Genomic DNA, 135,553 nt, shown 5'->3' on the forward strand with positions numbered 1-135,553 from the left:
TGGGTGACTCCGCCACCACTGCGGCCCGATCCCCTCGCCTCCATGCCCGCCGGACGCACCCAGCCCCGCTACCAGGAGCGGGAGGTCTTCGCCTGCTCTGTGTGTGACCGTGGGGTGCTACCGGCCGCTACCGGCTGCACGTCGCGGAATCAGCGAGCCGAGGAGGGAAAGGCGCTGGAGGCAGGACAGCGGTGCTGGATGCGGGAGCATTCAGGAGCCCCTCACCTGGGTGGCGGGGCAGGGATGCAGGTATCGAGAAGTCGAGGCACGGGGTCGGTAGCATCAAGGCGCGGATCCGAGGTGTGGAGGAGCGGGTCGGTGGCGTCGGGGCGCGGCGCCGGCAGCCGCCCAGCGATGTCCGAGGAGCAGGTTAGCCGCTGTCACACGCACAGTGGAGTCGCCGAGAGCACAATGTGCGTTAGTCAGTGGCTCACCTGCTCCTGGAGGGTGACCTGGAGGGGGCGGCGGGACCCTCCTGCAGCACAGCAGACACCGGGCAGCGCAAACGGGTTCGGGGAGGGGGAGTAGCGCCCCGGCACCCAGGGCTAGCAGCTCCCATCTGCCCATCCCTCCCCCGGGACGGGCCCTCCCCGTGCCGCCCATGCCCGGCTGCACCCCGCCGTGCGCCGGGGCGGGGGCTCCCTTCCCGCCGCTCACCTGCGCTCCCGCCGCTGGCCAGCGCTCCCCCCGCCGCCGCCACCGCCGCCAACTTCTGCCTCTGCCCCGGCCCGGCCCACGCCGCGCGCCACAGCCCACGCCCCGCCCCCCGCATCTCTTCAACCAATAGCGGCGGCGCCCGGCCGCTCGCCGGCCCCGCCCCCGAGCCACAACGCCCAATGGCGGATCGGAGCACGCCCAAGAGGCGGAGCCATCGGGCGGACCGCGAGCCGCCATTGGACATGGCGGCGCGGGGCGTGGCGATGCCGGCGGCGCGGGGCCCCCCCCGGGGCCGTGACAGCGGCGGGCGCGGCGCGTTCGCTTCTGCACGTCGCTGCTGCGGGGAGGAACCATTTGTACCTGTTGAGCCGCTGCTGCCTCCCCTGCTCTCCGCCCTACCGGACACCCTTCCCCCTCCCCTGCCCGCCCTTCCCCGCCTCGCCGCACGTCGCCGGCCGCCAGCGGCAGCCCCTTGCCCCGCTGCGCTGCCCGCGGGCAGCCCCGTCCACACCGGAGCTTCGCTGCCCCCTTTCTCCTTCCGTTCTCAGCCCGCCGTCGCCGGCCCGCCCCCGCCGCAGCCCGGCCCATGGTACGGTCCGCCGGGGCCGTGCCATCAGGGCAGTGTCGGGGCGCACGTAGGCGGTGCGGAGAGGGAAGAGGGGGGGAAGTTGGAAGCGGGCGGGACCTGCGGGGTGCCACCGGCAGTGCTCCCCCTCAGTGGGTGCCTCTCACGTCGGGGTGTCACATTTTACGTTGTCAGATTAATTGGTTTAATTGTTTTCATCCCCGTTGTTCCTTTCCCGGTGGGGCGTGTGGGTTACCCGTGTGCCCCGGGGTGCTGGGTGATGTCCGCTAGCCTGGAGTCTCGGGATGATGGCTTCGAGGGGTGAGTGTCCAAATTCTCCAGGAGTCTTCTTCCAGAACCTTCATTTCCTCCCGAAAAGGATGGGCAGCTAAAGCCTCCCAGTGTCCCAAAGCACTTCTCCATGCTGGACGAGCTTGCTTTGTCCCCACAAGCCATTCGGCAAGGAAACACAACAGAATATCTGGGTACCTTAGCCCCAAAGATGATGCAGCACTGCCCCACCAAGGAGGAGTCATCACACCAGAAGATGCTTTAAGTTGGAATGGACCATTAAAGATCATCCACTCCAACCTCTCTGCAGCCAACAGCAACATCTGCAACTAGAGCAGGTTGCTCAGAGCACCAACCAACCAGAACTGGAATGGTTCCAGGGATGAAGCATCTCCCATCTCTCTGGGCAACCTGGGGCAGGGTCTCAACACCATCAGCATTAAAAAAATTCTTCCTTGCAATTGATCAGCTCAGCCTCCTGCTGGGGCAGCCACTCCACCCAGCTTGGTGCTATCATCAAACTTGCTGGCAGTGCTCTCTGTGCCCTCAGCCAGGTCATTGATGAATACATTGAACAGAACTGGTCCCAGCACTGACCCCTGTGGGACTCCACTGGTCACAGGCCTCCAACTGCACTCCATCCCACTGACCACAACTCTTTGGCTTCTTCCCTTCAACCAGTTCCCATCCACCTCACTCCCTGATCACCCAGACCACACTGCCTCAGGTTAGCCAGAAGGATGCTGTGGCAGACAGTGCCAAATGCTTTACCGATATCAAGACAAACCACATCCACTGCTCTGCCATCATCAATCCACCTGCATATGTCCTCATCAAGGGCTATCCTTCTGAAAGGGTGGCACATGCTGTCCAGCAAGGGACTCAAGCTCTGCACCCCTCATAAGAGCTTCCTTGGCACCAGCCATTGTGGTGGTCTGCAGGCTGGTGCTCCTCCTGCACGGCGTTGAGCAAAGCCTGACAGGTGGTGCCAGTAGCTGGTGGCAGCTCCCTACTCAAAGCAAAGCATTCACCGGTTCCTCATGGCCCTGCTACCCCACGGCTGATGGGGAGGGAGAGGGACAGGGGGACAGCCCCTCTGCTGCGTGACAGCCGGCACAATGGCATCCTCTGTTGTCGAGCTGTGTGCGTGCCATGCGGGGGGTTCGTTTTCCCCCCAGCAGCTGGATGGAGCAGTCACATCTTGTACACCTCCCCCCGTCCCCAGCACGGGGCTGAGCTGGAGGGAGAGGGGCTGCAGGGTGGGCCGGGCCCTGTGTCACGGCCGTGCCGAGCACTTCCATAACAAATGGCTGTTATGCGTGGAAATAGCTGCGCTGGGCACCTCCCCCAGCACCTTCGTACCAGCACCGCAGGCTGCGCCACGCGTGCCACCAGCTGCCTGCCGTCAGCTCATCGCCTCCAGGTGATGCTTCCTCCAGGTGGTGCCTCGCAGTTCGGAGTTTATTGATTTAAATTGATTCTTTATCGCTTTTAAATAAATCAACACAGCAGGGTGAGACCTTCCCTCAGCCCGGGCGCAGAGGAGGGTCTGGTGGCTCTAAGCGAGGCCAGTGGGTACTGTTTACCCTCGATGCCCGCTGCTCCCCAGCTCCGGACGAGCCCGCGGCTCAGCCCTTAATCTCCGGGATGAACGTCCTGCTGACACGGCCGCTGTTGTCCCGGGACAGCCCCGCTCGGCCCTGCCCGAGGCTCTGCCCCTTTGTTTTCCGCTTGCACTCGGTGCCGGTGCCGAGGGGTGTGCGGGGCTGCGGCGCTGTGCCCGCCGGTGCGGGGTGCGGTAGTCCCTGCATCTCCTCCCGGTGCAGCGGGCTCGGGCGTGGCAGCCAGAAGGAGGACGTGCCGCGTTGTACCCTCGAAAGCCATTAAAATGTCGTCCCTTGGGAGCTCAGAACGGCTCTTGCCACACTCGAGGTGCGCTGCGCTTGCGCCCGGGGCTTAGCCAGGGTTCCCTCACGGAGCGGGCGGGCAGCTGCCGGGCTGGCGCAGGGGCCGCTCCGCTCCGCTCTGTCAGGAACAGGACCTCGTTTGCTGTCTGATTCCTGACAATGCCTTGAGTGTCTGTGAGGACGCTGCCGTTAACTGTCGGTCACGTCCGTCTGCCAGCGGTGACGGGGCCGCGCTCCCCATCCCGGCAGGAACGGGGCCATGCGGGGTCATCCGGGGCCGTGTTCCCCATCCCGGAGGGAACGGGGCCGTGCGGGGACGGGATCGTGCTTCTCTGTCCCGGCGGGGACAGAACCGTGCTCCCTGCTCCGAGAGTGAGCTGACAGTCGGGGCCGTGCTCCCCATCCCGTCGGGAATGGGGCCGTATGGGACCGGAGCTGTGCTTCCTATCCCGGCGGGGACAGAACGGTGCTCCCCGCGCCGAGGGTGAGCTGACAGCCAAGGCCGGCAGGAACGGGGCCGTTTGGGGACAGGACCGTGCTCCCCATGGCGGCGGGGACGGGGCCGTGCGAGGACAGCTAGGGCCGGGCTCCCAGTGCCGGGGGTGTACAGCCAGGACCGTGCTGGCCGTGCAGCCGGGGCCGTGCTCGCCGTGTCGGCGGAGTTCGGCAGGACACCGCAGCTGACGGAACAGTGCGAGAGTTACGTGCGTGCGATCACCCCGCGGAACGGGAACATTTGGGCTGGGACCAGCTAAGCGCAGCTAGGAGGGGAACAAACACTCAGCCGCGATCCGCTCCGCCTCGACGCGGCGCTTGGACTTGGTCCGTGCCCTCCCGGACCGCGCTCCCCTCACCGGGGACCGGTGGGCTCCCGGTTCAGCCCACTCGGCGGTGGGAGAAGCCTCGTCCACTGGCTTGCCCCACGGCTCCGGTGGGGACGGCGGCAGCCCGCGCCTCAGCCCGGCGTGTCACCGCGGAGGCTAGGCGGGATGAGGGGGGCGATAGACCCCCGGTATCAGGCCGTAACCTGGGCACGGCCGACAGCCGGTGGCCTTTGCGCCTCCACTCCACCAAGCCTGGGGACACCAGCGAATGGACGGTGAGGTCCGGGACCGTCCCCCCGCCCAGCGCGGCCGCTGCGGAACAGCCCGGTGCGGCCGGTGCGGCACTCGCTGCCTCTCCCCGTGCTCCCCCCCGCGGCTTCTTGGTGGTACCGCCCGGCGCGCCTCGCTCCCATAGTCCGGCCCCGGGGCGGCTCCCCCCGCGTCCCCCAATGGTTCGTCCCGCCCTTGCCTGCGCAGTGGTTCCGTCCCGCAGCGGCGCTGCCGCCGGCGGCCCGTTCGTGACCCGGCGGTGTTCCCGCAGCACTTCCGGGGCGCGGGGGGTTCCGCCGTGCCTCCCGCTACCCCTGCCCGGTTATGCGAGCGCCGGCGCCGCCTCTTTGCGTGAGTGCCAGGGGACGGAGGGCCTGGGGCGGCCCCGGGGCCTGCTTGGGCTGAGCGGAGCACGGCGGGAGCCCGGCCGAGGCGGCGGCGAGCCGGAGGTGCGCGGAGCGGCCGTCCCCTCGCCGCGGCGGGCCTGCAGCTCCGGCGGGCAGCCGCCTCGCCGCGCTCCGGGCGGTGTTCGGTTACCCGTGTTCCTATAAACGCGCTTATTTACTGACTTATGCTCCGGCTCATCGCGACCCGGCGGTGGCGGAAGGTGCGGAGGCGCTGCGGAGGGGCCGCCGCGGCTCGGCCCGGCCTTGTGCGGGGCATTCCAGGCTCTCCGGGCCCGGACTCTTCAGGGCAGCGGTCCCGCGGGGCAGGAGGCGGCCGAGCAGGCGGGGAGGGCTCCCTGCTGGGGGGCGGTGCGGGTCAGGGTTTCATAAACAAACCCCAATATTTCCGGCCCGGCCCCGTCCCGTTGCCTTCTGTGCGGTGCAGCCCTGAGTGCGTTCAGAGAAGTTTTGAGCTCTTGAGGCTTCTGCTGGCGCTTAGAAAGGAGATTTTCATACAGATTTGGTTTTAAATCCGCGTTGGCTTCTTGCAGGAGCGTGGTTAGGCTTAAAAACTTAGCCTTGAGGGACCTGCCTTGCGTCCTGATGGGTGTTGCAGCTCTAGCCAGGTGGGGTTGGGCTCTGCTGCCAGGCAGCCAGCAGCAGGAGAAGGGGACACAGCCTGAAGCTGTGCCAGGGCAGGTCTAGGCTGGATGTTGTTAGGAAGTTGTTGTCAGAGAGAGTGATTGGCATTGGAATGGGCTGCCCAGGGAGGTGGTGGAGTGGCCGTGGCTGGAGGTGTTGCAGCCAAGCCTGGCTGGGGCACTTAGTGCCATGGTCTGGTTGGTTGGGCAGGGCTGGGTGCTAGGTTGGGCTGGCTGAGCTTGGAGCTCTCTCCCAGCCTGCTTGGTTCTAATGACTGGTGTCCCATGTTTGCTAGCAGAGAGTGTGCTTTTTGTCCTTTAGTGCCTGGTTTTCCTGTTGGCTGTTCCTTGCCCACGGCAGTGAGGCTGGAACTCGATGATCTTTAAGGGCCCTTCCAACCCTAACCATTCAGTGGATGCACTGTTGATGCCTTGCAGAGGTGTTCAGTACTTCTTGAAGCTCTTGATGTGCACAGGAGGTTTGTGGGTTGGGTTTATTGTTGGCTGGGTTTTTTCTTCTCGTTGGCACTGTGTTGATGTTTGAGGTTTGGGTTTGGGTTTTGTTTATTCCAACTGTGCCCATCAGCAGGGGGGAAAGTTGTGGTGGAAGAGGGGAATGGTGCTGGGAGAGAGCTCAGCAGCAAAGGTGACTCCTCCTAGGAGAAGCAGCTTGGTAAAGAGTGAGCAGGGTGTGCATGTTGGAGAAGGTTTGTTTCCCAGCTAGAAACAGAGCTGCTGGCTTCAGGGAGTTGCAGACTGGGAGTTTCCTTGGAATGAAGAGGTGCCAAGGCCCAGCTGCTCCTCTGGCTGAGGAGCCACACATCAAAAAAGCCCTCTGCAGTTCCCATGCATCACTTTCTCTTACAGACTGCCCAAAGAGCTCAAAGCCAGCTCTGGGCAAGCTTTGCTGGACAGTTTGTTGGTCCTGGAATTTACAGTGACTAAATTTAGGGCAAAGGTAGGATGTGGAAAAGACAAATGCTTCCCTTCCTACCCAGGGGTTCATTTTTTGTGCCTTATTTGGTAGGTTCTTAGTCATTTCCTTGATGTAAATCATGACATGGGCAGTTCTGATAGTGGTGGTGAAGAGTTAATCTCTTTGTAACTTAGACACTGGAAAGTTGGATCTAAATTTAGATTTTGAAGGCTTTTTTTTTTTAAAGCTCTCAGTGCATGCAGGGTTGGCACTGGGCTGGAGGAGTCTCCTGTTCATCTGAATGCTTTTCTCTGCCCAGTTCCTTTTGCTTTTACCTTTGGAATGTGGTGGTGGCAGTTAAAAGTCACACCGTACCCAGATGCCTTCCAGCTGACTGCAACCATGGCTTCTGTGACTCCTGTTTGCTTTGCTTTCAGTGTGGCATGTCAAATTGGAAGCAAACCCAAATTTTGGTGGTGGTTTTATTTGGTTTTGGGTTGTTGTGGTGTTTTTTTTTTGCCCACAGGGCACTGAATTGTTTTGGTTTGCTTCCCCCCCCCCCCCCAAAACAACCAAACAAACACCATCACACCAAATAAATCCAAGAGTCCCAGCATGGTGGGGGGGGTTGGAAGGGACCTCTGGAGATCATCCACTCCAACCCCCTGCTAAAGCATCCAGGGGGGAGAAAAATGTCCTTGATGAAGCTGAAGGGGTCATTTAGGCCATCAAGTCACAAATGAATCAGAGCAGCATAGAATGGCTCAAGCAGGGCACCCACAGCAGCTTGCCCAGCAGCACAGTGCCCAGGGGGGGTTGGAAGCTCTCCACACAAGCAGACTCCACAACCTCTCTGGGCAGCCTGCTCCAGGCCTCCAGCACCCTCACACCAAACTACTTTCTCCTGCTGCTCACAGGGAACCTCCTGGGTGCCACTTTGTGCCCAGTGCCCCTTGTGCTGGCCCTGGGCACCACTGAGCAGAGGCTGGCCCCAGGCTCTTGCTCCCCACAGCTCCTTTAGCTGTTGCTGAGCATTGCTCAGCTGCCCTCTGGGGCTGCTCTTCTGCAGGCTCTCAGCCCCAGGGCTCTCAGCCTTTGCTCCTCCCAGAGCTGCTCCAGGCCCCTCAGCAGCTTTGCAGCCTCCCCTGGGCTCTCCCCAGCAGTTCCCTGTCCTCTTGAATTGGGGAGCCCAGAACTGCACACAGTACTCCCAATGTGGCCTGACCATGGCAGAGTACTGGTGAAGGAGAACCTCCCTTGCCCTGCTGCCCACACTCTTCTTCATACACCCCATGAGACCATTGGCTTCTTGGCCACAAGAGGCAGCTGAGGCAGCTGTGCCAAGGAGAAGTGAAAGGTGGTGTGTTTGCATATTTAGCAGACATAAGTTTAGGTCTAAGCACTGTTTGGAACATGACTGCTCAATAACTGCCCATGAAATTGGATCAACATTCAGCCCCCCCTGGGAGACGGTCCAGCTGACCTCTTTTCTTTGCTTCTGCATCCTCCTGAATGTCTCCCCAGGCAGACTGCTGTGAAAGCCTTGGCTGGCAAGCTCTTGTGTTTCTCAAAAGCAGAAGTTCCTGTGAGAATCCCTGTTGAGTAGCTCTTCTGTTTCTAAAAGTGAGGAAGACCTGGAGGAAGCTGCAGGGGATCGCTTGGAGAGGGAAATCTGTGTGGCTGGAGGAGTTGCTTGCTGTTGTAGGCAGCTCTGTTGGCTTCAGGTCACAGTAAGATGGAGCCTGAATGTGTTTGGAGCCTGCTGCCCCTCAGATGGTTAGGAACCTGTCTTCTAGCTGGGGCACAGAGTACACTGAAATACTTTCAGTAGTGTCTTGGGGCTGAGAGCCTGCAGAAGAGCAGCCCCAGAGGGCAGCTGAGCAATGCTCAGCAACAGCTAAAGGAGCTGTGGGGAGCAAGAGCCTGGGGCCAGCCTCTGCTCAGTGGTGCCCAGGGACAGCACAAGGGGCACTGGGCACAAAGTGGCACCCAGGAGGCTGCACCTGAGCAGGAGGAGAAAGTAGTTTGGTGTGAGGGTGCTGGAGGCCTGGAGCAGGCTGCCCAGAGAGGTTGTGGAGTCTGCTTGTGTGGAGAGCTTCCAACCCCCCCTGGGCACTGTGCTGCTGGGCAAGCTGCTGTGGGTGCCCTGCTTTGGCAGGGGGCTGGACTGGATGATCTCCAGAGGTTCTCTGAGGCCTTGCTGGGCTCCAGTCCCTTTGCAAAGCTGCTGTTTCTGGTGCTACTACAGCTCAGCTGGTTGCTCAGGTGTTATGGAAGGACCAAAGTCTTGCTGGATCTGCATTTGCTTTGGAGGAAACTCTGAATGTTCGCTGCTCTTAAAGCCAGCAGAAACCCACAGTGCACATCTACCTTGAAGAAAGTGCTTTTAATTGCTCTTCCATGGCTCAGTTAGAATGTCTTGAGGCAGGCTGAGGTAAAAGATGTCATCTGTGCTAGCAGCAGAGCCCTGGTGTGTGGTGTGTGCTGTGGTAGGCACCCAGCTTGCGAGGGACCCAGGGGCTGGGGAAAGTGCTGGTGCGTGTCCTGTGGTCAGACATCTGCCACACACACTGGGTCTGGGGTTTAAGGTTTGATTGATACGTTGTGAGGGTCTGTTAAAGGAGAATTTGAGAACAGGGGGCTACCAGGGGGCAGTCTGGGGACCAAGAGTGACTCCTCTGGCTCAAAGAGGCTGATGGTGTGCAGGTGAAGGAACTGCCTCGGGCGCTGAAAGGGACCTTGGCGACAGCACTGATGCCTCACGTTGGCAGTACTGAATCCAAAGACATCAACACACACCAGGTTTACTTTTGGGGTCCTCACTCCAAGAAGAACATTGAGGGGCTGGGGAAGGACCAGAGAAAGGCAGCAAAAGTGGGGAAGGCTCTGGAGAAGGGGGCTGGGGAGGAGCAGCTGAGGGAGCTGGGGGTGTGCAGTGTGGAGAAGAGGAGGCTGAGGGCAGAGCTCATTGCTCTCTGCAGCTCCCTGTGAAGAGAGGCTGCAGTGAGCTGAGGGTTGGGCTCTGCTCCCTGGTCTTAGGTGATATTAGAATGAGAGGAAATAATCTCAAGTTGCCCTAGGGGAGGTTTAGGATGGATATGAGAAGAAACTTCTTGATTGAAAGGGTTCTCAAAGCCTGGTGTAGGCTGCCCAGGGAGGTGGTTGAATCTCCATCCCTGGAGGTGTTTGAGAGATGCAGAGATGTGGTGCTGAGGGCCATGGGTTAGCCTGAGCCTTGGCAGAGTTAGAGACTGGTTGAACTGGGTGATCTTGAAAGGCTTTTCTAACTACAAGACTTCTCTCTTCTCTGGCCACCTCGTCCTGCTTCTGCACCTGCGTTTGTGGGTTGCCATGTCCTGCATCACTCTGCACTGAGCGTTTGGAGTGGGGGGTGGATAAGAGGCTGGGAGGTCTGAGAGCTGCTGCCCAAGGGCTGTACATCACAGGAAGCCTTGGTTAGAGCAGGGGTGGGGGAAGCAGGTCATTAGCTCCTGAAAACAGCTGTAGGTGCTTCAGTCAAGATGCCTTCGGGCTGTTTTGGCTTTGAGTCTGGATTTTTGTGTTGCAGAAGGGCTTAGTTAAGCTTGGCCCCAGAGGAATGACTCCAATCTCTCTTCACCAAGCTTCTTGTTTACAGAATAACAACAAGAATGCTTTCTGCTTGCTTTCTGTCTCCTGGTTCAAGCTTGGGGGGGGGGTGTATGATGAGTACTGGGCTTTGGTGCAGCTGGGGGAGCCGTGGAGTGGATGCTGAAGGTTTCACAGTGCTCATTTGTTTGAAACATCTCCCACAGTGGGGAAAAAAAGTCCCAACAACTTGGAAATGCTGCTTATTGTTCTTAAAAGTAGGAGAATAAGCTCCCAGGAGCATCAAGAAGAGTGTGGCCAGCAGGTCAGGGGAGATTCTCCTTCCTCTCTAGTCTGCCCTGATGGGACCATACCTGCAGTACACTGTCCAGTTTTGGGCTCCTCAGTTCAAGAGAGACAGGGACCTGCTGGAAAATGGCTAGTGGAGGCTGTGAGGATGCTGAAGGTACTGGAACATCTCTGCTGTGAGGCCAGGCTGAGAGCCCTGGGGCTGGTTAGTCTGGAGAAGAGAAGGCTGAGAGGGGATCTGCTCAGTGTCTATGCATATCTGAGGGGTGGGTGGCAAGAAGAATGTGCCAGGGTCTTTGTGTCCTGGGATAGAATGAGGAGCAATGGGTGTGAGCTGGAACCCAGGAGCTTCCACTTCAACATGAGCAGAAACATCTGACAGCCTGCTGGGAAGCCTCTCTGCTCCCACAGCCTGCCCAGGCAGGAGAGGTTCAGGCAGAGCATCTCAGCACACCAGCTACATTCCTGCTACCCACATCTGCAGCAGGACTGGCACTGCCCAGCCATGGCACTGGCACTGCTGTTCTCTGCCTGTGACACCACCACAGGATCTGCTCTGCTGCTGCAGCTCCCTGAGCTTTGGGGGAGGATAGGATTATACAAGTGAGTTTCTCTTTGAATAATTCATCCCCACTGCTGAAACTCCAATCATTCCTGGTGTTCCAGCCCTTTCAAACTGCATGATAGAGCCAGTGGCTTCTGATGAGTCTGCACCTTTCCAGCCAGCAGCACTTGTTTTGGAGCAATCTTCTGTTAAACTTCTAGCTGAATCTCTGCCTTTTAAACCTCCACTGAGGCAGGATGCTTAGTGGTGGCAGGAGAAATCCTTTACCTGGGTGAACTCTTGGTGCTGTTGAACTTCAGTCTTTCCTCCCTCTTTTTTTCCCCCCTCCCCTACCCCTGCCTTGAGCATTGCAGACTCCTTTTGCTGTTTAGCCTGCTCTGGCCAAAATAACCCAGCCCTTTTAAGTGCAGAGCTGTGCAGTGTGGCTCAGAAAAGGGAGTGGTGCATGTAAAGATAGACATGAGGAGCACTTGAGTACAGCAGCATGTTTTGTGCCCAAAATTCTTCACATGTGTAAGATCTGGAGTGCAGAGCAAGGAGAGAGAACCCAGTGGAAGCTCCTGCAGCACATCTGAGGTCCCTTCCAGCCTCTGGCATTCTGATCTTGTGATGTGTGGCAGAATCTACTACCTTTGAGATCCCTTCCAGCCCCTGGCATTCTGTGATCTTGTGATGTGTGGCACAATCTACCACATCTGAGGTCCCTTCCAGCCCCTGGCATTCTGTGATCTTGTGATGTGTGGCAGAATCTACCACATTTGAGATCTCTTAGCTCCAAACCATTCCCCCTTGGCCTGGCTCCAGACACCCTCAGGAGAAATCTCTCTGCAGCCTTCCTGCAGGATTCCCTCAGGCCTGGAAGGCAGCTTTGAGGTCCCCCTGATAGTCCACAGGACAGTTCTGGTGTTTGTGGGTTTTCCACTCCTGTTTTCAGTGGGGAGTTCTGGTTGTACCTTCCCTGGCACCCAGAAGCCCAAACTAAAGCTGGATCTTTGTGCCAAGCTGAGACTCACAAGCAGCTGCTTCCATCTGGTGAAACTTCCTTCAGTGATGACCTGGTGGGCACCTGTGACTCTAGGTTCTGGAGTCTCTTTCTCTAGAGATGTTCAGAACCCACCTGGTTGTGTTCCTGTGTGACCTGCCCTAGGTGATCCTGCTCTGGCAGGGGGGTTGGACTGGATCATCTCTGAAGGTCCCTTCCAACCCCTGGCAGTCTGTGGCCTGAGGAGCCTTTGCTGTAGAGTTGTGTCCCTTCCACCATTCACCTGCCCAGGGACTCACTGGGTACTCTTGGCCAGTTTGGGGCCTGCTCTGCTGCTGCAGGTGGAACAGCAGCAGCACCTCACTGACGTCTGCCTTCTTGCAGGGAGCAGCTTCCTGATGTCCTGCCATGGATGATGACAGTCAGGATGAACTCATCAACAAGAATGCTGCACTAGGCAAGGGCAAAAGGCAGAGTCTTGCACTCCTCAGTGAAACAGGTAAGGGTGAAACAGGTAAGGGCAGCCTTGCTGCAGGCAGACATTTCCAGTCCTAGGTTGAAGAACCTCTTGCTTTAACCTCCAAAGAGAAGTGTTTTGTGACTGTTTGGTTTATCCCTGAGGTTTTTGGTTTGTTTTGCTTCCTAAATCTGCTGGCATGCTTCTCCTGAGCTTCTCCCAACAGGCAGCTCAGCATCATGGAGGAGCTGTGGGGTTTCATTATGTGCAGGAGCTGTGCTGTATCCTCCACTGGGTTGCCTTTCTGTCTGCAGCCTTCTCTTCTCTTTCCTTCCTCAGAAAGCAATGGTGGAAATAGCTGTGAGTCAGAAGATGATACTGGAAGTGAGGAGGAAGAAGGTGACACTGAGGAAGAAGGAGGTGAGGAGGACAAGGAAGAAAGTGAAGATGAAGAATTAGAAGGTAGGTCTCTTGGTGTGCATTAACAGGCTTTTTATTGGTAACTGGGGGAAGAGTGGGATGGAAGCTGAGCCTCCAGAAATTAGCCAGGAAATGAGAATCCAAGCACAGATCCAGGCTGGGGGAAGAGTGGCTGCAGGAGAAGGCCTTGGGGGTGTCAGTTGGTGCCAGAGTGCCCAGCAGCCAGCACTGGTGGCTGGCAGCCCAGAGCCAGCTGTGTGCTGGCTGCAGCCAGGGCAGGGAGAGCAGCAGCACAGGGAGGGGATTCTGCCCCTCCAATCTGCTCTGCTCACACCTCACCTGCAGCACTGCCTCCAGCTCTGGGAACCCAGCACAAGAAGCACCTGGAGCTGCTGGAGAGGCTCCAGAGGAGGCCACAGAGATGATCAGAGAGTGGAGAGCCTCTGCTGTGGGGCCAAGCTGGGAGAGTTGATTTCCTGCAGGTTCCCTTCAGGAAAGGCAGGCAGCTCTCAGGTGCCCCTGGAGCCTTCTCCTCTGCAGGCTGCACACCCCAGCTCCCTCAGCATCCCAGTCAGGACATCCACAGCCTCCCTGGGCAACCTGAGCCAATGTGTCCTCGTCCTCACCCTCCAGAATTTCTTCCTCATCTCCAGTCTCAACCTCCCTCTCAATCTCTCTCTCTCACTGTTTAAGATTGCGAAGACGATGAGGAAGAGGAGGATGAAACTGAGGCCTCTGGTGGGGGTCTGAGTGATCCTCTGAAATTAGAGGCAGGTGTAAATGGAGTGAGCATCTCCTCTGATGAGGATGGTGAGAACTGCCCCATTTGCCTCAACACCTTCAGGGATCAGGCTGTTGGCACTCCCGAGAGCTGCTCCCATTACTTCTGCTTGGATTGCATCGTGGAGTGGTCTAAGGTGAGCAATTTGGTCCCCGCTTGTCCTGTGGCCTTCTGGTGTGCTCTGCTCTCTCTCTGCCCTCTGCTTGTGCTGATCTGCTGGCCTGGGAGCAGAGCACCTGCCTGGCTGTATTGGCTTGCTTAAGCTTTTTTTGCACAGACCTTGCTCCCTGCTTTGGCAGCTGTGGGTCTGTCTGTCTTGTCCCTGTCCCCTGAGAGCTGCAATATCACACCAAGTGTGTTTCTAGGTGTCTAAAAGACACCAGTGAGTTCGTGTCTGTGTGTTTGCTTCTCTTTCTTCTGTCTGGTTGAGCTCTGAATGACTGCTGGACTGGGCTCTGTTGCATATAGAAACGTTTAAACACAGAAAGGATAGAAAAGGACACTGACAGTGGGCTCTGAATTCAGCTTTTAGCCAGAGGTCTCTTTGTCACCTAGCTGGGTAGCTTCACAGATTGCATTAGGTTGGAAGGGGACCCTCAAAGGTCATCTCATCTACCTCCTTGCAGTCAGCAGAGACACCTCTCCTAATCATAACCCAGGATTGCAACACAGCTTTACTCTGCATGCAGCAGCAGTGGGAATTCAGTGTCAGGAGATAGCAGCACATCACTTCCTGAGCATATTTGTGAGCCATTCCCAGCTGCTCTTTGGTCCATCAAAAAGCAAATGGCCTTAACCAGGGCATCCCTGTTGAGGCCCCATCCCTGGACTTAGTCAAGGTCAGCTTGACAAGGCTCTGAGCAAGCTGATCTAGTGGAGGATGCCCCTGCTGACTGCAGAGGGATTAGACTGGCTGACCTCTGGAGGTCACTTCCAACCCAACTCCTTCTGAGCACTCACTCAAGGGAGTGTTTGAAAGAACTTTTCTGTTGCCTTGACAGTTGGATAATGATAAATGACTGAAGTACAAGAAATGCTCCTCTCAAAAAGCAGGTTTGCTGAGCCAGGATCTTGTTGGCAAAGCAGAGAAATCAGACCCAAGTGCTTAAAGTACCAATGGTTGTTAAAGTGATTGCTGCATTAGTGCTTATTCCATCAGTAATTGAGGGTTTCCTTGTTAAAACCTGAACCAAAAGAGGTGTTTTGAATGGGGAATAGGCTTGTCTTCATTGAAACATGGTTGGTTGTACCCAGGTCTGGCTGGGCCCACAGCTGAGTCTGGTTGTTTTTCCTTCCTAGAATGCCAACTCCTGCCCAGTGGATCGAATCCTCTTCAAGAACATTAACATCCGGGCACATTTTGGGGGCAAAGTCTTAAAAAAGGTAAGGCCACCAGTGCTGGCTGCTGGGCACTCTGGCACCAGCTGACACCCCCAAGGCCTTCTCCTGCAGGCTGCTCCCAGCCACTCCTCCCCCAGCCTGGATCTGTGCTGCGGGTTGCCCTGCCCCAGCCTCAGAACCTTACACTTGGCCTTGTTGAACTATGTGAGTTGGCTGAGTTCAGCTCTCCAGTCTGTCCAGGTCCCTCTGGGTGTATCCATTTCCTCTGGGTGGATCCTGTCCCTCTGGATAGATCCCTTCCCTCCAGCCTGTCAGTCAGGCCACACAGCTTGGTGCCACTTGGGTTCCTTCTGGTTTAACTGTTGCTGCAGCTGCCCCTAATCATAGAATCAACCAGGTTGGAAGAGACCTCCAAGATCATCCAGTCCAACCTACTGAGCAAGTGCCATGTTCTCCATAATATCTGAATCCCTCTTTTCTTCAGATCCCTGTTGAGAACACGAAGACTCAGGGTACTGATGGAGAGGATGATCCTACCTTCTGTGAGGTGTGTGGCAGAAGTGACCGAGAGGATCGCCTGCTGCTGTGCGATGGCTGTGACGCAGGGTAAGAAGGGTTGAGATCCATGTAGCACCTGCAGAGTGGGCTGCTCTTTGGGCTTCAGGATTCATCTGGGCTGTGGCTGGCCCTTGCTGCTCTCCTCACACTCATCACGTGGCCAGACCTGTGTCTGTGTCCTCAGAATGTGGTGGGTCCTTTCCTGCTCATACAGCAGCAGATGTGCGGAGTCCTGCAGGCAATGAGGCTGGAGACCACCAGAGGAGATGAGCTTCAGGTGGTGAAGATCCCTTAGGAATGGATCCAGAGGAGGCCACAAAGATGATTAGAAGGTTGTAGCCTTCCTGTGAAAGGCTGGCAGAGTTGGGGCTGTGCAGCCTGGAGAAGAGAAGGCTGCAGGCAGAGCTCAGAGCTGCACTTTGGTACCTGCAGGGGAGCTGCAGGCAGGCTGGGGAGGGACTGTTCAGAAGGGGCTGTGGGGATAGGCTGAGGGCAATGGTTTGGAAGTGGAGCAGGGCAGAGGTAGGTTGGAGCTGAGGAGGAAGCTGTGCAGAGTGAGGGTGGGCAGAGGCTGGCCCAGGCTGGCCCAGGCTGCCCAGGGCTGTGCTTGAGGCCCCATCCCTGGAGCCATTGAAGCTGAGCCTTGCTGTGTGCCTGTGCAGCCTGCTCTGGCTGGAGGTGTCCCTGCTGCCTGCAGGGGGTTGGGCAGGATGCCCTTGGAGGGTTCCTTCCATCCCAGTGGATTCTGTGATTCCATGAGGTTCTTTCCCTCTTCCACATGACTCTGGGTAGCTGGTGTGGAGGTTCTCCAGTGTCCAAAGTTTTAGGGCTGGAATTCTTAGCTTATCAAATAGATCAGAACATGACTGCAGAACTCTCAGAGGCAATTGGGGAAGTATGGAATTAAATTCTTGCTGCAATTCTTTTTGTTATGTCTTTGGCTGAACCTAGCAATAATACTTGTCAGAAAGCTGCTTTGGGGAGATGATCTCATTCCTGGTAGCTGGCAATTGGAGAGTAAAACTTCTCCTTTCCCAGAGAAGGAAAATTCTTTGCTCTTCTAATGATTTCTTGCAAACATCATTCTTCCAGCCTCTCCTTAAGCCTGTGAAAGTGTCACATCTCATCTGCCATGCTGTGCTTTGATACGAGGAGAGCAGCACATTCCAGCCTGTCCTGACAATGTGTTTTAGTAGAAGCACAATATTAGGGGGGAGTGAGGGGGTGACAGTTCAGCTGTGTTAAGAGTTCATCACAGAGTGGTTGGGTGACAGCCTTGAAAGACACAATCTGAAGCTGGGGTGATGTGTGGAGGGCAGATTCACAGCCGTGGTGTCTGCTTGTGGTAGGGATAGATACATGGGATCACAGAATGGGTTGAGTGGGAAAGGGACTTTAAAGCTCATCCAGTTCCAGCCTCCTGCTGTGGGCAGGGACACCTCCCAGTTGCCCAGGTTGCCTCATCCAGCCTGGCCTTCAACACCTCCAGGGAGGTTGTGGAGCACAGAAGTGATCTATGATCACATTCTGTGCTTCTGTGCTCCATAACCTCCCTGGGCAGCCTGTGCCAGTGTCTCCCCACCCTCACTGCCAACAATTTCTTCCTCTTCTCCACTCTCCCCTCTCCCAGCTCAAAGCCATTGTCCCTTATCCTTTCCAAAGTCCCTCCCCAGCTCTCCTGAAGCCCCTTCAGCTACTGGAAGGTTGCTGTATGATCTTTGTGGAGCCTTCTCTTCTCCAGGCTCAACAGCCCCAACTCTCCCAGCACATTTCCTGCAGCTTGGGTTCCAGTGCCAAACAATGAAGCATTTCTTGTTCATAGAATCACAGGATGTGTTGGCTTGGAAGGGACCTTAAAGTTCATCCAGTTCCAACCCCTGCCATGGGCAGTGACACCTCCCACTAGCCCAAGTTGCCTCATCCAGCCTGATCTTCAATACCTCCAGAGAGGCTGTGGGTCACAGAATCACAGAACCAGTAGCCCAGGTCATTCAAGGCCTCATCCCACCTGGCCTTGAACACCTTCAGGCAGGGAGCATCCACAACCTGGGCAACCTGAGCTTTTTGGGGCCATCCAGCATGGCAGAATCTTAGTCTCTGGAGATGGGCAGCAGCAGATGCATAGTTTCAAGCTTCAGATATTGTGGCCACTTTCTGCAGCAGGTGGGTGGAGGTCTAAGCCTCTTCTCTCAGCAAAGAGCACGTTGTCTCATTTTTGTTACACTCTTCTTTCCTCAAGCTACCACATGGAATGCCTTAACCCACCCCTGAGTGAAGTCCCTGTAGATGAGTGGTTTTGTCCAGCCTGTGCCCCCATGGGTGGCAGTGCCGCTGCAGGTAAGAGCTTTGTGGTCTCCCCTGCAGCCTCTTCCTGAGGAGACTGGTGTGAAGCACGTGCTGTTTGGAAGAGATGCTGCTTTATCTGGTCCAGATAATGAGTGTGGTGTGGTGGAAATTCTCTCCTGAGCCTCACGAGCTGACCTGAGCTCTAGACTGATAAGAGGATCCTGTTTATTGAGGTCTTCACCTCCTTTACAACCTGTCCAGCTGCTTCCTGTAAACATTCTCTAACCCTCCCAAGGCAACCTTTGCTCTTCCTGCACCTTAGTGCAGCTGTGTTGTCTCACCTTTAGTAGTGCTCTAAGCTCAAGCTGCTAAGGTAGCAGCAATTTCTGTTAGCTGTGGTATCAGCAAATGGTCTGAAGTGGTCATGTGCCAACTATCGACCCAACACCACCATGGCCATTGAAGAGATCCTTCTGCACTTGGTTGGTGCTTAGTGGGGTCTGCACTTGGCTGGTGCTTAGTGGGGTCTGCACTTGGCTGGTGCTTAGTGGGGTCTGCACTTGGCTGGTGCTTAGTGGGGTCTGCACTTGGCTGGTGCTTAGTGGGGTCTGCACTTGGCTGGTGCTTAGTGGGGTCTGCACTTGGCTGGTGCTTAGTGGGGTCTGCACTTGGCTGGTGCTTAGTGGGGTCTGCACTTGGCTGGTGCTTAGTGGGGTCTGCACTTGGCTGGTGCTTAGTGGGGTCTGCACTTGGCTGGTGCTTAGTGGGGTCTGCACTTGGCTGGTGCTTAGTGGGGTCTGCACTTGGCTGGTGCTTAGTGGGGTCTGCACTTGGCTGGTGCTTAGTAGAGAAGCCCTGGACCATTTCTGCAGTGCCTAAAGTACAGCAGAGTCCTGGAGTCATGGACTCAAGCTGTGCCAGGGCAGGTTCAGGCTGGATGTTAGGAAGGAGTTCTTCCCAGCAAGAGTGAATGGGCTGCCTGGGGAGGTGGTGGAGTCTCCATCCCTGGAGGTGTTTAAGAGGAGGCTGAGTGAGGCACTTAGTGCCATGGGTTAGTTAATTAGAAGGTGTTAGGTGTTAGGTTGGACTCGATGATCCTAGAGGTCTTTTCCAACCTGGTTGATTCTGTGATCATTGACTCCAAGCACCAACCCAGCCCCACTATGGCCATCAGAGTGCCATGGCCACACCTTTCTGGAGCACCTCCAGGCATGAGGACTCCACCACCTCCCTGGGCAGCCTGTACCAAGCCCTGACCACTCCTACAGCAAAAGAATTGTTCCTCATCTCCAGCCTAGCCCTCCCTTGGCACAGCTTCAGGCCAGTTCTTCTCCTTCCGTCACCTGAGACCAGGCAGCAGAGCCCAACCCCAGCTCACTGCAGCCTCCTCTCAGGGAGCTGCAGAGAGCAATGAGCTCTGCCCTCAGCCTCCTCTTCTCCACACTGCACACCCCCAGCTCCCTCAGCTGCTGCTTCCCAGCCCTCTTCTCCAGACCCTTCCCCACCTTTGCTGCCCTTCTCTGGACCTATTTCAGCCCCTCAGTGTCCTTCTGGGAGTGAGGGGCCCCAAACTGACCCCAGCGCTCAAGCTGTGGCCTCACCAGCACTCAGTACAGGTGCACCATCCCTGCCCTGCTGCTGCTGGCCACACCATTGCTGATCCAGGCCAGGCTGCTGGTGCCCTTCTTGCCCACCTGGGCACAGCCTGGCTCATCTCCAGCTGCTGTCACCCAGCTCCCCCAGCTCAGTCTCTGCTAGGCAATTTCCAGCCACTCTGCACCCAGCATGGAGCCTTCCTGGAGTGGTTGTGAGGGGTCAAGACCCAGCTCTTGGCCTTGTTGAATCTCATCCCAAGGATCCACCTTGGCCAGATCTGTCTGCATAGCCTCATGCCCCTCCAGCAGATCACCACTGCCACCCAGTTCAGTGCCATCTACAAACTGGGTTGCCTGAAGGAAGGGCATCCTGGCGGCTTGGCTGCTGTGGCGCCTGTGTGCACGCAGGCAGCTGAGCTGGGCTCTTCCCGTTCCAGATGCGGACCAGGTGAGCGAGGAGGAGGTTGCTGCCCTCGTGGCCGATGTGGTTCCCAGCAGCAGCAGGCTGCGGCCGCAGGCGCGCACCAGAGCCATCGCCAGGACGCGGCAGAGCGAGCGGGTCCGCGCCAACGTCAACCGCAACCGCATCAGCACCGCGCGCCAGATCCAGGTACGGGCAGGGCCGGTGGCTGTGGAGTCCTTTTTGAGCTGAGATGCAAAACATAGAATCACAGAAGGGTTTGGGTTGGAAGGGACCTTAAAGGTCTCCCAGTTCCAACCTGCCTGCCATGGGCAGGGACACCTCCCACCAGCACAGGTTGCTCGTGGTCGCATCCAACCTGGCCTTGATCACCTCCGGGCTTGGAGCCTCCACAACTTCTCTGGGCAACCTGTCCTGGTGCCTCACCATCCTCCTGGGGAAGAATTGCTTCCTACTGTCCAGTCTAAATCCAGCTTCATCCAGTTTGAAGCCATTGTCCCTTGTCCTGTCACTTCCATGTCTCTGTACAAAGTCTCACCCCAGCTCTCCTGGAGCCTCCTTCAGATACTGGAAGGCTACTCTAAGGTCTCCCTGCAGCCTTCTCTTCTCCAGGCTGCACAGCCTCAACTCTCTCAGCCTGGCTTCTCCTAGCATTGCTGTGGCCTCCTCTGGCCCTGCTCCAGCAGGTCCCTGTCTGTGCTGTGCTGAGGACTCCAGAGCTGCCCCAGCACTGCAGGGAGGGTCTCAGCAGAGCACAGCAGAGGGGCAGAATCCCCTCTAGCCCAAACCACTCTGGGAATGTGTGCTCTGGAGGGAGACTCACAGCTGACAGCACATTCCCTGAGGCATGGGTTTGCAGTGCTGCTTCTGGCCATATTCCACAGGTAACTCTGACCTAGGGAGTGAGGAGTCTGAGCAAAGACACCTGGCCTGGGATGGCTTTTTGCTCTTTTCCCCTTGTACTTTTGTGTGTGTGAGGAGCCAGAGGTCAGCTCTGTGGCTTGGGGAAATGTCTTAAGTGAACTTTTTTTTGCTGAGGGAACATCCATCTTGGATTATTGCCACGTAAGGGGTCAGAATTCAGCTGCCCAAAGCTTGTGATAGCAAGGGAGGGTGAAGAGCAGGGCCCTGCTCTCCTTCAGATGCCAGTCAGGAGGTGAGGAAGGTGCACATCTCCAGCCCATTTCTCCCCCTTGTGCAGCTCTAACTGCCTTGTTGCTGACCTTTAGGTGCCTGTAACCATGTCACTTCTGCTCCCCCACCAGCATGTGCCGAGGTACCTGATGTCCTCTCTGCTGGATGAAACCATCGAGGCTGTTGTAGCAGGCCTCAACACTGCTGTCTACCAGAGGCCTCTCACCCCACGGGCTCCTGCCAGGCAGAAGAGGAAAACAGGTAAGAGCCTTGGACATCTCCTCTGGGTCCCATCTGAAGGAACAGCAGCTGTGGGAAGTTAGGGTTGAGTCATTCCAGACTTGAGATCAGCTGTGTGCTGTCTTTTCTGCTCTCCAGCAGTGCACCACAGCCATTTGGTTCTTCCTCTCTGCCCAGAAGTATCTTGGGCCACAAAGACACTCAACAGGGCTGGAGAACCTCCCTATGGGAACAGGCTGGGAGAGTTGGGGCTGTGCAGCCTGGAGAAGAGAAGGCTTCAGGGAGACCTCAGAGCAGCTTTCCAGTAGCTGAAGGGGCTCCAGGATTGCTGGGGAGGGACTTTGGACAAGGGCTAGGAGTGCCAGGATGAGCAACAATGGCTTTGAGCTGGGAGAGGGAGAGTGGAGATGAGGAAGAAATTGTTGGCAGTGAGGGTGGGGAGAGACTGGCACAGGTTGCCCAGGGAGGTTCTGTGATCCACAACCTCCCTGGAGGTGTTCAAGGCCAGGTTGGATGAGGCAAGCTGTGCTGGTGGGAGGTGTCCCTGCCCAGGGCAAGGGTTTTGGAACTGGCTGATCTTTAATGTCCCTTCCAACCCAACCCATTCTGTGATTCTAGGAATCCTGAAGTAAATTCCAATGATTTCACTTCTCTTGCTCTGCTGTGGCCTTGCTGCAGTCCACTCTGGGTCCTTTGGAGCTGCTTGGTGTGCTGCTGGAGTAGGAAAAGGGGAGTCGAGGGTAAAATGCAGTGGCAGCACTTAGCCAGCTGCTTGGTTGTCTTTTATCCCACCAGGTAGGAGGAAGAAAGCAGGGAAGAAAAGAACTCAGAGCAAATCTGCTGGGAAGAAGAGTTCAGGGACACAACAGAGGAGACGCAAGCGTGTGGTAAAGAAGAGGAGGGGGAAGAAGATGAGAGTGAGATCACTTGTGAGTTTCTGCCACTGTCCCTGTCTGCCCTTGGCAGCCATCCCTAAAAGCTCCCTAACCTGGGACTCAGGAGAGAGTGATGAGAGCAGAGCCTTAATGGAGAGCTGCATGCGGGATGTGTGCAGTGTCCTTCAGAAAGGTGGATGTGGAAATGAGTTGCAACTCTGAGTCCAGAGAAGGCAACAAAGGTGACCTGAGGATGGGAGAACAGAGTGGGAGAGTTGGGGCTGTTCAGCCTGGAGAAGAGAAGGCTCCAGGGAGACCTTAGAGCAGCCTCCCAGTACCTAAAGGGGCTCCAGGAGAGCTGGGAAGGGACATTTGGCAAGAACTGAGTGTGTCAGGATGAGGGACCGTGGCTTTGAGCTGGAGGGGAGATTGCATCCTGCAGGGGCAGGGCGTAAGGCAGTGTCCCTCTGCAGGGACAGGAGGTGATGGGATGTCCCTGTGTGGGGACAGGAGGTGATGGGATGTCCCTGTGTGGGGACAGGAGGTGATGGGATGTCCCTGTGTGGGGACAGGAGGTGATGGGATGTCCCTCTGTGGGGACAGGAGGTGATGGGATGTCCCTGTGTGGGGACAGGAGGTGATGGGATGTCCCTCTGTGGGGACAGGAGGTGATGGGATGTCCCTCTGTGGGGACAGGAGGTGATGGGATGTCTCTGTGTGGGGACAGGAGGTGACGGGATGTCCCTGTGCGGGCACGGCAGTGACGGGATGCCCTGTGCGGGCACGGCAGTGACGGGATGCCCTGTGCGGGCACGGCAGTGACGGGATGTCCCTGTGCGGGCACGGCAGTGATGGGATGGCCCTGTGGGCACGGCAGTGACGGGATGTCCCTGTGCGGGCACGGCAGTGACGGGATGTACCTGTGGGCACGGCAGTGACGGGATGTCCCTGTGGGCACGGCAGTGACGGGATGTCCCTGTGCGGGCACGGCAGTGACGGGATGTCCCTGTGCGGGCACGGCAGTGACGGGATGTCCCTGTGCGGGCACGGCAGTGACGGGATGTCCCTGTGCGGGCACGGCAGTGATGGGATGTCCCTGTGGGCACGGCAGTGACGGGATGTCCCTGTGCGGGCACGGCAGTGACGGGATGTCCCTGTGCGGGCACGGCAGTGACGGGATGTCCCTGTGCGGGCACGGCAGTGACGGGATGTCCCTGTGCGGGCACGGCAGTGACGGGATGTCCCTGTGGGCACGGCAGTGACGGGATGTCCCTGTGTGGGCACGGCAGTGACGGGATGTCCCTGTGTGGGCACGGCAGTGACGGGATGTCCCTGTGTGGGCACGGCAGTGACGGGATGCCCTGTGCGGGCACGGCAGTGACGGGATGTCTCTGTGCAGGAGGTGCCGACTCGCTCCCGCATCGCCCGGGCGCTGGGGCTGCGCAAGGCTGCCCGCGGGGGCTCGCTGCCTGCCATCGCCAGAGCCACCGAGCCCTCGCTGGGCGTGATGAGAGCAGACATTGGCACAGCTTCCCTCTCCATCTTTGGGGACCCCTATGAGCTGGATCCTTACGAAAGGTCAGGTGTCTCTGGGGACTTCACAGGTGGGGACACCGAGATGAGCAAAGGGCTGGAGAACCTCTGCTGTGGGGACAGGCTGGGAAAGTTGGGGCTGTGTAGCCTGGAGAAGGGAAGGCTCCAGGCAGACCTCTGAGCTGCATTTCAGTAGCTGAAGGAGCTCCAGGAGAGCTGGGGAGGGATTTGGATAAGGGCTGGGAGTGCCAGAAGGAGGGACAATGGCTTTGAGCTGGGAGAAGGGCGAGTGAGAGTGGAGAGGAGGAAGAAAATTGTTGGCAGTGAGGGTGGGGAGAGCCTGGCCCAGGCTGCCCAGGGAGTTGGGAGCTGCCCCATGGCTGGCACCACTGCAGGTCAGGGTGTGTGGGGCTGTGAGCAGCCTGCTCTGGCTGCAGATGTCCCTGCTGAGTGCAGGGGCTTGGAGTGGATGAGCTCGAAGGGTCCCTTCTTGCTGAAGTTGCTCAGCTCTTAGGGAACTAACCTCCTTCAACTGCCACCAGAAACCTTGTTGTAAGCTTTAAGAAGGTCTCTGTGGTTATTCAAAGTCTGCAGTCTGAAGGAGTTGGATCTCAAGCAAGTTAGATCAAGTGAAGGTGATGCTCTTGGTGTACAATGAGCAGAGACCTTGCACATAATTAAGTGGAGCTATGGCATCTTCCATGTTTCTCCTTTTCCCATCTTCATTTCTCTAGGCAATGTCAATTCAGAACTCTTAAGGATCATCTACTCCAACCTCCTGCCATGGGCAGGAACACCTTTCAACTAGACCAGGTTGCTCAAGGCCTCATCCAACCTGACTTTGAACACTTCCAGGCAGGAAGCATCCACAGCCTCCCTGGGCAACCTGTGCCAGTGTCTCCCCACCCTCACTCTCAAGACTTTTCTCCCAGTCTCCCCTCTCCCAGCTCCAAGCTGTTCCCCTGCCACCCTACCTTCGGCACAGCTCCACAGCTTCTCTGCACCACTCTCAAGCTCTGGATCTAGTGGTAGGGGGCACCTGCAGTGACTGGTGGTGAAAGGAAATTGCCCATTTCGTGTTTTAAACCCCAGCATCTCTCTCTGCTGGCTGCTTTACTTTGTTCCCTTTGTGTTTTCCTCCCCCGCAGTAACGAAGAGGTTCCAGCAAGTGCAGACTCTCCAGTGAGTGCCAAAAGGAGAGTTCTCTCCCAGTCGGCACTCAGGTCTCACCGACCTGTGGCCAGACCTGTCTCTGTGGGACTCCCCAGGTAAAAAAAATCCAGCAAGTGATTTTACCTTACTGCTCTCAATTAGCTAATTAGCCTAAGAGAAGGGCAGGCTGGGTTTAACTCTTTCTTACCCTGATTATTTTGAAGGTGTGTGTCAGCAGCTGCCTGCTCGTGAACCACAGCTCTGGGGTGCTGGGTGAGGGGAAGCTCAACATGAACCAGCCCCAGCCTGTCCTGGCTGATCCCCAGCAGTGTGGGCAGTAGGGGCAGGGAGGGGATTCTGCCCCTCTGCTGTGCTCTGCTGAGACTTGCAGTGTTGGGGCAGCTCTGGAGTCCTCAGTACAGCACAGACAAGAACACAGCACTCAAGCTGTAGTCTCAGCAGTGCTGAGTCTAGATCCCAGTTTGGTGAGGAAAGGGAGACAGCTGGGATGGAAGTCCCTCTGAAGTGCTGAACTTCAGTTTAGGCTTCAAAAATGCATCTTAGCTGCACTGGGAAGTTCATCTTGATATGCAGCACTGAGGATTAAAAGTATTTGCTGACCTAAGGTCTCTGGCTTGATTTTATCCTCTGCTATCCTGGGATGTTCCTGTGGGATGTTCAGCAGAAGGATCATTTCAGTTGGAAAAGCCATTTCAGATAATCCAGCCCAATAACTCTACCAGGGCTGGTGCTGACCTGTGGCCCTCAACACCACAACTCTGCTCCTGTGAAACACTTCCAGGGGTGGGCATTCAACCACCTCCCTGGGCAGCCTGTGCCAGGCTTTGAGAACCTTTTCAGTGAAGAAGTTTCACAGAATGCCAGGGGCTGGAAGGCACCTCCAAACCTCCTCCAGTCCAACCCCTCTGCCAGAGCAGGATCACCCAGAGCAGATCACACAGGAACACAGCAAGGCAGGGCTTGAATATCTGCAGCAGAGGGAGACTCCACAACGCCCCTGAGCAGCCTGTGCCAGGCTTCTGGCACCCTCAAAGCTAAAAAAACCCTCCTTATGTTTACATGGAACTTCCAGTGCTCCCCTTCTGTCTGTCAGAGAGAGATGAGGGCTGGCTGACTGTAGTGGAGCCACAACTAGAAGTGCTCTTCCCTGCCTGACCTCTGTTTCTGCCCTTGGGTTTGCTTTCTTTTGGCTCTAATGTATGTGTGTGTGTAGAATGAGTGCTGTAAGAGTAAAGGAAATGTAACTCTGAAACATGCAGAAGCAGTGTCCCTGCCTTGAGCCCTGAGCAAGAAGCAGAAGCTGCCTCTGTGCCTGACCTACTGGGAAGCATCCTGTCTGGACAGAGCATCCTCATGATGAGCAGCTCAGATGTGGTCATCAACAGAGACGGTTCGCTGACGGCCAAGAAGACAGGTAAGGGTTTGGCACTTCCCAGTGCAGTCAAACCTCTTGGTTTCATAGAATCACAGAATGGTTTGGGTTAGAAAGGACCTTCAAAGCTCATCCTAGTCCAGCCCCTTGCACTCAGCAGAGACATACTCCACTACAGCAGGTTGCCCAGAGCCTTTTTAGAGCCTCACCTTGAATATCGTAGAATCATAGAATGGTTTAGGTTGGAAGGGACCTCAAAGCTCAGCCTGTTCCACTCCCCTGCCATAGGCAGGGACACCTCCCACTAGAACAGGCTGCCCAAGGCCCTCCCTGCTCCTGCTGACCGCAGCCATGATGCCATTGGCATTCTTGGCCCCCTGGGCACACTGCAGGCCTATATTCAGCCCCCTGGGCACACTGCTGGCTTACACTCAGCTCCTGTCTATTACAGCCCCTCCTGGTGCAGAACTTGTTCCTCACATCCAATCTCAATCTGCTGTGCTCTTGTTTGCAGCCATTGCCCTTGTCCTGTCCCTGCAGGCCCTTGCAAACAGTCCCTCTGCAGCCTTGTAGCCCCCTTCAGATACAGGCAGGCTGCTATTAGGTCTCCCCAGAGCCTTCTCTTTTCAGACTCGTCTGTCCTAGCCACATCTTGCAGGCTGTGGCAGCTCCAAACACAGGGATGCTCTTACTGAGCATGTGAGTAGGTAGGGTAGGCCCAGCACATGACAGCAGTGATCCCCCTAATGTCTTGGCATAGTGTCACTTGTCTCAGCTGCAGCTGGGTCTTCCCTTGGCATGGTTTTATTTGTGAAGAGTCTGATCAGTTGGAGAAAAGAAGGCTCTGGGGAGACCTTCCACTGACCTTCCAGTACTTGAAGTGGCCTACAAGAAAGCTGGGGAGGAACTGTTGACCAAGTCTTGTAGTGATAGGATGAGGGGGAGTGAATTGGAGACTGAGGAGGACAGACTGAGAGTGGAGGTGAGGAAGAAACTGAGATTGGAGACAGGAAAGAAATTGTTGAGAGCGAGGGTGGGGAGAGACTGGCACAGGTTGCTCAGGGAGGTTGTGGATGCCTCCTGCCTGGAGGAGTTCAAAACCAGGTTGCATGAGGCCTTGAGCAACCTGTGCTGATCAGAGGTGTCCTTGCCCATGGCGGGGGGTTGGAACTGGATGAGCTTTGAGGTCCCTTCCAGACTCAAAATCTTCTCTGAATTGATGAACTTGAAACTTCAAGAGATTTCTTCTTTAAACAAGTCCTAATAACAGCTTCCCTTGCAGCCATCTGTGGCAGTCAACAACTACAGGGTAATGAACGATGGCTCTGGAGATAGCTCCAGAACAGAATCCTTTCACTTCCTTAGTGTTTACCTCAAAGATGCAGTTGTCAGCCTGGAGAGGAGGAGGCTCAGGGTAGACCTTATTGCTCTCTGCAGCTACCTGAAGGAAGGTTGTGGCCAAGTGGGGTTGGGCTCTTCACCCAGGCAATCAGAACAACAGGACACAGCCTCAAGCTGTGCCAAGGCATGTTCAGGCTGGATGTTAGGAAGAAGTTCTTCTCATCAAGAGTGATTGCCATTGGAATGGGCTGCCCAGGGAGATGGTGGAGTCTCCATCCCTGGAGGTGTTTAAAAGGAGGCTGAATGAGGCACTTGATGCCATGGGTTGGTTAATTAGAAGGTGTTAGGTGATAGGTTGGACTCGATGATCTCAAAGCTCTTTCCCAACCTGCTTGATTCTGTGAGTACTTAACATGCAGAACTCTTGGGTTGCCTTATTGCTGTGTCTGTGGAACTGAAAATCCTCAGCCCAGGATTTCCCTGAATGCTGGGGGGAAGGTCCAGGTAGGTCCTTGAAAGCTTAACTGTTTGCTTGTTTGCCACAGCTCCACTGCACAGAAAATCAACCAACGCCTCCAGAGCGGACGATGGCTCAGGACACAACACCCAACCCGGTACAGTGTACCCAGGGACCACAGCAAACAGCTCCACTGCTGGACCTTCAGCTTCCTCAGGGCTGAGTGCCCACACCAGACCCTCCTCCTCTTCTTCCTCCTCTTCCTCCAGCTTGTTTTCATCGCCTTCAGCCTTGCTGAGTAGGATTGAGCCTGCGGCGAACCCTGCACAGACCACAACAGAAAAAGCGAGCGTGAAAGCGGAGTATTCGATGACACCCAGGGCTGTCCAGGCTCAGAACATAGCTCCTCTGAGCAGGCACAGCTCTGGGGCAGATGAGATGCCCACATTTAATGGGAACTCTAAAAGCTTGGCACCTGCTAACTCTTCTTCAAAGCCCCTGAGCTGCAGCCTGAATGCTGGCTCCAAAGCTGTGAGCGTGAGGCAGCCGCTGAAACCCCCTCCCAAGAGAATTGACGTCTTTGAGCTTCCCAGGATACCAAAGATTAAAAAGGAAAGCAGCAGCAAGCAGGTAGAGCCAGAAGCTGCAGGAAGCCAAAGCTGTGACATCCCCAGCTCCTGTGTCACCCAGCTGACGGGCAAGGAGGGTACCCATCAGGCAGGGAAGGGGGGCAATGTGGAGAGTCAGAAGTCAAACACCAGCGAGTCTCAGCAGCCGGCCCACACGAGCAGGGTGTCCTTCTCTAGCAGCTCAGGGGTGTATGGCAGTTCCTCGCTGCTGGCCTCCTCCTCCTCCTCCTCCAGGAGCAAAGGCCCAGGCTCTTTTGAGAGTTTTAAAATCAACATCCCAGGCAATGCAGGGCATCCCAGCAGGCTGCCTAACCCAGGCTTCTGCAACACTTTCCGCCCCGTGGATGACAAAGAGCAACAGAAAGAGGCTCCCTCCACGCTCTTCTCCATGAAGAAAAAGCAGGTCAAAAGTGAAATCTATGACCCCTTTGAGCCCACAGGGTCGGATTCCAGCTCAGCAAGCAGCAGCCCTGAGAGGCTTGGCTCGGGGATCCCCCTGACCAACATCACCAGGACCATTTCCATTGAGCACCCCAAAGTTCAGACCTTCCACACTGTCCGGCGCTTCACCCCTTACAAGGTGGAGAACATCTTTGGGTCCGAGGCTGACTCTGATGCACCTTCTGCTACCCCCCAGGCTCAGGAGGCTGCCAAGGTCAAAAGCAGGCTGGTGGAGCAGGTCTCTGATACAGAGGAAAGAGACAGCAGGGCTGAGGAAGACTCTCTGAGCAGTCCTTGCACTTCGGCTGCCGTTAAGCACGTTTGTGATGCAGAGGGTTCAAAGGAGGAGAGCAGAGAGGGCCCTGATGTGTTCTTTAACGCCGAGGAATTGATTAGGCCTAACACAAATGTGAAACTAGAACCAGAGAGTCCCTCCAGGAGTGATGGGCAGCAGAAAGGCCAAACAGCAGAGCAGACGGAGAAGCGCTCACGGTCCAGATCCCGCTCCAGCTCCCGAAGCAAGAAGAAGATGAAAAGGAAAAAGGCACCTGTCAAAGAGCACAGGAGGTCCCCGTCAGAACCTAGGGAGAGAACACACTCAAGGGACCGAAGCTCCAGGTCCACCTCTTGCTCGGGTGGAGAAGAGCACAGCAAAACACAGGCGGGGAAAGCGAAGAGCAGGAGGTCTTCTACCGACCGCTCCAGCAGCCACGAGCGAGCCAAGAAAAAGAAAGTGAAGGATAAAAGCAAGGAGAAGAAGGCAAAATCTTCTTGGTCTAGGGAGAGAAGGAAATCGAGGTCGAGGTCAGGAAGCCCTGGCAGCACTTCTGAGTTTCATGAAAGCAGGAAGAAGAAGAGGCGGTCCCGGTCGAGGTCCAGGCGGAGGGGACGGTCCCGCTCCACCAGCACCGAGAGGGCCAAGCGCCGGAAGCACCGCAGGGACAAAAGCCACGAGAGGCACGACAAAGATGGCAGCCTGAGGGCCAGGGGCAGGAAGAGATCCAGGTCCAGGTCTCGGGAGAGGAGGAAGTGGAGGTCTCGGTCTCGTTCTGCCTCTCGGTCTCGGGAGCACAAGAGCAGCAAGTCGAAGGACAAGAGGCCGCGCTCCAGGTCGCGCTCCAGAGAGAGGAAGCGCAGGTCCAAGGAGAGCTCCCTTCCTCCTCCACAGCCTCCAGCTGACAGCCTGCCCAGCTCTCTGGAGCCACCCCATTCCATCAAGCAAGAGCCAAAGGAGGAGTTAGTACTGGAAGAGCTTTCCATAACCATCCAACCAAATATCAAACTGGAGGAAATGAAGGCTGAGCCCCCGGGTCCAGTGAGAGAGGTCCAAGAGACTGTGAAGGCAGAGCCCATCTGTCAGGAAGTGAGCTGTGAAACTGCATTCCCTGCCCCAGACATCACAAACATCTCTGCTCCGCTGGGCAAGGTGGATCCTTTTGATGAGGCAGAGCTGATGAGCAGCAGAGATCCAGCAGTGCTTGCTGGCAACACGAACCTGGAGATCACGGTGAAGATCGAGAACACGGCGCTGTGCCCATCCCTGGGCGACCAGCCCCCCAAGAAAGAGGTCATCCTGCACCTTCCAGCTGAGGCTGCAGCCCCTCAAAGCTCAGCCAAAAGCAAGCTACCAGATTGTGTGAGGGAGGTCAGAGAGGAGTGCCTTGTGTCAAACGAGAAGACTCATCACTTTGGGAAGCCTGAAGTGGAGGGGGCAGCTCAGGGTCCTGCCTTGAAATCCAAAGCAGCAGTGAAGAGAGTGACCTGGAATCTGCAGGAGGAAGAAAGCAGCACCTTGACTGCTGGAAAAGCTCCAAGTAAGTCTCTTGGTTGGAAAACCACCAGCAGCTGAAGCAAGCTGTGTGGGGTTTCAGTGCCTGGCCAGAGCTGGTTGTAGTGTGACAGCTCTGTCAGCTGAGCTAGGGGTGCCACCCCTGATGGCTGGCACCTTACAGCTTCACAGCTTGCACTGGCTTGGAAGGGACCCTCCAAGGGCATCTTGCTCCAACCCCCCTAGCAGGCAGCAAGGACACCTCCAGCCAGGGCAGGCTGCACAGGCACACAGCAAGGCTCAGCTTGAATGGCTCCAGGGATGGGGCCTCAAGCACAGCCCTGGGCAGCCTGGGCCAGCCTCTGCCCACCCTCACTCTGCACAGTGGGGACTGGCTGAGGGCAATGGTTTGGAAGTGGAGCAGGGCAGAGGTAGGTTGGAGCTGAGGAGGAAGCTGTGCAGAGTGAGGGTGGGCAGAGGCTGGCACAGGCTGCCCAGGGCTGTGCTTGAGGCCTCATCCCTGGAGCCATTGGAGCTGAGCCTTGCTGTGTGCCTGTGCAGCCTGCTCTGGCTGGAGGTGTCCCTGCTGGGTGCAGGGGCTTGGGCAGGATGAGCTTTGAAGACCCCTTCCCACCTCATGCAATCTGTGATTCTGTGATTATTTAAATCCTTTTCATGCAATCTTTGACCACTTCAGTTTCTTTTGTTCTTAAATCTGTTTTTTCCCTTCTCTTGGGTGTGCCAGGGATGCCATTTTACAAACTCCAGCGGGCAAAAGAAGTCGCCTGGAAACCAGAGGACTTGAACCAAACCTTAAATCAGGTGCAGTTAAATGAGCCTCCTCCAACCAATTATATGATTCCTGAGCCTATGTTTCCTGATCTAGATTCCTCTCAGGTTGGTTCCTCCTCTCCCAGCACCCCAGTGTCATGGAAGGCATCCCACCTCATCCGTGCCCTCCTTGTGCACCACCCTCCTCTCATGGCAGAGGTGCCCCTCCTCTGCGTGTGGCACATTTCATACCCTCCCCCCCCAGCAACCCCCTCACCATCTGAACTCTGTGGGCCTTGGCAGTTCAAGCAGCACATTTTCATCCTGCTCTCTACATACAGCTTCTGTTCTCAGTAGTAACTGGTGGAGAGATGGTGCTGGTTGAGAAGCTTTCAGCTTCTCCCTGGCAATGGCATCTCCCTGGCCTGGTGGCCCTGCTGCCTGTTGCCAGTTTGTACTGCCCACCAGGTAAAGATGAGCAGCACTGCTGCTGGCTCCTGCTGCACGATGGCATGAGAATGATTGACATCCGGTCTGAGTGGGTAAGCCCAGAAGGCCACTTGCATGCTGGGCAACGTGGCCAGCAGGTCAGGAGAGGTGACTCTGCTCTGGTGAGACCTCACCTCCAGTGCTGTGTGCATCTCCAGACCCACCACACAAGAGCACATGGTAGTGTTGGAGAGGGTACAGAGGAGGCCATGAAGATGCTCAGAGGGCAGCAGAAGCTCTGCTGTGGCTTCAAGCTGGCAGAGTTGGGGCTGTGCTGCCTGGAGAAAAGAAGGCTGCAGGCAGAGCTCAGAGCTGCACTTCAGTACCTGCAGGGGAGCTGCAGGCAGGCTGGGGAGGGACTGTTCAGAAGGGGCTGTGGGGACAGGCTGAGGGCAATGGTTTGGAAGTGGAGCAGGACAGAGTTAGGTTGGAGCTGAGGAGGAAGCTGTGCAGAGTGAGGGTGGGCAGAGGCTGGCCCAGGCTGCCCAGGGCTGTGCTTGAGGCCCCATCCCTGGAGCCATTGGAGCTGAGCCTTGCTGTGTGCCTGTGCAGCCTGCTCTGGCTGGAGGTGTCCCTGCTGGGTGCAGGGGGATTGGGCAGGATGCCCTTAGGATCCCTTCGAGGCAGTGCAGTCTGTGAAGCCGTGCTGAAGGCAGCTCTGCAAGCCCTGCTCCGGGGCTGTCTCGCCAGCAGAAGCATTGACAGCGCTGTCTGCCCCGCAGGTGTACTGCCAGCCGCTGCCCGCGGCGCCCGCGCTGCCCGCCAGCCTGCCGCCCTACGCGCCCGTCAGCCAGCCCACCGTGCACTTCATCATGCAGGGCAGCCTGCCCGCGCCCGCCGCCGCCCGCAGCCTCACCCCCGAGCCCGCCAGCCTGGCCACCGCCTCCGAGCCCGGCATGCAGGCTGCCGCCGTGGGCAGCGCCGAGGAGAAGAGCTCAGCGCCCAGAGCTGCGCCGGATAGAACCAAGAACGAGGAGGTGAGGGAGGAGGGGGCAGCACACCTGCAGGAGCCTGCCTTGAGTCAGAGTCAGCCAGCTTGGAGGAGACCTCTGAGACCAGCCAGAATGAGGCTGTGGGCAAAGGCAGGAGATGTTTAGGAGCCTGCCTTGAGTCAGAGTCAGCCAGCTTGGAGGAGACCTCTGAGACCAGCCAGAATGAGGCTGTGGGCAAAGGCAATAGATGTTTAGGAGCCTGCCTTGAGTCATAGAATCAGCCAGCTTGGAGGAGACCTCTGAGACCAGCCAGAATGAGGCTGTGGGCAAAGGCAGGAGATGTTCAGGAGCCTGCCTTGAGTCAGAGTCAGCCAGCTTGGAGGAGACCTCTGAGACCAGCCAGAATGAGGCTGTGGGCAAAGGCAGGAGATGTTCAGGAGCCTGCCTTGAGTCAGAGTCAGCCAGCTTGGAGGAGACCTCTGAGACCAGCCAGAATGAGGCTGTGGTCAAGGTCAGGCAGCAAACCTGCAGGAGCCTGCCTTGAGTCATAGTCAGCCAGGTTGGAAGAGACCTCTGAGACCAGCCAGAATGAGGCTGTGGGCAAAGGCAATAGATGTTTAGGAGCCTGCCTTGAGTCATAGAATCAGCCAGCTTGGAAGACACCTCTGAGATCTTCCAGAATGAGGCTGTGGTCAAGGTCAGGCAGCAAACCTGCAGGAGCCTGCCTTGAGTCATAGAGTCAGCCAGCTTGGAGGAGACCTCTGAGATCAGCCAGAATGAGGCTGTGGTGAAGGTCAGGCAGCAAACCTGCAGGACCCTGCCTTGAGTCATAGAGTCAGCCAGGTTGGAAGAGACCTCCAAGATCAGCCAGAACAAGGCTGTGGGCAAAGTCTTGCACTTGGAGTCAGGCAGCACCCAGGGTCAGTCCAGGCTGAGGGGTGAAGGGATGGAGAGCAGCCCTGTGGAGGAGGACTGTGGGGTGCAAAGCTGGAGATGAGCCAGCACTGAGTGCTGTCAGCCCAGCCCTAGCCTGTCCTGGGCTGACCCCCAGCAGTGTGGGCAGCAGCAGGGGCAGGGAGGGGATTCTGCCCCTCTGCTGTGCTCTGCTGAGACTCAGCCCTGTAGTGCTGGGGCCAGCTCTGGAGTGCTCAGCATAGCACAGAGACCTGTTGGAGCAGGCCCAGAGGAGGCCACAGCAGTGCTGGCATGGCTGGAAGGGCTCTGCTGTGAAGCTAGGCTGGAAGAGTTGGGCTTGATCAGCCTGGAGAGGAGAAAGCTCCAGGGAGAGCTCAGAGCAGCCTTCCAGTACCTGAAGAGGCTCCAGGAGAGCTGGGGAGGGACTTTGGAGAAGGGCTGGGAGTGCCAGGAGGAGAGACAATGGCTTTGAGCTGGGAGAGGGGAGAGTGAGAGTGGAGAGGAGGAAGAAATTGTTGGCAGTGAGGGTAGGGAGAGTCTGTCACAGGTTGCCCAGGGAGGCTGTGGCTGCCTCCTGCCTGGAAGTGTCCAAGGCCAGGCTGGATGAAGCCTTGAGCAAGCTGTGCTGGTGGGAGGTGTCCCTGGCCATGGCAGGAGCTTGGAACTGGATGATTGTTAAGGTCTCTTCTAACTCCTTTTGTGGTTCTCACACTGCAGTCAGCTGTTTAAAACCCACTGTTTTAAGACCCAGAATAAATATCCCTTGAACCAAAGGTTCCTTGTAGCCCAAAATGGTGCTTGGCAGTGAAGGAAATCCCTTTTGAGGCTCCTTCTGTCATTGTTGGAGCTCTTCTGAGAGCACCAGGTTGGGAAGCTACCCTCAAGGTAACCTCCTTCTCTCTGCTGTGCAGTACATGAAGAAGCTCCACATGCAGGAGAGGGCTGTGGAAGAGGTGAAGCTTGCCATCAAACCTTTCTATCAGAAGAGGGAGATCACCAAGGAGGAGTACAAGAGCATCCTGAGGAAAGCTGTGCAGAAGGTAAGGAAGCAGGGAAACAGCTTGGAGCTGGGAGAGGGCAGATTGAGACTGGAGAACAGGAAGAATTCCTTGACAGTAAGGGTGGGGAGACCCTGGCACAGGTTGCCCAGGGAGGTTGTGGAGCACAGAAGCACCCAATGTGATCAAAGATCACATTGGGTGCTTCTGTGCTCCACAAACTCCCTGGAGTTGTTGAGGGCCAGGCTGGATGAGGCCTTGAGCACCCTTTGCTGGTGGGAGGTGTCCTTGCCTGTGGCAGGATGGCTGGAACTGCCTATGGAGTCCTGCCTATGGAACTGGATGAGCTTTAAGGTCCCTTCCAACCCAACCCATTCTGTAGTGCTCTGGAATGGTGAGGAGCAGGAGTTCAGCAGGGCTGTAAATAAGCAGCAGTACTTTGTCCTGTGCTGTCCAGCACCAGCAGTGACCTGCAGACCTTTGGACTCTGCTCAGTGGTGGAGCAATGATTGCTTCAGGCTGCACCAGTGAAAGAGTTGCCAGACCATGATGGCCTCTGCACCAGAGTGCTGCTAAGCTTGAGCTTATTTCATGACAGTGCCTGCCTTGGGTGACAATAGGCAAAGCAGCTGAGGGAGCTGGGGGTGTGCAGTGTGGAGAAGAGGAGGCTGAGGGCAGAGCTCATTGCTCTCTGCCGCTCCCTGAGAGGAGGCTGCAGTCAGCTGGGGGTTGTTGTCATCTCAGAGCTTTACAGGTTGTGCCAGATTGGAAGGGACTCTCCCAGGGCATCCTGCCCAACCCCCCTGCAGGCAGCAGGGACACCTCCAGCCAGAGCAGGCTGCACAGGCACACAGCAAGGCTCAGCTTGAATGGCTCCAGGGATGGGGCCTCAAGCACAGCCCTGGGCAGCCTGAGTAACGAGTGGCAGGACAAGAGAAAACAGCCTCAAGCTCTCACAGGGGAGATTTAGGTTGGTCATGAGGAACAGTTCCTTTCCCAGAAGGGTTGTCCAGCCCTGGAACATGCTTCCCAGAGCAGTGGTGGAGTCCCCGTCCCTGGAGAGGTTTAAAAGCTGAAGTGCTGAGAGATTTGGTTCAGTACCAAACTTGGTAGTGCTGAGTTAGTAGTTGGATTTGGTCATAGAATCAGCCAGGAGGGAAGAGAGCTCCAAGCTCAGCCAGTCCAACCTAGCACCCAGCCCTGCCCAACCAACCAGACCATGGCACTAAGTGCCCCAGCCAGGCTTGGCTGCAACACCTCCAGCCACGGCCACTCCACCACCTCCCTGGGCAGCCCATTCCAATGCCAATCACTCTCTCTGCCAACAACTTCCTCCTAACATCCAGCCTAGACCTGCCCTGCCACAGCTTCAGGCTGTGTCCCCTTCTTCTGCTGCTGGCTGCCTGGCAGCAGAGCCCAACCCCACCTGGCTACAGCCTCCCTGCAGGCAGCTGCAGGCAGCAGTGAGCTCTGCCCTGAGCCTCCTCTGCTGCAGGCTGCACACCCCCAGCTCCCTCAGCCTCTCCTCACAGGGCTGTGCTCCAGGCCTCTTAAAAGATCACCCAATCTCTGGTGCTGTCCTCCAGAGGTCTGCACTCTCAATTCCATCATCAGTCAACATTCCTGAGGTAAGGGCTGCAATTCCACACCTTCTGTGTCACCCATGTGAACCAAAGGGTGGCTTGTGGGAGAGCAGGGTGGCAGCAGTTCCTGCTGAGGTCACTCTGAGCTCTTCTCTGAACACTGAAGATGTTCCTGGTTGAATCCCATTCTCTCTCAGCTCTCAGAAGTGTCAGATTCTTTTTTAAACTGAGCATCACTTCCTCAAAACTCCACAGCAAAATGGGAAATGGACACTCCTGGGTTACCATTTCCCATCTAAGACTGGGTGGAAGGGGAAAAGCCTGCAGTGAAAATGCTTCTGCTTTCAGAGGTGCTTCTGCACTTGCTTAGTGCTCACTAGAGAAGCCCCTGAGCCCTTTCTGCAATGCTGGAAGTACAGGAGGATGCTGGAGGCATGGAATTGTTTGGGTTGGAAGTGAGCTCTACAATCTTTGACTCCAACCATCAACCCAGCCCCACCATGGGCAGCAAACCATGGCCACAGGTGCCACGGCCACACCCTGCTGGAACAGCTCCAGCTTTGGGGAATCCACCACCTCCCTGGGCAGCCTGTGCCAAGCCCTCACCACTCCTACAGCAAATAAATTGTTCCTCCTCTCCAACCTAACCCTCCCCTGGCACAATTTCAGGCCAGTTCCTCTCCTTCCATCACCTGAGACCAGGCAGCAGAGCCCAACCCCAGCTGACTGCAGCCTCCTCTCAAGGAGCTGCAGAGAGCAATGAGCTCTGCCCTCAGCCTCCTCTTCTCCACACTGCACACCCTCAGCTTCCTCAGCTGTGGCCTCACCAGCACTCAGTACAGGTGCACCATCCCTGCCCTGCTGCTGCTGGCCACACCATTGCTGGTCCACGCCAGGCTGTTGGTGCCCTTCTTGCCCACCTGGGCACAGCCTGACTCATCTCCAGCTGCTGTCACCCAGCACCCCCAGCTCCTTCTCTGCTGGGCAGTTTCCAGCCACTCTGCCCTCAGCCTGGAGCCTTCCTGGAGTTGTTGTGAGCCAAAGTCAGGACCCTGCCCTTGGCCTTATTGAACCTCATCCCATTGGCCTCAAGCCATGGATGAGCCTAGCCAAGTCCCCTTGCAAAGCCTTCCTGCCCTCCAGCAGACCAGCACTGGCACAGGTTGCCCAGAGAGGGTGTGGAGCACAGAAGCACAGAATGTGGTCTTTGATCACAGCCTCCCTGGAGGTGATTCTGTGCTCCACAGCCTCCCTGGAGGTGTTCAAGACCAATCTGGACAATGCCTTGAGCAACCTGTTCTAGTGAGAGGTGTCCCTGCCTATGGCAGAAGGGTTGGAACTAGATGATCTTTGAGGTCCCTTCCAACTTAAACCCTTCTCAGCTGTGCTCTGCTCTGCTCTGATCCTCTCTGTCTCCTTCCTCAACTTCTCCTCCTTGCCCTTCTCCTCACCCCTGGCAGATCTGCCACAGCAAAAGCGGCGAGATCAACCCCATGAAAGTAGCCAACCTGGTGAAAGCCTACGTGGAGAAATACAAACACATGAGGAAACACAAGAAAACTGATGGAGAAGACACCAGGGAAGGAGAAAACTGAGAGCAAAAACCACAACCCAAGACTGCTCGGACTGGCACTGGTCCTGCCCCTGCCGAGAAGGCTGCGCCGGCGGCTGGGAGGAGACAGTTTGGCTGCGCCTGGCTGCAGTGCAGAGGAGCTTCAAAGAGGACTGAACTGCAGAGCCTCCTGTTGAAGGGATGGGCTTGAGTTTGTTGGATGTCTTTTCTGTTTTGGATGTCTCTTCTTTTTGGGTTGTCTTTTCTTTTTGGGTTGGTTTTCCTCCCCCCTCTCTTCCCCTCCTTCTTTTGGATGCCCTACAGATGTAGCCCTTAAAGAACAACCTTAACGCCTCAGGCCAGCAGAGGGGACAGGCAGAGCCCCCTTTTTATTGGTGGGGGGTGAGGGGAGGAAGGCTCTTTTCAGGGTTCCTTTGATCACTTCTCCTTTTTGGCTGGGGAGGGATGGGGGGAGGAGGAGGTGTTGGTGAGGGGAGGGCTGTGCACTTGTCTTGCTAGAAGTTTGAAACTGGATCCCACCCTGACACACACAAACACACTTTTTACCCCCGACCCCCTCCAGTCTGTCCACTGTTGCCTGGTGTTTATTTATGGGGGGGGGAGGGAGGGGGGGGAGGATGCAGCTTGTCTTTGGAACCTTCTGATTTTCATACTTGAACCCCTGTCTTTTTAAGCCCCACCCCGTGGGGGAGGGTTGAGCGAAGCTTGCCTGGCCCCTGGGGCCTGGCAGAAATGAGCTCACCTTTATAAACTGACTTCAGAATCACCTCTCAGGCCCCTGCTGTTTCTTTTGCCCTCCTGATGGCAGTGTCTTCTTTAGCCAGAGGTTCAGGGGGGGTTGGGGTTTTTTTTGGGGGGGGAGGGGAGAGGGGTAAGAGATTGTTGCACTTGTGTAAATAGCAGCCTCAAGGGCCTGGCTGGCAGCTGCTGCCTGGCAGGAAGAAGGGAAGGGGCAAAGGTGAGCAGTGGGAATTTTTCTGGAGCAGGCTGGAGGGGGTGAGGGTGGATCTGATGTACAAAGCAGAGATGTGACAAGAGTTTATAAAGTTATTTTGAATGGTTTTAGTCCCCCAGCAGATGTCTTTTGTTTGTCTTGCAGCTGCCTCTGTGCCACCCTGCGTGCTTGGCCATTAGGGTCATAGAATCGAGTTCCACACTCAGCCAGGCCAACCTAGCACCCAGTCCTGGCCAAGCAACCAGACCATGGCAATGGAATCGTGGAACCAAGCGGGCTGGAAGAGAGCTCCAAGCTCAGCCAGTCCAACCTAGCACCCAGCCCTGCCCAACCAACCAGACCATGGCACTAAGTGCCCCAGCCAGGCTTGGCTTCAACACCTCCAGCCATGGCCACTCCACCACCTCCCTGGGCAGCCCATTCCAATGCCAATCACTCTCTCTGACAACAACTTCCTAACAACATCCAGCCCAGACCTGCCCTGGCACAGCTTGAGCCTCTGTCCCCTTCTTCTGCTGCTGGCTGCCTGGCAGCAGAGCCCAACCCCACCTGGCTACAGCCTCCCTGCAGGGAGCTGCAGCCAGCAATGAGCTCTGCCCTGAGCCTCCTCTGCTGCAGGCTGCACACCCCCAGCTCCTTCAGCCTCTCCTCCCTGGCCTGAGAACCAGGAATGAGTCAGCCCTGAGCAAGCCTTGTGCTGCTCCCATGGCTGCCTGCTGGGGAAGTGAAAGCAGGGCAGGGGAAAGCAAAGCTGACCACGCTCTGGCCTAGGGGCTGGCACCCCCCAGCCAGCAGCCCCCTGCTGCTCTTCTCACGGGCAAACCTCTCTGCTCTCAACACCCTCCTGCTGGGGATGCCCTTGGCCATCACAGAATCCCTTCTCCTGCTCCTCATCCTGCAGGGACTCTGCTGCCCCTTTGCCATTTGCCCAGGCCTCAAGGGCCAGGAGCATCTGCGTGGGGAATTGTGGAGTGCAGCTGGAGCAGGGCAGGATGTGAGAGGGGAAGTGTCTGACCTCACTAGCCTCAGCCTCCCTGCACCTCCAGGCTCTGCTGCAGCTGAGGGCAGTTAGCTGCAGAGCTGCTCCAGGCAACAGCTCATCCCTGCCAGCTCCTGAGGGCACCAGGGGGGAGGCTTCTGCAGCTGGGAGATCTCAGAGCGCTTTGGTCAGAGCATCACACAGGTTGCTCAAGTTCTTATCCAGCCTGGCCTGGAACAGCTTCAGGGAGGTTGTGGAGCACAAAAGCACAAAATGTGATCAGAGATCATTCTGTGCTTCTGTGCTCCACAGCCTCCCTGGGCAACCTGTGCCAGTGTCTCCCCACCCTCACTGCCAGCAGTTTCTCCCTCCTCTCCCCTCACACTCTCCCAGCTCACAGCCATTGTTCTTCCTCCTGGCACTCCCAGCCCTTCTCCAAAGTTCCTCCCCAGCTCTCCTGGAGTCCCTTCAGCTACTGGAAGGCTGCTCTCAGGTCTCCTTGGAGCCTTCTCTTCTCCAGGCTGAACAGCTCCAACTCTCCCAGCCTGTCCACCTACAGGGGAGGTTCTCCAGTCCTCTGAGCACCTGCTGGAGCCTTGGCCCTGCTTGCTGATGGGCATCTCCTCGTGTGGCTTGTAGCAAGCACCTGGGAAGGAGCATGAGGGAGCATTGCACATCCTCAGGGATACTCTGGGAATTGCCTCACAGGCTCACAGGATGTCAGGGGTTGGAAGGGACCCAAGGAGATAATCGAGTCCAACCCCCCTGCCAGAGCAGGACCACACAATCTAGCTCAGGGCACACAGGAACACATCCAGACAGGCCTGGAAAGGCTCCAGAGAAGGAGACTCCACAACCTCACTGGGCAGCCTGTGCCAGGGCTCTGGGACCCTTACAGGAAAGGAGTTCCCCCTTGTGTTGAGCTGGAGCCTCCTGTGCTGCAGCTTCCATCCACTGCTCCTTGTCCTATCCCAGGGAGACCATATGGACTGAGGCATGAGGGACTCAGGAGACCAAGACAGCTTCTTGGCTCTGGCACAGATGTGTGGAGCCCTGGGAGAGCCATTTTGGTGTCTGCTGCCTGGATGTGAGCAAGAGCCATGCTCCTGCTGGCTCACCTTTCAGCTGGGTGGGTTTTGGTTAGCCTGTGCCCACCTGGGCAGTCAGACGTCTCCCAGTCCCACTTGAGGATGGTTCAGTTTCTACAGGCACAGGGAATGTTCCAGGGTCTGGGAAATCTCCTGTCCTAGTGAGGTTCTCCACTGGTGCCCAGAGATTTCTCTGGTCGTGTCCTGGTTGAGCCCCAGCTGCTCACTCAGTCCCCTCTGGGGCAGTGGAGGAGAGAATGGGAAGAGTGAAAGGGAGAAAGTGTGGGCCTGAATTGGAGTGCTGTGGGCTTGGAAGGGACCTCTGGGGGTCACCCAGCCCAGCCCCCTGCCAAAGCAGGGCACCCACAGCAGCTTGCCCAGCAGCACAGTGCCCAGGGGGGTTGGAAGCTCTCCACACAAGCAGACTCCACAACCTCTCTGGGCAGCCTGCTCCAGGCCTCCAGCACCCTCACACCAAACTACTTTCTCCTGCTGCTCACAGGGAACCTCCTGGGTGCCACTTTGTGCCCAGTGCCCCTTGTGCTGGCCCTGGGCACCACTGAGCAGAGGCTGGCCCCAGGCTCTTGCCCCCCACAGCTCTTTAGCTGTTGCTGAGCATTGCTCAGCTCTGCTCTGGGGCTGCTCTTCTGCAGGCTCTCAGCCCCAGGGCTCTCAGCCTTTGCTGCTCCCAGAGCTGCTCCAGGCCCCTCAGCAGCTTTGCAGCCTGCCCTGGGCTCTCTGCAGCAGTTCCCTGTCCCTCCTGAACTGGGGAGCCCAGAACTGGGCACAGTGCTCCAGCTGTGGCCACCTTGGGGCAGGGGGCAGGAGAAGCTCCCTTGCCCTGCTGCCCACACTCTTCTTCTTGGCCATGAGGGCACATTGCTGGCTCATGGTGAGTTGTTCCCCACCAGCACTTCCAGGTCCTTTGGCTTGGAGCTGCTTCCCAGCAGGTGCCTCCTCACCCACTCCAGGTGGGTTTGTTGACTCTGGGTGCAGGACTGGTGAGATGAAAGAGCTCAATAATGGCACTAAAGCAATGGCCAGAATTCTTCTTGGGCTTTAATGAAAACAACAGAGAGAGAGAGAGAGAGAGAGAACTAAACCCAAGAAAACCCAGAGCTGCATGTGAAGAGCACCAACTGACCCCTGCCCAGCCTGGCCACCTCTTCCCCCAGCCCCCTGTGCTGAGCAGGGTGTCCCATGGCCTCGATGCCCCTCTGGGCAGCTGGGCTCAGCTGTTCCAGCTGTGTGCCCTCCTAGCTTCTTGTGTGTGTCCCCCCCCCCAGCCTGCTTGCTGCTGGGCAGGTGAGGAGCAGAAGAGGCCTTGGCTCTGTGTGAGCTGCTCAGAACCAAGGCAGAGATCCCTGAGATGCCAGCACAGTGCCCAGCAGCAAGGCAGGCACAGCCCCATGACAGCCACTGGGCAGGACATCAACTCCACCCCAGCAGAGCCAGGGCAGATGAATCATCAAATCCCAGAACCAAGCAGGTTGGAAGAGAGCTCCAAGCTCAGCCAGCCCAACCTAGCACCCAGCCCTGCCCAACCAACCAGACCATGGCACTAAGTGCCCCAGCCAGGCTGGGCCAGCAGGGAGACACCAGGCAAAGAATTCCTCTGCTTGAGGCAAAGCCAAGCTGTGCTCAGCATGCTCTGGGCACAATCATGGCTGCTGCCTGAGTGCCTGGAAAGAAATCACAGCTTGCACTGGCTTGGAAGGGACCCCCCAAGGGCATCCTGCCCAACCCCCTGCAGGCAGCAGGGACCCCTCCAGCCAGAGCAGGCTGCACAGGCACACAGCAAGGCTCAGCTTCAATGGCTCCAGGGATGGGGCCTCAAGCACAGCCCTGGGCAGCCTGGGCCAGCCTCTGCCCACCCTCACTCTGCACAGCTTCCTCCTCAGCTCCAACCTACCTCTGCCCTGCTCCACTTCCAAACCATTGCCCTCAGCCTGTGCCCACAGCCCCTTCCCAGCCTGCCTGCAGGTCTCTTGCTGCTGCTCACTGTTAGTGTTCAGGGCAACTTCTAGAGCCACCCAACAGCTTCTAGGGACAACTTATAGATCCTAGACCCAACCAGAAGCTTCTAGAACCACCCAATGTCTTCTAGATCAACTCAACATCATCTAGAGCCAATCTTCACCCTCTAGAGCCAACCTGCAGCCTCTAGAGACAATCCACAGTCTCCAGAGCCACGCTACAGCCTCTAGAGCCAACCTGCAGCCTCCAGAACCACCTCATAGCCTCCAGAACCAACCTGCAGCCTCTAGAACCACCTCATAGCCTCTAGAGCCAACCTGCAGCCTCCAGAACCACCTCATAGCCTCTAGAACCAACCTGCAGCCTCCAGAACCACCTCATAGCCTCCAGAACCAACCTGCAGCCTCTAGAACCACCTCATAGCCTCTAGAACCAACCTGCAGCCTCCAGAACCACCTCATAGCCTCCAGAACCAACCTGCAGCCTCTAGAACCACCTCATAGCCTCTAGAACCAAACTGCAGCCTCCAGAACCACCTCATAGCCTCTAGAACCAACCTGCAGCCTCTGGAACCACCTCATAGCCTCTAGAGCCAACCTGCAGCCTCCAGAATCACCTCATAGCCTCTAGAACCAACCTGCAGCCTCTAGAGCCAACCTGCAGCCTCTAGAACCACCTCATAGCCTCTAGAGACAACCTGAAGCCTCTAGAGCCAATCCACAGTCTCTAGAGCAAATCTGCAGCCTCAAGAGCCAACCTACAGCCTCCAGAGCCAATCCACAGTCTCCAGAGCCACCTCATAGCCTCTAGAGCCAACCCACAGCCTCTAGATGCAACCCACAGTCTCCAGAGCCAACCTGCAGCTCCTGGAGCCAACTCACAGCAAGGCTCAGCTTGAATGGCTCCAGGAGTGGGGCCTCAAGCACAGCCCTGGGCAGCCTGTGCCAGCCTCTGCCCACCCTCACTCTGCACAGCTTCCTCCTCAGCTCCAACCCAACTCTGCCCTGCTCCACTTCCAAACCATTGCTCCCTTCCAGAGTCCTTGCAGTGGGGCAGTAAAGGCCTCCCCCCTCCACGGGTGGGACATTGCCTCACTTACACACAGGGCAAGGGGAGGAGGTGCTGAGAACTGCTCCACTCTGAGCCCACTGCCAGCACGACCTGCCCACAGACCCCGGGGCTTAGGGGAGGGGAGTGGGGCAGAGGCCTTGGGCTGGCACTGGGGCACAGGTGGCAGGAGCAGCTGGCAGGGAGCACTTTGCTCTCCATCTGTTCACAGTCAAGAAACGGTAAGCAAAGAGATTTGTCAACCACCACAATCCCCAAACCCACTTTAGCAGCTGATAGAAGGGGGAAGCAAAGTGCAAGCTCCAGGAGCAAAGCTGCCCTTGGCACGGGAAGGAGAGGAGAGGTGCCCACCACAGGCACCCACCCCCAGGGGCTGGCGAGGGTCAGTCCACCTGCATGGGCCAGTGCTCGATGAGCTCGTAGAGGCTGAAGGAGTCGGAGAGCTGCAGGCTGATGGTGTCGCTGTCCAGGGAGGAGACCCCTTCCTGCTGCACCTTCTCGAACAGGTACTGGCAGAGCTTGGGCACCAGCTGCGGCAGCAAGCCCCCAGCGTCAGGGCAGCTGCCCGCCTGGGTGCTGTGCTCTGCACGCCCCTGGCCCTCTGCACTGGGGGAAGGAGAGGTGCAGGGCAGCTCCCCCAGGCCCTCAGCCTGCCCCTGCCTGGGCAGCTGCCTCCCACCCCTCAAAAGGTGCCACCTGCCTAGCGAGGCTGTCCCTGGACCCCGAGGGTTCCCTCCTCAGGAATCTGCCCCCCTCTACTTCTCCTGCTCCCTAAGGGTCTTCCTCCCCTGCCCCCCAGCTGCTCTCCCCACCCCTGAGGATTCCACTCCGTGGGCATCAGCTTTCCCACCTCCCTGGTCCCCGTGGGCAGCCCTCCCCTGCCACTCACTTCCCCATCTCTCCCAGGCCACAAGGAACCCTCTGCTTGGGCACCCAGCACCTCCCAGCCCCTCAGGCCTCCCTTTCTTGGGCACTCAGACCATGCACATCCAATGTCCCCTGGACACTGTGGGGGCCCCCTCCTTGGACTCAGAGGGTCTCCCTCCTTGGACTTCCAGCCCCTGAGAGACCTCATCAGGCACCAGACCTCCATCTCCCATAGACCCCCCAGGCTCCCCTCCTCAGGCACCCAGATCCCCATCACACCCTCAGGATGCCTCTCCTTGGGCTCTCAGGCCACCAAAGGTCTCTCCTCAGGCACCCAGATCCCCATCACACCCTGAGGATGCCTCTCCTTGGGCTCTCAGGCCACCAAAGGTCTCTCCTCAGGCACCCAGATCCCCATCACACCCTGAGGATCCCTCTCCTTGGGCTCTCAGGCCACCAAAGGTCTCTCCTCAGGCACCCAGATCCCCATCACACCCTCAGGATGCCTCTCCTTGGGCTCTCAGGCCACCAAAGGTCTCTCCTCAGGCACCCAGATCCCCATCACACCCTGAGGATGCATCTCCTCAGGCACCCAGACACTCACCTCCCCTGGTCCCTGAGGCTCCTCCTCCAAGACCTGGAGGAATCCTTTCCCTCGGACCCCAGGGGTCTTTCTCTCCTCAGGCACCCAGGGCCCCCACCTCCCCTGGCCCCTCCAAGAGCCTCCCCATCCCTGAGCAGCAGAGGGTGGCTGTTGGCCCCAGCACCTTGACCAGGATGAGCTTGGACTCCTTGCTCTTGTCCTTGGAGAAGCACTGCCCAAAGCAGAAGTAGATGGTGAAGTCGGGGGACTGCCTCCTCTGCCTGCTGTAGAAGGCGTTCAGCTCTGCCAGGGGCAGACACAGAGTGCCCTGGGGTGAGCCTGGGGCGCCCAGAGGGGCTGGCAGCATTCAGCTGCCCACCGCAGCCTGAAGCAGGCTGACAGCAGCCCCCAGAGGCAGCCGGGGGGAGGGGAGTGGGGAAAGGGAGGGGGAAAAGGAAAGGGGAAGGGGAGAGGGGAAAGGGAGAGGGAAGAGAAGAGGGGAGAGAGAGGGGAGAGTGAAGAGAAGAGTGGAGAGGGAAGAGAAGAGGGGAGAGGGAAGAGAGAGGAAGGAAGAGGAGGGGAAGGGAAGAAAGGGGAGAGGAGGGGAGAGAAGGGGAGGGGAGAAGAGAGAAGGGGAAGGGAGGGGAGAGGGCCAAGGAGGGGTGGGCAAGGGAAGGGGAGAGCAGGGAAGGGGAAGGGAGGGGAGAGAGAGGGGAGGGGAGGGGAGGGAAGCAGAGAGGAGGGGAAAGAGAGAGGAGGGGAAAGAGAGGGGAGGGGAAGGGGAGGAAAGGGAAGGGAAGGGGAGGAGAGGAAAGGAGAGGAAAGGGAAGGGAAGAGAGGGAAGGGGAGGAAAGGGGAGGAAAGAGAAGGGAAGAGAGGGGATAAAAGGGGAGGGGAAGGGAAGGGAAGGGGAGGGGAGGGGAAGGGGAGGGGAGGGGAGGGGAGGGGAGGGGAGGGGAGGGGAAGGGGAGGGGAGGGGAAGGGAAGGGAAGGGAAGGGAAGGGAAGGGAAGGGAAGGGAAGGGAAGGGAAGGGAAGGGAAGGGAAGGGAAGGGAAGGGAAGGGAAGGGAAGGGAAGGGAAGGGAAGGGAAGGGAAGGGAAGGGAAGGGAAGGGAAGGGAAGGGAAGGGGAGGGGAGGGGAGGGGAGGGGAGGGGAGGGGAGGGGAGGGGAGGGGAGGGGAGGGGAGGGGAGGGGAGGGGAGGGGAGGGGAGGGGAGGGGAGGGGAGGGGAGGGGAGGGGAGGGGAGGGGAGGGGAGGGGAGGGGAGGGGAGGGGAGGGGAGGGGAGGGGAGGGGAGGGGAGGGGAGGGGAGGGGAGGGGAGGGGAGGGGAGGGGAGGGGAGGGAAGGGTCGCACCGGCGCGGAACTGGTTGAAGTCGAAGACGGGTGTCTCCTGGTCGCGCTGCAGCACGTTGAGCGGCGGCTCCTGGCGCCCCTCCAGCTGCCGGGACAGCGCCCAGAAGACCTTGCATCGCTTGAGGCGGGTGGCGAAGATGCGCTGCGCCCTCTGCTCCAGCTGCAGCCCGGCCGCCAGCAGCAGCTCCTCGGTGAACTGCCGCTGCTTGCGGTCGGGCAGCTCGGCGGGGCTGGGGAACACGACCCGCTGCCCGGGCCGCAGTGCCAGCGCGGGGTCCAGCAGCTGGTAAGCCAGCAGGCACTGCGTGCCCCGCACCTCCTCCCGCAGGATCTCCCTCCCCCGGTAGAAGATGGTGATGTCCAGGACCAGGATGGGACCTGCGCCGAACAGCCACGGGCAGATGGGTTCCTGCCCTCTCCTCCCCAGCCTAAAGCTGAGCACCCCTCCAAAACGGCCCCCTCCTCCCCAGCCTAAAGCTCAGCATCCCCCCAAAACGGCCCCCTCCTCCCCAGCCTAAAGCTGAGCACCCCCCCCAAAACGGCCCCCCTCCTCCCCAGCCTAAAGCTCAGCATCCCCCAAAACGGCCCCCTCCTCCCCAGCCTAAAGCTGAGCACCCCCCCAAAACGGCCCCCTCCTCCCCAGCCTAAAGCTCAGCATCCCCCAAAACGGCCCCCTCCTCCCCAGCCTAAAGCTGAGCACCCCCCCAAAACGGCCCCCTCCTCCCCAGCCTAAAGCTGAGCACCCCCCCGAAACGGCCCCCTCCTCCCCAGCCTAAAGCTGAGCATCCCCCCAAAACGGCCCCCTCCTCCCCAGCCTAAAGCTGAGCATCCCCCCAAAACGGCCCCCTCCTCCCCAGCCTAAAGCTGAGCACCCCCCTGAAACAACACCCCCCTCACATCCCCCCCCCCAGAGTTAATGATCACAGAACCACAGGCACAGGCAGGTTGGCAGAGCCCCTCAGGATCACCAAGTCCAACCTAGAACCCTAATGCTACAAGCTTCACCTTAAACTCCCCCAGCTCCCTCAGTGCTCCCCCCCCCAGCCCTCATCTCCAGACCCTTCCCCAGCTTTGTTGCTCTTTCTAGACCTGCTCCAGCCTCTCCATGTCCTTCTTGGAGTGAGGGGCTCAAAAGGCTGAGCTCCAGCACCTGCCTGTGGACCCAAAGGTGCCCTTCCCAGAACCAGAGTCACAGACACAGGCAGGTTGGCAGAGCCCCTCAGGATCACCAAGGCCAGCCTAGAGCCCTGCTCTACACCATCTCCCCAAGCACCGCATCCAAAGGACCCTTAAACACACCCAGGCTGGGTGACTCCACCACCTCCCTGGGCAGCTCACTCCAGTGCCTGACCACTCTCTCCATGAAAAACTTCTTCCTAACGTCCAACCAAAAGCTCCCCAGCCTCAGCCTGAGGCCATCCCCCCTTGTTCTGTCTGCTGGTGACAATGATCATAGAATCATAGAACCAGGCAGGTTGGAAGAGAGCTCCAAGCTCAGCCAGCCCAACCTAGCACCCAGCCCTGCCCAACCAACCAGACAGCAGAGCCCAACCCCACCTGGCTACAGCCTCCCTGCAGGCAGCTGCAGGCAGCAATGAGCTCTGCCCTGAGCCTCCTCTGCTGCAGGCTGCACCCCCCCAGCTCTCTCAGCCTCTCCTCACACCACTCTCACCTGTCTTATCCTCTGGTGCTGGTGGTGGCACAGGGTCAGCAGAGGGCACAAAGAGGATGGTCCCCTCTGAGGGAGGCACAGGGACCATGACCTCTGGCGGGTGGCACGGCAGTGGCACGGCCCCTGGCACTAAAGATGGGCAGTGTTGGCAGCACGATTTGGGTAGGGGGTGCACAAGGCAGTACCCTGGCCTTTTCCCACCCTGTCATGGCATGGCCAGGGCTGGGTCCTGCCCTGCAGCACCCACCTTGGTCCTCCCTCAGCAGCACGGGGTCCAGGGGTGCATAGGCGCCCAGCAGGGGTTGATCCACCATGGGCACCCACTCGGCCAGGTTGCTGTTTTGGCTGGGGTCTGGGTCAGGCTGGAGCAAGAGGTCCTGGTGGGCAATGTCCCCTGCAGAGAAAGCACTGATGGGAAGGGGCTGGGGGTCACAAAATCCCAGAACCCCAGCCTGGTGTGGGCTGGAAGGGACCTCTGGGGGTCACCCAACCCAGCCCCCTGCCAAAGCAGGGCACCCACAGCAGCTTGCCCAGCAGCACAGTGCCATGGGGGGGTTGGAAGCTCTCCACACAAGCAGACTCCACAACCTCTCTGGGCAGTCTGCTCCAGGCCTCCAGCACCCTCACACCAAACTACTTTCTCCTGCTGCTCACAGGGAACCTCCTGGGTGCCACTTTGTGCCCAGTGCCCCTTGTGCTGTCCCTGGGCACCACTGAGCAGAGGCTGGCCCCAGGCTCTTGCCCCCCACAGCTCCTTTAGCTCTTGCTGAGCATTGCTCAGCTGCCCTCTGGGGCTGCTCTTCTGCAGGCTCTCAGCCCCAGGGCTCTCAGCCTTTGCTCCTCCCAGAGCTGCTCCAGGCCCCTCAGCAGCTTTGCAGCCTCCCCTGCACTCCCTCCAGCAGTTCCCTGTCTCTTGAAGTGGGGAGCACACAACTGGACACAGTGCTCCAGATGTGGCCTCACCAGGGCCAAATAGAGGGGGAGGAGAACCTCCCTTGCCCTACTGCCCACACTCTTCTTCATGCCCTCCAGGACCCCATTGGCCTTCTTGGCCATGAGGGCACATTGCTGGCTCATGGTGAGTTGTTCCCCACCAGCACTTCCAGGTCCTTCTGCTTGGAGCTGCTCTCCAGCAGGTGCCCCCTCCCCTGCCCTGGTGCAGGAGGTTGTTCCTCCCCAGGTGCAGGACACTTTCCCTTGCTGAACTCAGCCTGCACTCACCCTGCAGCCCAGAGCTGCTCTCACCTGCCCAGGGTGGCTCCAGGGCTCCAGGGTCACGGGGGGAGATGGCACAGTGCTGCATTACCCACTGCAGGGTCTCCAGCCTCTCCTGCAGCACAGGCTGTGGGGGGTCAGCGCTGCCTGGGAGGGGCACAGTCAGGGGCAGGTCTCACAACCCCCAGACCAGCCCCACGGGGGGTTACTGGGGTGCCCTACCATACAGAAATGGTCGGGGGAGCAGCACCTACCTGGGGGGGGGGCAGTTTCTGGGGTCCCATCTCGGAGGTGGCAGTCCAGCTGTGAAGGGAAAGGGCTGAAGTCTGACTGCTGGGAGCTGGGGTGGGCACTCAGCTGCCCTCTGCCCTGCGTTTCAGCTGGCTGCTGGGCTCCAGCTCAGGAGCACCCCTAGGACGTGGGGGTGCAAGTTCTAAGCAGCAGGAGTGGGATCTCCACCTTGCCCACCCCTGTTTGTTACCTGTGCCTGCTGGGCCAGCACAGGGGCAGGGCTGGTAAAACCTCCCTCCTCGCCATGCCCTGAGGCAGCTGGAAGGAGAGCAGAGTGAGCAGGGCACCCTGAGCCCCAACCCCCATCCCCAGCACAGACATCCCCCCCCTGCCACCACCACCGGGGGCCAGGCTCACCTGAGGAGACAGCAAAGACCTTGTGGGGGTCGTCAGCACACCTGGAGTTGTCCTCCAGCTTCTGGAACATGCCCGTGCTCCGCAGGGCACAGCGGAAGTTGGTCTTCCACTTGGCAGGGTCCTCGGGGCAGCCCTCGTAGTGCCCACTCACCACTGCCCAGGCCTGGGGGGCACAGCGAGGGGCCGAGCTTGGGCACCTCGGCTCTGCGAGCTGCTCCCCCCTGCCCTCCCCGCTTCACACAGCCCACCCGGCCCGAGGGGCACAAAGCTGCTGCTGCTGCTGCTGCTGCTGCTGCTGCTGCTGCTGCTGCTGCTGCTGCTGCTGCTGCTGCTGCTGCTGCTGCTGCTGCTGCTCTCCTCTCACCCTGCTGGCTCTGAACGCCCGCAGCTTGCTGCTGCTCCCCTCCACCCGAGCCGGCCCAGCCAGCTCGCAGCATCGATCGGGCTGCAGAGACCTTTGAGATCACCCAGCCCAGCCTAGCGCCTGGCACCTAAGGCACTGACCCATGGCACCAAGTGCCCCAGCCAGCCTCGGCTTCAGCACCTCCTGCCACAGCCACTCCACCACCTCCCTGGGCAGCCCATTCCAATGCCAATCACTCTCTCTGCCAACAACTTCCTAACAACATCCAGCCTGGACCTGCCCTGGCACAGCTTCAGGCTGTGTCCCCTTCTTCTGCTGCTGGCTGCCTGGCAGCAGAGCCCAACCCCACCTGGCTACAGCCTCCCTGCAGGGCTCTGCCCTGAGCCTCCTCTGCTGCAGGCTGCACCCCCCCAGCTCCCTCAGCCTCTCCTCACAGGGCTCTACTCCAGGCCCCTCCCCAACCTCAGCACAGCCACTGGGGCCACCTCCATCCCAGTCACCACCAGTGCCCCTCCTGCCTATGCCACCCACCCTGGCACCCTCAGCTCACCACTCAGCCCCAGTGTCACCCTCTCTGAAGAGCTCAGCAGCTCAGCCTGGTGCCCTCAGCACAGCCACTGGGGCCACCTCCATCCCTGTCACCACCGGTGCCCTTCCTGCCCGTCCCACCCACCCTGGCACTCTCAGCCCCGGTGCCACCCTCTCTGAAGAGCTCAGCAGCTCAGCCTGGTGCCCTCTCCCCCCAGCCCACCTTGAAGACCTCCAGGTCGCTGCTGGTGACATCCTTCCTGGCGTTGTGCTTCCAGGGGACGCGGAAGCGGCTGCGGCTGGCATCGACCCAGCGCAGCCCTGGGTACTTCTGGCTGTCGATGGCAGCCAACAGCCAGGGTCCGAAGCGCAGCTTCTGAGCCTCTCTGCGGGCACAGTGTCACTGCTGGGGGTGGGGTGGTGACCGAGGTCACCCGGGGGGACAGTGTCCCGGGGAGGAGTTGGTGGGGTGGGGATGTGGGGGTGCTGCTTACCCCTGGCTCGGCGGCGCGGCCATGGTGCGCTGGCCCTGGCAGTGCCACTCTCTGCTGGAGCCTTTTTATCCACCACTGCCACCAGCGCCTGGCTTCCTGGAAGTCACGTGAACCCCCCCGAAAGTGAAAGTGTCCCCTGTGGCCCCACCCGCGACACGAGGAGAGTCCCTGGCACCCGCGCCCGCAGGTGCCGGCAGTGCTCCCCGCGGGGATGCTGCGGCTTCAGCCTGCTCCCACTCACGGAGCGGGGATGCTGGGGTGGGGGGGCCTGTGCCACCCCCTCCCCGGAGTAACAGTAACTAAGGACCTAAGCCCCAGCGTGGCCCTGTCCTGAACCCTCGGGGGTCAGAGCCTGAGCTAGGGGACCAGAAACCTCGGACCCTCTGCTGGGGGTGAGGTGGCTGCAGAGCTGGTGCCACCCCGAAAGTGAGAGCTGTGGGGTGGCTGCAGGGCTGGTGCCACCCCGAAAGTGAGAGCTGTGGGGTGGCTGCAGGGCTGATGTCACCCCAAAAGTGATGGGTGTGAGGTGGCAGCAGGGCTGATGGCACCCCAAAAGTGATGGGTGTGAGGTGGCAGCAGGGCTGATGGCACCCCAAAAGTGATGGGTGTGAGGTGGCAGCAGGGCTGATGTCACCCCAAAAGCCATGGGAGTGAGGTGGCTGCAGGGCTGGTGTCACCCCAAAAGTGATGGGTGCGAGGTGGCTGCAGGGCTGATGTCACCCCTACAGTGATGGGGGTGGTGTTGCTGTTGGGCTGGTGTCACCCCAAAAGCCATGGGAGTGAGGTGGCTGCAGGGCTGGGTGGTTGCAGGGTTGTTGGGGACCCCAAAGTGCTGCAGGGCTGCTCCCCCAAGCTGCAAGAGGGCAGTGGGCAGGGGGGGCAGCCCAGAAGGCAGCTACCCCTAGGCCTGCCTGGAGCACTCTGGTGGCACAGCCCTGGCATGCAGGGCTGGGAACTCCCCTGCCCTGCTGGTGACTTCTTCTGCCCCTGCTCCTTTCACCCCTTGGTTGCCATGCCAGGGTCTGCTCTAGGAAGAAAGGCAAATGCCAGGAGGGCAGCAGGGACTGCCCACGCTTCCCGATACCAGGAGCTGGTTCTCCTGGCACTCCCTTTTCCTGTAACAACTGGCTGCTGCCATGGGCTTGGCCCTGCCTCTGCTCCCGGCTCCCTGGGTGGCACATCCAGAGCAAGGTGGTGGAGCACTCCGTGGCCTTGGCTGGAGAGGAGGGGGGTTGGGAGCTGCTGGCACACAGGCTCTGTGCCTCGATGGACCCCAGGCACGGCTTGGATGCTGCATGGGCAGCACAAGCAGCTGCAGCATGGTGGCACCGCAGCTTTGTGCCAAACAAGAGGAGGGACTGGAAAGAGGAAGTTCAAACCCAGCGTTGGGCATCAGACCCCTCGAGCGGGTCAGGGTCAGTGCCACCCTTGCTGGATGAAGCCAGGGGGGGGATACCCCTCAGCTGTGCCAGGCCCTGAAGGCAAGGGAGGGCGAGGTGGAGCAGGGTGGCAGAGAGATGGAGGTGGAGCAGGCAGAGGTGGAGCAGGGTGGCAGTGGCCAGTGTGTGGTGGCAGCACATCCCCACCCTGGTTCCCCAGAAAGGGGAAGCAGTGCCCAGCCAGGGCTACAGCTGGTTTCCAGGAACATGGGTCCTGGAGAGAGCTGCCCAGCAGTCACCCTGTGCCATGGGGCAGCGGGGGAGGGGGAGTTCTGCATGAGCTTGAAGGGCACTGAGTGAAGCACTGGAGCTGTGTGTGGCACCTGTGGCCCTCCCTGCTCTTCTGAGAGCCCAGCTGGGCTCTCTGGGCAGCAGCAAACCAACCCCAACCCACCCCCCGAGAGCAGCAGGAGGCTCTCAGCTCTGTCACCCACAGAGGAGCCCAGAGGTGGGCATTGGCACACATCCTGTGTGCCACCACTGCAGCCCCCCTGGGGTAACACAGCCTTCCCTCTCTGCTTCCCCCTCTCCAGGAACCTTAGCAGCAGGCCAAAGTGAAGAGGAGGGAGGGATGAAAAGCTGAGCTCAACCAGTTTTAATTTCAACACCAAAGTGGGGCTGGATCTGCACCCAGTGGAATAAATAACCAGGGGAGGGGAGGGGAAGAAGGTCAGGCTGGGTTGGTGGACCTCACACCTCAGATCCTTGCAGCTAGGATGCCCAGGAGGGCACTGGAGGATCCTTGCAGCCAGGATGAATCACACAGCCCAGGAGAGCACGGAAGAAGGGAGGTCCCCTGAGACCTGCTGGTGGGGGTTGAGCTTGTCCCTTGCCCCCACCACCTCACCCTGAGCAGGAGGAGGTTTGGTGATGCAAAGGACTTGACCCCACAACCACACACTCTCCTTGCTGAGGGCATGGGCAACCTCCTCCTCTTCCTCCTTCCCCCCACCCCAGCCCAGCTGCTTTCCAACAGGCCCAAGAGCAATGGACAAGGAGAACCCTGCTTGTCACCAGGTGTCTCCAGCCTGGCTCCCTGAGGGCTGAGCACCACAGCAAGGGAGCTTGAGCCTCCTTCATGCACCTGGGGCAAGGTTAGGGGTGAGGGGGGGGAGGGGTAAAAAAATAACTCCACCCCACAAGTAATAAGGATTTCATCAGCTAAGTCTGTCCCTGCAGCCACCACTTTGTCACCTCAGGCTGTGCAGGCTTGAAGGAATGTTCAGTGGTTTCTTCTTGTCTGGTTTTCTTTTCCTCTCCTCCTCAAAACCCTCTGCATTAAAAAAACAACCAACCCCAAAAGAACAAAACAGCAACACCACAAAGAAGCAAAACAAACCACCCCAAACCTCCCACCAACACAACCCCCAAAAAGCCCCAAACCAAAAGCAGTTTGATCCCAAGTTTCTCTCCCTCCTGCAGCCAAGCAGAGAAGCAGCTTTGGCCTCCTGGTGTGATCCCACAGTGGCTGTTCCCTTAAGGGAGCAGAGGTCTCAGCTCTGCCCCTCTGCCTCTGGCACCTCCCTTTGCCTTAGAACTGAAGCCAGCGGCGGCCACCCCCCGGCGCTGCCTCCGATGGCCACGGGGAGCAGCTCGGCACAAGCTGGGTTCAAGGCAGAAGGGAGGGGGAGCAGGCGACCAGGCTAAGGGCCATGCTGCAGCCAGCATCTCCCTCCCTGCTGCACCTCCAGCAGCCAGGAGATGACTCCTGCTGAGCAGGTCACCCCCGTGGAGGAGATGACTCCCTTTGAGGAGGTCACCCCCGTGGAGGAGATGATCCCATGGAGGAGATGACCACATTGAGATGATCCTCTCTGAGATGACCCCCATCGAGGAGATAACTCATGTGGAGGATCCTTTGAGGAGGTGACCCCATGGAGGAGATGACCCCCATGGAGGAGATGACCCCCATGGAGGATCCTTTGAGGAGGTGACCCCATTGAGGAGATGACCTCCATGGAGGAGATGACCCCATTGAGAAGATGATTTCCTCTGAGGAGATGATCCCCATGGAGAAGGTGATCCCCATGGAGGAGATGATCCCCTCTGAGGAGGTGACCCCTGCTGAGGAGATGACTCCCTTTGAGATGCCTCCCTCTGGGCAGTCCACACTCTTGACCCAGAGCCAGCAGCAGCAAGGAGGGGACCGAGGGGACACAGCTGCTCTCTCCAGCTCCCCCTTGGACACCTGCAGCTCCAAGAAGGAAGAGGAGGACTGGGATGGAGAGGAGGGTTCAGGTTCTTCCTTTTCCATCCTTCTTCTTGCCCAAGGCTGGGAGGAGACTTCTGGGTGTGCAAACCCAGGCTGTGCTTGGCGGTGTCCTTAAGGATGACAACTTAAACCCCACCAAAACAAAAAGGAAGGGCAAAAAACCCCAAACCACCAACACCAAACAACAACAACAGAGAGCTAGGAAGGGTTGGAATTGTCCACGGAAGGAGGGCAGAGAGCAGGCTCCGGAGCCGGGCAGGAAAGGGACTCTCCTCCTCCTCCTCCTCCTCCTCCTCCTCCCCTCCTTTTGCTGCTCTTGGAGGCCACTTCGCTTCGGCGCTCCCCTCCCCGGAGCCTTTGTGTGCCGTGGCTCTGGCAGCGCTGGCAGGGCTGCGGGGCAGGGCGGGGTGCGAGCAGCGCTGCGGAGGCAGGAGGCAGAGGCGGGGGGCGGCGTGCGGGGCTAGGCGCGGCGCTGGGGCAGCAGGTCCAGCAGCAGCTCGGCGATGCCGAGGAAGTAGACGACCTGGGCGATGCCGAAGAGCGGGGCGATGACCAGCGCCCGGCAGTAGGCTCCCTTCAGGAAGGCCGTGGGGCCCTCCCTCTGCCAGATCTTCCTGCGGGCAGACACGCAGCGGGCAGGGGCTCAGGCACCCGCACCCAACCCGGCCCCCGCCGGCCCCCGCAGGTGGAGCTGCGCCCAGCGCTGCTGGACCCCAGGCAGTGCGATGGGACCCCAGGCAGTGGCGATGGGACCCCAGGCAGTGGCGATGGGACCCCAGGCAGTGGCGATGGGACCCCATGGAGTGCTGATGGGACCTCAGGCAGTGCTGATGGGACCTCAGGCAGTGCTGATGGGACCCCAGGCAGTGCTGATGGGACCCCAGGCTGGAGAGGGACTGTTCAGAAGGGGCTGTGGGGACAGGCTGAGGGCAATGGTTTGGAAGTGGAGCAGGGCAGAGGTAGGTTGGAGCTGAGGAGGAAGCTGTGCAGAGTGAGGGTGGGCAGAGGCTGGCCCAGGCTGCCCAGGGCTGTGCTTGAGGCCCCATCCCTGGAGACATTCAAGCTGAGCCTTGCTGTGTGCCTGTGCAGCCTGCTCTGGCTGGAGGGGTCCTTGCTGCCTGCAGGGGGGTTGGGCAGGATGCTCTTGGGGGGTCCCTTCCAAGCCACTGCAGTCTGTGAAGCTGTGAGTGTGAAGTTGTGGCTGCTTCAGAAGGAGACTTACTTGGTGCAGTCCAGGATTCCTGAGTAGGTGTCCTCGTTCACACCTCTCTGCAAGGACTGCAAACGTGTTTTGACCACTGGAAAGAGATGAGAGAGCTGGTGGCAAGCACTGGGAACGCTGCAGGTTCTTTGGTAGGCAAGAGCCACCCTAAGAGCAACAGCTCTGAAACATGAGGTTCATAGAATCACAGAACGGGTTGGAAGGGACCTTAAAGCTTCAACCCCGTGCCATGGGCAGAGACACCTCCCACCAGCACAGGTTGCTCAAGGCCTCATCCATCCTGGCCTGGAATACCACCAGGGAGGGGACATCCAGCAGACCACCAAAACCACAAGGATTTTTGTGTCTTTAGCAGCAAAGCCAGAGAGAACAAACCCAGTCCTTTACAAAAGGGTAAGGAGCCCAACCCCTGCCCTCAGAACTCACCGTCGCAGGGGTTGACAGCCACTGCCGCTGTGCTGCCTGCCACGCAGCCCGAGAGGAAGGAGACGTAGAAGGGAGCCTTGGTGTTGGGGTCCTTCTGGCCCAGCTTGTTTAGGTTTGCAAAGAGTGGGAAGTAAACAATGGAGAATGGAACATCCCTGTGGGGGGCAGGAGGAGAGGAGAGCCAGGATGAGTTAAATCAGAGCGGGACAAGAGCAGAACAGCAGAGGAAGGGCTGCGAGCATCCCAGCCGAAAGCACAGCCTGGGCAGGCAGGATGCAGTCAGGAGCTGAAAACTCAGCAAGGGCATAACTGATGGCACCGAGACCCTCAGGCCCAGCTGCAGCCAACAGCCTCCCCCTGCTCTTTCAGCCCAGCACACTCAGAGGTGGTTGGTTAGAAAAGGTTCAGAGCCTGCCCTCGTCCCACTGCCAAAGAGAGAGGAGAGCTGCTCTGAAAGCCCAGGCTGAGCGTCAGAGCGGGCACCAGTCCTTGCACCCAGCTGCTTCCTGCCCTGCAGGCTCAGCCTGGCAGCTCTGCTTTGCCCACAAGCACTCCTCTACACCGTGGCAACATGGAAGCAGAGGAGAGCCAAAGCCCTTGCCCAGAGAGCGGCAGAATCCGAGCTCCCAGGGCGAAGGCTGCAGCCCCCTTCCTGTCCTTGCCCTTCCCAACCGACCCGACACCGCCCCCCCGCGAACGGCAGGCTCAGCTGCCAGCTGCAGCCAGCGGTGCCCAGCCCATGCCAGCCTACCTCAGCAGCGTGGCCCCCAGGCCCTTGTAGAGGCCGGCGATGCCCTTGCTGCGCAGCAGCTCCCTGGTCAGCTGCGTGGCCGTGGGGCGGCTCTCCACCGCCGGCTCCGCCGCGCCTGCCGCCGCCGCCGAGGAGGAGGAGGAGGAGGAGGAGGGGGAGAGCTGCGCCTGTGCTGCCATCAGCTTCTTCTGGGCCGCTGGGGAGGAGCAGATGGTCTGTTGGTGCTCGACAGCAACCCTCTTGCCACCCGAAGCCACAGGACAAGGAAGAGGGAGAACTCCAGGGGGCACCGAAAAGTGCAGATGGACCCCTGCAAAGTTTTGCTCCACCTCTGCTCATCTCCCTCAGCCTGGGACATCTCAGCTCTGCTCATCTCCCTCAGCCTGGGACATCTCAGCTCTGCTCATCTCCCTCAGCCTGGGACATCTCAGCTCTGCTCATCTCCCTCAGCCTGGGACATCTCAGCTCTGCTCATCTCCCTCAGCCTGGGACATCTCAGCTCTGCTCATCTCCCTCAGCCTGGGACATCTCAGCTCTGCTCATCTCCCTCAGCCTGGGACATCTCAGCTCTGCTCATCTCCCTCAGCCTGGGACATCTCAGCTCTGCTCATCTCCCTCAGCCTGGGACATCTCAGCTCTGCTCATCTCCCTCAGCCTGGGACATCTCAGCTCTGCTCATCTCCCTCAGCCTGGGACATCTCAGCTCTGCTCATCTCCCTCAGCCTGGGACATCTCAGCTCTGCTCATCTCCCTCAGCCTGGGACATCTCAGCTCTGCTCATCTCCCTCAGCCTGGGACATCTCAGCTCTGCCCATCTCCCTCAGCCTGGGACATCTCAGCTCTGCTCATCTCCCTCAGCCTGGGACATCTCAGCTCTGCTCATCTCCCTCAGCCTGGGACATCTCAGCTCTGCCCATCTCCCTCAGCCTGAGACATCTCAGCTCTGCCCATCTCCCTCAGCCTGGGACATCTCAGCTCTGCCCATCTCCCTCAGCCTGAGACATCTCAGCTCTGCCCATCTCCCTCAGCCTGGGACATCTCAGCTCTGCTCATCTCCCTCAGCCTGAGACATCTCAGCTCTGCTCATCTCCCTCAGCCTGGGACATCTCAGCTCTGCTCATCTCCCTCAGCCTGAGACATCTCAGCTCTGCCCATCTCCCTCAGCCTGAGACATCTCAGCTCTGCCCATCTCCCTCAGCCTGGGACATCTCAGCTCTGCTCATCTCCCTCAGCCTGAGACATCTCAGCTCTGCTCATCTCCCTCAGCCTGGGACATCTCAGCTCTGCTCATCTCCCTCAGCCTGAGACATCTCAGCTCTGCTCATCTCCCTCAGCCTGAGACATCTCAGCTCTGCTCATCTCCCTCAGCCTGAGACATCTCAGCTCTGCTCATCTCCCTCAGCCTGAGACATCTCAGCTCTGCTCATCTCCCTCAGCCTGGGACATCTCAGCCCTGCCCAGTCTCCCACAGCATCCTCAGGAGAACCACCATGGTTTCTCTCAACCTGGTCTCTCCCAGCCTGGATTCTCCCAGCCTGGTTTTTCCCAACATGGTTTCTCTCAACCTGGTTTTCCCCAACCTGGTTTCTCCCAGCCTGGTTTCTCTCAGCCTCCTTTCTCCCCACCTGCTTTCTCTCAACCTGGTTTCTCCCAGCCTGGTTTCTCTCAGCCTCCTTTCTCCCCACCTGCTTTCTCTCAACCTGGTCTCTCCCAGCCTGGTTTTCCCCAACCTGGTCTCTCCCAGCCTGCTCCCTCTCAGCCTGCTCTCTCCCAGCCTTCCCAAGCTGCTGCACTTCTCCTCTTCCTCCAGAAGATGGAGAGCACATCAACCTGTCTGAGAGCAGGCTGACAGCAGCCAAAACCTCCTCTGAACCCTCAAACCAGGGCTTAATTCCTCCAAACATGTTAAAATAACACACACAAAGAGGATAAGGCCTGAGCTAAAAACAGCAGAGAGAGGGAAATGCAAAGCCCTGCTGTGACCCCGCGGCACCGAAGACATCCATGGGCACAGTGGCCCTTTGCCAGGGAGGGCACTAACCTGGCATCTCAAGGTGGCATGCAAGGCTTTTGGGGATGGAGGCCAAGCCCCAGGCTCACCTCGGGAAGGCAAAGAGATCAGAGAAGTGTTTGGGTTGGAATAGAACTCCAAAGGTCACCCAGTCCAACCAGAAGCCCAGCACCACCGTGCCCATCCAACCATGGGCACAGCTTGCTGGAACACCTCCAGCCATGGGCACTCCACCACCTCCCTGGGCAGCCTGTGCCAAGCCCTCACTACTCTGCCACCAAAGACATTTGTCCTCATCTGCAACCTAACCCTCCCCTGGCACAAGTTCAGGCCCTTTCCTCTCCTTCTATCACATGAGACAAGGGAGCAGTGCCCAACCCCCAGCTGACTGCAGCCTCCTTTCAGGGAGCTACAGAGAGCAATGAGCTCTGCCCTCAGCCTCCTCTTCTCCAGGCTGAACAACCCCAGACCTTTCCCCCAGTCTCTGTGCCAGACTCTGGTCCCTGTTCTCTCCAGGACCACCCCACAGGCTCCCACCCTCAGTTCCTAGCCCCAGCCTCTCCCAACCCCAGTGTCCTGAGAGCATTTTACTCTTTATTCCAGCCAGCACCACTGCTGCTTTTGCCAGGAGGAAAAAGAGGGAGTGAGGGCAGACAGGTCACTTGGGAAGGACACAGCCCTGTGGGAAGCTGTCAGGAAGCTGCTGCTCGGGGACAGAGACAGACAACAGACATCAGAAGATAGGAGGATGGAGGATGCAGCCCAGGAAGAGCAGTGGAGGATGCTAATCCCTTCCTGGGTGCACAGGAACCAGCAAGCTGTCAGAACTTGCAAGCTGCCCATGCAGTCTCTCCTGACTCTATCCATCCACCAGCAGCATTTCTGTTCCACCTGGCCAGCCTGTGGCCCTCAGCAAAAAAAACCCAGCCTCTTCTGGAAGCAGAAGGCTCTCTGCAAAGCTGGGCAAGCAAAGCAGTGTCCTCCTGCGGCCAAGAAGGCAAATTGGGTCCTGGAGGGCATGAGGAAGAGTGTGGGCAACTGGGTCCAGTTGTGTGCTCCCCAGTTCAGGAGGGACAGGGAACTGCTGGAGAGAGCCCAGGGGAAGCTGCAAAGCTGCTGAGGGGCCTGGAGCAGCTCTGGGAGGAGCAAAGGCTGAGAGCCCTGGGGCTGAGAGCCTGCAGAAGAGCAGCCCCAGAGCAGAGCTGAGCAATGCTCAGCAACAGCTAAAGGAGCTGTGGGGGGCAAGAGCCTGGGGCCAGCCTCTGCTCAGCGGTGCCCAGGGACAGCACAAGGGGCACTGGGCACAAAGTGGCACCCAGGAGGTTCCCTGTGAGCAGCAGGAGAAAGTAGTTTGGTGTGAGGCTGCTGGAGGCCTGGAGCAGGCTGCCCAGAGAGGTTGTGGAGTCTGCTTGTGTGGAGAGCTTCCAACCCCCCCTGGGCACTGTGCTGCTGGGCAAGCTGCTGTGGGTGCCCTGCTTTGGCAGGCTCTCCTTGTCAGTGATGCCCAGGGCCAGGCCAAAGTGCAGTGGGCACAAACTGGAAGTTCTATCTGAAGGTGAGGAGAGACTTCACTCCTGTGAGCTGTGCCTTGGGGCAGCAAGGGGAAGGAGAACATTTCTCTCTATTCCCTCCCTCCCTCCCTCCTGCTGTGCCTTGGAAGCTCAGCCCCAAGCCCCTTCCCCTGCCCACATACCAATTCTCCCTGCATCCTGCAACTGGATTTTGAGCATCTCCATGGGGGTGGTGACAATCACCTGGCAGGTGCCTGCCCCGCAGCCTGCCAGCATCTCCCGCAGCAGCGTCAGCTTCTTCCTGCCCAGGGAGGGAGACAAAGAGTCAGGCAAGGGAGGTGGCCTGCAGTGACAGCCCCATGACCAGCAGGACAAGGGAGGTTCTCCTGCCCCTGTGCTCGGCACTGCTCAGGCCACCCCTTGAGTGCTGTGTCCAGTTCTGGGCTCCTCCATTCAAGTGCGATGTTGCGATACTGGAGCGTGTCCACAGGAGGGCGCCAAAGCTGTGAGGGGCCTGGAGCAGAGCCCTGTGAGGAGAGGCTGAGGGAGCTGGGGGGGTGCAGCCTGCAGCAGAGGAGGCTCAGGGCAGAGCTCATTGCTGCCTGCAGCTGCCTGCAGGGAGGCTGTAGCCAGGTGGGGTTGGGCTCTGCTGCCAGGCAGCCAGCAGCAGAAGAAGGGGACACAGCCTGAAGCTGTGCCAGGGCAGGTCTAGGCTGGATGTTGTTAGGAAGTTGTTGTCAGAGAGAGTGATTGGCATTGGAATGGGCTGCCCAGGGAGGTGGTGGAGTGGCTGTGGCTGGAGGTGTTGCAGCCAAGCCTGGCTGGGGCACTTAGTGCCATGGTCTGGTTGGTTGGGCAGGGCTGGGTGCTAGGCTGGGCTGGCTGAGCTTGGAGCTCTCTTCCAACCTGCCTGGTTCTAAGAGTCTAAGACACAGCTCCACACAGGCACAGCAGCAACACAAACAGCCCCAAACTCACACTGCCAGATCATAGTATCATAGAATCAACACCTCCAGCCACGGCCACTCCACCACCTCCCTGGGCAGCCCATTCCAATGCCAATCACTCTCTCTGTGAAGAACTTCCTCCTAACCTCCTCAGCCCAGCCTCTCCCTGCTCCCAGCTTCCAAAAGCCAGCTCCTAGAGAGGCACCCAGCAGCCAGGCTGGGGGTGCCACAAGTCAAGCCTGGCCAGCTCTGGCTGTATCTGCTCCTCACAGACTCGTCCACTGACTTTGCCCATGGCAGTGGGGCTGGCACTAGATGATCTTCAAGGTCCCTTCCAACCCAACTCATCCTATGAGTGCCTTGAGCAACCTGTGCTGGTGAGAGCTGTCCCTGCCCATGGCAGGGAAGTTGGAACTTAACGATATCTAAGGTCCCTTCCAACCCAACCCATTCTGTGACTGTGACCTCCCAACACAAGGGAGGCTTCAGGTAAAGCTTTGCTGTGTCAGATAGCAAGGAGCAGCCCTGCAGGAAGGGGAGGGGAAGCTGCTCTGTAATCCTGCTGGCCCCATCCTCTCATCCTCTCCCCAGGGAGCACATGGGAGCAGGGGATTAGAGGCAGAGAGCTGCAGCAGAGATTAGCAGGGACTAAATATAGAGCTTTCCTAGGGGCTGAGGGGAGGGACACCCCCATGGGCTCCCCTGGCCAAACTCACAGGCTCACAGGATGTCAGAGGTTGGGAGGGACCCAAAGAGATCATTGAGTCCAACCCCCCTGCCAGAGCAGGACCACACAATCTAGCTCAGGGCACACAGGAACACATCCAGACAGGCCTGGAAAGGCTCCAGAGAAGGAGACTCCACAGCCTCTCTGGGCAGCCTGTGCCAGGGCTCTGGGACCCTTACAGGAAAGAAGTTCCCCCTTGTGTTGAGCTGGAGCCTCCTGTGCTGCAGCTTCCATCCACTGCTCCTTGTCCTATCCCAGGGAGCAGTGAGCAGAGCCTGTCCCCTCCCTCCTGAAACTCCTTTGTGGATCAAAAGCTTCACAGAACTCCCATGGAGCCACCCCAGTGGGCACAGCAGGCAGTGATGGGGGGTGCAGATCCAGAGGCACCCCTGGCACCGATGCCCGGAGGTGGCCAACTGATGCCTCTTAGGTGGCCCCGAAGCACAGTGCCAATCCCTGTGTGGCTCAGTCCAGTCAGCAGCAAGACTGCACAGCCACTCACCCAGCCAAGAGAGCAAGCAAGCCTGGCTGCCAGCCTTCCTTGGCAGCACAGCAGAGCATCTCTGACTGCAGCCAGAGCCCTGGAGTAGCCCTCTTGGCTTTCTCCCAGGCTGATCCTCAAGCACTGAGAAGATCCCCAAGCACTGAGAAGATCTCCAGGCACTGAGAAGATCCCCAAGCACTGAGAACCTCAAGGATCATCCAGCTCCAACCCCCCTGCCATAGGCAGGGACACCTCACACTAAAGCAGGTTGCCCACAGCCTCATCCAGCCTGGCCTTAAACACCTCAGGGATGAGGCTTCCACTGCCTCCCTGGGCAACCTGTGCCAGTGTTTCACCACCCTTATAGTGAAGAACTTCTTCCTGACATCTAATCTAAACCTCCCCTCACCCCTTCTATTCCTTCCCCTGGGAACTGCAGAAGCCCTCAGGTCAAAGTCATCCCAAGACAATGTTGGACCCTTGGTGCCTTTTCTCAAGCAGGACCAAGGGATGCCCCTCAGATCTGGCAGTCTCTTGGTGGTGCTTCTTTCCCTGGTGGCACAGCAAGGGGGTTTCCAGCACTCACACAGCTGACCCAGACCATCTGTCTTCCTAAGTGGGCACCTCGGGAGAGTTTTGTTTCCCCATGAAACAGGAAGCTGCAGCAGCAGGATGTCAGCATAGGCTTGAAATCAAAACAGGCAAAGAAGCAGAGTTTCCCTGCCTCGGGCTGTGAGAACACAACCTTCCTGCTCCAGAGGATCCCAGGCTGGCCTGGGCTGGAAGGGACCCTTCAAGTTCATCCAGTCCAGCCCCCTGCACTCAGCAGGGACATCTGCAGCCAGGGCAGGCTGCTCACAGCCTCACACACCCTGACTTGCAGTGGTGCCAGCCATGGGGCAGCTCCCACCTCTCTGGGCAGCCTGGGCCAGGCTCTGCCCAGCCTCAGGGTCAAACATTTCTGCCTTCTCTCCACTCTCAATCTCCCTCTTGCAGTTCAAACCATCCCCCTCAGCCTGGCACGACAGGCCCTGAGAAAAACTCTGTCCCCAGCTTTCTGCTGGGCCTTTGGAGCACTGCAAGGCCACCAGAAGGTCTCCTACAGCCTTCTCCTCTGCAGGCTGAACAGCCCTAACTCTCCAGCCTGGCCTCACAGCAGAGCCCTTCCAGCCCTGCCAGCACTGCAGGGAGGGTCTCAGCAGAGCACAGCAGCAGCAGGGCAGAATCCCCTCCCTGCTCCTGCTGCCCACACTGCTGGGGATCAGCCCAGGGCATGCTAGGGTTGGGCTGGTAGCACTCAGTGCTGGCTCATCTCCAGTCTTGCACCCCCCGGAGAGGAGAAGGAGGAGAGGAGAAGGAGGAGAGGAGAAGGAGGAGAGGAGAAGGAGGAGAGGAGAAGGAGGAGAGGAGAAGGAGGAGAGGAGAAGGAGGAGAGGAGAAGGAGGAGAGGAGAAGGAGGAGAGGAGAAGGAGGAGAGGAGAAGGAGGAGAGGAGAAGGAGGAGAGGAGAAGGAGGAGAGGAGAAGGAGGAGAGGAGAAGGAGGAGAGGAGAAGGAGGAGAGGAGAAGGAGGAGAGGAGAAGGAGGAGAGGAGAAGGAGGAGAGGAGAAGGAGGAGAGGAGAAGGAGGAGAGGAGAAGGAGGAGAGGAGAAGGAGGAGAGGAGAAGGAGGAGAGGAGAAGGAGGAGAGGAGAAGGAGGAGAGGAGAAGGAGGAGAGGAGAAGGAGGAGAGGAGAAGGAGGAGAGGAGAAGGAGGAGAGGAGAAGGGAAGGTGAAAAGACTCTGGCACAGGTTGCCCAGGGAGGTTGTGGCTGCCCCCTCCTTGGAGGTGCTCAAGACCAGGTGAGATGAGGCCTTGAGCAGCCTGGGCTGGTGGGTGGTGTCCCTGCCCATGGCAAGAAGCTGGCACTGGTTGACTTCCCAGCTCCTTTCCAACCCAACCCATTCTGTGCATCTCCAGCCTCAGGCAGCAGGGTCCAAGGTGCCAGGTAAGCCCTTTCTGCCCCAGTACTCTACTTCCAGAAGCATCCAAAAGCACAGGCAGGGAAAAGAGAAGTCTAGCACCAACCTGCAGTGATGCAGCCCCAAAATCCTCCTCCAGCCAGCAGCAGCCAGCAGCCTCCCACACTGCAGGTGCTGTTTGTAGCCTGGCCTTTAAAACCAGGCTTCCTGCCACTTCTTGTTTTATCCCTTAGCAGTTTAAAACCAACTTCATTTCAACAGGAAGGGTTTGGGTTTGGTTTCTTTATCCAGAGGATTAAATTTGTGCACTCTGGAAGTTGCTGTTGTTAACTTGGAGCTATTTCCATGGGATCATAAAACCATTTGGGTTGGTAAAGCTCTTTCAGATCGTTCAGTTCAGTCACTCCCTGACTCTGTCAAGGCTGGGGCTAAGGTATGGCCCTCAGCATCACACCTCTGCCTCTCTGAAACACCTCCAGGGATGGGCACTGAAGCACACAGAAGAACAGGATTAAGCAGATCATTGAGTCCAACCTATCACCTAATACCTCCTAATTCACTAACCCATGGCACTAAGAGCCTCACCCAGCCCAACCTAGCACCCAGCCCTGCCCAACCAACCACACCATGGCACTAAGTGCCCCAGCCAGGCTTGGCTGCAACACCTCCAGCCACGGCCACTCCACCACCTCCCTGGGCAGCCCATTCCAATGCCAATCACTCTGACAACAACTTCCTCCTAACATCCAGCTTAGACCTGCCCTGGCACAGCTTCAGGCTCTGTCCCCTTCTTCTGCTGCTGGCTGCCTGGCAGCAGAGCCCAACCCCACCTGGCTACAGCCTCCCTGCAGGCAGCTGCAGGCAGCAATGAGCTCTGCCCTGAGCCTCCTCTGCTGCAGGCTGCACACCCCCAGCTTTGAGCAGCCTGTGCTGGTGGATGGCAGGGGGTTGGAGTGGATGACCTCTGAGCTCCCTTCCAGCCTGAGCCATCCTGTGGTTCTGTGACTCACTGTGCTCCACCTCCTAAGCCCTCACTTCACAGGTGGTGGCACAGAGCCACCTGTGCTCCTGTCCCCACACAGCACACCAGGGCTTGCTGTGCTGCCTGCTCCAGGGGTCAGAGCCAGCTCTAGGCAGCAGGGAGGAGCAATGAGGACCTGATGGCTGCTTCCCACTGTCTGAGCACAGCACAGAGGAGACACTGTTTGAAGAGGCAGCAAACAGAGTGTGCTGTGTGCTGGTGAGTCACAGACACATGGCAAGTGCTGAGGCCAGAAGGGAAAACAGGTACAGGAGAAAAACCCAGATCCTGAAGCTGAGCCACTCCATCACCTCCACTCAGCCAGTGTCTGTCACTCCATCACCTCCACTCAGCCAGTGTCTGTCACTCCATCACCTCCACTCAGCCAGTGTCTGTCACTCCATCACCTCCACTCAGCAGTGTCTGTCACTCCATCACCTCCACTCAGCCAGTGTCTGTCACTCCATCACCTCCACTCAGCCAGTGTCTGTCACTCCATCACCTCCACTCAGCCAGTGTCTGTCACTCCATCACCTCCACTCAGCCAGTGTCTGTCACTCCATCACCTCCACTCAGCCAGTGTCTGTCACTCCATCACCTCCACTCAGCCAGTGTCTGTCACTCCATCACCTCCACTCAGCCAGTGTCTGTCACTCCATCACCTCCACTCAGCCAGTGTCTGTCACTCCATCACCTCCACTCAGCCTGTGTCTGTCACTCCATCACCTCCACTCAGCCTGTGTCTGTCACTCCATCACCTCCACACAGCCTGAGTCTATCACTCCATCACCTCCACACAGCCAGTGTCTGTCACTCCATCACCTCCCCTCAGCCTGTGTCTGTCACTCCATCACCTCCACACAGCCTGAGTCTGTCACTCCATCACCTCCACACAGCCAGTGTCTGTCACTCCATCACCTCCACACAGCCTGAGTCTATCACTCCATCACCTCCACACAGCCAGTGTCTGTCAGTACATGAACTCCACACAGCCTTGTCTGTCAGTCCATAACTCCACTGAGCCCAACCCAGCACCCAGCCCTGCCCATCCAACCAGACCATGGCACTAAGTGTCCCAGCCAGGCTTGGCTTCAACACCTCCAGCCACGGCCACTCCACCACCTCCCTGGGCAGCCCATTCCAATGCCAATCACTCTCTCTGACAACAACTTCCTCCTAATATCAAAAGGAACAAAGGAGTAACAGGTAAGAGTTGGAACCCAGGAGCTTCCACCTCAACATGAGGAGGACCTCACCCTGTGAGGGTGCAGAGCTCTGCAGCAGGCTGCCCAGAGAGGCTGTGGAGTCTCCTTCTCTGGAGGCTTTCAAGCCCCATCTGGATGTGTTCCTGTGTGGCCTACCCTAGATGCCCTTGCTCTGGCAGGGGTGTTGGACTGAATGATCTCCAGAGGTTCCTTCCAACTACCATTCTGTGCTTCTGTGATTTACTTGCAGGTCAGCTGCTGGGCAATGCTGCAGCTGCCCTCTGTCAATTCAGATGAGTGTCCCAAAACGGTTTTTCAGCTCTGAAAAGCCAGGAGGGATGCTGGCTTTGGGCTCTGCAGAGCATGACTCTTAGAATCACAGAATCATGGAGTCAGTCAGGGCTGGAAGGAGCACAAGGAGCAGCCAGTTCCAACCCCCCTGCCATGCCCAGGGACACCCTACCCTAGAGCAGGCTGCACACAGCCTCAGCCAGCCTGGCCTCAAACACCTCCAGCCATGGGGCCTCAACCACCTCCCTGGGCAACCCATTCCAGCCTCTCACCACTCTCCTGCTCAACAACTTCCTCCTCACCTCCAGCCTCACTCTCCCCACCTCCAGCTTTGCTCCATTCCCTCCAGGCCTGGCACCCCCTGACAGCCTCAAAAGTCCCTCCCCAGATTTTTTGTAGCCCCCTTCAGATCCTGGCAGGCCACAAGAAGGTCACCTGGGAGCCTCCTCTGCTGCAGCCTGCACAGCCCCAACTCTTTCAGGCTGTGCTCACAGCAGAGCTGCTGCAGCCTCTCAGCATCCTCCTGGCCCTGCTCTGGACACTCTCCAGCATCTCCACAGCCCTCTTGTCCCAGGGGCTCCAGAGCTGGATGCAGGACTCCAGGTGGGGTCTCAGCAGAGCACAGCAGAGGGGCAGAATCCCCTCCCTGGCCCTGCTGGCCACACTTCTGCTGCTGCAGCCCAGGCTCTGGTTGCTCTCTGGGCTGCAAGTGCACACTGCTGGCTCCTGCTGAGCTGCTCCTCCAGCAGCACCCCCAAGTCCCTCTCCTCAGGGCTGCTCTCCAGCCACTCACTGCCCAGCCTGCATTGGTGCTTGGCATTGCCTCAACTCTTCATCTGCTCCAAAGCAGAACAGCATCCAGTAGGGTGCTGAGGACCAGAGTCCTGCCAGCAGCTGTCTGAGCAGTGCCTCTGGGTTCCTCTCCAATCTTTTGCCTACAAATTCTGGACCTTCTCCCCCTGGCTTAGAAGATGTGGCTATTTTTAGAAGCTTGAATAAAAAGCAGTCATCCAGTGGAGGGCTTTTCACTTCCCATTTTAGAGATGACCTCCTCAGGCCAGGCGTGAGCAGCGTCTCGGTTGTTCAAGGTCAACTCATACTAGAAGGGCTGTGGTGAGCAGGTCCAGAGAGGTTCTGCTGCCCCTCTGCTCTGCCCTGCTGAGGCCACATCTGCAGCACTGTGCCCAGTTCTGGGCCCCCAGTTCAAGAGGGACACAGAACTGCTTGAGAGAGTCCAGCACAGAGCCACAGAGCTGCTGAAGGGAATGGAACAGCTCTGTTAGGAGGAGAGCCTGAGGGAGCTGGGGCTGGGAGCTTGGAGAGCAGGAGCTGAGAGGTGACCTCAGCAGTGGTTATCAAGATGTGCAGGTGAGTGCCAGGAGGCTGCAGCCAGGCTCTGCTGGGGGATGCCCAATGCCAGCACAAGGGGCAGTGGTGGAAGCTGAGGCATAGGAAGCTGCATGGAAACATGAGGAGGAATTTTTTCCCTGTGAGGGTGCCAGAAGCCTGGCACAGGCTGCCCAGGGGGGTTGTGGAGTCTCCCTCTCTGGAGATACTCAACACCTGCCTGGCTGTGCTCCTGTGTGATCTGCTCTGGGTGCTCCTGCTCTGCAGGGGGTTGGACTGGAGGAGCTTTGGAGGTCCCTTCCAGCCCCTGCCATGTTGTGATTGTGTGGTTTAGCCCTTCCAGAGTTCCACATCTGTCCTGATGCCTCACCAGGCTTGTCCCAGGAGCTTGGACCCCTCCAGCTGAATGGAAAAAGTCTGCAGCTTTACTCACCCATCTTTGGAGAGGTGATGACGGAAGAAGTCATTGGCTGCCAGTTTGATGGCCTTCTCTGGTGTCACCAGGGTCAGGTTCACAGCAGCCCCTGGGCAAGGGAAAGAAGAAAAAGGCCACTGGAGAGTGACAACAAAGGAACCTTTAACTGCACCACAGAATCACAGAATGGGTTGGGTTGGAAAGGACCTTAAAGATCACAGAATCAGTCAGGGCTGGAAGGGAGCACAAGGAGCAGCCAGTTCCAGCCCCCCTGCCATGCCCAGGGACACCCTACCCTAGAGCAGGCTGCACACAGCCTCAGCCAGCCTGGCCTCAAACACCTCCAGCCATGGGGCCTCAACCACCTCCCTGGGCAACCCATTCCAGCCTCTCACCACTCTCAGGCTCAACAACTTTCTCCTCACCTCCAGGCTGAATCTCTCCACCTCCAGCTTTGCTCCATTCCCCCCAGTCCTATCCCTACCTGACAGCCTACAAAGTCCCTCCTCAGCTTTCTTGTAGCCCCCTTCAGATGCTGGAAGGCCACAATAAGGTCCCCTGGGAGCCTTCTCCTCTCCACACTGCACAGCTCCAGCTCCCTCAGTCTCTCTTGACAGCAGAGCATCTCCAGCCCTCTAGCCTAGACCCTGCCCCTCCACTGCCAAAGGCAGAGCAGCCCGGGAAAGGCAGTGCCACTGCAGGACCTGGCTGGAGCCCTCTGCTTCATCTCCACAGCAGGCAGCCAGCCCTAGGCCAAGCCCTGGATGCCACCACTGGGTGTCACCCTCAGAACAGCCACTGCTGCACTGGCTTCTTGTCCACCACAAGCTCCACAGTGCAGAAGTGCCCTTCTGAGCACCATGCCTGGAGGAGCTGGGGGCTGAGAAAGCCTTGGCTCCCCCTCCCAGCCCTTGAGAGCCCTTTTGTCAGGAGGGACAGGCAGCAGTGTCCAGCTCTGGGCTACCCTGTTCAAGAGAGATGCTGAAGTGCTGGAAGGTGTTGAGAGAAGGGCAGCAAGGCTGGGGAGGGGCCTGGAGCAGAGCCCTGTGAGGAGAGGCTGAGGGAGCTGGGAGTGTGCAGCCTGCAGCAGAGGAGGCTCAGGGCAGAGCTCATTGCTGCCTGCAGCTGCCTGCAGGGAGGCTGTGCAGATAACAGAGGAATGCTGCCCTGGGGCAAGCTAAGCACAAGCCATGACAGCCAGCAAAGGCCACCAGCTCCTGCAGTCACAGAATGGGTTGGAAGGGACCTTAAAGATCATCCAGTGCCAACCCCTGCCATGGGCAGGGACACATCCAACCAGCACAAGTTGCTCAAGGCCTCATCCAGCCTGGTCTTCAACACCTCCAGGGAGGTTGTGGAGCACAGAAGCACAGATCTGTGATCCCATTCTGTGCTTCTGTGCTCCACAGCCTCCCTGGGCAACCTGTGCCAGTCTCTCCCCACCCTCACTGCCAACAGTTTCTTCCTCTTCTCCACTCTCATTCTCCCCTCTCCCAGCTCAAAGCCATTGTCCCTCATCCTGGCACTCTCAGCTCTTCTCCAAAGTCCCTCCCCAGCTCTCCTGGAGCCCTTTCAGCTACTGGAAGGTTGCTCTAAGTCTGCCTGCAGCCTTCTCTTCTCCAGGCTGCACAGCCCAAACTCTCCCAGCCTGGCCCCACAGCAGAGGCTCTCCAGCCCTCTGAGCATCTCTGTGGCCTCCTCTGGAGCCTCTCCAGCAGCTCCAGGTGCTGCTTGTGCTGGGTTCCCAGAGCTGGAGGCAGTGCTGCAGGTGAGGTGTGAGCAGATTGGAGGGGCAGAATCCCCTCCCTGTGCTGCTGCTCTGCCTGCTCTGGCTGCAGCCAGCACACAGCTGGCTCTGGGCTGCCAGCCACCAGTGCTGGCTGCTGGGCACTCTGGCACCAACTGACACCCCCAAGGCCTTCTCCTGCAGGCTGCTCTCAGCCACTCCTCCCCCAGCCTGGATCTGTGCTGGAGATTGCCCTGCCCCAGCTGCAGGACCTTGCACTTGGCCTTGGTGAGCTTCAGGAGGTTGCCTTGTGCCCAGCTCTGCAGCCTGCCCTGCTTCCTCTGGATGGATCCCTGCCCTCTGGTGTGCCAGCCATGCCACACAGCCTGGTGTCACCCTAAACTCTAAAACCAGTGCAAAACGCTCGATGAAAGCAAGAAAACAAACCTCAAACCACCAAGGAAGCAAGGGAGAGGCTCCCATGGGCTGACCTCCTCCAGGTCAGCAGGAGGCTTTCACAGCAATTTCTCCTTCCAGTGCAAATGAAGCAGAGGGAAAAGCAAGCAGGGAATATCTGGAGACAAGAGCTGGGTTTTCTCCTACATCTTTGATATATTCAGCAAAGCTGCTTAGCAGAGAATGGATAATCCCTGACCTCAATAATCCATAACAGCCTCAATTCACTGGAGGAGGAGGAGAAATTAGATCTTTCAGCTGCTGGCTGGATGCTCTCCACCACATTCCCCACTACTTGTTCTGTAGCTCTTCAGTTCCAGCCATGCCAACGACTCTGTTTTCCCCCCACTGGAGCTGAGCTTGGCCTGCAGAGCAGAAGCATCAGGAGCAAACAGAATGCACAAAGAGAAGGCAGTAGCTGGAAATGGGAAGCAGGTGGAAAGGAGGATGGGAGCAGCAGGGAAATTGAAGCCATGGAGAGGCAAAACCACTTTGTTGTCCTCCTCTTAGCCCTGGGTGTTGTTATTAACACAGTTCTCACAGAAGCTCTTATATAGAGAAGCCTTCAATCTGCTCTGCTCAGACCTCACCTCCAGTCCTGCCTCCAGCTCTGCTGTCCCCAGCAGAAGGAGGGCACAGAGCTGCTGGAGTGAGGCCAGAGCAGGCCACAAAGGTGATCCCAGGGCTGGAGCAGCTCTGCTGTGAGCACAGGCTGAGGCAGCTGGGGGTGTGCAGCCTGCAGAGGAGAAGGCTCCAGGGGCACCTGAGAGCTGCTGCCAGAGCCTGAAGGGATCCTGCAGGAAGGCTGCAGAGAGACTTCTGCTGAGGCTGTCTGGAGCCAGGCCAAGGGGCAGTGGTTTGGAGCTGAGGCAGAAGTTGTTGAGTGTGAGGGTGGTGAGAGCCTGGCACAGGCTGCCCAGGGAGGCTGTGGCTGCCTCCTGCCTGGAGGTGTTTAGGGCCAGGTTGGATGAGGCCTTGAGCAATCTGTGCTGGTAGAAGATTGAAGATCCTCTAGTTCCAAGGCTTTGCCCATGGCAGGAGCTTGGCATTAGATGATCTTCAATGTCCCTTCCAACCCAACTCATTTTGTGAGTGCCTTGAGCAACCTGGGCTAGTTGAGAGCTGTCCCTGCCCATGGCAGGAGGTTGGAGCAGAAGATCTCTGAGCTTCTTTCCAACCTGAGCCATTCTGTGATGCTATGACACATCACCAGCAACCTACAGAGCAGGGGTCTGAGTCATCCCCAGTGTGGCACTGGTGCATGTGGGAGGTGTTAGTGGCAGAGGCCAGAGAAGGCTGACACAGTGCTGCAGCTAAACAGGAGTTACCCACCCAGCACCATCAGCAAAGGGCATCTTCCCAGCACCACCCAGGCCTTCTGCTGCTCTGCAGGCAGCACTGGGGCTTGCCAGGATGAGCTGGAATCCATAGGTGGCTTTTGGATGGACTGTAGAAGGCAGCAGAGGGAGCATCTCTCCTATGGAGACAGGCTGAGAGAGTTGGAGTCGTTCAGCCTGGAGGAAGACCTCAGAGCAGCCTTCCAGTACTTGAAGGGACTTCAAGAGAGCTGGGGAGGGACTTCTGACAAGGGCTGGCAGTACCAGGGCAAGAGGCACTGGCTCCAATCAGAAAGAAGCTGGATTTAGACTGGACATTAGGAGGAAGTTTTTCCCCATGAGGGTGATGAGACACTGGAAGAGGTTGTCCAGAGAAGCTGTAGAGCCTCCAAGCCTGAAGGTGTTCAAGGCCAGGCTGGATGAGGCCCTGAGCATCCTGGTCGAGTGGGAGCTGTCCCTGCCCATGGCAGGGGGGCTGGAACTGGCTGATTTTTAAGGTCCCTTCCAAGCCAACTCATTCTGTGACTCTGACTCACTCAGCATCACCTCTGAAGGCAGCACACCACCAACTGCTGAGCACAGACAGGGCTTAGACAGCAGCTCTGAGGTACTTCAGCTGGAAAGAACGTGAGGAAAAGCACAAACCTCCTCCTCTTCCTCCTCCAAAGCAGCCCAGGCATCCCTGTGAGTTTTGGAGAAGAGCTAAGGGGAAGTGCTGAGATTGCCCTAACATCTCCCAGGTCCCTGTGTGCTCCACATACAGAGCAGTGCCTGCCCCACACAGCCCTGAAGAGATGCAGCCTGCAAGCTCCAGCCTCACTCCTGTCCACACTGAGGAGCTTTGATTCACACCTGAAGGAGAACCTGAAGTCACAGAGTGGGAAGGACTGTGCCCAAGTGGACCCTTTCTGTCCTCCAGCAGGCTCCAAGTGATGACTCCTCCAGGGGGCACAGCAGCTGCCACTGCAGCATATTAACATCTAATCCTCCCAATTTCAGCTTGAAGGCTGCACAGAAGAGCTTGTGAGTCACCCAGCAGCTTCTGCCGGGGAACTGGGACAGATGGAGGGAGCAGGAACCAATCCCACCACCTGATTTCCATCTTCCCCCTGTCTGCAAGGCTGAGCTGGCTCTTTACCTCCTTCCCAGAAAAGACTGTTCCCGAATCCTGGCTGGATTTTACCCACTCATCCCCTGCCCAGGGGAGAGGGAAGGGCTGCTAACGTCAGCGCCCAGGACTGAGGTGCTCAGAGCAGGGGTACTGTGCTGGGAGGACTCATTCTAGCATCCTGGACAGGCTGAAAGTTCTGGAAGGAGCTGGAGTTACTCCCAAAAGGCCTCTCCAAACTCGGCTCCCCAGTCAGTAGCCAGAGGTGACAGGCAAACCCTCTCCCCTCAGCTCCCTGAGCGGACAGCAGCACACAGCTGGCGGCACACAGACCAGGCTGAGCAGCCACGGCAGGGCTGGGAAAAGCAGGAGCTGTGCAAACCCTCTGCACCCTGAGAGACTCCTGCTGGGAGGCAAGAGTGGCCTAGAGATAGAGTAGAACCAAGCAGGCTGGAAGAGAGCTCCAAGCTCAGCCAGCCCAACCTAGCACCCAGCCCTGCCCAACCAACCAGACCATGGCACTAAGTGCCCCAGCCAGGCTTGGCTGCAACACCTCCAGGCACGGCCACTCCACCACCTCCCTGGGCAGCCCATTCCAGTGCCAATCACTCTCTCTGCCAGGAACTTCCTAACAACATCCAGCCTAGACCTGCCCTGCCACAGCTTGAGCCTCTGTCCCCTTCTTCTGGTGCTGGCTGCCTGGCAGCAGAGCCCAACCCCACCTGGCTACAGCCTCCCTGCAGGCAGCTGCAGACAGCAATGAGCTCTGCCCTGAGCCTCCTCTGCTGCAGGCTGCACACCCCCAGCTCCCTCAGCCTCTCCTCACAGGGCTCTGCTCCAGGCCCCTCCCCAGCCTTGCTGCCCTTCTCCAAGCACCTTCCAGCACCTCAGCATCTCTCTTCAATTCAGCAGCCCAGAACTGGACACAGCACTCCAGGGGTGGCCTGAGCAGTGCTGAGCACAGGGGCAGAATAACCTCCCTTGTCCTGCTGCCCACACTGCTCCTGAGCCAGCCCAGGATGCCATTGGCTCTGCTGCCCACCTGGGCACTGCTGCCTCATGCACAGCTCCTCCACCTTCCGGGGCCCAGCTGTCTCTCCCCAAAGCCCTGCTGTGTTCTCCAGTCTGCCTTAGAAGCTTCCAGGCAGATGATCTTCCCCCTGACCCCCAGCAAGCTGCACAGTCCCAGCCCAAGGCACCAGCGGCTCCCAGCCCAGCCAGGAGCACCCAAAGCAGGCAGCTTCTGAGAAAGCTCAAGAAGGGACTTGTCACAGCTGGCATTGAAGATGGAGCTTGCCAGTGTTCCTCAGGGTTATTTGTCTTGCTGCCCTGCTCCCAGGAAAGCTGGAAGGAAGCAGCCAATCCATCCCCAGCATCCAGCCCACACCCCCGGAACGCCTACCGGCAAGTTGGGCAAGAGAGGCTGAGGCACGGCCAGTGCCGGCTGCAGGCAGGACAGCCTCCAGCCACGGTTCCCTAGGAGCTATGCCAGAGGGGACAGGAGATGTCACTGCTGCCAACAGCCTCGCCAGAGTCCTGCTTGAAGGAACAAAGAGCAAGGACTGGCTCGCTGCAGGAGCTGTGGTCATAGAATGGTTTAGGTTGGAAAGGACCTCAAAGCTCAGCCAGTTCCAATCCCCTCACACAGGCAGGGACACATCCCACTGGAACAGGCTGCTCAAGGCCTCATCTAACCTAGCCTGGAACACCTCCAGGGTGGGAGCAATGATTCTCAAGGGGCATCTTTTCCAGCTCCTCTGCAGGCAACAGGGACACCTCCAGCCAGAGCAGGCTGCCCAGGCACATAGCAAGGCTGAGCTTGAATGGCTCCAGGGATAGAGCCTCAACCACACCTCTGCAAAACCTGTGCCAGTGTCCCCCCACCCTCAGTGTGCAGAACTTGCTCCTGCTGTCCAGCCTACCTCTCCCCTGCCCCAGCTGCAAAGCCCTGTCCAGCAGCTTGGCTCTGTGTCAGCTGCAAGCAAAGAGGAACGCCGGCAGAGCCTGGGCTCAGTGCAGCAGAGCTGAGCAGACACCTGGCACAGGGGAGCTTATTTTCAGCTTTCAACATGTCAGGAGCCTGTTGGGTTGCTGCTCTGGGAGGCAGAGCTGATGCCTTTGCCTCCCTCCCTCCCACTGCCCCAGCAGAGCTCCCAGCAGGAGCATCACTTACCCCGGTACATGCCGAAGTAGCCCTCGGAGCGTATGGTTTTAAGGAGGCAGTCAGACCTGCAAGCAGATACACAGAGATCGATCACCCCAGCTCCAGGGGGGCCCAGGAACTCAAACCCAGTCCCCTGGGGGTAGTGGCTGGCTGTGGTTTCTCAGCAAAGCCCTGAGCCCAGCAGGGAAGCTGCAGCAGGCACTGGGTGAGGCATGGCTCAGGCCGGAGGCTGGCTCCAGGCTCTCCTTCACAGGGGCTCTGGAAGCCACAGCTGCTGGCAACAGACACCTGGACATGAGAAACTTCCTTGCTCTGAGGCTGCTGGAGGCCTGCAGCAGGCTGCCCAGAGAGGCTGTGGAGTCTCCTTCTCTAGAGACTTTCAAGCCCCCCCTGGATGTGTTGCTGTGTGCCCTGCCCCGGGTGCCCCTGCTCTGGCAGGGGGTTGGACTGGATGAGCTCTGCAGCTCCCTTCCACCTCCTGACACTGTGCTTCTATGACACACAAAAGGGAAAAGGGTCAGTGTGAGGCTCCTGCTGCAGGCTCCCCTCTGGCACACAGCCACGAGGTGCTGTGGCAGGCAGATCTCCATGCACATGTTCAGCCTGGAGAAGAGGAGGCTGAGGGCAGAGCTCTTTGCTCTCTTGCTGTGGATTCTGTGCTCCACCACCTCCCTGGGCCTCATCCAGCCTGGCCCTGAACACCTCCAGGGAGGTGGTGGAGCACAGAAGCACCCAATGTGATCAAAGATCACATTGGGTGCTTCTGTGCTCCACCACCTCCCTGGGCAACCTGTGCCAGGGTCTCACCACCCTCACTGCCAACAACTTCTTCCTCATCTCCAGTCTCAACCTGCCCAAAGCCATTGCCCCTGCTCCTGGCACAGATTCCCACATTCCATGGGGGTTGGATCATAGAATCACAGAATGGTTTAGGTTGGAATGGGACCTCAAAGCTCAGCCAGCTCCAACTCCCCTGCCAGAGGCAGGGACACTTCTCCCTAGAACAGGTCGCTCAAGGCCTCGTCCAACTTGACCTTGAACACCTCCAGGAAGGTTGTGGAGCACAGAAGCACAGATCATAGATCACATTGGGTGATTCTGTGCTCCACAACCTCCCTGGACAACCTGCTCCAGTGTCTCCCCACCCTCACTGTCAAGAACTTCTTCCTAACACCCAGTTTAAACCTCCCCTGCGCCAGTTTAAACTCAGCAGCTGCTTTACAGCTGGGTCCAGAGGATTGTCCCTTGGCTTTGCTGGCCATGGCCCAGTTCCTGAGGGTGTGGTGTGGCTGGGAGGAGGTCAGGAGAGGGGCAGGGCTGCCCTCGGGGGGTACTCACATGCTGGTGTACATCCGTTGGCCATTCTGCTGGTTCTGCAGGCGAGTCTTGGCCAGGTCGATGGGAAAGACGCAGGTGACCCCGATCAGCCCAGCAATGCCTCCATTGATCAGCTTGGCAGGCAGACTGAGGGGACAAGACACACAGACACAGCTGCCTCCGCGCTGCCATGGCCTCAGGGCACGGAGGGAGGGGGAGAACAGAGCCCAGGCATGGCCAATGTTAACGTAAGGAAAGGCTCTTCCACCCCAGAGCTGCCTGAGGGCAACGGTGAAGGCAGAATCACAGGATGGTAGGGGCTGGAAGGACCTCTGGAGAGTCCAAGCTTGCAGAGGAGAAGGCTCCAGGGGCACCTGAGAGCTGCTGCCAGTGCCTGAAGGGATCCTGCAGGAAGGCTGCAGAGAGACTTCTGCTGAGGCTGTCTGGAGCCAGGCCAAGGGGCAATGGTTTGGAGCTGAGGCAGAAGTTGTTGAGTGTGAGGGTGGTGAGAGCCTGGCACAGGCTGCCCAGGGAGGCTGTGGCTGCCTCCAGCCTGGAGGTGCTCAAGGCCAGGCTGAGCACTCTGAGCATGTTGAGAGGTGTCCCTGCCCATGGCAGGGGCTTGCAGCAGATGATCTCTGAGGTCTCTTCCAGCCTCAGCCAGTCTGTGATTTATCTGGGGTGACTTCCCAGGCAGCAGAAAGCCAACCCCAACGTGCACAAGTGTACAGACCCATCTGCCACAGGTGCTAGGCAGCTGAGGCTCCAACTGCTTCCTTCCAGGATCCCAATTCACTGCCTGGGAGAGCTCAGATCTGCCTTTTGCACACACCAGGACCAACACTCTGTTAAGTTCCTGCTGTGCACTTAAGTGTCACTAATTATTGTTGGTACTTCATGTTCCTGCAATCCCTCCAGCCACTGCCTGGCTCTGGAAGAAGGGCACAAGGTTGCATCTGTGTGGACTTTGGAAGTCCAAGCCCTGCATTCCCAGCTGGTCAGGGAGCTGCCTTTGCTCCTTCAGTGTCAGTGAGCTGAAGTCAGCAGGTCAGGCTGACCTTTGAAAAGGGAAGCACAAAGGAACAGACTCCTGCTGGGTGAAAAAACACAGAGGGCAGCAAGAAAAGAGGATCAAAGCCAGCAGTGCAGTGCCAGAGCAGCAAAGACAAAGTGAGGTGCAAAAAAAGCAGGTAAGAGAGGAGCAGAGAAGGAGTGAGAACTGCTGAGGACCAGAAGAAATCATCAGGTGGTCTCCTCCAATCTCCTGGACCACAAAGGGGAATGGGTTTGGAAAGGAAAAGGCAAAGCACAACTCACCTGATCTGTTTATCAGCCATTTAATTCCCACTTGCTCTGGTTAAGAAGTGAACCTGTTCCTTCAGATCCTTCCCTCAGTGCCTCTTCAGTCACCTCCTCCCTTCGTTTTCTTCCTGGAGAAGGACAGAAAGACACCAAGGAGACAAAGTTGAGACACTCAGACTCTTGCTGAAGCTCAGCTGCATCCCCAGCTGCCATGGTCACACCTTGCTTGAACACTTCCAGGCATGGAGACTCTAAGGTCATCGAGTCCCACCATAAGCCAGCCCCACCATGGCCATCAAACCATGGCCCCAGGTGCCATGGCCACACCTTGCTGGAACACCTCCAGCCACCACCTCCCTGGGCAGCCTGTGCCAAGTCCTCACCACTCTGGAAGCAAAGAAACTGTTCTTCATCTCCAACCTAACTCTCCCCTGGCACAATTTCAGGCCCTTTCCTCTCTTCCTCCCACCTGAGACCAGGCAGCAGAGCCCAGCCCCCAGCTCACTGCAGCCTCCTCTCAGGGAGCTGCAGGCAGCAATGAGCTCTGCCCTCAGCCTCCTCTGCTCCACACTGCACACCCCCAGCTCCCTCAGCTGCTCCTCCCCAGCCCTCTTCTCCAGACCCTTCCCCAGTTTTGCTGCCCTTCTCTGGACCTGCTCCAGCCTCTCAATGCCTAAACACAGAACTGCTTCTTACCTGCTGGCACAAGCAGTGATGGGGCAGGGGAAGATGCTCCTGCACAGGAGGGGTTTGGATCAGCTGAGTTCAGCTCAATCCTCCTTTAGATTTGACTGCTGGCTTCAGCCCTCCACCCTGCCCACTGAGTGCAGAACCTTCCCCAGCTGGAAAACCTCTGCTGCTTCCCACCAGGGAAGTGATGCTCTTGCTGCAGCTGCAGAGCAGGAAGAGCTAAAACCAACCTGGCTGGCTTTAAAAGCAGGCAAGGTCACAGGTTTCAGCGGTGCTGGCCAGCAAATGCCAGGCTGAGGATCATCTCCCCTAACAAAAGCTGCTCAGCTCGTGGGTGAGCCAGGGGCAGAGGACAATGTGATGGGTTTAGAGCAGACACCACCACTCCAGAACTGTTGATACAGCACCTGGCATGGCAGAGGCCTGGGGATTTGAATGCATTAAGGGATTTGAGAGCACTGAGCTGGAAGGGTCCTCTGAGCTCTGTTTGTCTAAGCAGAGCTCCAGAGAAGGCCATTTGCAAACCAAACCCAAAGTCTCTGCAAGCTCCAACTGAGCACTTTGCTGTCACCTGCTGAGCTCTGCCCCAGTGCATGGAATGGCAAAGTGCCAGCCTGGAAAGGACCCCAAGGACCATCTGCTCCAACCTCTCTGGGTGAAGCTGCAGCTGCAGTCAGCTGCCCAGCAGCCTGCCAGGCTGAGCCTTCAACCTGCCCAGTGCAGGGCACTGCACTGCTGCCCTAGGGAGCTGATTCCAGTGTCCAGCTGTGCATTTCCTTCTGGAGCCCAATGGCAATGTCCCCAGCACTGCCTTGTCCCCATCCTCTCCTTTCTTTCCCGTGGGACTCCTTGGCACAGGGAGTCTCCATCCTCCTGGCAGCCTCCCTCTGTGTCCTGCTCCGTGGTCATAAGGTCTGCCCTGAGCCTTCTCTCCTCCAGGCTGCACAGACTCAGCTCTCAGCCTCAGGCTTCCAGGCCTCTGACCACTCCCTGGCTCTTCTCTGGCCACTTTCCAGCCTCTCCACATCTTTCTGTCGGACAGCAGGGACCAAAACTGCAGGCAGAGCTCTGGGTGTGGCCTGCCCAGCCCTGAGCAGAGTGGGGCAGAGACTTCTTTCTGTCTGCTGGTGCTGCAGCCCAGCATCCTGTTGGCTTCCTTTGCTGCTGCAGCACACCCAGAAAGGTTGGACCTGATGAGCCTTGGGGTCCCTTCCAACCCTGCCTTTCTGTCATTCCATGATCCTGTGACTCTGGGGCACTGTGAGCTTGTTGCCCACCAAGACCTCCAGGTCCCTTAGCACAGGGCTGCTGCTCTCTGGCTGGGCAGATGCCAGGCTGAGCTGCATCCTGGGTTATGCACCCCCAGGAGCAAGATCTTGCCCTTGTACCTGTTGAACTGCATCAGGTTCTTGCTAGCCTACTCCTGCAGCCTGTCCAGGTCTTCCTGGAGGGTGTCTCTCCCTTCTGGGCTGTCAACCTCCCTACTCATTTAAAGATGGTAAAGAAGCTTCCAGTGCTGTGGGCAGGAAGCTCTTGGGCAGAGAGTTCCTGGGCAGAGTCAGGCTCCTCAGGCAGGAAAATTGCTGCTGTAGTGCTGCAGTCTGAGAGGAGGAAAAGAGGCTGGGAAGAGAGTGCCAGGACAGGAAAGTTACCACACAAATCCAGACCATGGCACTTCTAATCTAGGAAGGAAAGGGAAAAGAAGGACCTAAAACTTTCCTCTTGGGACTCAGTATCTGAAAGGGGACTGCAGGAAAGCCAGGAAAGGGTTTTGGAGAAGGGCTGGGAGTGTCAGGATGAGGGACAACAGCTGGGAGAGGGGAGGAGGAATAAATTGCTGGCAGTGAGGGTGGGGAGACACTGGCACAGGTTGCCCAGGGAGGTTGTGGAGCACAGAAGCACAGAATGGGATCTTTGATCCCATTCTGTGCTTCTGTGCTCCACAACCTCCCTGGAGATGTTCCAGGCCAGGCTGGATGAGGTCTTGAGCAAGCTGGGCTGGTGGAAAGTGTCCCTGCTCATGGCACAGGGGTTGGAGCTGGCTGATCTTTAAGGTCCCTTCCAAATCAAACCATTCTGTGAGGCGAGCTGAGAGCTGTGCTGAGTGCTGAGCTGTGTGCAGCTAATTCCTTCCTCGAGTGCTGTGAGCACAGCCAGCCATGGATTGATGCCCTATTACCCACACCCCAGGGCATCCCTTGCCATGCCTATTAAAATGAGCAAGCAAATTAGTGTCAGAGCAACACACAGGCTCCAGCCCGGGCACCGCTGCGGTGCCAGGCACAGCAGCAACACAAACAGCCCCAAACTCACACTGCCACACACAGCCAGGGCACAAACCTCCTCAGCCCAGCCCCTCCCTGCTCCCAGCTTCCAAAAGCCAGCTCCTAGAGAGGCACCCAGCAGCCAGGCTGGGGGTGCCACAAGTCAAACCTGGCCAGCTCGGGCTGTATCTGCTCCTCACAGCCTCGGCCAGTGGCACAGTGCTGCTCTTTTGGTGCCCTGCCTTGCCACAGGCACCCACCACCTCCTCTTCACCTGTGCCACCCAGACAGGATGGTCTGCAGCTGCAGATCTGATGGCAAGGCAAGGACATGGGGCTGGACTCTCAACCTTTGCTTCTTGCCTTATCACTTGAAGGAAAAGTGGTGAGCAAAGAGCCACAGCCCAGCCTGGGTGCAGAGGGGAGCACAGAGCCTCACCAGGTGTGCCACTGGCAGCTCGGGTGGAGATGCAGGCACCCAACACCTTCACGAGCCAAGCCATGGCAGCAGAAGGGCAGGTTAAGCTTAGCCACCCTTCTTTCAGAGAATCAGGCAGGCTGGAAGAGAGCTCCAAGCTCAGCCAGCCCAACCTAGCACCCAGCCCTGCCCAACCAACCAGACCATGGCACTAAGTGCCCCAGCCAGCCTTGGCTGCAACACCTCCAGCCACGGCCACTCCACCACCTCCCTGGGCAGCCCATTCCAATGCCAATCACTCTCTCTGACAACAACTTCCTAACAACATCCAGCCTAGACCTGCCCTGGCACAGCTTCAGGCTGTGTCCCCTTCTTCTGCTGCTGGCTGCCTGGCAGCAGAGCCCAACCCCACCTGGCTACAGCCTCCCTGCAGGCAGCTGCAGGCAGCAATGAGCTCTGCCCTGAGCCTCCTCTGCTGCAGGCTGCACCCCCCCAGCTCCCTCAGCCTCTCCTCACAGGGCTCTGCTCCAGGACCCTCACAGCTTTGGCGCCCTCCTGTGGACACCTTCCAGCACCTCAGCATCTCTCTTGACTGGAGGAGCCCAGATCTGGACACAGCACTCCAGGTGTGGCCTGAGCAGTGCTGAGCACAGGGGCACAAGAACCTCCCTTGTCCTGCTGCCCACACTGCTCCTGAGCCAGCCCAGGATGCCATTGGCTCTGCTGCCCACCTGGGCACTGCTGCCTCCTCTGCAGCTCCTCTCTCCCAGCACCCCCAGCTCCCTCTCTGCCTGCCTGCTCTCAGCCACTCTGGCCCCAGCCTGTAGTGCTGCTTGGGGTTGTTGTGGCCAAAGTGCAGAACCCTGCCCTTGGTCTTGTTCAGTCTCATCCCACTGGCCTCTGCCCACCCATCCAGCCATCCATTCATTGTCTTCAGTGCCACTGCACTGCCTTGTGGCTGTGGGGTGCCCTCTCTGCCTCCAGATCATGGAATCACAGGACTGCTTCAGTTAGAACAGACCTCCAAGCTCCTCCAGTCCAACCTTCCACCCAACCCCACCATGGCCATCAAACCATGGCCCCAAATGCCATGGCCACACCTTGCTTGAACAGCTCCAGCCATGGGCACTCCACCACCTCCCTGGGCAGCCTGTGCCAAGCCCTCACCACTCTTGCAGCAAAGAAACTGATGCTCATCTCCAATCTAACCCTGCCCTGGTACAGTTTCAGGCCAGTTACTCTCCTCTCACCTGAGACCAGGGAGAAGTGACCAACCTCCACTTCACTGCAGTCCTCTCTGAGGGAGTTGCAGAGATGCCACTGCTCTGCCCACAACCCAGCCTTAAGAGCCTCACAGCTCAGCTCTGCCCTGCTCTCCCACTGCCAGGCTGCCAGAGCCATTGCTGGCATCTGTTGCAGGCTGCCAGCCCACCCACCAGCATCTCCAGTCCTGCCAGTAGTCCCCTAGCAGAGGTCAGCTCTTGGTTTCTGCCCTCTGCCAGCCCTCCCACTTGCAGGCTCTGCCCTCCCCCAGCAGGCACAGCCTGTCAGACACGGCCAGCACAGGCAGGCTGCCATCCTGCCCAAGATCCTCAGTCACCCTCAGCTGCCAGCGTGGCTGGAGGAAGCGATCCAGTGCCCTCCAGCCCCACTCTGCTGCCAGCACTAACATTTGTGCAGGGCAGTCAGGCAGGGACAAGACAGAGCTGGAGGCCAACACATGCTGGAGCTGTCAGTGACAGCAAACGTTCAGTCTGCAGCCTTGACATGCAAATACAACAGCACAAGGGAAGACAGAATCCCTGCCACAGCTTCCACACCATCACACACTGGCAGGGGCTGGAACCGACCTCCAGAGACCAAGTCCTGCCCCCCCTGCCAGAGCAGGGGCAGCCAGGGCAGGGCACACAGGAATGCATCCATGTGAGCCTTCAAAGGCTCCAGAGAAGCAGACTCCACAGCCTCTCTGGGCAGCCTGCTCCAGGCTCCAGCACCCTCACACCAAATAAGTTTCTCCTCATGCTGAGAGGGAACCTCCTGGGGTCCAGTTTGTGTCCTTTGCCTCCTCTCCTGTCACAGGACAGCACTGAACGGAGCCTGGGAGCAGGCAGCTGCCCAGAGAGGCTGTGGAGTCTCCATCTCTGGAGCCTTTGAAGGCTCTCATGGATGCATTCCTGTGTGCCCTGCCCTAGGTGCTGCTGTCCTCCTCCTCCTAAGGTTGCAGGTTCCAGACACAGCTCTCCTGTCCTCCTCCTGCAGCCACAGGGTCCAGTCACAGCTTTCCTGTCCCCCTGCCAGAGCAGGGGCACCCAGGGCAGGGCACACAGCAACACATCCAGGGGGGGCTGAAAGCTCTCCACACAAGCAGACTCCACAGCCTCTCTGGGCAGCCTGCTCCAGGTCTCCAGCAGCCTCACACCAAACTACTTTCTCCTACTGCTGAGATAGAACCTCCTGGGATCAAGTTTGTGTCCACTGTCTCTTGCCCTGTCCCAGGACAGCACTGAGCAGAGCCTGGCCCCTTCCTGACCCCCACCCCTCAGGTATTCACAGGCACTGCTCAGAGCCTTCTCCTCTGCAGGCTCCCAGCCCCAGGGCTCTCAGCCTCTCCTCCCTACACAGCTGTTCCAGGCCCTTCAGCATCCTGCTGGACTCTCTCCAGCAGTTCCTTGTCCCTCCTGAACTGGGAAGCCCAGAACTGGCCACAATACTCCAGGTGTGGTCTAATTAGGACTGAGTGGAGCAAGAAGAGAATCTCCCTTGCTCTGCTGGCCACACTCTTCCTCATGCACCCCAGGAGACCATTGGCCTTCTTGGGTACCCCATGGATAACTTCCTGTCCACCAGGACTCCAATGCCCTTCTCTGTGGAGCTGATTCCACTTGTCATGAGAGGACACAAACTTTGTGGCTGCAGCCAGAGAAACTAACATCAAGAAGCAGGGCACAGAGGGTGAGAGGAAGGACCAAATCAGGCAGCATCCCCTGTGAGGAGAGGACACAGCCATGGGAAGCTTCACAGCCAGAGAAGGTGAAGGGAACAATCAGCATCTAGCACCTGCAGGGAAAGGGAAAGCCTCTGGGGTCAGCACTCCACTTTCTCTCCATCCCAACCAGGTTGTGCCAAGGACTGCAGTGAACCTTCGCAGCAGCAGCAAGGTCAGAGGAGTGGGAATGAACTGCAAATAGCTCCTGGGAGAAGCTCTCTGGATGTGTGCTGGGCACAGAGCACAGGAGGGAGTCAGCACCAGGACATCTCACATGGAAAGCAGCTGCTGACTTGGCCCTTGACTGCTCAGGATGGTTTGGGATAAAGGGGAGAGAATCAGAGAACCATTTGGGTTGGCAAAGCCCTTTCAGCTCACCCAGGCCAGCCCTTCTCTAGCTCTACCAAGGCTGGGGCTAAACCATGGCCCTCAGCACCACATCTCTGTGTCTTTTAATCCCCTCCAGGCATGGGGATTCCACCACCTCCCTGGGCAGCCTCTGCCAGGCTTAGAGAAACCTTTCACTGAAGAAGCTTCTTCTTGTATCCAGCCTAAACCTAAACCTCCCCTGGTGCAACTTGAGGCCATTTCCTCTTGTCCTGGCACTTGTAACTTGAACCCCACCTGGCTCCAACCTTCTTTCAGAGAGTTTAAGAGAGCCAAATGGCCTCAGCCTCCTCTTCTGCAGGGCCCCAGCTCCCTCAGCTGCTCCTCCCCAGCTCCAGACCCTTCCCCAGCTTTGGTGTCCTTCTCTGGACCTGCTCCAAGGAGGCAGTCAGTGCCAGCTTCACCTCTGCTGCCCTCCCTGCCAGGAATTCCCTTGCAGCCCCAGGCAGGACAACAAGACAAAGCAGCTCTCCAGGCTGGTAGACACTCTGCTGCCACAGACTGTCACCTCTCAGGCCCTGCAGAGGCCAGGGTGGTCCTTTGGTCCCGTGTTGTCCCCAGGCATAAGCCCTGGGGTGGCAGATGCCAACTCACCTGCGCTGCGGTCAGCAGCCGACTGTGCCGGTACCAGGCTGGGCTCTGGCAGCACCAAGCCCAGGGCAGGTCCTCCCTTGCCTCAAGTGAAAAAAGGCCAAAGTCCCCGTGGGGAGGTGCCATGGCACCAGCCTGCACCATTGGCTGCTCACACCCCCATGGGGACAGGCTTGGTGGCACTGTGCCCACTGGGGATGTGCAGTGCCAGCATGCAGGGGGCTTGCTCCTCTGTCCAGCACCCACCCAGTGGGCATTAGGTGCCAGCATGCAGGGGGCTTGCTCCTCTGTTCAGCACCCACCCAGTGGGCATTAGGTGCCAGCATGCAGGGGGCTTGCTCCTCTGTCCAGCACCCACCCAGGGGACATTAGGTGCCAGCATGCAGGGGGCTTGCTCCTCTGTTCAGCACCCACCCAGTGGGCATTAGGTGCCAGCATGCAGGGGGCTTGCTCCTCTGTCCAGCACCCACCCAGGGGACAGTAATGCCAGCATGCAGGGGGTTTGCTCCTCTGTTCAGCACCCACCCAGTGGGCATTAGGTGCCAGCATGCAGGGGGCTTGCTCCTCTGTCCAGCACCCACCCAGTGGGCATTAGGTGCCAGCATGCAGGGGGCTTGCTCCTCTGCCCAGCACCCACCATGGGGCATTAGGTGCCAGCATGCAGGGGGCTTGCTCCTCTGCCCAGCACCCACCCAGGGGCATTAGGTGCCAGCATGCAGGGGGCTTGCTCCTCTGTCCAGCACCCACCCAGTGGGCATTAGGTGCCAGCATGCAGGGGGCTTGCTCCTCTGCCCAGCACCCACCATGGGGCATTAGGTGCCAGCATGCAGGGGGCTTGCTCCTCTGCCCAGCACCCACCCAGGGGCATTAGGTGCCAGCATGCAGGGGGCTTGCTCCTCTGCCCAGCACCTACCCAGGGGCATTAGGTGCCAGCATGCAGGGGGATGGAGGCCTGGAGCAGGCTGCTCAGTGAGGTTGTGGAGTCTGCTTGTGTGGAGAGCTTCCAGCCTCATCTGGATGTGTTCCTTTGTGCTTTGGCAGGGGAGTTGGACTCAACAATCTCCAGAGGTCCCTTCCAACCCTTAACATTCTATGATCCTCTGCTCCTCTGCCCAGCACCCACCTTTTTGCTAAGCTGTGGTGGTCAGGAGCAAGCAGAGCCAACAGACAGCAAGGGAGAGCCCAAGGCTGTGCTCCTGGAGGACTTCCCACCCAGCAACAGTGCCAATCCCTCACTCGAGTGCCCTGCCAAGAGACTGGCAGAGCAGGAAGAAAGTGCCTTCCTCCCAATTTACCATCATCACCATCTACAAAGCAGGAATTAAACCCAGCCAGCCCAGAAGCCCAAGGGACAGTGAGGGTTGGTTTCTGCCTCCTCAGCAGCACCAAAGCGGAGCGGAGCTGAGCTGCTCGGGCATGAAAGGGACCATTCATTCCCCACCAGCCACAGAAGCTTGGCTCTTGGCTCTCAGCAGCCTGATCTGAGAAAGAAGGGAGTGCCTGTGGCCCTGCTGGGAGCAATAAGCATCTGCTCATGCCAACCTGCAGCAGAGCCCCATCAGAGCAGCACTCGAACACCCACAGAGCTGTTCCTGTTGGAGGCCTCGCAGAGTGTCCTCCTGGGACGCTGCCCGCTCGCAGTGGCCAAGCTGCAGCCTGACAGAGCAAGACAGGGCAGGGGTCAGCCCTGCTGAGAGCTGCTGGCACTCCCTCAGGGACAGCATGGAGTGCACAGGATGGATGGGACTCAATCTGAGGCCTCTGGGACACCGATGATGGCCACAAGTCAGGAGAGTCTGGAGTCATAGAAGCATAGACTCAAAGAATCAGTCAGGGCTGGAAGGGAGCACAAGGAGCAGGCAGTTCCAGCCCCCCTGCCATGCCCAGGGACACCCTACCCTAGAGCAGGCTGCACACAGCCTCAGCCAGCCTGGCCTCAAACACCTCCAGCCATGGGGCCTCAACCACCTCCCTGGGCAACCCATTCCAGCCTCTCACCACTCTCCTGCTCAACAACTTCTTCCTAACATCAACTCCAAACCTCCTCATTTCCAGCTTTGTTCCACTCCCCACAGTCCTATCCCTACCTGACAGCCTAAAAAGTCCCTCCCCACCTTTCCTGTAGCCCACTTTAGGTCCTGGCAGGCCACAAGAAAGTCACCTGGGAGCCTCCTCTGCTCCAGCCTGCACAGCCCCAACTCTTTCAGGCTGTGCTCACAGCAGAGCTGCTGCAGTCTCTCAGCATCCTCCTGGCTCTGCTCTGGACACTCTCCAGCATCTCCACAGCCCTCTTGTCCCAGGGGCTCCAGAACTGGATGCAGGACTCCAGGTGGGGTCTCAGCAGAGCAGAGCAGAGGGGGAGAATCCCCTCCCTGGCCCTGGTGGCCACACTTCTGCTGCTGCAGCCCAGGCTCTGCTTGGCTTTCTGGGCTGCAAGAGCACACAGAGACATAATAAGGCTCAGCTTGAATGGCTCCAGGGATGTGGCCTCAAGCACAGCCCTGGGCAGCCTGTGCCAGTCTGCCCACTCTCACTGTGCACAACTTCCTCCTGATGTCCAACCTAACCCTGCCCCGCTCTGTTTCAAACAGCTCTGCTTGGCCACCACCTTTGTGGCTCTTCTCATTCAGCCCTAGAAAGTTCCAATGTTTCTCCTTGAAAGAGATGAGAAACACAAAGAATTCTTCTTCTGAAATAAGGAAGAGGGATCTAAAAATCACTTCTTATTTTTTGGCCTCCTACCTTAAGTTCCTTCAGGCAGATGTTGAACAAGACATGTGCCAGAAATAGCCCCAACCTCAGCTATTTCAGGGCTATGAATTAAGCTCCATCCCTCCCAGTGCAGCAGCCAACAAGAGGCTCTGACACTGCACAGCATGAGAGGAGATCAGCAAAAGCTCTGGGTTCAACTCTTCTCACTAATGTTCCTTGCACAAGCTCAGGATGACCACAGGCTCACAGGATGTTAGGGGTTGGAAGGGATCTTCATAGACCATGGAGTCCAACCCACTGCTAGAACACAGAATCCAGCACAGGAACACATCCAGGCAGGGCTGGAAAGGCTCCAGAGAAGGAGACTCCACAACCTCTCTGGGCAGCCTGTGCCAGGGCTCTGGGACCCTTACAGTCAAGAAGTTCCCCCTTGTGTTGAGCTGAACCTCCTGTGCTGCAGCTTCCATCCACTGCTGCTTGTCCTATCCCAGGTACAACTGAGCAGAGTTTGTCCCCTCCCTCTTGACCCCCAGACCTCAGATATTTGCAGACATTGATCAGATCCCCTCTAAGTCTTCTCTTCACCAGACCAAACAATCTCCAAGCATGGAGCTTCCACCACCTCCCTGGGCAACCTGCTGCAGCAGCCTCCTGCTGCAGAACTTGTTCCTCACATCCAATCTCAATCTGCTCTGCTCTGGTTTGCAGCCATTGCCCTCGTCCTGTCCCTGCAGGGCATTGGGAACAGTCCCTCTGCAGCCTGCTTGTAGCCCCTTCAGGTACTGGCAGGCTGCTCTGAGGTCTGCCTGCAGCCTTCTCCAGGCTCAGCACCCCCAACTCCCTCAGCCTGTCCGCACAGCAGAGGTTCTCCAGCCCTCTGATCCTTTCCATGGCCTGCTCTGGACCCTCTCCATCAGCTCCATGTCCTTCCTGTGTTGAGGGCTCCAGAGCTGAATGCAGCCCTGCAGGTGAGGTGTCCCCAGAGCAGAGCAGAGCAGAGGGGCAGGATCCTCTCTCCAGCTCTGCCCACGCTGCTTTGGATGCAGCCCAGGCTGCTCTTGGCTTTGTGGGCTGCAAGCTCAAGCTCTTTTTGTCCTTGCAGGAGAACTTTTGCCCTTTCCCAGCCTGTGCCAGGACCCAGCACTCTGCTTCCTCTGCCCCAGGCGCCTGCGAGGGGCAATCTGGCAGGCACCGGTTCCTAAGTGCCTGCCAGCATCTCCACCGTGCCTCCACTAGAGCCGAGCTCAGCCGGGGGCTGATGTTTATCCCTGCACATTTCCACCTCCTTCATGGCACATCAGAGCCCTTTTGAGCAGGGGAACACCCCCAGGGCTGGCTGCTCAGCACCGCCCCGCCGGGGAGAGCCACACTCCGCCCGGGTGCCCTCCTGAGTCACCCCCAAGCGTTAACTGTTGCCAGGAGCTGAGCAGGACACAGTTATTACACTAATAACCTGGCTGCACAGCCGGGCCAGTGCTCCGTGCCTTAGTGAGCTAACAAGCCGTGTGCTAATTGACTTAATTCCAACCAGCCCAGTGTGTCCCCAGGGCAATGGGAGGGAGCCGAGGCAGAGGCAAAGCCTGGCTGCTGCCTAACAGCTGCCAGACAGCAGAGAGGATCTGCCTGGGGAGGAGGAGAGGAGAGCTGAGGCTGGAGCCTGCAGCTTTGGGAGGACAGCAGAGCTGAGGCTGGAGCCTGCAGCTTTGGGAGGAGGAGGAGAGGAGAGCTGAGGCTGGAGCCTGCAGCTTTGGGAGGACAGCAGAGCTGAGGCTGGAGCCTGCAGCTTTGGGAGGACAGCAGAGCTGAGGCTGGAGCCTGCAGCTTTGGGAGGAGGAGGAGAGGAGAGCTGAGGCTGGAGCCTGCAGCTTTGGGAGGACAGCAGAGCTGAGGCTGGAGCCTGCAGCTTTAGGAGGAGGAGGAGAGGAGAGCTGAGGCTGGAGCCTGCAGCTTTGGGAGGACAGCAGAGCTGAGGCTGGAGCCTGCAGCTTTGGGAGGAGGACAGGAGAGCTCTGTTTGGAGCCTGCAGCTTTGGGAGGAGGAGAGCAACACTGCAGCTGAACCCTACAGCTTTGGCAGGAGGAGGACAGCAGCACCTAGGGCAGGTCACACAGGGATGCATCCATGAGAGCCTTCAAAGGCTCCAGAGATGGAGACTCCACAGCCTCTCTGGGCAGCTGCCTGCTCCCAGCTCCTGTTCAGTGCTGTCCTGTAACAGGAGAGGAGGCAAAGGACACAAACTGGACCCCAGGAGGTTCCATCTCAGCATGAGGAGAAGCTTTTTTGGTGTTGAGGGTGCTGGAGGCCTGTGAGTCTGCCTCTCTGAAGCCTTTCAAGCCCCCCCTAGATGTGCCCCTGTGTGCCCTGCCCTGGCAGAGGGGTTGGGCTGGATGATCTCCAGAGGTCCCTTCCAACCACTACCATTCTGTGCCTGTTGCCCCACTCTGGTGGCTCAGCACTGCTGGAGAGCTGGAAGGAAGGAGCAGGACACTGAAGCGCTACAGGAACTCCAGATGCTCCCTGAGCAACCAAACACAGCCCCAGCCCTGCCTCAGACAGGCATGAGCTACAGGAACACTTAACAGATGGTCTGAGTTTGGCTTTGGGAAGGGGGCAAGAGCTGCCAGGCTGCTGCTGAGCTGCGTGGGGGAGTGTGGCCATGCAGCCTGTGCCTGCCAGCTCTCTGCCGGGCACACCCAGAGCTGCCTGCCACTGCCACTGCCATGGAGTGAGCTCCTGCTTCCCTTGGGGACGTGAGGCTCTGCCTGCCTGCCTGCGAGCTGTACCGGGGGAGGGGAGCCCCAGGCAGCAGGTGGTGGTTGCAGAGCACTCAGGGGTTCCCCGGAGGAGCTGCTGCCCTGTGCTTACCAAGGAAGCACTTTGCAGTCACCTGAGTAGCTCTGGCTAAGCAAACAGCTGAGCTGGGAGGAGAGAGATGCAGTTGGAGCTGCAAGAGAGGAGCAGGTGTGTTCGTGTGCCGAGGGACCGGCAGCAGCAGGGTCCTGTGCCACCACCCCTGGGGCTGAAACAAAGAGCACTGATCAACAGCACTGATTAGCTGCCATTTAATTGGGATGTCAGGGGTTGGAAGGGACCCAAAGAGATCATCGAGTCCAGCTCCCCTGCCAGAGCAGGACCACACAACCTAGCTCAGGGCACACAGGAATACATCCAGACAGGCCTTGGAAGGCTCCAGAGAAGGAGACTCCACAACCTCTCTGGGCAGCCTGTTCCAGGGCTCTGGGACCCTTCCAGTCAAGAAGTTCCCCCTTGTGTTGAGCTGGAACCTCCTGTGCTGCAGCTTCCATCCATTGCTCCTTGCCCTATCCCAGGGAGCAGTGAGCAGAGCCTTCCCCCCACTCTTGAACCCCATCCTCTCAGCCCCAGGGCCCTCAGCCTCTCCTCAGCAGGCAATGCTCCAGTCCCCTCATCATCCTCCTAGCCCTCCCTTGGACCCTCTCCAGCAGATCCCTGTCCCTCTTCACCTGGGGAGCCCAAAACTGAATGCAGTACACAAGATGAGGTCTCACCAGGGCAGAGGAGAAGGGGAGAACCTCCCTGGATCTGCTGGACACACTCTTCTGAATGCAGCCCAGCACCACTGCATCTCCTGGGAAGGGATGAAGAGTATGACCAGATGGTTTCCATCCCCCAGTTCCCAGCCACATGGCACTGAGAGGAATCATCCATCACCTGCAAAAGAGCAGGAGGAGCAAATTGTCCCCTTGCTGTGATATGTTTGAGGGCAAAGGATCAATGCCCTGTTCAGAAAGCCATTGGCTAAGTTGGTGGAACCTTTATTAACTTCCCTCTCAGTCTTCTCCTCTTCAGACTAAAACCTCCAAGTCCCTCAGCCTCTCCTCATCAGCAGTGCTCCAGTCCCCAGGTCCCTCAGCCTCTCCTCATCAGCAGTGCTCCAGTCCCCAGGTCCCTCAGCCTCTCCTCATCAGCAGTGCTCCAGTCCCCAGGTCCCTCAGCCTCTCCTCAGCAGCAGTGCTCCAGTCTCCAGGTTCCTCAGCCTCTCCCCATCAGCAGTGCTCCAGTCCCCAGGTGCCTCAGCCTCTCCTCAGCAGCAGTGCTCCAGTCCCCAGGTGCCTCAGCCTCTCCTCAGCAGCAGTGCTCCAGTCCCCAGGCCCCTCAGCCTCTCCTCAGCAGCAGTGCTCCAGTCCCCAGGTCCCTCAGCCTCTCCTCAGCAGCAGTGCTCCAGTCCCCAGGTCCCTCAGCCTCTCCTCAGCAGCAGTGCTCCAGTCCCCAGGCCCCTCAGCCTCTCCTCAGCAGCAGTGCTCCAGTCCCCAGGTCCCTCAGCCTCTCCTCAGCAGCAGTGCTCCAGTCCCCAGGTCCCTCAGCCTCTCCCCATCAGCAGTGCTCCAGTCCCCAGGCCCCTCAGCCTCTCCTCAGCAGCAGTGCTCCAGTAGCTGGATGTGAATTGACAACCTGATGTACCTGCACCAGCAGCACCAGGCAGGGTGCTGTGGCTGGACAGGTCCTTCCCCAGCCTGCTCTGCAGGAACAGCACTGCAGACTTAAAGGGAGGAGCAGAAGCAGCTGGGAGGCTCAGTGTGTCCAGCTGGAAGTCTAACAAGGCATTAACCAACTTGTCAGTGACAGCCTAAAGGGGCTGCCTGCCCAGGCTCTTCCTGCAGCCCCAGGGCTCTCACACAGCTGGTCCAAAGCTGATCTGCTTTGCTGCCTCTGACAGAGCTGCACCAACTCACTGCAGCCAAGGGAAACAGGTCTAGAACATCACTGACCTGCCAGCAGCAAGGTGTGGAGCTCATTATGGGGAAAAACAAATCAACAGGGGGGAAAAAACACCTGGAAAAGGCCAGTCAGAAGAAGGCAGCATTAGGAGAAATGTCTGTTCTGAAGTGGACTGGGAAAGGAGAAACAGCAGGCTGAGAGCAGCTGAATGTGGCCAGCAGTGTACTCAGAGGCAGGCCAAGAAGGACACCAGCAGCCTGGCCTGGACCAGCAATGGTGTGGCCAGCAGTAGGGCAGGGATTGTCTCCCTCTACTCAGCACTGGTGAGGCCACAGCTTGAGTGCTGGGGTCAGTTTTGGGCCTCTCACTCCCAGAATGACATGGAGGGGCTGGAGCAGGTCCAGAGAAGGCCAACAAAGCTGGGGAAGGCTCTGGAGAAGAGGTCTGGGGAGCTGCAGCAGTGTGGAGAAGAGGAGGCTGAGGGCAGAGCTCATTGCTCTCTGCAGCTCCCTGAGAGGAGGCTGCAGTGAGCTGGGGGTTGGGCTCTGCTGCCTGGTCTCAGGTGGGAGAAGGAGAGGAAAGGGCCTGAAATTGTGCCAGGGGAGGGTTAGGTTGGAGAGGAGGAGAAATGCCTTTGGTGGCAGAGTGGTGAGGGCTTGGCACAGGCTGCCCAGGGAGATGGCGGAGTCCCCATGGCTGGAGGTGTTCAAAGAATGTGTGGCCATGGCAGCTGGGGCCATGGTTTGATGGCCATGGTGGGGCTGGGTTGAAGATTGGACTCAATGACCTCAGAAGGCTTCTCCAACCCAAACAATTCTGTGGCTCTATGCAGCAGCAGCAAATCCTTTCACAGGGTGTTGGTATCCTGCAGCACCACATCTGCACTCGGGATCAGTCGCAGCCATCCCAGACCTGGACTGGAATCACATCACAAACCCAGTGCAGGATCTCCTAACAACCCAGCACAAACATTTTGCATTTTCCCACCCCTTTTCCTTCCCCTGGGCCCTTGTTCAAAGCTCTTTTGTGTCCCTCTGGCAGCAGAATGTGCTTTCAGGCAGACAGAGGCAGCCCGTCCAGAGATACGCCCTGTGCACAGCATCTTGCTGCTGCTGCTGCAAAGTTGGCAGCACAAAACACTTGCAGTTCCCTGCCCCTAAGTGAGCTCAGGGATGAACAAAGACATAAGGAAGGTGGAACCAGGCAAACCATAGAATGGCTCAGATTGGAAGTGACCTCAGAGATCATCTGCTGCAACCACCCTGTCAGGGGCAGGGACACCTCTCAGCTACACTCCGTTGCTCAAGGACTCATCCAGCCTGGCCCTGAACACTCCTGGGCAGGAGGCAGCCACAGCCTCCCTGGGCAGCCTGTGCCAGGCTCTCACCACCCTCACACTCAACAACTTCTGCCTCAGCTCCACTCTAACCCTGCTCTGCCTCAGCTCCAAACCATTGCCCCTTGGCCTGGCTCCAGACAGCCTCAGCAGAAGTCTCTCTGCAGCCTTCCTGCAGGATCCCTTCAGGCTCTGGCAGCAGCTCTCAGGTGCCCCTGGAGCCTTCTCCTCTGCAGGCTGCACACCCCCAGCTGCCTCAGCCTGTGCTCACAGCAGAGCTGCTCCAGCCCTTGCAGCACCTCTGTGGCCTGCTCTGGCCTCACTCCAGCAGCTCTGTGCCCTCCTTCTGCTGGGGACAGCAGAGCTGGAGGCAGGACTGGAGGTGAGGTCTGAGCAGAGCTGGAGGCAGGATTGGAGGTGAGGTCTGAGCAGAGCTGGAGGCAGGATTGGAGGTGAGGTCTGAGCAGAGCAGAGCCAAGGAGCAGGATGCCCTCTCCTGCCCTGCTGCCCACACTGCTCTGGCTGCAGCCCAGCACACAGCTGCCTGCTGGGCTGCAGAAGGGCACTGCTGGCTCCTGGGGAGCTGCTCAGCACCCAACACCCCCAAAGCTTTTTCCTTCAGGGCTACCCTCAACCCATCTGCCCTGTTTATATTTGTGCCTGACCCAGGTGCAGGTCCTGGGCTGCAGGAGGGCACTGCTGGCTCATGGTGATGAGATGGCACCAAGGAACATGAGTCCCTCCATGGCTACATTCAATACCACTAAACTTTTCACCTCACCCTCACAAGCCTTTCACCCCCCAAAATGTCACAGGGCCTTGCCACCTTCCAGCTGCTGCTGAGAGCATTTTATCTCCACAGGGGAGAGAAAGAGCATCCAGAGGTTCATGAACAGCTCTAAACCAAGTAACCCCCAGCCCAACAGTCCTTGGGAGGAGCAGAGATGGAGAGCAGGCAGCCCTACAGCACACTGAGGTGCTCCTGGCACTGTCCAGGCTCTTCCTGCAGGCCCAGGGCTCCCACACAGCTGGTCCAAAGCAGATTTGCTTTGCTGCCTCTAACAGAGCTGCACCAACTCACTGCAGCCAAGGGACTCTTAGAGCAGGTGATTCAGAGATGCTGCAGAGTGCATGAGCATCACATGCTGCAGTCAGCATGGGCCCGAGACGGACTCTGCCCCTCAGGGCTCTTCAGGCAATCTGCAAATCTGGGCCCATCACTCAGAGATGCTGGATCCAGATGTGTTTGACTTGGGGGTCTCCTCAGTGCTCAGCAAGAGAAGGTGGGGGGCAAGAGGATGAGGCCAGACGCTCGTCAGCAGTGCCCAGGTTCAGCACAAGGGGCACAATGGGCACAGAGTGGAACCCAGGAGGTTCCTACCTGCACAGAAGGAGAAAATTCATGGGTGTGAGGGTGCTGGAGCCCTGGAGCAGGTTGCCCAGAGACGTTGTGGAGTTCTGCTTCTCTGGAGAGCTTCCAACCTCACCTGGCCATTGTGATCCTGGGCAGGCTGCTGCGGGTGCCCCTAATAAGATCTCCAGAGGTCTCTTCTGGCCCTCACCACGCTGGGTTCTGTGAGCTAAATGCAGCACAACGTTTCCCCCCCTAAAAGTGCTGCTGCCTTACACCACAACAGTCTCCCTCCTACTGTTTCACAACTCTCAGCACGCCGACAGTTACGCAAGAGCAGGCACAGGCCACGCTCGCAGCTCCGCGGAGAAGCCTGCCCCATGCCAACAGCTCCAAAACCCAGTGGCTCCCTGCCTGAGTCACACCAACCCCCAGCCATCACCACCCAGACCCTCCTCTCCATCACACCTTTGCCTTCCCAGGGACCTACAACACCAAGCCTGGCACAGGAGCAAGGAAAGGAACAGACTGCCCAAGGAAGTGGTTGAATCATCATCACGGAGGGCTGCAGCAGCTCTGCTCTGAGGACAGGCTGAGAGAGTTGGGGCTCTGCAGCCTGGAGAAGAGAAGGCTTGGAGGAGACCTTGGAGTGGCCCTGCAGGATCTGAAGGGGGCTGCAGGAGGGACTATTGACAAGGTCTGGTAATGAGAGGAGGAGGAGGAATGGGTTTGAACTGGCAGAGGGGAGATGGAAACTGCATATTAGGAAGAGGGTGGTGAGACACTGGCACAGGCTGCTCAGGGAGGTTGTGGAGCACAGAATGTGATCAAAGATCACATTGGGTGATTCTGTGCTCCACAACCTCCCTGGAGGTGTTCAAGGCCAGGTTGGATGAGGCCTTGAGCAACCTGTTGTGGTGGGAGGTGTCCCTGCCTATGGCAGGAGAGTTGAAACTGGCTGAGCTTTGAGGTCCCTTCCAACCTAACCCATTCTGTGATTCCAAAGCTGTGGAGTTTTGGTGCTGAGGGATGTGGTTCAGTGGTGACCTGGCAGTGCTGGGTTAAGGCTTGGACTGGATGACCTGGAAGGTCACTTCTAACCAAACCAACTGCATGATGCCAAGGAGGGCTGCTTCCATGTGCCTTGCCTGGCCAGCAAGGTAGAGACTTCTCCCTGACCTGCCCACTAATTTTAATGCTGGCACAGGAAAAGGGGAGCAAAACAGCCCTGAGAAGCTGCCAACCTCTTCTACCTCCCAGTAACTTAATACTGCACTCCACCTCTTCTTCAAACAGCAGCTGGAGGATCTCCTAGGGCCCTGGCATCTTAGTGAGACATTAACAAGATTGCTGGGCATCAAACAAGACTGCGGACTTTGCTTAGAGCAGTGCTGGGCTCCAACTTAGGACAGGGAGCTGCTCCCTGTTCCAAGTGGGCCATCCATCTCTGCCACTGGTCTCCTGAAGCAGGACACTCCTTACTACGAGGGCACTCGGCGAGCAAAGGAGCCAAGGGCACAGCAGCAGGAGAGAAACTGTCCCTGTCTGAATGACAGGCAGCAGGAGCAGCACACACGTCCAAAATCCCACACTCAGAGAACCACGGAATGGGCTGGGCTGGAAGGGAGCTCCAAAGCTCACCCAGCCCAACCCCCTGCGCTCAGCAGGGACATCCCCCACTAGAGCAGGCTGCCCACAGCCCTCTCCAGCCTCACCTGCAATATTCATAGAATCACAGAATCAAGCAGGCTGGAAGAGAGCTCCAAGCTCAGCCAGCCCAACCTATCCCCCAGCCCTACCCAACCAACCAGACCATGGCACTAAGTGCCCCAGCCAGGCTTTTCCTGAACACCTCCAGGGACAGCAGCTCCACCACCTCCCTGGGCAGCGCATTCCAATGCCAATCACTCTCTCTGTGAAGAGCTTCCTCCTAACACCCAGCCTATACTTCCCCCAGCAGGCAGCCCAGAGAGGCTGTGAGGTCTCCTCTGGAGAGATTCCAACCTTGCCTGGCTGTTGTGACCCCGAACAAGCTGCTGAGAGCGCCCCTGCTTTAGCAGGGGTGGGGTTGGACTGGATGATCTCCAGAGGTCCCTTCCAAACCCCTACCACGCTGGTGTTTATTGCCTGGTGGTGAGGCTGCAGGAACTCCTCCTACCAGCCCTCACCTATACCTTTATTCACAGCAGCCTGGAAAGCAAAACACGCAGCAGGCAGCACCCAGGCCCCAGTGATCCACCCCTTATCAGCTGAGCACCACTCCAGTTCGATTGCCTTTCACTTGCCATTGCCAAGCAGCGAGCTCTGGAGAGGCGAAGCCACAGTGACTTGCAGTGATCACAATCACCGCAGACACAACCCCAGGGGAGGCACCGAGGCCACAGCAGGTCAGATCCTAAGGGCAGGGCGGCCGTCGGAGGCGAAGGTGCTGTGGTAGAACAGCCTCTTGCGAACGGTAAGCATCTCCCAGGCACAAGGTACCGAGGCCAAAGAAACACAGGTGGGATCCTGCACTGACAGTCCCTCTGACAGCCTGGCAAGGTGTAGAAAGGGAAAGCTAAGGAGCCCTGCAGGAGAGAGGCACTGGAAAATCCCATTTCCAGGCCGGTGCCCTTGCCCAGCAGGAGCCTGGCAGCTGCAGAGGGTACAGCCAGCGAGGAGCAAGGTGTGTGTGTGGGGGGGGGGATGTCCAATGGCCAGGGTGACCTTGAGGAAATCCCACACCGCCTGTACACATTGTCACTCTCTCCATCCAGGGGAAGAGCAGCACAATAACCTTGACCTACCTCACAGTGGTGCAGATCTAGCTTAGGAGAGGGTGGAAGACACACGGCGAGGTGAAGGGGGGGGCTCAGACGCAGGACCCTGCCCTTCGACCAGGGCGACCGGAGGCTACACACCACCCCTGAGCCCAGGAGCCCCGGAGAAACCTGCACACCGCTTCCGACGCAGAAAGCGGCGGCTCCGGGTCAGCACAGGGCACGGCCGAAACCACACACGTGTCACCCGCGATTTCCCCGGCCAGGACGGGCACAGGAAGGGCCGCGGCAGCCGCCGGTACCCGGCAGGGGCAGCCCGGCGCCGCCTCCCCCCGGCTCGCCTTTAACACCTGCGGCCCCCGCCCCAAAGTCGCGCAGGGGGACCCCGAGCCCCGGGATGAGAGGCGCGGCTGAGGCGGCCGGCACTCGGCAGGCTGGGCAGCGAGCGGGGAGCTCAGCGAGCCCGGCGTGAGGAGGCGCCGAGCCGGCCCGGGGCGCGGCGGACACAAGGGGTGCGAGGCAGCCCGCGGGCTGAGCGGAGCACCGGCGGTGCGGGGCAGCCCGCAGCTCCCGGGCTGAGGCGGACACCAAGGGTGCGGGGCAGCCGCCGGGAGAAGCCCAACGCAGGGGGCTCAGGGCAGCCGCAGCACCCCGGGGTGAGGCAGGTACGAGGGGCGCAGGGCAGCCCGCAGCCGCCGAGGCGAGGCGCCGACTCCTCCCCGGTACCAGCGTGCAGGAAAGGGCCCGCACACCCCCGCGGCGAGGGGCCGGTGCCGCAGGGGCCAGGCCGGGGCAGGGGAGCCGCAGCCCGGCAGCGGCAGGGGTGCCGGCGAGGCGCTCCGCGGGCCGGGACGCGGGGCCGGCCGCACTTACCGGCGCGGGGCGGCGGCGGCGGGTCCCGCCGGGGGCCGGGGCGGCGTGCGGCGCGGAGCTCTCGCCTGCCTGCTCGCTCTCTCCCTTCTCCGCTCTCGCCGGCTCAGCTCTGCCCCCTCTGGCCGCGCCCGCCGCGGCAGCAGCGCCGCCGCCGCCACCGGCCCCCCCCCCCCCCCCCCGGGGCGGCCGCGTCACCACGGCAACGGGGGCCAGGGCAGCCGGGCCTGGCCGCGGCCTTCGCCGCCGGCGGCGCTCCTCGCGGCTCCGGGCGACGGCAGCCACGGCGGTGGTCCCGGCGGCCCGTCCGCGCCTCCGGCAGCGAGCTGCCCGCTCCCCCCGGCGCAGCCGCCTCCCATCTTGCAGCCGCCCGGGTGGGCCGGGGGAAGGGGCAGTGCGGGCAGGCAGAGAGGTGGCACTGCTGCCGAGCAGCGGCCCGGAGCCGGGGGGCTGCCCCGCGCTGCTGTGCCCTCCCTGCTGCCCCGCTGCACCGCCTGGCAGCGGCCGCTCCGATCCTGCCGCCAGCGGCACGGGGGGCGCCGGCAGCACACGCACAAACAGCCAGGGACACCGTGCCGGCAGCAAACGGCTGGGCTCGGTGATCTGCAAGGTCTTTCCCAACGGAAATGCGCCCGGAGGTGTTCAAGGCCAGGCTGGATGAGGCCTTGAGCGACCTGTTCCAGTGGGAGGTGTCCCTGCCCGTGGCAAGGGGCAGGAGCTGGGTGGGCTTTGGGCTCCCTGCCGCCCGAAACCGTGCTGTGGTTCTGTGAGTCTGTGAGGTTCATGAGCCAAGCAAGGCAGCGAGGAGGACAGCAGTTGGCCAGCCAGGTCCTGGTGCCTCTTAGGATGATGGAATCACAGAATAGTTTAATCTGGGAGAGGCTTCTAAGATCATTGAGTCCAACCTTCAACCCAACCCCACCATGCCCACCAAACCATGGCCCCAAGTGCCATGGTCACGCCTTGCTGGCACACCTCCAGGCATAGAACCATAGAATCAACCACACTGGCAGAGAGCTCCAAGCTCAGCCAGCCCAACCTAGCACCCAGCCCTGCCCAACCAACCAGACCATGGCACTAAGTGCCCCAGCCAGGCTTGGCTTCAACACCTCCAGCCACGGCCACTCCACCACCTCCCTGGGCAGCCCATTCCAATGCCAATCACTCTCTCTGACAACTGCTTACTAACAACATCCAGCCTAGACCTGCCCTGGCACAGCTTCAGACTCTGACCCCTTCTTCTGCTGCTGGCTGCCTGGCAGCAGAGCCCAACCCCACCTGGCTACAGCCTCCCTGCAGGCAGCTGCAGGCAGCAATGAGCTCTGCCCTGAGCCTCCTCTGCTGCAGGCTGCACACCCCCAGCTCCCTCAGCCCCTCGTCACCCCCAGGGTGAGGGAGCAGCCTCTGCTGCTTGGTGCCAAGGGACAGGAGCAGAGGAAGTGGTTCCAAGCTGCAGCAGGGGAGGCTCAGGCTGGACAGGAGGAAACATTTCTGCCCTGGAAGGCTTCTCAAAGCTTGGCCCAGGCTGCCCAGGGGCAGTGCAGCAGTGCCCATCCCTGGAGGTGTTCCAGCAGCCTGTGGAGCTGGAGAGCTGGTGTTGAAGGACATGGTTTGGTGCTGAGCCTGCAGTGCTGGGTCGAGGGTTGGACTGGATGAGCTCGGAGGCCTCATCCACCCAGATGTGTTCAGTGGCTCTGTGATTCGTGACTCTGATCGTGTCTCTGTTGGGAGAACTCAGCCGAACGCTGAACTCAGCGCAGCCTGAGGGAGGTTTGTCCTAAACACACCACCCTGTAGATGTGCTGGCAGGGCAGCACCGTGCCCTGGCAGAGAGGAGGTTAATGCTGCCTGGCTCTGTGCTGAGTTTGAGGAGGGCTGCAAGCCCCTGGGTTTATTCTGGGTTCTGCCACATGCCAACAACTACTCTTTATAACCTGGCGCAAAAGGGTTGGTGCCTTCCGGCAGGCTGGCAGAGGGCATGAAAGAAACAGAGGAAGAAAGTCTGCTTTCAGCCAGTGCCAGGTTGTCAAGGTTTCCTCTGCCCTCAGACACAAACGTGGTGGTTTTTTCCTTCCGACAGACACAAGAGAGCTTTAAAGCTGTTTGATACCAAGTGGAGTACCCAAGGCAGCAATGTCTGCGTCTGATAACAAAGCGAAGAGCAGAGCTTAGCACCTCCTAGAATCACAGCCCCTCCTAGAATCACAGCCCCTCCTAGAATCACAGCACCACAGAACTGCTGAGGCTGGAGGAGACCTCTGAGATCGTCTCCAGTCCAGCCACTCACCCAGAGCTCGCAGTGCTGCCACCGCTGCTAAGCTGCTGCCACCAAACCACCTCCCTCGGCGCTGCATCTGCGCATCTTTGAAACACCTCTAGGGATGGGGACTCCACAGCCTCCCTGGGCAGCCTGTGCCAGTGCCTCAGAACGCTTGCTGGGAAGAAATTTTTTTCCTAATATCCAATCTGAACCTCCTTGGCACAACTTGAGGTCATTTTCTTTCACCTCATCAGTTCTTTATTGAGAGCAGAGCCCAGCCCTCACTTCACTGCAGCCACCTCTCAGGGAGGTCTCCCCTCAGCTGACACTTCTCCAGGCTTAACGCCCCCAGCTCCCTCTGCTGCTCCTGCCCAGCTTTGGTGCCCTTCTCTGGACACACTCCAGCTCCTCAATGTCATTCTAGCAGTGAGGGCCTCAAAACTGAGCCCAGGATTTCAACGTGGGGAGGTAGAAGGCAACATCATTGTCATGGTGGCACAGATGGGAGCATTACAGCAGGTTTGTGCTTGGCTCATCTCAGAGCTCCTCCTGATTGTCTCCAAGGCTCTGCTGCTTTCAGCCTGGCTGGCAGGGAGGCCGTGGGCCCTGCCAAGGACACGGGTCAAGTTCAGCCTGCTGGCACAGGGAGAGGCTTTCCCGGGCTTGTGTGTCTCAGCTTCCGTCCCCATTTGCATTGCTTTCTGCTGTGATCGGTGGGGGAGTGCTGGTGCAGTCCCCAGGGACTGAGAGTGCTTTAACCCCAGCCAGCAGCTCAGCCCTGTGCAGCCGCTCGCTCACTTCCCCCTGGCGGGCTGGGAGAGAGAATGGGAAGGGCAGAAGTGAGAAAACTCATGGGTGAGATAAAGACACTGTAATAGGTAAAGCAAAAGATTCACAGAGCTTTAGCGGCTGGGAGATCATCCAGCCCAAGCCCCCTGCCAGAGCAGGGGCACCCAGGGCAGGGCACACAGGAATACATCCAGGTGGGCTTGGAAAGGCTTCAGAGAAGGAGGCTCCACAACCTTTCTGAGCAGCCTGCTCCAGGCTCCAGCATCCTCACAGGGGCAAAGTTTCCTGTGGCACCTCCTCTGTTCCAGCTTGTCCCCAGTGCCCCTTGTGCTGCCCTTGGCCATCCCTGAGCAGAGCCTGGTTGCGTCCTGACACTGCCCTGCACACCTTTAGCCCAGCAGTGAGGGCAGCCCTCAGGCTGCTCTGCTCCAAGCAGCCCCAGCTCCCTCAGCCTGGCCTCACAGGAGGTGTTCCACACACACAAGCAAACCCCCACCTGAACACCTCCAGGCAGGAGGCAGCCACAGCCTCCCTAGGCAGCCTCCACTCTCACTCTCTCCTCTCCCAGCTCAAAGCCATTGTCCCTCATCCTGGCACTCCCAGCCCTTCTCCAAAGTCCCTCCCCAGCTCTCCCGGAGCCCCTTCAGCTACTGGAAGGCTTCTCTGAGGTCTGCCTGCAGCCTTCTCTTCTCCAGACTGAACAGCCCCAACTCTCCCTGCCTGTCCCATAGGGCAGCTGCTCCATCCCTCTCATCATCACCATGTCCTCTTCTGGAAGAATCCATCTCAGCCAAGCCTGATCCTGCTCTCCATTAAGACTCAGGATGGTTTGCAAAAGGTAATGGCACAAAGGTGTTGGAGGAGGCATCTGCCCCCCAGCCAGTGTGAATAAATTGAGTCCCCACTGCCCCTCAGCTTGGAATCACCCAGAGACCACTGCCCCCGCAGGTCTGGTTTCATTTTCCACGTGGAACACAGAAGTGAGAGGGGATGTGGATACAGCTGGAGAGCCAGGTCGGTGCGGGGAGGTCCACGTGGATCACAGAAGTGAGAGGGGATGTGGATGCAGCTGGAGAGCCAGGTCGGTGCGGGGAGGTCCACGTGGATCACAGAAGTGAGAGGGGATGTGGATGCAGCTGGAGAGCCAGGTCGCTGCGGGGAGGTCCACATGGATCACAGAAGTGAGAGGGGATGTGGATGCAGCTGGAGAGCCAGGTCGCTGCGGGGAGGGGACAGCTCCACTCCAACCCCTGTTGTCCCCTAGAACCGAAGGCTGCGAGGCCATGCAGGTGAACCTGTGTCCCCTCTGGCTGTCCCTTTTCAGTAGCCCTTTGAGTCCAGCGCCTAACCAACGGCAGGAGGAAGGCTCAAGGTACTGAGTGTCCCTCAGCTCCCACCAGCAATCTCCGGGCCCCTTTCCTCCCGCAAAAGCAGGCAGATCAAAGCTCGCCGCTGCCAGTCTCTAACAAACAGACAAGCAAAGAGCTTCCAGGCTCCCAGCGTTGAGCATCGAGAAGCCAAAAAGGCATCGGAGTAGACTTTCCTTGCCTTTGTGGGGCCGCAGGGCTGGCCCTGGAGCGCTCCGGCGGAACGTGGCTGGAGCTGGCACAGCCAACGGCCCCGCCGGGCTGGCAACCAGCAAGCACCAGCGTCTGGCTGTGCCCAGCACCGGTGGGGCTCCAGCCTCAGGGCTGCCTGCCCCCCAGCAGCCCCCTTCCTGCATGCCCACCCCCAGCGCATCCCGGGGCAGCAGCGCCCCGAGGCTCCCAGCCTGGCTGCGCACGGAGAGCAGCAGTCCCGTGCCGGGCACTTATCTCCCCGATAAGGCAGCAGGGCACTTTTGTTTATTGAGTGCTGATGAATGGCGCTGCCTTGGCTGCCAGATCGGCCTCCAGGTCCCCACTGTGGGCACAGCTGCTGGCAGGGAACCCGCAGCTGCCTGCTGCCACAGGAGCCCTTGGGCAGGATTTGCTTCTCGGCCTCCCAGCAGCAGCAGCAGCAGCAGCAGCTGGCTCTGTGGGGAGGTGGTAGCAGATCTAAAGGCATTGAGTCGTGGATTTCTTTTGGTGAAGTCATGGAAGCATGGAATTGCTGTGGTTGGAGGAGACCTTCCAGGTCATCCAGTCCAGCCCCAGCACTGCCAGGGCACCACTGAACTGTGTCCCTCAGCATCACATCCACACAGCTTTGAAACCCCTCCAGGGATGGAGACTGCACCACTGGGCAGCCTGGGCCAGGCCTTGGCAACCTTTTGGGGGAAGAAGTTGATCCTCATACCCAACCTAACCCTCCCCTGGGACAACCCGAGGCTGTTTTCTCCTATCCTGTTGCTTGTTACTTGAGACCAACTCCCAGCTGGCTCCAACCTCCGTTCAGAGAGCTGCAAAGTACGAGAAGGTCTCCCCTCAGCCTCCTTTTCTGCAGGTCAGAGACACCCTCTAGCTGCTCAATGTCCTTCCTGGAGTGAGGGACCAAAAACTGAAACCTATATTCAAGGTGTGGGCTCACCAGTGCCAAGTCCAGGGGGACAATCCCTGCCCTCCCCTGGCACAATTTCAGGCCAGTTCCTCTCCTTCCCTCACCTGAGACTGGAGAGCAGAGCCCAACCCCCAGCTCACTGCAGCCTGCTCTCAGGGAGCTGCAGAGAGATGCCCCTGCTTTGCCCACAGCTTGACCCTGGGGCACCCACAGCTCAGCTCCTCCTTGTCCTGCTCTCCCTCTGTCAGGCTGCCAGAGCCACTGCTGGCATCTGCTGCAGGTCTCCCCTCAGCCTCCTCTCCTCCACACTAAACATCCCCATGCCCTCAGCTGCTCCTCCCCAGCCCTCTTCTCCAGACCCTTCCCCAGCTTTGCTGCCCTTCTCTGGACCTGCTCCAGCCCCTCCATGTCCTTCTGGGAGCAAGGGGCCCAAAACTGACCCCAGCACTCAAGCTGTGGCCTCAGCAGTGCTGAGCACAGAGGCACCATCCCTGCCCTGCTGCTGCTGGCCACACCACTGCTGATCCAGGCCAGGCTGCTGGTGCCCTTCTTGCCCACCTGGGCACAGCCTGGTTCCTGCTCAGCCACTGTTGACCCAATACCCCCAAAGATCCTTTCCCACTGGGCAGTTTCCAGCCAGTCTGGAGCCTTTCTGAGGTTGTTGTGACCCAAGTGCAGTGCCCAACACTTGGCCTTGTTGAACCTCAGTCTACTGACCTCAGCTAATCGATCCAGCCTGGCCAGATCCCTCTGTAGATCCTCTCTACCCTCCAGCAGATCAACACTGGTACCCAGCTTGGTGTCCTCTGCAAACTGACTGAGGTCCATGCTGAAGATCTGTAAGGGGCACTGCAGGCCAGGGAACATCTCTCCCTTTCCCTGGGTGTGCAGCCCAGGAATGCCAATCGGGACTGTACGGCCTTCCCTGCTGCCCACAGCTCATCTGCCCCTCTGCCCTTCCAGCAGCAGCAAACACCTAAGGGAAATCTGCAGCTGCAGGAACTCACTTCGTGGTTCCTCAGGGGCAGAGCAGTGGCTGCAGGCAGGCAGGGTGGAAGCTGGACACCGAGGATGCTGCCATCCTGCCGTGGGTGGAAATGACGCAGCGGCAGAGTGACAGCTTCCCGGGCGCGCTGCCCTGCCGAGAGCTGCTGCCAGCTCCTTCAGGGCCAAGCTATTTTGGGACCCCAAAAAGCTGATAGAGCCATTTGTGAGAGCCTCTGCCCTCCAAGCAGCAGCAGTTGGCACAAAAGAGCCTGGTTAAGCGGCAGGAGCTGCTTCTCCCTGCCCAAGCTGTGACCACAGCTTCTGCCCTAGGGCGTTTCTGAGGAGCAGGCACTGCGTCTCCCTGCGTGTGAAAGCCTCACAGGGACTGTCACTTGGCCTCAAGGATGTGCCAGGCCCCAGGAGCCTTCAACCAATGTCACAGCCTGAGCTTGTCATCAGCTCTGGCCTTGGGGAGAAGCTGAGAATCACAAAGATTTCCCTCTCCAGCCTGGAGGGCAGAAAACCACAGTCCCCTGTGCTGAGCCCTTGCTGATTCCAGAGGCAGTTAAATCCTCCAAGAACCATGAAGACAGTGAAGATTCACACCTAAGCTCATGTCCTCCCCTCAGCTCCCCTGCCTTGCAGTCTAAAGCTTCCCTTCATCAGCCCAAGGAGGCACAATTAGGAGCCCAAGCAGGCTGGACTTGAGCAAAGCCTTTGACACTGTCCTGCAGCACATCCTGCTCCCCAGGCTGGTGACACATGGGTTTGATGGGTGGGGACCAAGAGATGGATAAAGAAGTGGCTTGATGGCTGCACCCAAAGTGTGGCTGTCAATGGATCCATGGCCAAGTGGAGGCCAGGGACAAGTGGAGTCCCTCAGGGATCAGTCCTGGGACCAGTCTTGTTCAGCATCTTTGTGGGTGCCATGGACAGAGGCACTGAGTGCAGCCTCAGCAAGTTTGCTGCCCACACCAAGCTGTGTGGTGCAGCAGCCAGGCTGGAGGGCAGGGATGCATCCAGAGGGACCTGGCCAGGCTGCAGAGGTGGGCACAAGCCAAGCTCAGGAGGTTCAACAAGACCAAGTGCAAGGTCCTGCAGCTGGGTCAAGGCAATGCCAAGCACCAATCCAGGCTGGGCAGGGAGTGGCTGGAGAGCAGCCCTGAGGAGAGGGCGGCTGGCTGAGGCTGTGTGCAGCCTGCTCTAGGGTAGGGTGTCCCTGGGCATGGCAGGGGGGCTGGAACTGCCTGATCCTTGTGCTCCCTTACAACCCTCACTGATCCTATGACTCTAAGCCCTGGACCAGAGGACTGGACACAGCAGCACCCTGGGGACCCCCACACCCACAGAGATGCAGGATTCCCCCTTTGCACATCACTTGAACTCACTTGTGACCTTGAAGAGTTGGCCCTGGATAGAGTCCAATGGAGGGCCACAAGGATGCTGAAGGGACTGGAACATCTCTGTCAGGAGGAGAAGCTGAGAGCCCTGGGGCTGTTTAGCCCAGAAAAGGGCAAGACTGAGAGGGCATCTTCTCAAGGTGGTGTCTAAAGGATGAAGGTCAAGAGGATGTGGCTGGGCCCTTTGCAGTGATGGCCATGGATAGGACCAGGGGCAGTGAGTACAAACTAGAACCCAGCAGGTTTCACTTGAGCTTGTTTGGTGTGAGGGTGCTGGGGGCCTGCAGCAGGCTGCACAGAGAGGTTGTGGAGTCTCCTTCTCTGCAGATGTTCAGAGCCCACCTGGATGTGTTTCCTGTGTGACCTGATCCAGGCACTACCTGCATTAGCAGAGGATCTGGACTGGATGATGTCCAAAAGACACTTTCAACCCCTACCATTCTGTGGAGGGAAAGGAAATGGAAAACTCCAGCAGGCAAACTCCTGTGTGTTCAAAACAGGAGGAGGATGGAGGAGATGTCCCTCAGCTAAAGAGCCTCATGAAGGCACCTTGGATACCATGCACCTGCTCAGCACAACATCAAGCTGCGTGTCAGCTTAGAGCCTGACCCAGCATGAAGTCCATCTCCACCTGCTAGCAAGGGCCCCATGGTTTCTATGCCTTTAAAAGCCCTGCTTTGCCATTCCTGCCCCAGTGCTGGGTCTCCCCTCAGTTTGTGAGCTGTCTCCTCCAGCACAGAATAGGATTTTACAGGAAGAGGAGGACCAGCGTGGGTACCTGAGTGGTAGAGCTCAAGGAGATTGCTCCTGATAGCTTTCTCTTAGGGTTCTTCTCCAGTCCTTCTCAGCTGGGTTCTGGCTGGAGGCCTTCAGCACCCAAGCTATCAGGTTAAAGAGGTGGATGGCTCCTACCGGAGGGAGTCGAGTGATTCAGATCCCCAATTTTGGCTTCCTTCTATGGGAAGGCTGGACAGAGCCACAGAGACGTGGCAGAAGCTCCCCCCTGAGGCTGCTCTCTGGTGCAAGCTGAGCGGCATGGGTGACTCAGGCCACCTAAGAAACAGGACACAGTTCAGGGCCGCCTGTGCACTGGCAGGGTGGGAGGTTCTCCTGTGTTCTTGGCTCACTTGCACATCCATCCTCACCTTCCTGTAGGGACATAGAACCATAGGATCAGTCAGGGTTAGAAGGCAGCACAAGGAGCAGGCAGTTCCAAGCCCCCTGCCATGCCCAGGGACACCCTACCCTAGAGCAGGCTGCACACAGCCTCAGCCAGCCTGGCCTCAAACACCTCCAGCCATGGGGCCTCAACCACCTCCCTGGGCAACCCATTCCAGCCTCTCACCACTCTCCTGCTCAACAACTTCCTCCTCACCTCCAGCCTCACTCTCCCCACCTCCACCTTTGCTCCATTCCCCCCACTCCTGGCACTCCCTCACAGCCTCAGAAGTCCCTCCCCAGCTTTTCTGTAGCCCCCTTCAGATGCTGTAAGGCCACAAGAAGGTCCCCTGGGAGCCTCCTCTGCTCCAGCCTGCACAGCCCCAACTCTTTCAGGCTGTGCTCACAGCAGAGCTGCTGCAGCCTCTCAGCATCCTCCTGGCCCTGCTCTGGACACTCTCCAGCATCTCCACAGCCCTCTTGTCCCAGGGGCTCCAGAGCTGGATGCAGGACTCCAGGTGGGGTCTCAGCAGAGCACAGCAGAGGGGCAGAATCCCCTCCCTGGCCCTGCTGGCCACACTTCTGCTGCTGCAGCCCAGGCTCTGGTTGCTCTCTGGGCTGCAAGTGCACACTGCTGGCTCCTGCTGAGCTTCTCCTCCAGCAGCACCCCCAAGTCCCTCTCCTCAGGGCTGCTCTCCAGCCACTCACTGCCCAGCCTGCATTGGTGCTTGGCATTGCCTGAACCCAGCTGCAGGACCTTGCTCTTGGTCTTGTTGAATCTCCTGAGCTTGGCTTGTGCCCACCTCTGCTGCCTGTCCAGGTCCCTCTGGATGCATCCCTGCCCTCCAGCCTGGCTGCTGCACCACACAGCTTGGTGTGGGCAGCAAACTTGCTGAGGCTGCACTCAGTGCCTCTGTCCATGCACCCACAAAGATGCCGAACACGAGTGGTGCCAGGACCGATCCCCGCGGGACTCGGCTGTCGCTGGCCTCCTCTCGCACAGCGAAGCAAGGCGGGCCGGGGCCGGCGGCCAGCAGTAAAGATGGCGGCAGCCGCGCCAGCGCTGCGAGCGAGCGGCGGTGCCCTCAGCAGGCATGGCGGCGGCTCGGCCTCAGCCGCGCTGCGAGCGCAGCCAATGGGAGGCCGGGGCGGAGTGCTGCGCGCTGCCATTGGCTGGCGGGGGCGGCGGCAGAGCGGCGGGGGCGGGTCCGGGGCGCAGGCGGCGGCGGGAGCGCGGTGCGAGGTGCGGGGGGCTTAGAGTCAGACAGCGCTGGGAGGGACCGCAGGGGTCAGCCAGCTCCAACCCCCTGATACTAGGATGGAAGCGGCAGCACAGGAGCCTCCGCCTCAACACGAGGGGAACTTCTTGACTGTAAGGATCCCAGAGCCCTGGCACAGGCTGCCCAGAGAGGTTGTGGAGTCTCCTTCTCTGCAGCCTTCCCAGCCCTGCCTGGATGTGTTCCTGTGTGACCTGAGCTGGATTGTGTGGTCCTGCTCTGGCAGGGGGTTGGACTCGATGATCTCCTTCCGACCCCTAACATCCTGTGAGCCTGTGATCTGTGAGGTTGGTCATGGTGCTCTCTAGAGGTCCATTCTAACCTCTGAAGTTCTGATGCTGGTGTCCAGGCTGAGGTGAGCTCAGCAGAGCCCATGCCAGTGCCACAGCAGCAGCTGTTCCACAGCTGGTCACACCAGTTTCTACAAGGCAAACCAGAGTTCTACCCTCCACCAGCACCCCTTGGTCACAGCTTCAGTGACAGGCTTGTGCTGCTGGGAGGAGGTGAGGGACATCCCTTGGAAGCTTCAAGGAAAAGACTCCCTTCACTTAGAGTCTCTCCCAGGACAGCAGGGGTGTGGATTGTCATGAGGTCTCATCTAAGAAGCCTGGCAGGTGCCAGCAGCCCAGGGCCAAGGGCACATTTATTTGTTCCAAAATAGCTTTTGGAGCAGACAAAAAAAAAAGACACCCACTCAGAGCAATGCTGTTAGAAATGAGTCTCTTCACTTGTCCCCACAAACAAAGGTGTTGTGTTGGGCTGGAGGCAACGAGGTGAGCAGCAGTGTGCCCAAGAAAGCCATCAGCATCCTGGCAGCAGGGCTAGGGCAGGGATTGTCCTTCTGGACTCAGCACTGTAAACAGCTTGAGTGCAGGGGTCAGTTTTGGGGCCCTCACCCCCAGAAGGACACTGAGGGGCTGGAGCAGGTCCAGAGAAGGGCAACAAAGCTGGGGAAGGGTCTGGAGAAGAGGGCTGGGGAGCAGCAGCTGAGGGAGCTGGGGGTGTGCAGTGTGGAGCAGAGGAGGCTGAGGGCAGAGCTCATTGCTCTCTGCAGCTCCCTGAGAGGAGGCTGCAGTCAGCTGGGGTTGGGCTCTGCTGCCTGGTCTCAGGTGATGGAAGGAGAGGACCTGGCCTGAAATTGTGCCAGGGGAGGGTTAGGTTGGAGAGGAGGAGAAATGTCTTTGGTGGCAGAGTGGTGAGGGCTTGGCACAGGCTGCCCAGGGAGGCGGTGCAGTGCCCATGGCTGGAGGTGTGGCAGCAAGCTGTGGCCATGGCACTTGCAGCCATGGTTTGATGCCCATGGTGGGGGCTGGCTTATGGTTGGACTCAATGACCTTAGAGGTCTCTTCCATCATTAATGATTGTATGGCTAAAAAACTTGTCAGGAAGCAGGGAACACTTTTTCCCAGGGTACAGAGGTCACATTGCCATGGAAGCAGCCACATGATGCAGCAGAGCCCTTTACTGCATCACTGCAGCTCCATTGCAACACAGACCCAGTTGCCCCCAGCCAGGGCTTCCAACAGGACCCAGTTTCAGGAATGAGTTATAAATAAATAGAGGGAACATGGGGATGGATCCAGTGCAGGCTGCTCCAGCCACTGCTCCCTGACAAACTCTTCACTCTCTGCATTTCTCTACCATTCTGCAGCCTGAAGATCAAGGCCAAGAAGCAGAAGTATAACAAAAGGCTACAAGAGTTGGGGGTCTTCAGCCTGGAGAGGAGTAGGCTTCAAGAAGACCTTGGAGTGGCCTTCCAGGATCTGAAGTGGGCTATAAGAAGGCTGGGGAGGGACTACTGATAAGGTCTTAGAATGACAGGACAAGGAGGAATGGGTTTGAACTGGCAGAGAGGAGACAGAAACTGGATGTTAGGAAAGGGTTCTTGCCAGTGAGGGTGGTGAGACACTGGCACAGGTTGCTCAGGGAGGTAGTGGAGCACAGAAGCACAGAATGTGATCAAAGATGGAGGTGGAGGTGTTCAAGGCCAGGCTGGATGAGGCCTTGAGCAATCTGTTGTAGTGGGAGGTGTCCCTGCCTATGGCAGGGGCTTAGAACTGCCTGATCCTTGAGGTCCCTTCCAACCTAACCCATGCTATGATTCTATGAAAATACACTCAGAGCTGCTTGGCCTTGGCAGAGCTGGCAACTGAGAGACCCAAGAGAGCTCCACACACTGCTCAGAGCCAGCTCCTCAGGAAACTCCTGGCCCTTGAAGCGAGCCCCAAGACATTGCTGTGGGTCTGAGTGACCCCAGAGAGCAGCCAGCTCCTTCTACCAGGTGCTACATGGTAGCTATGGCAGAGTCCTCTGTGCTGCTGCCCTGCTGCAGGCCCACCCTGCGGATGGACTCCCTGTACTTGTGCCTGCCCAGCTCCAGGATGGCTTCCACCTCCTCGGCGATGTCCTGCCGCCCGCTCTCCTTCAGGGCTGCCACCAACCTGCCCACGCAGGCAGCGTCCCTCGAGTTCTGCTGAGCCCAGCAGAAAAGCATCTCCAGGATCTGCTTATCCAGGTCGTCTCTGTAAGAGTCACAGAATCAGGCAGGCTGGAAGAGAGCTCCAAGCTCAGCCAGCCCAACCTAGCACCCAGCCCTGCCCAACCAACCAGACCATGGCACTAAGTGCCCCAGCCAGACTTGGCTGCAACACCTCCAGCCACAGCCACTCCACCACCTCCCTGGGCAGCCCATTCCAATGCCAATCACTCTCTCTGACAACAACTTCCTAACAACATCCAGCCTAGACCTGCCCTGGCACAGCTTCAGACTCTGACCCCTTCTTCTGCTGCTGGCTGCCTGGCAGCAGAGCCCAACCCCACCTGGCTACAGCCTTCCTGCAGGCAGCTGCAGGCAGCAATGAGCTCTGCCCTGAGCCTCCTCTGCTGCAGGCTAAACAATCTCCTCTCCTCATAGAAGAAGGGGGAAACACAAAAATAACCAACACATTTTCTTGACTGGCAACCCAAAGAGGCCTAACCTGAGCCCCAGAGAAGCCCTGCAGACACACGAAGCTCACCGTGGGCCTGCCTCTTCCCCACCCATCAGGCAGCAGTTGCAGTTCCTGCACTAAAATCTCTCTAGGAAAGCTTCTGACACCTGGGGCCATGGTTTGATGCCCATGGTGGGACTGAGTTATGGTTGGACTCAGTGATCTCAGAGGTCTCTTGCAACGTTAATCATTCTATGACTAAAAACCTTGTCAGGAAGCAGGGAATATTTTCCTGGGAAACAGAGGTCACATTGCCATGGAAAGGGTCCTACAAGAAAGCTGGGGAGGGACTTTTGACAAGGGCTGGGACTGCCAGGACAAGGGACAGTGGCTTTGAGCTGGGAGGAGGGAGAGTGAGAGTGGAGATGAGGAAGAAATTGTTGGCAGTGAGGGTGGGGAGAGACTGGCACAGGCTGCCCAGGGAGGTTGTGGAGGCTTCCTGCCTGAAGGTGTTCAAGGCCAGGTTGGATGAGGCCTTGAGCACCCTGTGCTGGTGGAAGATTGAAGATCATTTAGTTCCAAGGCTTTGCCCATGGCAGAGGGCTTGAAACTGGATGATCTTCAAGGTCCCTTCCAACCCAACTCATTCTATGAGTGCCTTGAGCAACCTGTGCTGGTGGGAGGTGTCCCTGCCCGTGGCAGGGGGTTGGAACTGGCTGAGCTTCAAGGTCCCTTCCAACCCAACCCATTCTGTGACTCTCCAATTCTCTTCTTTATAAGAACCATTCCTCAAACCAACCTCAACCTAATGACACAGCTTCAGGGGGACACCTTGCAAGCAGAGAAGTGTTTCTCCTCGTGGGCTGGAGATGGCACAGAGCTGCTGGCTGGCTGCTGCCCAGGGTGGGGGTCTCCTCTTACCTGTTGTTGTAGCCTATGCGCTCAATCTGCTGGTAGGTGAGGCCCAGGTTGAGGCCAACGCTCTGCCAGTCGGGGCCCAGGCGCCTGGCGATGCCCAGCAGGTTGGCCTGTGTCAGGTAGCCAGTCTCAGCATTGCCCAGGTTCAGGGGAGGGAAGGAGGAGCCGTTCAGGGCAGCAGAGCTGTCAGCCCAGCAGGGTTTCAGTTGCTGTGTCACAGAGAGCAGAGAGGCAGCACACTGAGCACGTTGGTGATGCGGAGGGCAGTGTCTGCCTGCTCAGGCCACACACCTGAGAGGAGGCTGGAGCCAGGGCAGGCTTCATAGAATCAGAGAGTCACAGAATGAAGCAGGCTGGAAAAGAGTTCCAAGCTCAGCCAGCCCAGCCTAGCACCCAGCCCTGCCCAACCAACCAGACCATGGCACTAAGTGCCCCAGCCAGGCTTGGCTTCAACACCTCCAGCCACAGCCACTCCACCACCTCCCTGGGCAGCCCATTCCAATGCCAATCACTCTCTCTGACAACAACTTCCTAACAACATCCAGCCTAGACCTGCCCTGGCACAGCTTGAGGCTGGGTCCCCTTGTTCTGGTGCTGGCTGCCTGGCAGCAGAGCCCAACCCCACCTGGCTACAGCCTCCCTGCAGGCAGCTGCAGGCAAAAATGAGCTCTGCCCTGAGCCTCCTCTGCTGCAGGCTAAACAATCTCCTCTCCTCATAGAAGAAGGGGGAAACACAAAAGTAACCAACACATTTTCTTGACTGGCAACCCAAAGAGGCCTAACCTGAGCCTCAGAGGAGCCCTGCAGACACACAAAGCACACCATGGGCCTGTCTCTTCCCCACACATTCTGTGCTTCTATGCTCCACAACCTCCCCATGGTGTTCAAGGCCACGTTGGATGAGGCCTTGAGCAACCTGTGCTGATGGGAGGTGTCTCTGCTCCTTCCACCTCAACACATTCTGTGAATCTATGGACCTTTGGGGTCCCTTCCAACCTGTCCTTCTGTGACTCAGTGCCCATGACACTCTTGGGCAGCCATTTCTTGCTGTCATTCATCAATCCCATTGCTGTGCAGAGAGCCTCAGTGAGCTGAGCAGGCAGGTTGAGCTCTTCCCCCACTCAGCTGAGTGTTTCCATAGCAGCCAAATCAACTCACAGGCAGCTTGATGGGCAGAGTGGCGAGCCAGAGGGAGTCTGCTCCTCTCCTCCTCCTGCTAGCATCTTCAGGGATGCTCTTGGGAACTTCCCCTCGGTAGAAAGAGACCTTTGCCAAAGAGAAAAGATGCAATGATGCTGCAGCACAGTGGCCAAAGCTGTTTGCATCACTTCTTTTGGGTCTGGGGAGGGATGAAGCCAGCGTTCCTCACCTACCCTCAGCCCGTAACAGCCTCCACATTAGGTGCAACAGGGAAGAGCATTGAGGTTCTACCATAAAGCTTGGCCTCAGTACCAAGCCTTGCTGTCAGCAATGCCAATCAGAGGGCCAAGCCACAAGGGAGCTCCTGTTTTAGGCAGTGAAATCCAAAACCATGGGGGAGAGTCACTTCTGAGATGGTTATGATGGTCTTGTAATGACAGGAGGGTTTGAACTGGCAGAGGGGAGATTCAAACTGGATGATAGGAAGAGGGTGGTGAGACACTGGCACAGGTTGCTCAGGGAGGTGCTCAAAACCAGGCTGGATGAGGCCTTAAGCAACCTGTTCTAGTGGGAGGTGTCCCTGCCTATGGCAAGGGGTTGGAACTGGCTGAGCTTTGAGCTCACTTCCAACCTAACCCATTCTATGAGGAGCACTGGTGAGACAGAGGAGGCAAGGAAAAGACAGAGGAGCTGTTTGCTCACCTGGCCTTTGACAGCTTGGCCCTTCCTGTCCATAGGTGAGGTGATGTAGATCTCCTTCATGTTCTTCAGGTGGGAGTAGAAGACGAAGGCGAGGCGGCCAGCAACGCAGTCAGGGCGCTCTGCGTGGGAGAGCCTCACTGCTGTCAGTGGTAAAGCCTCTGAGGCTATCACCTCCAACCAGCTTCTAACTCTACCAAGGTCACTGCTGAGCCCTGACCCTCAGCATCACACCTCTGTCTCTTTGGAGGTGTGGCCATGGCACTTGTAGTTTGATGGCCATGGTGGGGCTGGGTTGCAGGTGGGACTGGATGATCTGAGAAGGCTTTTCCCACCCCGAACCATTCTATCATTCTGTGATCACTGTCCACAGGCAGGCTGCTGTGAGTAGTGAGCAAGCTGGGGACAAAGAGCAATGCTATGGAGGAGTAAAGGCCCTGGCAGAAGCACAGCTGGGGCTGGAGAAGCACAAGAGGCAGGAGCAGAGAGGAGCCCAGCAGCACCTTACCCGCGTCGATGCTGATGCCTCTCTCGAAGGCCGCAAAGAACTGCTCTCCCTCAAACATCTCCACCATGTCCGAGGGCTCAGGGCCTCTGTAGCGCTCCTGCAGCTTCTTCAGCACTGGCTCAACCTGGGAAGGATGACAACACAGGGGCTCATGCTTAGTCTGAAGCATATCTGTCCCCTGACCCATGTCCCTACACCCATAACGGTCCTCTCGCCTTCAGCAAGGGGAAGTCTGTTTGACATGGAAAGAAACAACCCCCACACACCCCCTCCTATCCCAGGGGGAGTCAGAGAATCAGTCACAGAATGCTCTGGGTTGGAAGAGATCTCCAAAGCTTATCCAGTCCAATCCTCTCTGCAGTCAGCAGGGACATCCTCTACTAGATCAGATTGGCCAGAGTCCTGTCCTGCCTCAGCTTGAATACAGAATCATAGAATCTCAGAATCAGTCAGGGTTGGAAGGGACCACAAGGATCAGGCAGTTCCCACCCCTCCTGCCATGGGCAAGGACACTCTAACCTAGAGCAGGCTGGCCAGAGACCTGTCCAGCCTCAGCTTGAATATAGAATCACAGAATGAGTCAGGGTTGGAAGGGACCACAAGGAGCAGCCAGTTCCAAGCCCCCTGCTATGCTCAGGGACACCCTACCCTAGAGCAGGCTGCACACAGCCTCAGCCAGCCTGGCCTTGAACACCTCCAGCCATGGGATGTTTTTGTGGCTCTGTGCTGGACTCTCTCAAGCAGGTCCCTGTTCCTTCTTGAACTGGAGGGCCCAGAACTGGACACAGTACTGCAGCAGGAAGCTGAGGTGCAAGGCAATGCAACCCAGGGCTGACCTTGTGGTTGGGCACACACTGCAGCAGCACTTGCTCGGGGTCCTTCTTCCTCTGCAGGGCAATGAAGTTCACTCGGTACATCCGCAGCCGCTCGTAGACCTTCCTGGCAATGCCTCCAATGTAGGTCTTGGTGGTGTACCACAGCCAGTACCTGGCAGAGAAGGGGTTAAGCAAAAGGAGGGATCCTGCCACCTGTGAGACTGTACAAAGGGATGGGGACAGGCAAAGCTCTAAGCCGGGCCTGAGCGGCAAAGGGTTTGCAGTAGGATCCCTGCTCAGCCTGCGGGAAAAGCCAGGCAGAGGAAGGCTCCAGGCTGAGCTCAGCACCAGCTCTGGACTCACCAGGAGAAGTGAGTGACTTCAAACACTGCATAAAGATGGCTGAATTCCAGCACCACCTCACTGGTGATGTCATCCCAGCTCTGCCCTTCCAGGTCACTGTGGAGAAGGTGCAGCCTTGACCGATCCAGATTGAGCCCTGAGGATGACAGTGACCCAGAGACACTGTGTGCAGCAGAAGCCTTTCCTCCTGGCCACAGCTCTGGGTGATTCATGTCTCAGAAGCACCAGATTATGGCTCATGACCTTATCTTCAGCATCTAGGACTAAAGTTTGGTCAACAAAGAGCAACAATAAAAGGAGAAGGTTGCCCCAGTGCTTCCAGAACGTTCTGGTAGAACAGAACCACAGAACCATGTTGGTTGGCAAAGCCCTTTAAGTTCATCCAGTCCATTCTCTAACTCCACCAAGGCTGGGGCTAAAATCCTGGCCCTCAGTACATCTCTGCCTCTTTTAAATCCCTCCAGGAATGGGAATTCAGCTACCTCCCTGGCCAGCCTGATCCAGCCTTTGAGAACCCTTTCAGTGAAGAAGCTTCTTCTTATATCCAACCTAAACTTAAACCTCCCCTGGTGCAACTTGAGGCCATCTCCTTTCATCCCATCACTCGTAACTTGGGAGAAAGGATCAACCCCAACCTCACTGCAGCCTCCTCTCAGGGAGCTGCAGAGAGCAATGAGCTCTGCCCTCAGCCTCCTCTTCTCCACACTGCACACCCCCAGCTCTCTCAGCTGCTCCTCCCCAGCCCTGCTCTGCAGACCCTTCCCCAGCTTTATTACCCTTCTCTGGACCTGCTCCAGCCCCTCAATGTCCTTCTTGAAGCAAGGGCTCCAAAACTGACCCCAGCATTCAAGCTGTGGCCTCAGCAGTGCTGAGCCCACAGGGGCAATCCCTGCCCTGCTCCTGCTGGCCACACCACTGCTGATCTCAGGCCAGGCTGCTTCTTGGCCACATGAGTTCCAGCACCCTCCCAGTACAGAAGCTGCAGAACTTCCACACACAGAGTCCCTCTCTTCCAGTTTTGGGGGTAACTGACCTGTGACTCCGGGTGGAAGGGGCAGCTGAATCCTCACTGGCCTGAGGAAATCCAGCAGGGAGTCCTGGGAGAGGCAGAGCAGGGGACTGGCTCTGCATCCATGCTCAGCTGTGATGTCCTCCAGCTCTTCTGAAGAGACAGGCAGCACCTACGTATGGAAGGCAGCACAGGAAGCAGAGCAGTCAGGCACCCTAAAACCTCCTCATGGCTGACTGAGTTCCCCTAGCACCCAGCAAGCTGCTCCTGGTTCAGGATCTGGTGGGCAATGGAAGTGTGGTGAACTTTGGCTGGTGTCTGCCCTGATACTGGTGTCAACCTGGCAGGCTGGGACAGAGCAAGGCAGGACAGAAGCATTCTGCACTACCTACAAACTCTACAGCACCACTGGTTTCAGAGGCTTTAGAGGCTTCAGAATGGAATCCACATAGATAATGCTACCCAGGCTCACTCACTGAGCTCTTAAACACTGGACAAGGACCTGGAGCTCTTGGAGAGGATACAGAGGAGGCCACAAAGATGACCAGAAGGGTGCAGAACCTCTGCTATGGGAACACGTTGGGGCTGTTCAGCCTGGAGAAGAGAAGGCTCCAGGGAGACCTTACAGCAGCTTTCCAGAGCCTGAAGGAGGCTACAGGAGAGCTGAGGAGGGACTTTTGATAGGGCTGGGAGTGTCAGGACAAGAGGGAATGGATTGAAGCTGGAAAAGGGAAGATTGAGACTGGAGATGAGGAAGGAATTGTTGGCAGTGAGGGTGGGAAAAGACTGGCACAGGTTTCCCAGGGAGGTTGTGGAGCACAGCAGCACAGAATGTGATCTTTGATCATATTCTGTGCTTCTGTGCTCCACAACCTCCCTGGAGGTGTTCAAAGCCAGGCTGGATGAGGCCCTGGGCAAGCTGTGCTGGTGGGAGGTGTCCCTGCCCATGGCAGGGGGTTGGAACTGGCTGATCATTAAGCTCCCTTCCAGCCCAACTCATTCTATGAATCTATAAACCTCCACTTGGCTCCAACCTCCTTTCAGGGAGTTGCAGAGAGCCAAAAGGTCTCTCCTCAGCCTCTTTCTCACTTTCAGTCGCCTACCTGCCGTGGCACAAGCACAGCTCTAGGGCTGGGCAGAGCCTGATCTTTAAGCCTGTAGTACCTGCAGCTTGACACTGCGAGTCTCTTTAGTGACTCCAGGAGGAAAGGTCACTTTGATGCTGGGATCCACGCTGGAGAAGAGCAACGTTCCCTCTGCTGGCACTTTGCATTCGTTTTGCACCAGTCGAGACACCACCAGGAACCAGGAGAAGTGAAGGACACTGCAGTGAGCCACATGCTTCTGTGACAGAAGACAGGCAAGAGGAGAAAACCTTAGAGGCACAGAACACTGCACCATGAAGGCAGGAAAAGAAGGGCCAGCAGCAGATGGAAGCAGCAGAACAGGGATGGAGAACAGCAGGCTGCAACTCATCCCCTTCAGGAGCTCCGTGAGAGAGGAAACCTGGAGCTGAGCTCCACTGGTCCAAGCACAGCTTGTGGGATGTTTCCAATGGGCTGACTCTGGGCTGGCCCAACCCAGGGAGGGGAACAGGTCCCACCTGTGCCGTGGTCGTGCCAAGCTGCTTACCTTTGACTTCCTCTTCTGCTCCACTCTTGTCCTCAGGTCGCTCCAGCTCTGCCCACTGAAGGTCCGAACCACCACCTCACGCTGGGGAAGGCTTTGAGGGGTGGCACAGGGCATCCAGATGTGCACCTCCTGGCCAAAGAGCATCCCATCAGACAGCCACAGAGAGGGGCAGCCCCAGCCTGGCTCTGCTCTGTGGCTTCCTGTGCAGACAAGGGGCAGGGTGAAGTGTGGCCTGTGCACCAGGAGAGGAGGAGGAGGAGACAGGAGCCTGCTCTGTTCTGCAGCCTCCAGGGAGGAGATGTCAGGTGCAGTGTGACAGCAGGAGGAAAATCAGCTGCCTGTGGGCACTAAGGGCAAACCAACTCGTGGAGGCAGTTGCTGTCAGCTGTGCTGGGGCTGCTGGCATGCAAGCTACACAGTGAGGCATCTAGGGAAGGATTCAGATCCTTCTGCTCGGCCAAAGACTGGAACAGCTGGAACAGCACTTGGCCTTTGGCACAGGAGCAGGGTGACAGCAGAGCCAGACCAGCACAGTGACTGTGGAGGAGCTGGCTCTGTCCTCTCCTGAGTCTCAGCAGCCCTTTAAAAGGCAGCCCTGCAGCTACTCAGAAGCAGCAGCTGTAAGGGGAGGTGGCCACAAAGTCCCAAAAGGTTCTTTCAGCAGACCCTGCCAGGCTACTGTAGAGGCAGAGTGACCAGGAGATGGCCTGGTTGTGTCCTCACCTGCTGGAATCTGACCCCATGAGGCTGCAGCTCCAGGACTCCACTCAGCAGGACATCATGATGTCTCAGCTTTACCCACTGAGGGTCTGGTGCCAGGGTTTGGAAGTAGATCTGCAGAGGCTCAGTTGCAGCCCCAGGTGGGAAGTAGAAATGGATGCCACTGGCCAGGGCCACTCTGCAGCCTTCAGAGGTGACTGTAAAGCTTCCAGAAGAAATGCATGCATGTGTTGGACACAAGGAAGAAGTTCTTTGGACCTCAAGAGGAAGTTGTGCACAGTGAGGGTGAGGAAAGCCTGGCACAGGCTGCCCAGGGCTGTGCTTGAGGCCCCATCCCTGGAGCCATTCAAGCTCAGCCTTGTTCAGCCTGCTGCTGCCTGCAGGGGGGGTTGGGCAGGATGTCCTTGGAGGGTCCCTTCCCACCCAATGCAATCTGTGAAGCTGTGCCTGCCACTGTGCAGTGACTTCAGAGGAATCTCCTACCCTTACTGACCTGCCTGGGCCGCAGCCTGCTCCCCACACATGCAGTGCCACCACGGGACCTTCCCAATCCAAGCTGCTCACAACAGAAGCCTACCTGTCCTCTCCTGATGCAAGGATGAGTCTCTGCAGCCTTCTGGTGCTGGATTCATCTATGGCAAGAAGAAGGTTTGGGCAGGAGGAGGAGACAGAATAGGTAAGAAAGGCTGAACGGTTTTGACTTAATCCTGATCTGCGTGAAGTGGCTAACAGAACCCTGCCCACACTGCTGCCTGCCTCAGATGGAGCATCAGCAGGAGGATGGAAGAGACTGAAGGGTCCCAAGATGTCCTAGAAATGCTAACTCTGCCCCAGGAAATCTCAGAAGCAACCACCTCCCTGGGTAACCCAGTCCAGCCTCTCACCACTCTCATGGTGCAGAACAACTTCTTCACCTCCAGCCTCACTCTCCCCACCTCCAGCTTTGCTCCATTCCCCCCAGTCCTGGCACGCCCTGACAGCCTAAAAAGTCCCTCCCAAACTTTCTTGTAGCCCCCTTCAGATCCTGGCAGGCCACAAGAAGGTCCCCTGGGAGCCTCCTCTGCTCCAGCCTGCACAGCCCCAACTCTTTCAGGCTGTGCTCACAGCAGAGCTGCTGCAGCCTCTCAGCATCCTCCTGGCCCTGCTCTGGACACTCTCCAGCATCTCCACAGCCCTCTTGTCCCAGGGGCTCCAGAGCTGGATGCAGGACTCCAGGTGGGGTCTCAGCAGAGCACAGCAGAGGGGGAGAATCCCCTCCCTGGCCCTGCTGGCCACACTGCTGCTGCTGCAGCCCAGGCTCTGGTTGCTCTCTGGGCTGCAAGTGCACACTGCTGGCTCCTGCTGAGCTTCTCCTCCAGCAGCACCCCCAAGTCCCTCTCCTCAGGGCTGCTCTCCAGCCACTCACTGCCCGGCCTGGATTTGTGCTTGGCATTGCCTGAACCCAGCTGCAGGACCTTGCACTTGGTCTTGTTGAACCTCTCAAGCTTGGCTTGTGCCCAGCTCTGCAGCCTGCCCAGGTCCCTCTGGATGGATCCCTGCCCTCCAGCCTGGCTGCTGCACCACACGGAATTAACCAGGTTGGAAAGGACCCCTAGGATCATTGACTCCAACCTATCACCTTAAATCTTCTAATTAAGTAACCCATGGCACTAAGTGCCTCATCCAGCCTCCTTTAAACACCTCCAGGCACAGTGACTCCACCACCTCCCTGGGCAGCCCATTCCAATGCCAATCACTCTCTCTGCCAACTGCTTACTAACAACATCCAGCCTGAACCTGCCCTGGCACAGCTTGAGGCTGTGTCCCCTTCTTCTGCTGCTGGCTGCCTGGCAGCAGAGCCTGACCCCACCTGGCTACAGCCTCCCTGCAGGCAGCTGCAGGCAGCAATGAGCTCTGCCCTGAGCCTCCTCTGCTGCAGGCTGCACACCCCCAGCTCCCTCAGCCTCTCCTCACAGGGCTGTGCCCCAGGACTCTCCCCAGCCTTGCTGCCCTTCTCCAAACACCTTCCAGCACCTCAACATCTCTCTTGACTTGAGCAGCCCAGAACTGGACACAGCACTCAAGATACACATAACCACTCATCTGACTGCCCCTTGCTTGTCTTCTCTAACCCAAATGTGATGGAGGGCAGGACCTGGGCAGCAGCCACAGCAGCCATGAAATTACCAGCGGGTGGAGCTAGCTCTCCTAAGGGATTGCCTCGGAGGTGCACGAAGGGCGAGCTCTGGATCGCGGGGGGGACGGCCCGGAGACAGTTGTTCTGCAGATCAAGCCTGGACAAGTTGGGCAGGCTGGCGAGAGAGGCAGGGACAGTCAGCAGCAGGTTGCTGTGGAGATGCAGCCGCCGCAGAGCCTTCAGATTGCCTGTGCGGGAGCAGAAGGCAGAGCTGAGCCCCCCCAGGCCGTGCTGTTAATTTGCACTGCACAGCAGCTCCAGCCCACCCACAGGCTTCCCAGCACAGCACACAGCCTGGGGAAGGTAGCAGACAGCACCAGCTGCTTTGTTGTTAGTGCTTTTTCATTTCCACTTTAGAGAATCACAGAATTGTTTGGGTGGAAAAAGCTCTCTGAGATCATTCAGTCCAACCTGCCACTCAGCCCCACCGTGGCCACCAAACCATGCAGTGAGGGTGGTGAGACACTGGCACAGGTTGCCCAGGGAGGCTGTGGAGGACAGAAGCACAGAATGTGATCAAAGATCCCAATCTGTGCTCTGTGCTCCACAACCTCCCTGGAGGTGTTCAAGGCCAGGTTGGATGAGGCCTTGAGCAACCTGTTCTAGTGGGAGGTGTCCCTGCCTATGGCATGGGGTTGGAACTGGCTGAGCTTTGAGGTCTCTTCCAACCTAAACCATTCTATCATTCTATGATTCAATGCTAAACAGAGACCAAGCAGCTCAGGGCTCCAAGACAGCCCCCAGAGCTCCCCATCTCCTTTCCTTTTCCCCCTGGGAAACACTTACCTAAGCAGTCTGGGACGCTCGATAAGCGATTCCCAGAGAGATCCAGTTCTGTGCACTTGTGCAGATTCCCAACTTCTTCAGGCAGGAATTCCAAAGCATTTTCAGAGAGATCCAGGTCCTGCAGCTCTACCAGCTCCCCAATGCTCTGAGGTAAGTCCTTCAGCTGATTTTTCATAGCAGAGAAGAAAGTTAGCTTGCTCAGAAAGCCAAAGTCCTCTGGGAGTGCCACCAGGCTGTTGTGGCTCACCAGGAGCACACGGAGCCTGGGGAGGTGCAGGATGCAGCTGGGCAAGGCAGAGAGGCTGTTGAAGCTGAGATCCAGGTGGGTGAGACACTTCAGGTTCCCAATATCTGGTGGCAAGCTTGTCAGAGAGCCAAGCTGGCACGAACCAAACTCATCCCTGGCATGGCCACCTGGGTGTGGAGGGAAGAGGAGGAAGAGGTCAACATGCTACAGGGGCACCTCTGCAGCTTCCTTTGAGAGCCTGTGGCACAGAGACCCAGAAGGTGGAGAGTTGCTGGTCATAATGAACAGCTCTGACTACAAAGCACTCACAGACAAGTGGGGGTTCTGCTGCTCACCTCCCTTTCCTGATCAGCAAATGGGATGTAATGGTGAAGGCTTGGTATGAAATCAAGAGAGGCACTAGAGCTCTGCTAAGCACACCTGGAGCTGAAGCCAGAAGGAGCTAGGCCATGCCACCCATCTGCCACCCTTCAGCAAGGTGGCAATATTCCTCAAGGCCTCCCACTCTCCTTCCCCACCAACACACACCACTTTAGAGACTGGAATCACTCCTCATGCCTGTGCTGTTGAGGGACTAACAGCCCTGAGGGCTTGCAGTGAGAGGACAAAGGGCAATGGCTTGGAGCTGGAAGAGGGGAGACTGAGACTAGAGATGAGAAAGGAATTCTTATCATTGAGGGTGGGGAGACACTGGAAGAGGTTTCCCAGGGAGGCTGTGGCTGCCTCCTGTCTGGAGGTGTTCAAGGCCAGACTGGATGAAGCCTTGAGTGACCTGGGCTGGCAGGAGATGTCCCTGCCCATGGCAATAGGTTGGGACTGGCTGAGCTTTGAGGTCCCTTCCAACCCTAAGCCTTGCACAACTGGAGAGCAGATGTGAGGAAAGCAGTGAAACCAGGGGGGTAACTGAGTATTGTGCAGGTGAGAGAGCACACTGAGGGATGGACACAAGTTCTCCACCCCAGCTTGTGGCACTCGAGCTGGAGTGGGGATGCACCCACAAAAAATAAGCCAAGCAAGCAAAAGGAAACTCCCAGAAGTCTCCACTTCTTCATCATTCCCTTCTCTCCCTCCACTGCTGTCTCTATCACACACAGCAGGGGGCAAACAAAGGGGTTTAATGATGCCTGATGGTGAAAAATGAGAACCACTCAGCTGGCACTTTGTACAGGAGGGCTCAGTGAAGCATCTGATTGCACTACAACTACCTGCAGGGAGGCTGTAGCCAGGTGGGGTTGGGCTCTGCTGCCAGGCAGCCAGCAACAGAACAAGGGGACACAGCCTGAAGCTGTGCCAGGGCAGGTTCAGGCTGGATGTGAGGAGGAAGTTGTTGGCAGAGAGAGTGATTGGCATTGGAATGGGCTGCCCAGGGAGGTGGTGGAGTGGCCGTGGCTGGAGGTGTTGAAGCCAAGCCTGGCTGGGGCACTTAGTGCCATGGTCTGGTTGGCTGGGCAGGGCTGGATGCTAGGTTGGGCTGGCTGAGCTTGGAGCTCTCTTCCAACCTGCTTGATTCTATGATTCTATGATTCACTTCAGCCTGTTTGAGGTGCCACAAACCAAGGCTAGCAACAGCTAATGCCCCTATCCTCACCTCACACAAGGGGGAACAAGACAAAGCACATTATCCACATGAGAAATCAGAGGCAGCTAAAGAATCAAACCTCAGAGGTTTCAGCTAGAGCCATGAATTCTGGCCACAAACTCCTTTCTTTTTTGCTCTTTCCTCTTTTAAAAGGGGAGCAAAACAAAGAGAGAACAATTCAGCCTGGCACAGAAACTGTACCTTGGTGTTGAGCTCCTGCTGTAATAAAGAGATGAGCAAGTCAAAGAGTGATCTAATCTAGGCTGACATTTTAAAAGCCTCAGATATTTTGTGAAGGTCTTATCTTCAGATAATATCCTCACTGGAATGGAAATGTAAATGGTTTAGCATCTGCCTGTGGTCTACATTAAAAGCATCTTATTTGAGCAGCAAGTTCATTCAGTTTAGCTGTCAGCTTATCAAAGAGGGTGCAACCCTCCTGAGCCATACCTCTGAGAAGATGCTGAGCTGCCTCTCTTTTGAGCTCTGCTCTGTGCTGACACTAAGCAAGGGTCAAGCTGGGATTGGTTTAGATGGAAACACAGCAAAGACAGCTCCCAAAAAACGAAAGAGGAGCTCTCCCCCAAATCCCAACTCCTTTCAACACCCTCTCCTTGTGTAACTGCAGAAAATGCTCTTCCAGAGGATGGCTACAGAAAAAACTGTTGTGGCATCAAGCCAAGCAACCCCCAAAACCTGGTCCCCAGGTAGCTGCAGCAACGAAAGGAAGAAAGGAAGCAAGAGAGAAAGAAAGACAGAGAGAAAGAAAGGGGGAAAGAAAGAAAGAAAGAAAGAAAGGGGGAAAGAAAGAAAGGAAGGGGGAAAGAAAGAAAGGAAGGGGGAAAGAAAGAAAGGAAGGGGGAAAGAAAGAAAGGAAGGGGGGAAGGAAGGAAGGGGGGAAGGAAGGAAGGAAGGAAGGAAGGAAGGAAGGAAGGAAGGAAGGAAGGAAGGAAGGAAGGAAGGAAGGAAGGAAGGAAAGAAGGAAGGAAGGAAGGAAGGAAGGAAGGAAGGAAGGAAGGAAGGAAGGAAGGAAGGAAGGAAGGAAGGAAGGAAGGAAGGAAGGAAGGAAGGAAGGAAGGAAGGAAGGAAGGAAGGAAGGAAGGAAGGAAGGAAGGAAGGGGGAAAGGAAGAAAGGAAGGGGGAAAGGAAGGAAGGAAGGAAGGAAGGAAGGAAGGAAGGAAGGAAGGAAGGAAGGAAGGAAGGAAGGAAGGAAGGAAGGAAGGAAGGAAGGAAGGCTGGAAGTTGTGCCCTGCTGAAGTCTGCAGGCTGTAGCAAGGAGCAAAACAACCCCGAGGGCAGTTCGTCGTCCAGCTGTGAAGAGCAGAATCAACCCCCCAAACCCTTAAGCCTAGGAAAGCTGGCTGGTGATGGAGCCCAGGAATTTACCTTTCAGCACCAGGGACCTGAGGCACTCCAGCTGAGGAAGGATGCCCAGCGTGGTGCCAAGGAGGGGATCGTTGCTGCTGAGCCGGAGGAACTCCACCTGCACCACCTCTGGCCGCCGCCCTTCGAGCAGGCGGAGGAAGCGGCGGCAGCCGTCCGGGTACACGTCCAGGTTCAGCCTGTTGTCTGCCAGGCAGCGCTCAGCAAGCCCTGCAGCCCCCACAGCCTCCTCCCCACGCTCGTCCCCCAGCCCCAGCAGCTCTGCCATCTTCTGCGTCTCACCCACGGGGTCTGGACATGCTCTGACTTGCCAGGCAGACAGGCACAGGCGGCACCATGAGGCGGCTGGGATGAGGAGGAGGAGGAATGATGGTTCTGAAAGAGAAGACAAGTGCACAGTGAAGGCCTCCTGCCCTAGCCAGAGTGGCTGGGAACTGTTTATCGTCACAGTGAGAGGGCAGGAGGGATGGCATGAGTGGCACTGAAAGCTTTGGGGGGATGGATGCCATGGAGGAGTCTCTTGGCAGGGAGAGCAGCAATTCATAGCATCACAGAATGCTTAGGGGGTGAAAGGGACCTTACAGCTCCCCCAGCCCCAGCCCCCCGCCATGGGCAGGGACACCTCCCACTAGATGAGGTCTTCAGGGCCTCAGCACCCCCACAGGGCCCCGCAGCCGAGGCTCGGTCCCCGCCGAACCCCCGGCAGGAGCCACAGCCTGGCCACCTGCCCCCTGGCTGAGCACGGCCACGGCGTTCTCACCCCTCCGCAGCGGGGACAGGGCCTGGGCTGCCCCGGCCCGCCTCGGCCCCGGCGCTTCCGGGAGGCGCCGGGCGGGACGCAGCGGAGGAGGTGCCGGATGCGGCGGGACGAGGGGCAGCGGCCCGGGGCGAGCTGGCGCGGCGAGGCGAGGCCGTGGCACCGGAGCGGCACCGCAACGGCACCGCAACGGCGCGGAGCCAGCTTCGCCTCCCGCCGCCGCGGCCTGGGCACCTCGTCCCGTCCCGTCCCGGTGCCGCTCACATGGGCTCGGATGGGAGCTCGGCCCGCGGGAACCGGGGGAGAGCTGTCCCTGAAAAGCCAGGGAGAGAACCGGAGCGGGAACGGGGAGCTGGAGCGGGAATGGGGAGCTGGAGCGAGAATGGGGAGCTGGAATGGGAAGCTGGAGTGAGAATGGGGGAGCTGGAGTGGGAATGGGGAGCTGGAGCAGGAATAGGGGAGCTGAAGCAGGAATAGGGGAGCTGAAGTGGGAATAGGGGAACTGGAGCGGGAATGGGGGAGATGGAGCGGGAATGGGGAGCTGGAATGGGAAGCTGGAGTGAGAATGGGGGAGCTGGAGCAGGAATGGGGGAACCAGTACAGGAATAGGGGAACTGGAGCAGGAATAGGGGAGCTAAAGTAGGGATGGCAGAACCAGCATAGGAATGGGAGATATGGACCAAGAATGGAGGAGCAGGAGCAGGAATGGGAGAACCAGCACAGAAATGGAGGAGATGGAGCAAGAATGGAGGAGCAGGAATGGGAGAACCAACACAAGAATGGGGGAGATGGAGCAAGAATGGATGAGCTGGAGCAGGAATGGGGGAGCTGGAGAGGGAGTGGGGGAACCAGTGCAGGAATGGGGGAGCTGGAGAGGGAGTGGGGGAACCAGTGCAGGAATGGGGGAGCTGGAGAGCCAGTGCAGGAATGGGGGAGCTGGAGTGGGGGAACCAGTGCAGGAATGGGGCCAGCCCGAGCTCACAGCCCCCCTGCTGCAGCAGTGATGAGTTATTTGGGTTGGTTGTTCTTTGGCACGATGTAAACTTCCCACTTTTATTCGTTTCCCTAAGCCAAGAAGAAATGCAGTGCCCCGCAGCTGGGCAGTAACTCCTGTGATCCCATGGTGAGGGGATCAGCCAGGTAAGCAGCTCCTGCCTGCCCAGGCTGAGCTGCTGCCCCCACCCCAGGCAGAGCTCCGCTGATCCAATCTTTCAGGCTGGAAAAGACCTTTGAGATCATCAAGTCCAGCCAATAACCCAACACTGCCAAATCTGGTGCTAAATCATGTTCTCTAGCACCACATCTGTGTCTTTTAGATCCCTCTAGGGATAGAGAACCTTATCATTGTCCTGGGCAGGCCTTGACACTTCCTTTCAGTGAACAAATTTGCTGATGTCCAACCTGACCTTCCCTTGGTGCAACTCAAGGCTGCCTTGAGAAGAGCCCAATCCCCACCAGGCTCCAGCCTCCTCTCAGGGAGCTGCAGAGGGCAACGAGGTCTTTCCTGAGCCTCCTCTTCTCCACACTGCACACCCCCAGCTCCCTGAAGGTATCACAGTATCACCAAGGTTGGAAGAGACCTCACAGATCATCAAGTCCAACCCTTTACCACAGAGCTCAAGGCCAGACCATGGCACCAAGTGCCACGTCCAATCCTGCCTTGAACAGCTCCAGGGACGGCGACTCCACCACCTCCCCGGGCAGCCCATTCCAGTGTCCAATGACTCTCTCAGTGAAGAACTTTCTCCTCACCTCCAGCCTAAACTTCCCCTGATGTAGCTTGAGGCTGTGTCCTCTCGTTCTGGTGCTGGCCACCTGAGAGAAGAGAGCAACCTCCTCCTGGCCACAACCACCCCTCAGGTAGTTGCAGACAGCAATAAGGTCACCCCTGAGCCTCCTCTTCTCCAGGCTAACCAATCCCAGCTCCCTCAGCCTCTCCTCGTAGGGCTGTGCTCAAGGCCTCTCCCCAGCCTCGTCGCTCTTCTCTGGACCCGCTCAAGCATCTCAATGTCCCTCCTAAACTGGGAGGCCCAGAACTGAACACAGCACTCAAGGTGAGGTCTAACCAGTGCAGAGCACAGGGTGTTGAAGCCAAGCCTGGCTGTGGCACTTAGTGCCATGGTCTGGCTGACTGGGTTGGGCTGGGTGCTGGGTTGGGCTGGGTGCGCTCGGAGCTGCCCTCCAACCCGTCCGGTCCTGCGGCGCCACTGCCGCCCCACGCCCGCCGCCCCCCCCGGCACCCAGCGCGCTTCTGCGCATGCTCCGCTGCCCATTGGTCAGTGCCCGGCCGGCGCAGCCCAATGGCAGCCCGCGTTGTTGCGGGGCGGCGGGAAGAAGGCGTGGCCCCGGCGCGGCCCCTCCCTCTCGCCGCCAGCCGCCATCGCGCACGCACGCCCCGGGCCGCTCTCCTCCGCCGCCACCTCCTGCAAGTAAGCGGCGGCAGCCCCGGCCCTGCCCGCCCCTGCGAACGGCTCTTCTCGGCCCCTGCCGCCGCCCAGCCTCGGGCTGCACCGCTGGAGCGGGGAACGTGTCGGGAGGCGGCGGCCATGTGCTCTCCCGGCCTGGGCCTGCAGCGGGGCGGGACCGGCCGAGGCGCGGGCAGCTCGGGGGGGATGCCGGCGGAGGGCATAGCGCTCCAGAAGGCAGCGATGTTGCCCTTCTCAGGAAGGGGTTGGCGGCGCTAGGCCGCGCTGGGCGCTCGGGCTGGGTATGGCCTCAGCTGGGAGCCTGGCGCGGCGCGGGAGGGGCGGCAGCTGCGCGGTGTGTGCGGCTTCGCCTGCCCCGGGCTTCGGCCTGGGAGTAGAGCAGAGCGACTGTGGACGGGAGGGGGAGGCCTGCGGCTTTCTCTGGAGGTGTAAGCGGATCCGTAGCCCTCACTGTCCAGTTCTGTCGTTCTCTAGGATGCGTTACGTCGCGGCTTACCTCCTGGCCGTCCTCGGCGGCAATGAGGCTCCCACGTCAAAGGACTTAAAGAAGATCCTCGACAGCGTTGGCATCGAGACAGACGATGAACGCATGAACAAGGTAGTGTTGTCCCTTAACTCCCGGTGCTCCTGTCCCGGTCAGCATCAGGCACTGGATCTGTTTCCTTGGTTTCAGTGTTTCTTTAGCTGCCTTTGCCGTTGTGATTTAGTCTTACTTTGTCCAGACGTTCTCTGGTTGTCATGTGTGGCTTTTGAAGCAGCACTTAGCCAGTCAGAACCAGTTTGACAAGGCTGTTGTAGAAGTTTGGTTTGTTATTTAACATCTGCCCAGCATAAAGCTATCTGTCAGGTGCTGCTGGCTTCTGATTTTCAGCCTAAAAGTTTTCAGGGGGTTGTTGGCTACATCTCAGTGTCTGTGGGCTGCACGTCGTGACATAGTGTATGGCAAGCAGAGAGAGTTGGGGTTATTCAGTTTGGAGAGGAGAAGGCTCTGAGGAGACCTTATCGTGGCCTTCTGATGTCTGAAGTGGGCTACAGGAAGGCTGAGGAGGGACTTTTGAGGGTGTCAGGTAGTGATAAGACTGGGGGGAATGGATCCAAGCTAGAGGAGGGGAGATTTAGATTAGATGTTAGAAGGAAGCTTTTCACCATGAGGGTGGTGAGAGACTGGCACAGGTTGCCCAGGGTGGTGGTGGTGGATGCCCTCTCCCTGGAGTTTTTAAGGCCAGGCTGGATGTAGCTTGAGCAACCTGCTCCAATGTGAGGTGTCCCTGCCCATGGCAGGGCTTTGGAACTGGCTGATCCTTGAGGTCCTTTCTAACCCTGGCAGTTCTGTGATTGTGTGAAATTTGTATCTGATTCATATCTCATTGGGGGTTTTGGTCAGTAGTGACTCAAAGCTAAGACTTGAGGGCCTATGCTGCAAACAGTCAATTGTCTCTTCACCAAGAAACAGGCAAATTCTAACATGGACCACTATAGGCTGGGGACTGATCTGGTAGAGAGCAGCACAGAAGAGAGGGGGTTCTGGAGGGCAGAAGGATGCCCAGGAGCCAATGATGTGCCCTGGTGGCCAAGAAGTCCAAGAGCATCCTTAGGTGCATTAGAAGGGCTGTGGTGAGTAGGTCAGAGAACTTCTGCTGCCCCTCTGCTCTGCCCTGCTGAGCCCACAGCTGGAATATTGTGTCCAGTTCTGGGCCCCTCAATTCCAGAACGACCTCAGGGAAGTGCTGCAGTGAGCCCAGCCCAGAGGCCCCAAGGTGCTGCAGGCAGTGCCCATCTCCTGTGAGGCCAGGCTGAGGGAGCTGGGGCTGCTTGGAGCAGAGCAGCCTGAGGGCTGCCCTCACTGCTGGGCTAAAGGTGTGCAGGGCAGTGTGGGGAGGACACAGCCAGGATCTGCTCAGGGATGGGCAAGGGCAGCACAAGGGGCACTGGGGGCAAGATGGAGCAGAGGAAGTGCCGCAGAACAGAAGGGGAAACCTTGTCACTGTGAGTGTGACAGAGCTCTGGAGCAGGCTGCCCAGAGAGGCTGTGGGGTCTCCTCTAGAGCCTTTCCAAAGCCACCTGAATGGGTTCCTGTGTGACCCTGCTCTGGCAGGGTGTTAGACCGGGTGGTCTTTCAAGGTCACTTCCAACCCCTAACGCTTTGTTTCTGTGATATGGAAGTTCCTGGGCATAAGTGCTGAAGTGGTTGTGTTGCAAACCAAGGTGTTTAAGAAGAGTGTATCCATTGGCATGTTGCTTGTGCTATAACAGACTTTCAGCCTTCTGGACTTCAAATAAATGCCCATGGAAAAGAAGACCCCAAAAGTGATCTTAACAGCTGGCTCATACTTGTATGGAGAGTGTTTCCAGAGTTGTGGAGGGAAAACCCCCAGCTGGAGACAGTGTTTTATTAAAGTAGGCCCAAGCAGGTGTGGGTTGGCAGAGCTGACAGCATCCTTGGCATGGTTTAGGGTCTTGTTTTAACTCGTGGTGCCCCTCCTTACATGCCAAGTCTTTCAGGTTTGGCTTTCCATTTAATCCCTTCATAAATGAGTTTTCTCTGATCCTCCAGTCTCCAGGAAGCTTCTCTGAGATTTGTTTGGGTCCTTTGCTGTTTGCATGGGCTGTATCTTGTGCCAGTGTCACTCCAGTCAAGTCTTAAGCACTCTGTTCTGGGTGAAGCAAGGACGCAGGCATGGCCTGGTCTCAGCACTGTTGGAAAGCTCTTGGGAAAAGCCCTCTAGTGGCTCAGCACTGAGCCCTGCTATCAGGGAGTCACCAGTGAGGACTGTCACGTTTTGGTTTTTAACTGCTTGCTTGCTTTGTTAGCATTTCAGGGGGTGTCTTTTGCTTTCTTCATCCCAGCAACAACTGTGGTAAAAGCAGTTTGCACTCTTTGTTCCATTGCAGGGGTACAGCTGCCAGCTTGGCTGTAACATTTGGTAGTGCTTGGGAACGAGCCCCTGTGGTTCCTGCTCCAGGGCCAAGTGGTTCAGAGCCCTTCCAGTGGGCATTAAGCAAGATACTTTACCAGTCCCTTGGTGACCAACAGGGCTTTAGTGGGGTTTCCTAACTGGCTTCACAACATCTGTGTGTCCTTACTGCAGGGTCCTTGGACTTGTTATGAATCCATTGCAACAGATGTAGTGAAAGAGCTGTCACAGGGAAGTGTGAAAGACTTAATGAAGTTCTCATTCCAATGTCCTGTTTCTTCCACAGAGAATAAGGAATGTTTGGGCTGGATAAGGAGGATGGAGACATTGCACTGGGTGCTTAATCAGTGCTTAAGTGTAGCTTCTACTGGTGCTGTGTGGGAACTGCTAACATTCTGAACTTCATTTACCCAGGTTATCAGTGAGCTGAATGGGAAGAACATTGAAGATGTCATTGCTCAGGGTAAGTAAAGCTTGAGTGCTACACAACTGCCTCTGCTGCTTTGGTAACAGACCTGAGAGCACAGAAATGCTGCCAAGTCCTTGCTTATTCAGCAGTGTAGCACTGGTTGAGGACCCCCATGCTGAGCTCCAGGTCCATTCTTATTCCCTGCAGGTGGGTGCCAGTACCTGCTGGGTTTCGCTTGTGGACTACATTGAACTGGAAAACTGGAAGATGTGTGAGCTTACTGAGTGTGTGCTCATGACCTGGTTTTCTGGACAAGATGATCAGAGAAAGAATTACCTGTCCTTGAGCTCTCTGGGACGCTTTTCTTTTGCATTTACTCACCAGCCCTGTAAAGCAACAGGAGTCTTAAATGTAAATAATATTCAATGAAAATGGGAGTTCACCTTTAGGGCACAGTTCCACCCTCTGTGATGACAGAATTAGAGAATTGTTTGGGTGGGAAAAGCCCTCTAAGATCATTCAGTCCAACCATCAACCCACTCCCACCATGGCCACCAAACCATGGTCCCAAGTGCCATGCCCACCCCTTGCTGCAACACCTCCAGGCACAGGGACTGCACTGCCTCCCTGGGCAGCCTGTGCCAAGCCCTGGCCACTCTTGCAGCAAAAAAATGTGTCCTCCTCTCCAACCTAACCCTTCCTTGGCACAATTTCAGGCCAGTTCCTCTCCTTCCCTCACGTGAGACTAGGGAGCAGAGCCCAACCCTCAGCTGTAGGGAGCTGTAGAGAGCAATGAGGTGTCTCATTCTAAACACCTCCAGTTCCCTCAGCTGCTCCACACCAGACCTGTTCTCCAGACCCTTCCCCAGCATTGTCTCCAGGACACCTCTCATCAGAGCACCCCAAGCCTGACATTCCCTCTTCTTCAAGATTAGACTCATAGAATCAAGCAGGCTGGAAGAGAGCTCCAAGCTCAGCCAGCCCAACCTAGCACCCAGCCCTGCCCAACTAGACCATGGCACTAAGTGCCCCAGCCAGGCTTGGCTTCAACACCTCCAGCCACAGCCACTCCACCACCTCCCTGGGCAGCCCATTCCAATGCCAGTCACTCTCTCTGCCAGGAACTTCATCCTAGACCTGCCCTGGCACAGCTTCAGGCTGTGTCCCCTTGTTCTGTTGCTGGCTGCCTGGCAGCAGAGCCCAACCCCACCTGGCTACAGCCTCCCTGCAGGCAGCTGCAGGCAGCAATGAGCACTGCCCTGAGCCTCCTCTTCTGCAGGCTGCACACCCCCAGCTCCCTCAGCCTCCCCTCGTAGTGTTTGTGTTCCAGGCCTCTCCCTTGTGCTTGCTTCTGTAGAATTGCTCTTAACCTGCTGACTCCTCCCAAAGGTGCAACTTCTGATAATGGCTTGACTGGGCCATGGGGCTGAAATCTAGCAGAGCTGAGGCAGTGCAAAGTTTTTTGATTAATTCCTAATTTTCTTTGCAAATGCTTAGGCAAAAGGGAATTTTGAGACCTGATTTGCTTAAAGGTTGGCAGGACCTTTCTGTTCTGAGCAGTAACTGGAGAGTTCTGTCCGTGGGGAGACCTAAGAGA

General features: G+C 58.1%; 5 protein-coding genes across 7 annotated transcripts in view; 2 read left to right on the forward strand and 3 right to left on the reverse strand.

Moving 5' to 3' along the window:
• Positions 1-4,756: 4,756 nt before the first annotated feature.
• Positions 4,757-38,729, forward strand: PHRF1 (PHD and ring finger domains 1). 2 transcript variants are annotated; one of them, XM_064163119.1, is made up of 18 exons: positions 4,757-4,865; positions 12,265-12,379; positions 12,677-12,799; positions 13,451-13,674; positions 14,838-14,921; positions 15,364-15,485; positions 17,677-17,774; positions 19,756-19,928; positions 21,005-21,134; positions 21,909-22,042; positions 23,388-23,566; positions 24,670-24,789; positions 25,954-26,108; positions 27,953-30,748; positions 31,448-31,599; positions 32,685-32,939; positions 34,721-34,849; positions 37,851-38,729. In XM_064163119.1, exons 2-18 carry the CDS (start codon positions 12,289-12,291, stop codon positions 37,983-37,985), a joined length of 5,100 nt encoding a protein of 1,699 aa, XP_064019189.1. In that variant the 5' UTR covers positions 4,757-4,865; positions 12,265-12,288; the 3' UTR covers positions 37,986-38,729. The 2 variants fall into 2 exon arrangements, with proteins under 2 accessions (XP_064019189.1, XP_064019188.1); XM_064163118.1 differs by lacking the exons at positions 4,757-4,865; positions 12,265-12,379; positions 12,677-12,799; ... (1 more) ...; positions 14,838-14,921; positions 15,364-15,485 and having other exon boundaries at positions 17,679-17,774; positions 31,448-31,524.
• A 3,297-nt stretch (positions 38,730-42,026) lies between these two features.
• On the reverse strand, positions 42,027-53,682 carry IRF7 (interferon regulatory factor 7). Its single transcript, XM_064163120.1, has 11 exons — positions 51,757-53,682; positions 51,486-51,648; positions 50,371-50,533; positions 50,204-50,271; positions 49,977-50,025; positions 49,753-49,869; positions 48,755-48,901; positions 48,508-48,636; positions 46,836-47,213; positions 45,665-45,783; positions 42,027-44,560 (listed from the first exon to the last, which is right to left on the reverse strand). Exons 1-11 carry the CDS (start codon positions 51,777-51,779, stop codon positions 44,414-44,416), a joined length of 1,503 nt encoding a protein of 500 aa, XP_064019190.1. The 5' UTR covers positions 51,780-53,682; the 3' UTR covers positions 42,027-44,413.
• A 93-nt stretch (positions 53,683-53,775) lies between these two features.
• SLC25A22 (solute carrier family 25 member 22) lies at positions 53,776-100,322 on the reverse strand. The gene is made up of 10 exons (XM_064163121.1): positions 100,199-100,322; positions 79,150-79,262; positions 77,854-77,979; positions 76,525-76,580; positions 69,743-69,833; positions 61,511-61,629; positions 57,807-58,002; positions 57,056-57,210; positions 56,630-56,705; positions 53,776-56,021 (listed from the first exon to the last, which is right to left on the reverse strand). Exons 2-10 carry the CDS (start codon positions 79,167-79,169, stop codon positions 55,868-55,870), a joined length of 993 nt encoding a protein of 330 aa, XP_064019191.1. The 5' UTR covers positions 79,170-79,262; positions 100,199-100,322; the 3' UTR covers positions 53,776-55,867.
• A 12,223-nt stretch (positions 100,323-112,545) lies between these two features.
• On the reverse strand, positions 112,546-130,754 carry PIDD1 (p53-induced death domain protein 1). Its single transcript, XM_064163992.1, has 17 exons — positions 130,447-130,754; positions 128,251-128,519; positions 127,453-127,824; positions 124,241-124,654; positions 123,445-123,642; positions 121,856-121,910; positions 121,282-121,483; positions 120,559-120,687; positions 120,091-120,270; positions 118,951-119,098; positions 117,918-118,053; positions 117,576-117,726; positions 116,740-116,863; positions 116,235-116,353; positions 115,551-115,658; positions 114,396-114,601; positions 112,546-113,066 (listed from the first exon to the last, which is right to left on the reverse strand). The coding sequence occupies exons 1-17, from the start codon at positions 130,752-130,754 to the stop codon at positions 112,829-112,831; spliced, it is 3,357 nt and encodes a 1,118-aa protein (XP_064020062.1). The 3' UTR covers positions 112,546-112,828.
• RPLP2 (ribosomal protein lateral stalk subunit P2) overlaps positions 130,527-135,553 on the forward strand; it is a 7,906-nt gene continuing 2,879 nt past the window's right edge. Inside the window, exons 1-3 of one of the 2 annotated variants that reach the window (XM_064163123.1) lie at positions 130,527-130,635; positions 131,107-131,230; positions 133,962-134,010. In XM_064163123.1, coding sequence (XP_064019193.1) covers positions 131,108-131,230; positions 133,962-134,010 — 172 coding nt within the window. In that variant the 5' untranslated portion in view covers positions 130,527-130,635; position 131,107. Of the gene's footprint in view, positions 130,636-130,665; positions 130,755-131,106; positions 131,231-133,961; positions 134,011-135,553 lie in introns of those variants that run through there. The other variant, XM_064163122.1, reaches the window with a different exon arrangement.

The sequence above is a fragment of the Pogoniulus pusillus genome, chromosome 24 (assembly GCF_015220805.1).
Source record: "Pogoniulus pusillus isolate bPogPus1 chromosome 24, bPogPus1.pri, whole genome shotgun sequence".
In the NCBI taxonomy this organism is placed as follows: Eukaryota; Metazoa; Chordata; class Aves; order Piciformes; family Lybiidae; genus Pogoniulus; species Pogoniulus pusillus.

What these genes read in the sequence shown, in the direction of transcription:
- PHRF1 (XM_064163119.1), top strand. Translation starts at nt 12,289, where the DNA reads ATGGATGATGACAGTCAGGATGAACTCATCAACAAGAATGCTGCACTA. An exon ending in TGCGATGGCTGTGACGCAGG is followed by an intron (nt 15,486 to 17,676) that starts GTAAGAAGGGTT and finishes TCTTTCCTCAAG; the next exon opens with CTACCACATGGAATGCCTTA. An exon ending in AGATGAGAGTGAGATCACTT is followed by an intron (nt 22,043 to 23,387) that starts GTGAGTTTCTGC and finishes GTCTCTGTGCAG; the next exon opens with GAGGTGCCGACTCGCTCCCG.
- IRF7 (XM_064163120.1), bottom strand. Translation starts at nt 51,779, where the DNA reads ATGGCCGCGCCGCCGAGCCAGGG. An exon ending in GGTCTTTGCTGTCTCCTCAG is followed by an intron (nt 50,272 to 50,370) that starts GTGAGCCTGGCC and finishes CTCTCCTTCCAG; the next exon opens with CTGCCTCAGGGCATGGCGAG. An exon ending in AGCACCAGAGGATAAGACAG is followed by an intron (nt 47,214 to 48,507) that starts GTGAGAGTGGTG and finishes TGTTCGGCGCAG; the next exon opens with GTCCCATCCTGGTCCTGGAC.
- SLC25A22 (XM_064163121.1), bottom strand. Translation starts at nt 79,169, where the DNA reads ATGGCTGATAAACAGATCAG. An exon ending in CTACTTCGGCATGTACCGGG is followed by an intron (nt 69,834 to 76,524) that starts GTAAGTGATGCT and finishes TCCCTTGCCCAG; the next exon opens with GGGCTGCTGTGAACCTGACC. An exon ending in GCAGGATGCAGGGAGAATTG is followed by an intron (nt 58,003 to 61,510) that starts GTATGTGGGCAG and finishes GCTCCTCCCCAG; the next exon opens with CGGCCCAGAAGAAGCTGATG.
- PIDD1 (XM_064163992.1), bottom strand. Translation starts at nt 130,754, where the DNA reads ATGGCCGCCGCCTCCCGACACGTTCCCCGCTCCAGCGGTGCAGCCCGA. An exon ending in CTCGCAGTGTCAAGCTGCAG is followed by an intron (nt 119,099 to 120,090) that starts GTACTACAGGCT and finishes TTCCATACGTAG; the next exon opens with GTGCTGCCTGTCTCTTCAGA. An exon ending in GCCAAGCTGTCAAAGGCCAG is followed by an intron (nt 115,659 to 116,234) that starts GTGAGCAAACAG and finishes TCTTTGGCAAAG; the next exon opens with GTCTCTTTCTACCGAGGGGA.